The following is a 121,896-nucleotide window of genomic DNA, read 5'->3' on the forward strand; positions in this document are numbered from 1 at the left end:
GAGCATGAGGACAAAGGGTGGGAGTTGAGTTCCTCACTAGTTATCTCAGACATATAGAGTAGATTTCCAGGGCCCCAGAGCCTCAGGCCTACACAGGTGGCCTAGCCATTTGCTTAAGAGATGTTTTAAAAATTTGTTTGTTTTGCCTTAAAGACTTTTTTGTTGTAAAAGATTAAATGAATATATGCATTTTATATATATATATATATATATATATATATATATCCTTATCTCTCTTACCAGAGTTCTGTCTATGCATTCACAAATATAAGTAACCATGCATATATCCTTGTATTTATAACAAAAATGATATCATACTACATACATTGTTCTAACATTTCATTTGTTCACTTAACAATACGTCTGGGAGATCCTTCCGTGATGATATATATAGCTCTACTGCATTTTTAAACAGTTACATAATTTTCCATAGTGTGACCACTATATGAATATATCATAATTCACTTAACTCTGTCTATTAAAGATTCGGGACACCTCCAATTATTTATTTATTTATTTATTTATTTATTTATTTATTTGCTATTATAAGCAAAACTGCAATGATCCACAAGTGATTTTCAACTTCTGAACACATATTCAGACTGATGACATGTATCAATCTATTTCATTAATTTTCAGGTTTGTAGCACTCCATGATTTGTAACCTCAAGGAGAAGACTGCAGGTTTAACTCTGCTCTGGAAACGCCCCTGACAAACCATCTCTGACCAGCCCCCTTTCCTTGAATTAGTCATTTTTCCCTCCTGTTACCTTTCACTCTCTACACATTTTAATCACTCACTATCGCTCTGAGATAGAATTATGTATTTTTACCCTTGTGCTTTTTCTACCAGATTGTGAGTTCCTTGAAAGCAGGGACTGCATATTCTTAGTTTCTAGGCCAGTGCCTGGCACATGGTAGCATCCATAGATTACTTGTTAAATTAAGCTGAACCCACATGCTTAACACACCACCAGTCCCCCCAAGAACTTTAAAGGCGTGGTTACAAGCTGTCTTGTACCACATCATACATATAATATGCATACTACATATATACTGTCATAGAGAAAGTAAACTGTCCTGTGAAATACTTGAATTTGCCGATGATTAGGAAAGACATGGATGGAGTCCTTTGTTCTTGATGTAAAGAAGAGTTGTTATTAATTCTCTGTATTGGTTTCTTAAAACTACTATAACAGGGGTGCCTGGGTGGCTCAGTGGGTTAAAGCCTGTGCCTTCGGCTCAGGTCATGATCCCAGGGTCCTGGGATGGAGCCCCACATCGGGCTCTCTGCTCAGCGGGGAGCCTGCTTCCCCCTCTCTCTCTGCCTGCCTCTCTGCCTACTTGTGATCTCTGCCTGTCAAATAAATAAATAAAATTTTTTTAAAAAACTACTATAACGAAGTCGAACACCCTAGGTGGCTTAAACAACAGAAATTTGTTGCTTCAGTTCTGGAAGCTAGAATTTCAAAATTAACGTATCATGGGATTGCTTCCTTCTGAGGGGCACTAAGGAAAGATGTGTTCCAGGCCTCCCTCCTTGGCTTGTAGGTGGCTGTCTTCTCTCTCTGTTTCTTCACAATGTCTTCCCTCTATGTCTATCTGTGACCAAATTTCCTTTTCTTAGAAAAACACTAGTCCTGTTGGATTAGGGCCCATCCTAAAGACCTCATTTTAGCTTGATTACATCTGTAAGAGCCTATCTCTAAATAAGGTCACGTTCTGAGGTACTGAGAGTTAAGACTTCAACGTATGAATTTGGGGTCAGGGAGATACAATTCAATCCCAATGCTCTTCTATTTCAAAAATCATATCAAGGAACTTTGAGTGGTTTTGTTTAATTTTGTTTTCCTTTTTTTTTTTTTTTTTTTTGAGTGTCTGCGAGCATGTGATTTGCAGACGACCAAAGTTGAGGAAATGTTCCTTTCCCAGCCAGGAATTTGAAAGTCCCCTCTCTGCCCCATTCTGGGCCCATAGTATCTGGAGCCCAAGCTCTTTCCTCCCTTGAAATCCAGAGGTGCTCCACTGATTATACTGCCAGCCATTACCCAGCCAGCCATTACCCACAGTCTTGAAAATATTTCTTTGATGATATCAAATCTGCGACTGATAAAAGCTTTTGGTTCCACAAGAGTTTGCTTCTTCAGGTATTTTTTCAGCTCAAGATAAATACAACATACAAGTTATGTTTTATTCACATGCACTTTATTTAAGATGAGGCTCTATGATGTAGCTTAGCTGTAGTTCTCTGGGGGGGTCTTGCCCTCAGTGTGAGTTACGAGCCCTTCTTTGTGGCCCCACTCCTGGGCTTCTCTCTGACTCAGCTCCAATGCAGATGTAATCATCTCTCTTCATTGTCTGTCCTACTGTACTACCTATCTCATTCACTGTGTCCCCTTAACAGCTGACATCGGGCAGCTGGTTTTTCTGAATTAGTCGACAAATCCCAAACTGCTTGTGCAAGAACCCCAACTCCAGGAGAGCTCATGGCTTTGGCAAACTGGACCATCTGGGGAGAAAGGAGCAAGAGAGCAAGTCTGGCATAGAGCAGGAGTCAGGGAAGGGAGGCATGTGGGATTGAGGATTGGAAGGCTGGTGGAAATGGGCATGGAAGTCTTCCAAAAGACTCATGTACCCACACATCCATCCACCCATCTTCCCACCCATCCATCCATCTACCATCCACCCACTGATCTGCCATCTACCCACCCAGCTACTTACACATCCATCCATCCAACCACCTTCCCCTACACCCATCGACCCATGCATCCATCTGTCCATCCACCCATCCATCCAACAACTATTTCTAAGCACCTGCTATTGGCAGACACTCTATGGGGCACTAGGAGTGATACAGTTAGACAGAGTCCCTATCTTCTTGGAGGTGACATTTTAGTGTGGACACAAACAAAACTCAAAGTAATGCATAAATACCATGTCTGGCACCTTATACTATACACTATACACATGAGATAAAACCCAAAGCATGGCAAGGGTTATGTTCTCCTAGATACAGTCTAAAGGGAAGTCTTTGAAGAACTGATACTTCAGCAAAGGCCTACTTGAAGCAAATGAGGAAATCATATGACTCTCTGGGGGAGAGCATGCCCAGTAAGGGGAGATGCAAAAGCCCTGAGGCAAGCATGGGCCAGGACCTTAGAGCAATAGGAGGAGGCTGCTGAGGTGGGAACAAAGGAAGTCAGCCACAGATTATGACAGTTTACAGAGTCGGCTCTCTTCTAAGGCTTTCAAAAAATTTCTTAAGCTGAAATTTATTAAGAGCTTACTACATATCAGACTTTGATTCAAGGACTTTAGATCTATTAACTCATGTATTTCTCACAAAAGAATATCAGGTATTATGATCATCCCCATTTTATAAATGAAGAAACGGAGGCACCCAGATGAAACAGCTTGCCCACACACATAGTTAGTACCTGATGGAGCCCACACTATGTAACCAGGAACCACCCTGCAGTCCTTGGAGAGAGCCTCCACAGGTTCCTGCAGTCATAACCGCACCCCTTCCCAACGTGCTCCCTGCCTCCCACACGCTCCTCCCCTAGCACTTCAAGGCGCAGCTAATATTCATTCATTCAGCAAAGGGAGGTGTGCATTACTCTTGCTGCGTACACATCAGGGTACCAGGTGCGCAGCACAAACAGGAAAATAATCCAGTTGGGAAGGCAGGAAAGCAAAGAGGCAATGCCTGGGTGCTTAGAGCCACGAAGGAGAGGAGCAGAGGATGTTAGGAGGACACAGAAGAGAACACACAGCCAGGCTTCAGTGGGTCAGGAGTTGCAGACTTGCTAGAAAAAGGTGACCTGGAGCCAGGTCATCCCATGCCCCAGGGGATCGGCCATGACAAGTCTTCCCAGCGCCCCTCTGAGGGACAGAACCTGGTCTGTAGCAAGCCCCATTGCTGACAGGCCCTGTCAGTCCGTAGTGTTGCCAACAGACCCACTTTTAACTGTTCACTAATCACTAGCCACTATTCATCCCCTGCCCCAAACACGCCTGCTTGCTTTCCTCCTCCCTCCCTGTGCATCCCCACCCCCAGCTGGGGTCTCAAATGTTGGAGCAGCTAAAAAGGGGCCCCTCTCCCTCAAGGAAAGGAGCCCTGGAGAGCCACACACGTTTTAATGGAGGCATGTTAGACTCCCTGAGTTACTGACGGGGAGAGGATTTCGGATGTGACGGCCTCTTTTGCAAGCCCCCTGAAGTGACGCATGAGGGCAACTCATGATGAGAGTGACGGGGAGGCTGGGGAAGACCATGCCTACTCATCAGGCTGGTCCTGAAAGGGAGACACGCAGGCAGGAAGGAACCAGGAGGCCTTGGAAGCACAAGAAAGGAAAAATGACCTCAAAGTCCAGGAGAACCCCCTTGGCCTGGCCAGGGGGCCTGGCCCGGAGGCTCTCTCTGCCAACAGTAAATCCTGGGGTGCTGCAGCCCACAAACCCTGGCCCTTACTTTCTATCTCAGAGAGGGGGGGAAAAAAAAAGGTAAGGAAGTGGGTAGCTCTTAGAAGACCGTTATAATTTCAAAGCAAAAAGGAGCTGTTTTTGATGTCTGCCCAGAGATACAGCCAGGTCCCAGGGGGGCTGCATTTGTGGTTCCAGTAAAAGGAGCAATGTTGACATGGAATTCTTGGATTGGCCTCATTTCATGAAAAACAAGCTGCCAAACCAAATGGGAAATGGAGTTCAGCAGAGAAGTATGTGCTGACTCCCCTGCCTCCCCCGCCGCCCCCCACAACTTGACTTCCTTCGACAATCAGCACACGACTTACATTCTCTAACCAGAGTTCTAGCACCAGGGAGCTATTGCTGGTAGGCCCCTCGGTTCACAGGACATACGGTTTTCTCCTGATGGGCTCTTTCTCAGCTGGGTCAGCCTGGGCCCATGGCCTGTCACTTCTCCAACATTCTGTTCTTTAAGGGAAAGGAGAAAATGCTGGGCAGAGAGATAACTGCATCCAGATCAGCTGCCCTCAGAAGGTGTCCTAGAATCCAGAGATAGCTAAAAAGTTTCAGACTTGTAGTTCCAGACTTCACCAAGTCCCAGACTCGGCTACCTGCTACTTTTCAGTCTGCTTCCATGGTTTAAAGTCAGACCCGCCTCCTAGGCAGCCGTCATGGGAGATGAAAGATTTATTCCATTCCTGCTTTACTGACCTACCAGCTCTGTGACCTTGGACAACTGGCTTAAGCTCTTTATGCTTTGGTTCCTTCAGCTGTCAAATGGAGATAAAAGACCTATATTGTAAGGTTCCTGTAAGGATTAAATAAAAGCATGCATATAAAATGCTAAGGCATAGTGTTCATACACATATGCACTTAATAAATTGTAGCGTCTCTTTTTTTTTAAACCATTCATATCAGTCATTCAGTGTACTTAGTTAAGATTCTTTTGAATATAAAAAGTAAAGTGAGGTCGTTGGGACACCTGGGTGGCTCAGTCAGTTAAGCATCTGCCTTCCGTTCAGATCGTGATCCCAGGGTTCTAGGATGAGCTCCCTGAGTCTGGCTCCCTGCTCAGGGCCAAGTCTGCTTCTCCTTCTCCCCACTTGTGCTTCTCTCTCTCATTCTCAAATAAATTAATAAAAAAATTTTAAAAAGTAAAATGAGGATTAAAATCTAGCTCAAGAAAAAGATAGTGGCAGGAGAGGTTGAGTGGTAGATGCGAATTATAAGGACACAAGTTATGCATTATGGAATATGGGGCAGGAGGCAGAGTTGAGCCTGGTGTGCATTGGAACCAGGAATTGCAAACAGGGAACTAAGGCTTCATATTCTCTATCCTAGTGGGTCTCTTAGACTAGGGCTGTCCAGCAGAATTAGCTGTGACAGTGGAAATGGTCTAGATCTGTGCAGGGCCACTGAGGAACTGATGTTATTAAAATAAGTTAGTTTAAATTTAAACAAATTAACCCAATCAATTGAGTGATTATTTGAAGAGAATTAAAAAGCCCCATCCGCCGAGCTCTAGACCTTGCTTCTCTCTCTCGTGCACACGTGTGCGCCCCACCCCACTTCCTCTGTAGCCTCTTCACGTGGTCAGCCACAGTTACTGGCTTCACCTCCCAGCCCAGGGCCCACTTTGGACAGTCATGCCTCTGCTCTGGGGTTCCAATTCCTAGGAGAGTAATTTGGTTGATTTCACTTATCTTGACCTGCCATGCTGCAAGTTAAAGGCCACTCTAGAAAACCCTTTGGGGTCAGGGTTCACTGCTGGTCCACAGGGTCATGGGATGGCAGACTCTCTCCACAAGGGCTGGGACGGGGATTCCCCCAGGAGGGGCTGTGTGGGGCAGGTGGCTCCGGGAGCCGTGCCTTTTGTCTGAGGGTGGCAGGGATCCAGTGGTTGGCGTGGACGCCTCAGCCCGGCCCAGGAAGTGGATAGCCAGGACAGGACATATGACTATGCCTTTCCCGGGCTTCCACGGTGATTCAGGCCCTGTTTGTGAGGAAAGCCCAAAGGTCCTGCATTAATAACCAGTGAGTCTGGGAGGAAGCAGATAAAGAAGGAGCAGCCTCTGCTGGGTGAGCCCTGCTGATCTCCACCCAAGCCTGGGGCTGCTCCCAGTGTGGCGAAGGACCTGGAAACACCAGGTTTGAGAAAGAATGTTTTGTTTTGCTCCAGATTCCTGGAGGAGGCCGAGGCTCAGATTGAGAGTAGCAGGAGAACAATGGCCGATTTGGGGAACTCTGTGTCACTGTGAACTCTTAGCTTTACCCTGTTGATTGAGCTTGACAAGCCTTCTCGGTCAAGCAACTGACTGGCCCGGCACGCAGCTGCCATGTCTGGCCTTTGTCTCTAGGCCTTTTAATTGGTTTGTCTGAGCCCTTGAATGCATGGAATCAATGGGTTGTTTAACTTATTAATCAAACATCAGATATTATTAAAGGGCCATCGACATGCTCCAAACTGTGCTTGTCTTTGTAGAAGAATATGATAATAGGATCCTGAGGGAAAACTGGGGCTGGTGACCCCCACCCCTCCTGAGGGCTGTCCTGAGGCAGAGACTGGGGTAAGATGCCAGACAGCACAGAAGTGAGTGGGAGCAGGAGTGGGCTGCTATTCCTCCAGCCCGTCTGCAGCCAGCCTGGCCCCCTGGCCCAATCCACCCTCCCCACAGCAGCCAGTGTGATAGGGCATGTGGACATGCACCAAGGCCACTCCGTTGCTCAAATCCCCTGATGACTCCCTGTCACACTTACAATGACATCCCAGCTCTGGTCTGCAAGACTCCCAGCTCGGGGCCTCCCCCTCCTCTCTGACCCCATCTTCAGTGGCTCTTCCCTCTGGCTCACCCGGCCTGGCCACACAGGCCTCTTACTGTGCTTCTACATGAAAATCAGTCTCAACTTAGGCTGTCTACACTGATGCATCGCTCTGCTTCTGGACTGTTCTAGATTTTTTTGCACGGCTGGCTCTTATTCACAATGCCTTCTCGGGTCTTTCTTGATCACCCAATATAAAGTATTTCCCCTGTCACTCTCCATCCTACTCACCTGGCTTTATTTTTAATCACAGTATTTATCCTTTGCTACCTGACATTCTCTTGGTTGTTGTTGTTTGTTGACTTTCTGTCTTCCCTAATTAAAATAGCCTCTTCAATATAAGAAGTCATTCAGGTGAGACTTTGCCTTGTTTGCCTTATATGTTTGCAACGTCCAGGACCACTCAAAGCACAGTTTGGTTCTCGCTTGTTGTTTGGTGAATAAATGATTGAGTTAGTGAGAGGATTGACTGGCACAGGTTAGCAGTTTGGCAAAGATCCAGGGTTTTATGTTGTGTTTTATTGTATGGTTTTGATGCTAATTTATTTTAATTTACTTTTTTAGCAAAACTAAGGAATTAACCATCTAACTGCCCTGACTGTAGGTTTTGGATGGTTCTGGATTCTCCATTTCCCCTGTTGTAAATGGTGATTCCCCTTTGACTGACTTAATGTGGCTATTCAGAAGTGTGTCTAGTTCACTTTTTAGAAATGCTTTGAAAAGACTCTTTCTGGATTGAGTACAAAGCCACTGGTAGCCCCAGATACTCTCTTGAACTTTAACATTTGGATGTTTTGCAGGTTCCTCCAACTGAGTGTGTCTGAACTGAGATCAGCGCCTTCCATGCTCCTCCTCAAACCCACTCTTTTGCTTTTGTACTCTGCCTCCAAGAATGGCTCAGTCATCCTTCCAGGGCAATAGCCAGAAATCTGGGCCTAATACTCAACGCCCACTTCTCCCTCTATCTTCCGGTTGAATTAGTTGATTCTACCCTTGATGGTTTGAATCTGTCCAAATCCATCTTCTTGTCTCAATCCCCACTACCCCTACCATGGTCTAGGCCCTTTTGGTGTCAAATTCAATTACTTCCATTACTGAAACAGCCTCCTTTTTGGCCTCCTTGACTGCGTTCTCCTACCTCCAGTTCATTCTCCAGTCTACAAACACTATCCATTAAAAAGTAAGTCCCAGCATCTTTCCTTCAGTGGTTCTCCACTGTCCTGGAATGAAAGTCAAAACCCCTTAATGTGGAGTGCTTGGGTGGCTCAGTGGGTTAAGCATGTGCCTTCACCTCAGGTCAGGATCTCAGGGTCCTGGGATCGAGCCCCGCTGAGCAGGGAGCCTGCTTCTCCGTCTCCCTCTGCTGCTCCCCTTCCTTGTGCTCTCTCTCTCTCTGTGTGTGTGTGTGTGTGTGTGTCAAATAAATAAATAAAAATCTTTAAAACCAACCAACCAACCAACCAAAAAACCTTAAGGTGACCTCTAAGGCCTTGACATTGCTTAACTTACCAGCCTCACTTCTTATAACTTCCTCCCTCTTCCATCCCTACTTTCTTCCTGTTCCCTAAACGCTCTGTGTCTCTCCTCTTCAGTGCTGGGGTCCATGTTGTTCTCTCTGCCCAGAACATTCTTGTCCTTTTCCTTGCCTGAATGCGTAATGGTCCCTTCAATCTTGCCTACATGTCAGGGCTGGAGGTTCCCCAGGTCTGAGATAGTGGTTCCTCCTTAGCACACCATCCATGATTGCTTCTGCTACTGCTGCTAATACTAATGAAATGAAGAAGAATATTATTGAGAATATAAGACAAAGAAGATCAAAGTATATTTCTTTCTCATTTAACAGACTGGAGGTCAGACGGTGAGACAGCTGGTCAAGTGTCCTTCTATCTTGTTGTTTCACCATCCTGAGGCATTGCCTGTTGGCATGGTCCCAGATGACCTCACCGCCACATCTGACATTCCAGCCATCCAGCACTGCGGTGCTTGCTATGGACTGAATATTTGTGTCCCCTCAAATTCGTATGTTGAAATCCTAATCCCCAGGGTGGTGGTATTTAGAGATGGGCTTTGGGGAGGTGATTAGATCATGAGAGTAGAGCCCTCATGGGATTAGTGCCCTCATAAGGAGAAACACAGGAATGCCATGCCTCCCTCCCTCCCTCTCTCTCTCCCCACACCGTGTAAGGATACAACGAGGAGGTGGCCAGCAGTCTGGCAATCCGGAAGACGGCCTTCGCCGAGAGCCCACCTGTGCTGGCACCTGGATCTCATAATTCTAGCCTCCAGAACTGTGAGAAATAAAAAAGTGTTGCTTGATCCACCCAGCCTGTGGTATTCTCTTACAGCAGCCAGAGCTAAGATAGCGCTGGAAGAAGTAGAGAGAGCAGGCCCCTTCTCCGAGATGCTGGGAGGGCGTCGCCTGGGGGTGATTATATCATTAGAACAGAGAGCAGGAGAACAGACAGCAAACTTGCCAGTATGCACAGAGCACTGTGCTGAGTAAACACCAGCTCTCCGTTGACTCTCTCAACCCCCTCATGGGGGTGAATGCTGTTTTTAATCCTCTCTCCCATTTTGAAGCAAAGGATGTTTTATCAACAAGCCAACTTTGCAAATCCGAGAACTAATGTGAAGAGCTTGCCTGGCATGCAGCATGTGATGGCAGTTCCTTCTCAGAAGAGTTCTCCTGTGATGGGCACATGACTTTCGTATTTGTTAACAAACATGGCAAGGCATTCCAGAACTTTCTGTTCTTATGTAGCTATTATTTTAAAGTGAGTTTTATGGTTGTTCAAGTTGCAGGTGCATATCATTGGGGAGTCAGAAGAAGCTCTGATGCAAAAGGTGGGACCTGTTTCCGGGTTCCCCGCTCTTCCCCCAAACGCACGCAGGGCAGTTGCCCGTGGTCCAGAGACAGCCACTCTCAGCACTTTACTCTCTTCACCCCAGGTCCCTCCCTAATGTGCTTGTACTGCCACTCTGTGATTTCTCAGTTTTCGGCCTTATCTCTTACCTTTCTACCTTGAGAAGGTGAGGGCGTAGCTCTGACACCTGGCCACCGCCCATACTCAACCTACACCGTGTACTTTCTCCTGGTTCTCCTATCTTCCCCGCAGAGAGATCACCGACTTTCAGCCAGGTCAGTATTTGCAGACCTGTGTCATCTACAGCACTCCATTTTTCACTTTTCCTGCATCATTTTTTATTTCCCCTGGAATCATTTTCTTATATTTAAAGCTTGCTTAATTTTCTGTGTACTTCTCTCTGATTCAGCCTCAAGGCTGTCCACAGTGGCATAAACCTTTTCCAAATGTCTTCAAATACATTTGTTCTTCTATCAAGTTCATCTTTTCCAAGCAACCTCCCCAGGGGCCTTTTGACTGGCTCCGATCCGGACAGGTGGCCCCCATGCCTGGGGTACAGCTGTCATCCCAAGATCCCTTCAGTATCCGGCAGGCCTTCCCTGTGCCTCTCTCTTAGGTTGGAACTCCTCGTTGGTGGGCCCCCCATGCTTTCCTCTTTTCTGGGTTATTCCTTTAGCTTGGAGTGTGGGAAAGAAGCCATGGGAGGGTTTTGTTTGTTTTGACCATATGTGCAACATGTTTCTCATGCCATCTTTAATGGGAATTCTCAGCCTCATGTCAGAGATGAAGCAACTGAAGTTCAAGAATATTAAGCAACATGGGACTCGCTCAGTTGCTCTCGTAGGGTCTTTCCCTGGGCAGAGCACCTGCCACACTGTTTTTGGATCTGTTTTCCCTTCTGAGCTGCAAGCTCCCTTGGGGCGAAGGGGTCAGCCTTGTTTCCTTTTGCACCTCCGGTGGCAAGGTCATTCTTGGTACTCAGCTATTGGTTCTTAAGTGATTTTGTTGGGTCTGACTTGGGAGGACAATATTTATTACATCCCAGCAATACGCTTTTTGTTTCTAATTTCCCAAACCCAAATTCTCTGTGCCTGCTGTCATTATCCCCCACCCCTGTCCTGTTGCGCGGCTTGTCATCTCAGGAGAAAGATAAACATCTTGCCTGCATCTAAAAGAGCTCAGAAAGCCTTCTCTGGGTAGGTCTTGCTCGTCCCTTGTTCCTGAATTGCAAAAACACGCAAAACACGCTTCCAGAGCTCATTTGTGTGAGATACACAATAGTAGAATCACAAACTATGTTTTCCCTGAAAGAACAACTTACTCAAGTGAAGGCAAATGCTATATTTATGGCATTTCTTTCCTGTTTTTAGGATAGCTCATGGAAACTTGACAGAACAAAGGAATTATTTTTATGAGGATAAATCCGTGTGGGTCGGGTGGTGTTTGCTTGCTGCCCAGTAAGTCTGAACATCGCCACTTGGAAAAAAAACAAGACTCTTTGATTAATAAAAACAACCTGAAACAGTTCCCTTCAGATTCTGTATTATGTTAAAACGCAATGTAACAAACACTGCCCCGTGCCCTCCCCAGAACCCAAACCTACCATAGCTAAAAATAGCCTTCGGGCTTTCCCTGCGGCTCAAAAACAGGAACAGCACAACTTGTTTGCCTCTTTCTGCGTCGTGCACAGGGATCCAGTGCGCGCTAACATCCTGGCCCTCACACAGCGTGAACAAATTCTGATCGGCTGATTACAAACCCTACAGGTCCAACAATAGGAAGTGAATTCTGCACCACCGTGGCTGCCCTGGGTCCTGAAACAATGCGCTGCTCACGCTGGATTCCCAGGTGGAATTAACAGTCATGTCTGCCATTAGAGATCCACCATTAGAGATGGCGCCTCTCAGTGTTCTCAAGGCTCTGTGGCCACGGAAATAGTACTGTGTGTGTATTAACCCTTTTAATCCTCACCATCCTGGAGTGTAAATCCCGTTATTATTCCCCATTTTGTGGATGAAGGAACTTGCCTGCTCACCCAAGACCATGTGGGGTGGTATCCACACCCATCTGGGATTGACTAAGGAGCCGCAGGCCTCGTGACCTCACCTGTGCTCCCCTTGTGCAGTGTCTGCTCAGATGAAGGACCGTCCTCCCTAGCCAGACTCACTGGGACTACTGTGGGCCAGTAAATAGAGAGCCAGGGACCATACCCTCTCAGTCAGGAGTGACTATGAGGTCTGTCTGTCCTTGAGTAGTTTTTCCTCCTACAGCACATCTGACTAGTTCCCACCCAACTCCTTGGGAAAAATCAGAGACTTCAGAGTTGGCCAGGCCTGTTCATGTCTTTGCTCTCCCAGTCACTAACAGTAATGCGGATGCTGCTCATCATGAATGGGTGACAAGTACTCTCCATGTGTCAGGCTCTTCTACCCAGGCTCTTCTAACAGCATTACCTCCTACAATTCTCACCACAGCTTCTGAAGCATGTCCTCATCATCATTTTGCAGTTGAGGACTGTGAGGCTCGAGGAACAAAGTAAGGGGGCCAGGTTGGTGTGGCAGGCAAAAGCATAAGCTATGGAGTTACACATCCCTGATTCAGATCCTACTTCTTACGGTATGACCCTGGGCCAGTAACTTAACCACTCTGAATCTGTTTCTCCATAAGTAAATGAGACACAGAATGATACATACCTTGCAGGCTTGTTGTGAGAATTAGACTAAATAGGTACTAAATAGTGAAGTTACTCAATAATAGTTCTTTGAACCTTTCCTTCTTTCTAGAGGAGCTCAGTCCATTTATAGTTCTAATGATTTGAAAGGCCTTCTTATATCTCACCTGAAAATCTTTCTCTTGATTACTCATGCTTCCTCACAATGTATCTAGCTATGGGGACAGAGTCTAGACTTCGGAATGTGGAATACATAGCTTATAATTTATTCACTCAAGTATGTTTTCAAGTTTCAGTTACTCTTCTAGGCTAGTAAATAGAAAAAGGTATAGATTACAGTTCAGAGAGTGTGTGTGTGGTAAGGATAGAGAGGAGGGAGGTAGACAGACACTGGATAAGCAAACAAATAAATATGAAAATGCCAAGTGCTATGTTTTCTTCACGAGTTTTGAAGAAAATATAACAAGATAATGTGATTGCATATGATGTGTATGTGGGGGTGATGGGGGTGGGGCCAGTTCTTTAGGTTGGACCATGAGGAAAGGCCTCTCTGAGGATACAGCACTTCAGTGGATGCTTGACAAGGATCCATGCATGCAAATGTCCAGAGAAAGAGGGGTCCAGGCAGAGTAGAGTTAGAGCTAAGATCCCAAGGCTAGAACCACCTTTCGGTCCAAAGCACCAAAAAGATCCCTGAGAGGTGCTGAGTGAACAAGGGGTAGACTTGGCAGAGAACAGGTCATGGAGGACTCTGTGAGCTGGGACAAGAAGTGGGGATTTTATTCTAGGTCAGGTGAGAAGGTATTGGAGGATTGGAGTGACATACTACTCTTTACTTTTCAGAAAGATAGTCTTGGCAGAGGTGTGGAGAGTGGATTGTCAGAGAAGGGGCAAGAGAGGAGGCAGAGTCTGAAAGGAGCTTTCTGACATGCATTAGGTGGGCTGAAAAATGCTGGGACTTGGTTAGGGGTGGTAACAGTAGAGGAGGCAAGAAGTGGATGAAGACTGGGAATATGTTGGGACAGAAGAGCACTGTCTGATGGGGATAAAGGAGAGGAGGAAATCAGGAGAGTTCCTAGGTTTTTGACTTGAGCAGTAGAATGGACATCGGTGTTATTGATCTTGCTTGGGAAGCCTGGTGAAGTTCAGGGTGACAGGGAAAGGAAACATTCCATTTGAAAGGTCTATTTGTTAACCACTGGGGGCATCACAGAGGGGGTTGGATATGTAAGTCTCCAAATCTGCTGAGAAGTTAGTATTGGAGATTTAGATTCCAGAAACACAGACTTAAATTGGTATATGATCTGGGGGTTGAGTTAGATCAAGAAGTGGGAGAAAGAATACAGAAAAACGCTCTGATATTGGAAGTCAAGGAGGAGGCAGCCAGCAAGGGAAACAGAGAAGGAGCTGCCAGTGAAGTGGGGTAAAACCAGAGAAGTTTGGTGTCACAGAAACCAAAAGAAAGGGAAGAAGTCTTTCCAAAAAGGAGATCGCTTAAACTGCATGCAATGTTATTGCAAAGTTCTAGTAAGCCCGGCATAAAGAGATCATTGAGTTTGGTTGAGGGTCACCAGTCACTTTGCCAAGGGCTGTCTCAACAGAAAGTGGGGAGAGAGGCTCAGAAGGAGTGCGTGGGGCACACACCCATCCCCTCTGCTCTTGTGCAGCATGAGCAGGGTCTGAGAGGGGAAAAGCCAACCCACTTTCAAGTAGCAACAATGGAAGTAAAACTCTAAGGGCATAATTCAGGCGCTAGTCAAGGCAAGAAGCGAGGGAAACATTCAGGTGGATATGGGCCTGGAGGCTGCTGCAAAGGTGGGCAGGTTAATAGCCATGTGGAGCGCTGTGGGGCTAAGGGTTGGGGTGATGGCGAATGACTTCGGAGGGGGCCTTGACCTTCTGGAGGTGACCGAGGTGAACAGGGAGATGGGAAAATATGAGAATAGTGTTGGTGGTCCCCTAAGAATCTGGCTTGGCAGCAGAAAATTTAGTGAAATCTGTTCATTTCACGTATGTTTAAAGCCCTTTAAGAGCAGGTCCAGACTCCTCAACACTGAACAAAGCTGTCTTGGTTGGGTCCCTCCTTCCTCCCTGGCCCACCTCTGAGCCAGTCACATCAAACCGAACCCAGTCAAATTGGATTTTTCTGGTTTTTTTTTTTTTTTTTTTTTTTTTTTTTTCCTGATATCTCAGGCAGTATAGTGCAGGGATTAAGCACAGACTTTGATTCTAGACAACCTGGGTTCAAATACTCCCTCTACCACTTTCTAGCTCTATGGCCTTGGGCAAGTTATTCAACTGTTCTGGGCCTTAGTTTTCTCCTCTACAAGATGGGGCAAATAATAGAACCTAGCTTAGGCAGCTGTATAGATACAAAGGCGCTTAGACCTTTGTCACGTGAGTTAATTGTAGTTAAGTATTCCCTCTGTCCAAGATTCCCTAGCCTGGAAGACTCATTACATCCTTCCGCCCCCGTCCCTGCTCTCCCCTCTACCCACTTACCTTCTGGGGACACTGGGACATCATTTCCTGCAGAAAGCTTTCCCAGGCCCCCTGGATGGAGGATCCCAGGCTCTACTTCCTGTAGCTGCCTGCCCCACCACCTTACCACCGTGCTCTTGTCTGACCAGCCTTGCAATCTTGTATATGAACCCCTTCTCGGGGCCCAACACACAGTAGGTGAGCCTACTGTTTGTTGGATAACAGACTGCATGGATGACTCCTCCAGAGGGAGGGGTAGTGGGTGCCAGGCTGAAGAGGGCCAGGGCTTGCCACTGTGTGTGTCTCACAGATGATGGGTATCTCAGCTCAGACCTGCCAGGGGTTGTATGGGGAGAGGCAGCCCCTGTGTATGCTTAGCTAAGGAGACCTCTAGGACTTTTGTTGTCTCTTTTTCCAACTGCATTTAAGTTAGAAAAAGAAGAGGTTGCCTCCCCAAATTTGAAAATCTTGGTGCTCTCTGAACTCCAGCTCAGGATTTTATAAGCTCTACGGCTCCAGACTCGAAGTACAGTGACCCTGAGGGATAATGTTCATTCCTTCAGACTCAGATATTGACATAAAGTTTCTACAAAGGGGGTAGCCCAATCAAAATGTATTTTATTCATCGGTAAGTATGCAGACTATTGTGTATGCATGGGAGAAACCTGTTTCTTCAGCCCACAGACAATGCTTGGAACGCGGGTGGTACCCGAGCCCGCCAAGGGCGGTGGCCCCAGGGCTGGGTCTCTGCAGTGGGGCCTCCCTGAGTTTTGTTTAGTGGCTACTCTGCTGGACAGCACAGGGCTTGGGAGGAAAAGGACCATAGTCCTATTTTAGACAGGGTGGCCAGAGACTGCCTCTACTCTACGAGGGTGACATTCTAATACAGATCTGCATGGAGTGAAGGAATAAGCAAGTTGGTTATCCAGAGAAGAGAAGATAGCAAGAACAAAGGCTATGAACTGGCATGACAGCCAAACCTCAAGGAAGCATGTAACTTCGCTGGCATGTCCTTTTTGCCCTTTGTCTTCCCTTCTTCCTCCTTGGAATGCACATGTGATGCCTGGAGGGGCAGCAGCCATTTTCCTACCCTGAGGACAAGCATAGGTTCTGGAGTTAGATTCCCAGATCAAATCCCAAGTCTGCTATTGCTATCTGTGTCACTGGTTCCTCAAGTATCTGTGGCAAAGGGACAGGGATCCAAATCACCCCATCCCCTGCAATCCATTGCAGAAAATACTTTTATAAGATAAAGTAGAGTGAATTCATTAAAAATGAGATGAAGTAAAAAGAAATAAATATATAAAATACAAGAATCCTCAACAAATATAAATCTGTTCTATCAAGTTGCTACAAAACACAGATACTCTGTTTCTGTACTCCTCTTGTTAGTAGACCACTGACTAGCAGTTCCAAGGACAACACTTTGAGCAAGAGTGAATTCTAGTACCATAGGTGAGTTTTTCAACCCACCTAAAGCCTGTCTTCTCAACTGAAAATGGACTTATTCTATTAATAACACCTCTTTCATAGGCTGGTTTTGTTTTATTTTGTTTGTTTATTTTTTTGGTGTGGATTAAATAAAATAAGCCCTGTCAAAGCTAGCCCAGTATGTCAGTTAAAGTTAGCTAGTGCTCATTATTATATTTCCTCTCCCCAGTGGGCTGTCACCTCCCTAAGGACAGAGGCAACCATGCCTGACTGTATACATACATCCAGTGGCCTGTGATGCCTGCAGAGGAGATATTCTACAAAGTACTGTTGAATTCTCGAAAAGTGCTTCAAAATCCTCCAGCGAAAGACGTTTGGAAATAACAATTGTCGTAATTTTCCAGCAGTCCCCCAGCCAGCCCGCCAGCCCGTCAGTCAATCATCTATTCAGTCCCATGGCAGCATGACAAAAGGGACAGCAGCTCTGGACAGACCTACGTTCAAGTCCAGTTTCTTCCATTCACTAGTCTGGGCACGTCACTTTACCTCTGTGAACTTCAGTTTTCACACCTAAACCTTGGCTCTCATCACCCTCACCCTGTTAGATTGTGGTGGAGATTAAACAGGCAAAACACCTGGGTTCCAAACATGGCGGCTATTGTTCCTGCTCCGCAGACAGAGCAGGGAGTTCGTGCGGATGGCTGTGCTGGGCGCTGGCCGGGATGGAGGCCTGGCATTTCTGGCTTGGTGAGCATTCCTGAACCTTTTATTGGCAGTGCTGAAAGATGTCGGCAGCTGGTAGCAAACTGGCACCAGTGTCTGGCAGAGACATAAAAATGGGACCTCACCCCGTCAGGCTCTGTTCTTACCCTGCCCTGCCTGCAGGCTAGTTCCAAACACTCCCTGGGCCTGTGGGCTGTCGGTGGTAAGAGGTATCTGCTTTGAAGTTCGAAATTGCACCCAAAGTCCTCCCAGCTTGAAAAAAAAAAAAAAAGCAACAACAACAACAAACTACCACCAACAATAAACCTCTCTGTGTGGCCTGCCACACGGGATAAAAGTCTTGCAGCACTCATCACTTCTTTAGGGCTGAAGGTAGAGAAACCTCTTAAAGTGAAAAGTCTGAGGGAGATCCTGAGGTAGTTGGGTTAACCCCTTACCGCCCTAGAGTTCACGTGCCAGACTTGCTCTCATTGGACCCCCACGGCACTCCTCCCAGGAGATTTGTTTGTCTCTTTTTTTATTAATTAATTTTAAAAATTGTGGTAAAATACATAACATAAAATTTACCCGCTCGACCATGTTTAGGTTTACAGTTCAGTCGTGTTAAGTATACCCATTTGGTTGTGAACGTCCAGAACGCTCTTCATGTTACAAAATTGAACCTCTGCACCTGCTAAACAATAGCTCATTCCCTCCTCCCCCCACCCCCAGCCTCTGGCAACCACCCTTCTACTTTCTGTTGCTACGAACTTGACTGTTGTAGGTACCTCTTATGAGGGGGATCACATCATATTTGTCCTTTTGTGACCGCCTTATTTCATTTAGCATAATGTCCTCAAGTCTCATCCATATTGTCGCAGTGTCTTTCCTTTTTAAGGCTTTCTGATAGTCGTATGTATGTTCCTGACGTTGTTGATCCGTTCATCCTTTGACAGACACTTGCGTTGCGTCCACCTTTGGCATTATTTACAATGCCAAATAATGCTGCTATCAACAGAGAGATGTACAGATACCTTTTTGAGACTTTCCTTTCAACTCCTTTACCCAGAAGTAGAATTGCTGGATCATATGGTATTTCTTTTTTTGGTTAAGATTTATTTATTTATTTATTTATTTGGAGAGAGAGAGAGAGCACCAGCAGTGGGAACAGGAGAGGGAGAGGGAGAAGCAGGCTACTAAGCAAGAAGCCCAATGCGGGGCTCGATACCAGGACCCTGAGATTATGACCTGAACCTAAGACAGACTCGCAACCGACTGAGCCACCCAGGCGCCCCTGGTATTTCTATTTTTAAATTTTTGGCAGAACCGCCAAACTCTTTTCCATCGTTGGCTGCACCATTCTGCACTCCCCTTGACCGTGCACGAGGGTTCCAATTTCTCCATAGCCTTACCAGCCCTTGTTATTTTCTTTTTATTTTCTTTTGTAAAAATAGTAGCCATCCTAATGGGTGTGAAGTGGCATGGTGGTTTTGATTTACTGGTTTGTTTTTTTTAAATCACCATTTTGCAGAAGAGAAAGCTGAGGCTTAAAATACGAAGTAATTTGCCCAAGGTTATCCAGTGTCCCTGTAGAGAGACCACACAGAATGCACTACATTCTGTTCTTGGGGTGGTTGTGTTGTGCAGCAGCTGAAGCTCGTAGATCTAGAATGTGTCCTGCTGCATCCAAGCACTCCCTCTCCAGCCAGCCCAACCTCCACCTATCCCTAGCCTACCCATGTCTGTCCACACGGTGAAGCGGGTGACCTGAGGATTTTGGAGCCTGACTGTACGCTCGGAGGCACAGCTCTGCACTCATTAGCTGTAGAATCACAGCAAGTCATGGACTCAAGCCACAAACCCAGGCCAGGATCAACCCAGACACAGCATCAGGGTCCTGGCACCTCAACCCTGCAGCCCACTGCTCAGTGCGGGGCACAGCCATTCACTCAATATTTACTCAAACCTATGTTCAGGGGCAGCGCAATAAGTGAGCACCCCAAGGAGAAGGGCCAGTGGGAACCAGTCTTTCCACACTGTCTCTTCCCCCATTTCTACTCCCACCAGTCTGCCATTTACATAACAGGTAAAACAGCAAGTCTGGTGACTATACCACAGAGTTGAAGGGGAAAGGTTAAAAGACTTGGTTTAGCCTTCAAAATTCTTGCCTAATTTGGGTATTCTGAAGGAATAAACCCCTTTGATTCTTAGAGTATAATCAACAGTCTTTTTCTTTGAGGCAAACATACCTGTGAACAGGTTTTAGGCATTTCTTTCTTTCTTTTTTTTTTTTTTTAATTTAAAAAGACTTCTCAAGTGCTGCCTTTAGAAATAGAAGGAAGACGTGGAGGGAAGATTTGGGAGCCAATGGGGTTCTCATGGGATACACACATCAGCTCCCTGAGGACAGAAACTTGTCTGTGGCTCATGGTTGCATGCCCAGCTTGCAGGGCCCATTCTCCCTGGCTCATAATAGGTAACTCCGTATTTGTGAGATGAAAGAGTTCAATCCAGCCAATATTTCAAATAGCTATTATATGCCAGGCACTACTACTAATTAGTTTGCTGTTAATTAAAACACGCAATTTTGGGGTCCCGCGTGAACAATCAAAGTCTCACAAGGAGGACGGAGGAAGGCAAAAGAAGACCCAGAGTCTCCAGGGTATTGAGTGTTTTGCTTAAATTCTCCTACCCAGTACATGGCAGCTGGGATTTGAACCTTCATCTGTCTCATGCACTGGCAGAACTCACTTGACCTTGGCACTCTGCTTGCCCCTCCGTGCATCATGAACCCCTATTTGTGCAGATCACTCTGCCTGGAGAAAAAAAGGGCTGAGAGTTGCACCTTTTCCTTCTCTCAATCAGTTTAAAGAAGTCCACATTCTTCTCCACCCAGGAAGAATCACAAAATTCTAGGGCAGGAAGAAAACGTGGAAGCTTCTTCTCCCCACACTGAAGGCTTGGGTGGAATTTGCAGAAGCCCCTCCCAGGAGCTATAAGTAGCTCTTTGGTGAGTACAAAGGGCGGAGTCCGCCCTGGCTGGCCGCCTGCGGTCATTGCTGGCCTTGCTAATTAGATCTCCTTTCATCTACTGAGCTCCAAGGGCTTTTACCCACATTAACTTGTTAATCTTAGCCCCATCCTTCTGATGCAGATGACAAGCATAATTAGGTCTAGTCAGGAGACAAAAACAGAGCCAAGACAGCGGCAGAGGCAGAAGAAAACACGGGGTAGTTTTCTCCTTCTCCCTGGTTCACGGTCTCTCCTGCTAACAGAAGTGTTTTCAGTTTGCCTTGAACTGGCTTCTGCCTGTTTTCCTGTATCCCAATTCTGAAAATAAAGTGTAGTCAGTTTGAATCTTAATGCATGAGCCTGGATGGGCAAAATAGATCACATTTCTTTTTAGCTTTAAGTTCAGCTCAGTCTAACTTGGGTCCATGTCTCTGGGCTTATGGGAGAGTCTATCTCAGCTTTTACTGTCGTCCAGAAGCAGTATCAGTTCTGGGGTCCATAGTAGAGAGAAACTTCCCAGCAGCCCCTGTCTGCAGCCTGGTTCCCTGCTGGCAGGTGCCGAGATGTCTGTCATCTACACCTTGGGGTGCCAGTGCTCTGGTGCCTGGTAGTTGGGGTCAGTAGCATCGGCCAACGCTGCCTGGCTGGGCAATGGCCACTCCCTGCGCTGTTGCAAGATGAGGCCTAGGTCCCGCTTGGTGGCACCGTCCTTTTTCTATCATCTCTTCAACCTCAGAGACTCTGCCTCTGCCTGCTGAGGCCCTCCCATCTCTTCCTTCTCAGATGTTCTACACTGCTTAAACCCCCAATGAATTCTGGCTCTCAACAAAAAAGCCAGGAGGAGAATGGTCTCCCAGCAGGTTTGGCCCAGCGGATGGATGGCCCCTAAGGCTGGGGTTGGGTGTTATCATGGGTACAGGAAGGCAAAGACCTAGATTTCTCACTCCCTTTTATTGTACAGCAGAGAAAACAAAGCACAATTAATATGCATTAAGTTTTCCCACCATCAAGGCCACATCCAGGACACTTAAGTTTGCTAGGGCTTCTATCACAAAATGCCAGAGACTAGGGAGTCCTAAACAATCAAAATTCATTTTCTCCCAGTTTTGCAGGCTAGAAGTCCAAGCTCAAGGTTTTCCTCAGGTTTGGCTTCTTCTGAAGCCTGTTCTTGGTTTGCACATGCCCACCTTCTCACCATGTCTCACATGGTCTGTCCTGCATATGTGCACCCTGTCTCTATGTCTCTATGTCCAAACTTCCTCCTCTTGTAAGGACACCCATGATATTGGATTAGGGTCTACACTGATGGCCTTATTTTAGTTTAATCATCCCTTGAAACAGCTTCTCTCCAAATATAGTCACATTTTGAGGTGCTGGAGGTTGGGACCTCAACATACAAACTTTGGGGTGACACAATTTGGCTAATAACACAAGGTGTAACTGTGTTTTTAAAAATTCCCACTTGATGGTTTTGCTCTCTGTAAATAGCAATCATTTTCCATCTGGCTTTGGAATCTACAGACCTGGGTTCAATCCCTGCCTCAACATTTCCTAGCTGTATGGCTTTAAGCAAGTTGTTTAAGTATCTGGGCTTCAGTGTCCCCATCTGTAGAATGGAAATAGAGTAGTATAAAGCTCAGAAAACATTTCGGGGATTAAAGGAGATAGGAGAATACTCAGCATAGGGATCAAAACCTAGAAAGTCCTCCATAAGGAATAGTCCCACCTTCCTGGATTTAGTCTTCCTCTGCCTCCAAGTCTCAATGCTGATGCCACTTTCTCCAGGAAGTCCTCCCTGATGTTCCAAGCTTGGGTTTAATAACCTCTTTCATATCTCCCCAGTCATAACACATGACCCACTGGGCTGTAAATGACATTGGAAGTATCTGTATTCCTCCGCGCAGGGAATCATGAAGGAGGTCCCTGGTCCCATCTGTCCTCCTCACAGCTGACTGTTAGAGGCTGGTGTGTGGATTATTGCCAGCTGTTGGGAGCAGAGAAAACATTATAGAAAAGAAGGAAGGGAGGGTTTGGTGGATGTGAGGGAGTGAGAATCCCTTAGAGCAGGCCGGTTGTTCCTACCCGCACTGGTGACGTCTGGCTGGCTAATTCTTTGCTGTATGGGGGCTGCCATGTGCAGTCTAAGAGGCTTGAAGCATCTGGGGCCTCTGCTCCCAAGATGCCGGCAGCACCACCACTCTCAGTTGTGATAAGCAAGCGTGTCTCCAGCCATTGCCTACCCTGTGGCTCTCCCACACTGACTTCTCAGCAACGTGGATTGCTGGGCCTCCATTGGGGTCTGAATGTGTCCCCCAAAGTGTCTGTATTGAAACCTAACCCCCGATGTGCTGGTGTTAAGAGTTAGGGCCCTGGGGAAGTAATTACATCATGAGACCAGACTCCTCATCAGTGGGATTCATGCCCTAATCAAAGAGACCCCTCCCCACTACCCCCCTACCCCGAGCTCCCTAGCCTTTTCTGGCATGTGAGGATCCAACAGAAAAGTCTACAACCCAGAAGAGACCCCTCACCTGACAGATTACAGTTGGCACCATAATCTCCAACTCCCAGCCTCCAGAACTGTGAGAAATACATTTCTGTTGTTTACGAGCTCCCCAGGCTGTGGTATTTTGCTCCAGCAGCCCAGCTGGACCAAGTCAATCCTGTCCCCAGAATTTCTGATTCAGTATGACTGGGGGAGGGGTGGGGGCACGGCTGAGAACGTGCATTTCTAACAGAGTCCTTCTGGGGCTGCTGGTCCAGGGCCACTGGAAATCCACTGCCGTCGAGATGTCAAAGCACTGGTCTTGGGAACATAAGAGAAATATGCTGAAAGCCTCTGGCCTGTGACTAGAGCTGGCAAGGTAAAGAGAAATCCCCTGACTTGGGCTCTTGAGGAACACATTTAGTCAAGCCTTTCCTCAGGCCGCAGGCAGCAGGGAGACAGCAGGGCCTGATGGAAGGAAGGAGAGAAAGCGAGGGCCTCACATCAGGAGTGCACATGTGTCAGAAGATGCTGCTGGGCTAAGGCAAGGTGGTAGGAGGGGCCCCTGCCCCCACCCCACACCGACCCCCACCACTCGTGCCCACAAAGAGGCCAGCCATCCCTGGCGCGAATTCAGTACAGACTTACTGAGAGCCAGCTAGGGGCCGGCCACTCCTCTGGGTGTGGGCATCCATGAAGGACATGAGAGACAAAGTCCTTGCCCTCATGGAGCTTACATGCTGTGATGACACAGAGAAGAATGCTGCTGAACAAGTGATGCACCCTGTTAGAAGACACTGGTAGTTAGGGAAGGCCTTGTGGAGACAGTGCTCTTTGGTCGGGAGCCTGTAAGACGTGTGGGAGTACGGTGTGTGGATATCTGGGGACGAGCACTCCATTTCCTTCCTGGGCCCGGTGGGTCCACAGAACCAGGACCTTGCACACGTTGCTCCTGGGGCCAGGGAGTCTCTGTCCTCACTGCCATGCCTAGTGATATGCTTTGGGGCCAAGTTCAAAGATGGCCTCATGGGCCAAGTTCCTCATTTCTCCCAGGCCTCCTTAACTCCTTTCTGGAAACAGGTGGCTGTGAAGGGCCTGTGAAGAGATGAATGACCGCAAGCAGACCAGTGATTTCCCTCCATGATCCCACAGTACTTCGAACCAAGCCCCTTTCAGTATTATTCTGTCCACGTCTGTCTCCCTGTGGAGCCCCTTTCTTCAGGTGTATGAACATGTCAGCCTCACAGTAGTTGTTTCCCAAGTGCTTAGCTCTTGAATGGATCAACACTGAACTTAACAGGGGGTGGTCTGTGCATGAATGCGTTTCAGGGAGCGCTCTTCTGTTGCGTGACGTGCACAGACAGGGCTCCTTCTGTGGCAGTGACATTGTCAGCATGAGTGCCTCTCCCTCTCTCTGCGGGGAAGGCTCAGGAGAGCCGGGTCAAGCCAACCACAGCCTCCGTCACGGACAGCAGCAGCCACCTGCAACCAGCCGCGCCTGAGAACAACCCAGTGTGTGGGGGGTGGCCTTACCCCCATTTTACTTATGAGGAGAATGATGCTGGGAGAGGCTTAGGCAAGTCACCCAAGGTCACTGGGTAGTAAGGGGCAAAGATTCCAGTTTGCTGCACCAATTGAGTAAAAACTGGTTCCAGGGAGTAAGGAGGTCAGCCATGTAAAATATTAACTGTGATAATACCAGGCAGAGGGCTAAGTGTTCATTAGAACCACCAGCCACGCTTGGAAGCACAAGGGAAGAAACCTGGCTTTCCACGTGGGCCCCGAGGACAGGCAGCACCCAGACGCTACAGAAGCTCTAACCCTCCACTCAGACTCCTGGGTGGGAAAGGTGCGGGGCTCTCAGCCCTTCTGTGGGGGCACAGAGGTATTTGTGGAAACTCAGGAGAGAGGTTTTTCATGAAACTGGTTTAGGATCGAGGTCCTTGGCCTGGTGCCATGTATTCATTTATTTATTCACTGAAACAAGTTGGGATAATATTTTTTAAATATTAACTCCCCCCCCCCCTTTCCTAGCATTTCCCGTTTGAGGCAACTGACTGTTCTGGACAGGGGTTGGGAGAGGTATTGTGAGGAAGGCACAAAGAGCCCACAGGTCTCTTCCTGTCTTTGCTTTCCAAAGCCTGAGCCCTTAAGGGAATGGAGAGGATTGGGGAGGTATCCCCAAAATGTCTGAGGAAAAGACAGTAAAGAGAGAGAAAAGATCCCTCCAATCTAGCTGGGTTTAAGGACACAGAATGGGGAGTAAATAAGAGTAGGGGTAGGATGGTCTCTGAATGGCGGGCTGGCATAGGGAGAGGCAGCAAACCCTCAGAAAGCTTTGGAGAGCTGAGGGGCAGAGGTAGTCTACCTCTTTCATGACAGAACCATGGAGGAAACAGGGAGACTCCATGAGGGATGAAGCTTCAGACAGACTCAGAAAGAATTCCGTATTCCAGGCTGATGTGGAAGCGACAGAAGGAACCCGTGCTCTGGTGAGGCATGGGAGAGGGTGGAGAACCCCACCAGACTTCAGGGAGCATCCGTGTGGGAACAAGGCCCGAGGGGACTGCTACCTTAGGACCCACCGGGGATGGTAGACCCGTGAAATAAGAACCAGTTCCCATGCCTTCAGCGGCAAGGCCTGGCAGGATGGGATTCACTGAAATTCAGATGCAGTCCTAGGAAAACGGAGAGCAAAACTCCAAATTGGCTGAGTTTAAGATGAGGGATAGAGTCATCATCTGCAGAAAATATTAACTGAGCCCTTAAGATTCTAGGGACTAGGTGAGGCATCCAGGGTGGGGGTGGGGAGCTTGGAAGAAAGAAATGAGTAAAATAAAGACCGGTCCGTGGCCCCTTTGTCTACATTCCTGAACCAGGGATGGGGCCAGGGCCTGACCTGGACTGGCACATACAGTCCTCTAGTGCACACAGTAGTCACTGCTGATGCTTACGAAGCCCTTTGTGCTAATCCTTGCACCAGCCGTGCTCTTTGTCCCATTTTAAATAGGTTACCAGGGCCAAGAGATATTAAGCAGTTCTTGTAAGACTACACAGCTAGTAATTTTCCTAAAACCACACAGCCAATGAAGTGTTCACGTTGGGCTTCAAACCAAGATGGCTGGGAGGGGTTGAATTGTGTCCCCCCTAAAAAGATGTTGAAGTCCTAACTTCCAGGGCTTGTGAATGTGACCTTATTTGGAGAGAGGGCCTTTAGAGAGGTCATTAACATGAGGTCATTAGGATGAGCCAGATCGGAGGTGACTGTCCTTATAAAAGGGGGATGTTTAGATTTAGACACGGGGAGATTGCCGTCTAACGATGGAGGCAGAGAATGGGATGATGAACCTAAAAACAAGGGACACCAAAGCTGGACACCAGAGCTGGCCGGCAAACCACCAGGAGAGAGAATGGAGGCATGAGATTCTTCTATGTAGGCTGGAGAAGGAGACAACCCTGCCAGCACTTTGATCTTGGACTTCCGGCCTCCAGAACTGGAAGACAATACATTTCTGATGTTTAAGCCCCTCAGTTTGGGGTAGCTGGTTTCAGCAGAGCTAGGACACAAGTGCAGCGGCTGACTCGAGAGCCTGAGACTGAAATCACCAGATTATGTGGCCATTTCATTAAAGTCTCAGCCACTGTTACCGCTGGGTTCCACAGAACAGACTCTCTCTTTTCTCTTTGTTCTGTGAACCCTTCCTCATCTCCTTCCCTCTCCTTGACAGTGTTTTCTACATAGTTTTTTAAAAGATTTATTTTTTTACTGGAGACAGAGAGAGAGAGCGAGCGAGCGCATGTGCACAGGAGCGTGGAGTGGGGCAGAGGGAGAGAATCTCAAGCAGACTCCCTGCTGAGCAACAGCCTGAGGCCAATGTGGAGCTCCAACCCATGACCCATGAAACACGAGATCACAGCCTGAGTCCAAACCTAAGCCCAACCTAAGAGTCAGATACTCCATTGACTGAGCCACCCAGGCACCTCTATTTTCTACATATTTTTTTTTTGAAGATTTCATTTATTTGACAGAGAGCGAGATCACAAGTAGGCAGAGAGGCAGGCAGAGAGAGAGAGGGGGAAGCAGGCTCCCTGCTGAGCAGAGAGCCCGATGCAGGTTTCGATCCCAGGACCCTGGGATCATGACCCGAACCAAAGGTAGAGGCTTTAACCCTCTGAGCCACTCAGTTGCCCCCCCCCCCATTTTCTACATATTTTTAATTGAAGTCATCCTTACTTTCCTTATGAAAGGCCTGACTTGAGTACGTTATGATTCTATCTTCCTGTGACACCAGGAGTTCCAGAAACATGCCTTGTCCTTGCAGACCTCTGGAGTATGGCTCCTGTTCTTCCCTGCCTGATATCCCCACCCTGCTCCATCCCGGTGCTGGTGACCACCTGGAAATTTTAATCACCCTTCAAAGATGAGTTCCTCCAGTCCACTCTTGTGAAACTATCCCTCAGCCTGACTTACTATCTGCCTCCCTCTAACACCAACAGCATGAGAACATTTCCACAAGGAATTGTCTTTGGTGCCCAGCATGGCTGTCTTCTTAAGTACTTAGAATGCTTCTTGAAGGCACAGAACAGCAGGTAGTTTTAAACCTCCCTACGTTTTAAGACACCTGGATTTCTAGACACAACTGGAGTTCCTCACCCAATCTTTCTTTTCTGGTTTCTCAAGTTCACCTTCCTTTGAACAAGAAACATCTTCCAATGACTCTATACTTGGCATATATCTATCCTATTAACAGATTTTCAATCCAGGCAAGAAAAGCTTATCCCACTTCCTTCCTATCCCCTTCCTGTATTTTAACAAGGTTTTGTCATCTCCTTGAGCTGGCCTCAGCAGAGACGATTTGGCTGGGTGAGCATATTATTTTGGCATTTGAGGATGGTGTTGGTTGGAGCCTTCTGTCTGTATACTGTAAAGAACACAAACAGAACAAAGACGTTCAGTTTGAGGCCATGGATCCTGTCCAGTTCCAGACTAAGGCAGGGGCCCCTCTCATCCAGGATCCAGTGCTGGCTGGTGTCCAAGAGCAGAGAAGTGGGGAGCAAGGGCCACAGAGGCTGCTGCTGCCCAGTGGGCCACCTGCCCTTCACAGCCACAGGAGTTTGAAGGAGCTGCTTGCCTAGCCCTTTGCAGAGGTTGTACTGAGAACTCTTCTCCTTTTGGGAAAAAACAAATCAACCTCCTGTAAGGAAACCTCAATCTGGACAGATTTTCCTTGAGAAGAATCCATCCTGCCTTATACCTCTCCATGGTGGCTTTCTGCCTCAGGCTTTGAAAGTTAAGACCACTTACTGGGTTGCTTCTCTGAGGAGGCTCACAGCTCTGAATTTTATAAGAGTAGACCCCAGAAGCCTACGCTTGCCTGACCAAGGGGAAAGGTGGTAACTTAAATACTCCTTTCTTTTTATTTATTTATTTATTATTTTTTAAATTTATTTTCATCATAACAGTATTCATTGTTTTTGTACCACACCCAGTGCTCTATGCAATCCATGCCCTCTCCAGTACCTACCACCTGGTTCCCCCAACCTCCCACCCCCTGCCCCTTCAAAACCCTCAGATTGTTTTTCAGAGTCCATAGTCTCTCATGGTTCACCTCCCCTTCCAATTTCCCTCAACTCCCTTCTCCTCTCCATCTCCCCTTGTCCACCATGCTATTTGTTATGCTCCGCAAATAAGTGAAACCCTATGATGACTGACTCTCTCTGCTTGACTTATTTCACTCAGCATAATCTCTTCCCGTCCCGTCCATGTTGGGTATTGGGGCGCCTGGGTGGCTCAGTGGATTAAGCCACTGCCTTCAGCTCAGGTCATGATCTCAGTGTCCTGGGATCGAGCCCCGCATCGGGCCCTCTGCTCAGCAGGGAGCCTGCTTCCCCCTCTGTCTCTGCCTGCCTCTCTGCCTACCTGTGATCTCTCTCTGTCAAATAAAATAAAAAAATAAAAATAAAAAAAATAAAAGTTGGGTATTCATCCTTTCTTTTTTTTTTTTTTTTAAAGATTTTATTTATTTATCCAACAGAGAGAGGGATCACAAGTAGGCAGAGAGGCAGGCAGAGAGAGAGAGGAGGAAGCAGGCTCCCCGCTGAGCAGAGAGCCCGATGCGGGACTCGATCCCAGGACCCTGAGATCACGACCCGAGCCGAAGGCAGCGGCTTAACCCACTGAGCCACCCAGGCGCCCCGGTATTCATCCTTTCTAATGGAGGCATAATACTCCATAGTGTATATGGACCACATCTTCCTTATCCATTCGTCCGTTGAAGGGCATCTTGGTTCTTTCCACAGTTTGGTGACTGTGGCCATTGCTACTACAAACATTGGGGTACAGATGGCCCTTCTTTTCACTCCATCTGTATCTTTGGGGTAAATACCCAGTAGTGCAATTGCAGGGTCATAGGGAAGCTCTATTTTTAATTTCTTGAGGAATCTCCACACTGTTCTCCAAAGTGGCTGCACCAACTTGCATTCCCACCAACAGTGGAAGAGGGTTCCCCTTTCTCTACATCCCCTCCAACACATATTGTTTCCTGTCTTGCTAATTTTGGCCATTCTAACTGGTGTAAGGTCGTATCTCAATGTGGTTTTAATTTGAATCTCCGTGATGGCTAGTGATGATGAACATTTTTTCATGTGTCTGATAGCCATTTGTATGTCTTCATTGGAGAAGTGTCTGTTCATATTTTCTGCCCATTTTTTGATATGATTATCTGTTTTGTGTGTATTGATACTCCTTTCTTACTTAAATTTATTTTAATTGAATTATAATTGACATTCAATATTATATGGTTTTCAGGTATGCCACATAGTGATTTGATATTTTTATCTATTACGAAATGATCACCATAGCAGGTCTAGCTACCATCTGTCACCACAGTTACTATTATAATATTATTAACTATGTTCCCTATGCTATAATAACTGTTCCTTTCTTATCTACCAACACAGCCCAACAGGTCTATAGGCAAAATTTAATCTAACAGTATTTAAGGAACTCCTATAGCATGTTTCAAACATGGGACTAACTTTGGGATAGGAAGACTTTTTTCTTCCTTGTCTTTTTTTAAATAAGATTTTATTTATTTATTTGAGAGAGAGAGAAAAAGAAAGAGTGAGCAAATAGGGGGAGGGCAGAGGGAGTGAATCCTGAAGAAGACTTCCAGCTGAGCAGGGAGCCTGATCTGGGACTTGACGCCAGGATCCTGAGATCATGACCTGAGCCAAAATCAAGAGTTGGCCGCTTAACCGACTAAGCCACCCAAGCGCCCCCATCTTCTTTGGTTTTTTAACTCCTGTACCAGACAGGTCATACCCTATATTAGAACAGTCTACATTACAACAAGCTCCTAGAATGCAGTGACTTTTGTGAAATAGAGCTTCATGTCCTAGTCCAGAGGAGGTGATCTAAAGGGTGGTCGGCCACTTTCACTGTGTTTCTTCCTTTTTAGGGACCTACTCAAACCTCTGTATTCTAGTCAGGCAGAAATGAGAAAACAAAGTGCTTACCCCATGTTCCACTCACATCCCACAAGCCAAACATTGGTAACATGGCCACCTCGAGTTACAAGGGGTCTTGAGAAATGTAGTCTCCAGTGAAGCACCTAGCTACAAGTTAGAAATTCCTTTATTGAAGAATGGATACAGATGAACATGTAGTAGTCTCTGTCAACCTTTCCTTCATTTATTCATCCAATCAACAATTATATATTGAGTGCCAGCTGTATATTTGACATTGTCTTCACACAGTTGTTTATAATTCACTCGTGTGTCTGAACATATGCTCCGCTGAAAAGTCTCATTGTGGTGTGTTCCCTAATAAGGAGTTCAAACGCTATGGCTCTTCAGGGAAGAAAAGACTCGTTCTGACTAGAGAGATGTATCTATTTGGTATATTTATTGAGCACCATGATAGGCAGCCTGCACAATGGCTCCGGCGGTTTCCAACTTCTGGTATTCATGTCCTTGTGCAATCCCCTCCCCTTGAGTGTGGACTGGACCTCGTGGCTTGCTTCTAACAGATAATAATATAGCAAAAGTGATGGAATGTCCCTTCTGAGTTTAGGTGATGAAAAGACTCTGACTCCTCTGTCTTGCTTAAACGCTTCCACTGTGTCTCTGTCGGTCACTGTCTCTGCCTCCTTCCCTCTGAGCCCTTACTGAGGGAATCCAGCTTCCACATTTTGAGTAACTCTGTGGAGAATCTCATGTGGCAAGGAAATAATATCCTCAGTCAACAGCCAACAAGGCCCTAAAGCCTATTGTCAGCCATGTGATTGAGCTTGGAAGTCAGTTTTCTGAGGCCTGCCAACAGCCTCATGAGTGAACTTGGAAGCAGATTCTCCTGCAGTTGACCCTTGAGATGATGGAGCCTGACAGACACCTTGACCGCTAACCTATGAGAGACCCTGAACCCACAGCCATCCCAGTAAGCAGTGCCTACACCTGAATTCCTGATCTCAGAACCTGTGGAATAGTAAATATTGTTTTAAGCTGCTAAATTCTGAGGTAATTTGTCATGCAGCCATAGATAACTGATACAAGTACCTGCGATTTTCAGATATTGTGCTAGGTCCTAAGACTGTGAAGAAGGAGTAATGCCTGTCACCATGTGTGAGGAGAGGAGGAGACAGGTGTGTGCACAAATACAGTACTAACAACACAAGGTGGTGAGTACATTATGGAGATGTGCTGAGAGGGAGATAGGAGAGCAGAGGCAGGGCTCCTTACCCAGGAGAGGGAGGTAGAGGGGGAAAGTCACTCTGGAAAAGGCTGTACTTGCAGGGAACACTGGGGAAAGGGCCAGTCCTCGGAGAGGTGACATGAGCAATGCCCAGAGGTGAAATGGTGTGGTGTCTGCCCAGAGCCAAACACCGTAGGTTGTGTGCCAAGCAGAGTTGAGAAGAAAGGTTGAGACCAAACAAGTGACTAGAGACTAGTCTAGTCTTGCGCCAGTCATTTATTTTGAAGTAATCAAGATTATGAAATCCTGCTTTGCGTGAAAGGGGGCAAAAACAAAAGAGTTAATAAAGGAACTAGCATGTTCTTCTCGACAGAACACCACCTGAATTTTAAGAAGCCAAATTCAATTATCTAGAGAACACAGACAAGTGTAATTTGCCTCATTGTTTTTGCTCATAAAATTGAGCAGAGAACTGTTGACGTGTTTCCATGGAATAATCGTGGTTCTTACTGAAAAACTGGCTCAGGTGATGTTTGATGCTTTTTACAAGTGGGAAATTGACCCTTCCAGCTGGAGGATTTTATGAATCTGTAGTTTGAACATCAGAAGGATTTGGGAAGCATTGTATGTTTTTTGTGTGGTTAAGTATTTTCTTCCTTTTTACTCTCTCCCTTCCTTCTTCTCTCATTCCTTCTTTTCTTTCTTCCTTACTTTTGGCCTCACTCCCTCCCCATTTCTTTCTTTCAGTTCCTCAAATTGTTGAAGGTTTCATAATATTTCTGAGCTCTAAACATCAGCTTTGTAAGGGTTGAAAAGGAGACAAAAGCCCTCCTCTTCCCCCTGCCTGGAAGATTAGCTCTAAAGGTTCTTAAACTATTCTTGGAAGGTTCTCTGAATCACAACTGCTCATGAGTGGGTCTAGTGATTCAGTAAATAAGAAGCTTATTTGAACCAAGATGGCTGCAAAACTAGACTCATGGATAATAGCTGGCCTAGAATAGGAAAAAATTAAAACAATACTTAAATTCACTTTAAAAATTAAAAAATTTTTAAAAGATTTTATTTATTTATTTGACAGAGATCACAGGTTTTGTTTTTGTTTTTTTTTTAAGATTTTTATTTATTTATTTACTTGACAGAGAGAGAGAGAGATCACAAGTAGGCTGAGAGGCAGGCAGAGAGAGAGAGGGAAGCAGGCTCCCCGTTGAGCAGAGAGCCCAATGCGGAGCTCGATCCCAGGACCCTGATATCATGACCTGAGCCAAAGGCAGTGGTTTAATCCACTGAGCCACCCAGGCGCCCCACAGGTTTATTTATTTATTTGACAGATCACAAGTCAGCAGAGAGGCAGGTAGAGAGAGAGGTGGAAGCAGGCTCCCCACTGAGCAGAGAGCCCAATGTGGGGCTCCATCCCAGACCCTGAGTTGAAGGCAGAGGTTTTAACCCACTGAGCCACCCAGGTGCCCCCCTCCCGTCAAATTAAAATGTTTTATAATACCTTTTAAAAATGGTTCTCTGTATCTGGAATCCACAATTACTTACATGAAATAATGGTTAGGTGGCCCCTTGCATCTGTTTGGCACAATTCCTTGAATCAAGCTCACAGGGACAGGGCTTTTAAGTAGATGCCTAGAAAGGAACCCTTGCCTGCTCTGTTGGGTTTTGTTAAAAATGGCAAAATCCCCTTCCAGATTTAATCAGGAACCACTCCCATTCTTGAAGTTATTTCTTCCTCTGATTCCCATATGTGAGTGTCTTGTGCCTCTGTTAACTACCTACAGGAATGATAATAAAGTATTTTTGACCAAAAAAGTAAAGTATTATCAAACCAAAAAAAAAGTATTATTAACCTTGCAAAAGGCTTGCAAAATCCAATCCGAATAGACACCGTGCTAGGTCTTCATCCTGGAAATCTCTCTTTCATGGGAGCCATCACCACCTTTGCAGAGAGGCCTGCGGATTCCAGAAGGGGACCCCGTGTCAAGAGACTCTTTAGGGGTTCTGGGGTTCCTTGAGGCTCAGATTTGTACAGGCTGAATAATTGTTTTAATGTCTGTCTTTTCCACCAGACTGTGAGAAGTTAGAGGGTATGGGCTCTCTCTCATCTTCGTCTCTGTACTGCCAAAGACAATGTCGATTCATCGTGGGTGTTCACTCGATGTTTGTTGGGCACAGTTGAAAAATACCTGTCTGGGGGCGCCTGAGTGGCTCAGTGAGTTAAAGCCTCTGCCTTCGGCTCAGGTCATGATCTCAGGGTCCTGGGATCCAGCCCCGCACTGGGCTCTCTGCTCAGCAGGGATCCTGCTTCCTTCTCTCTCTCTCTGCCTACCTCTCTGCCTACTTGTGATCTGTCAAACAAATAAATAAAATCTTTAAAAAATATATTTTTTTAAAAGAACATACCTGTATGTCCATGCATTCAGTAATGACTGAGGTTCTGCCTTAATTTAAGACACTGCACTTGACATGGGAAAATGTACAGAGAAATAAGAGCTTTCTTTTACCTTTGATGTGTTTTCAGTCTAGTTACCAGACTCTGCTAGAAATGGTCTTCTTCCTCTTGGCATTGCAGTGCTCAGGACAATGCCTGGCATAGAACAGGCTTTCGGTAAATACTTGTCGATTAACTATAACTTCACGTGTCTAATCCAGACTAGTTGTTTCAGACCGGTCACTCCTCGTCCACCCCTCCACATCTGCCAGTCCAGCAAACTCAGTCCCGTGGAATTACTCCCAGTGACCCAGCAAACCATAGGGTTAGCCAGGAACAAAAGCCACTAGAAAAATAATGCATCACTTTTCATCTGGATGTTTCAAAAGGCACTGAGTTATTAAAGTAAGGTCACAGCTGTCCCAATCAGATCATCTTTTCAAAGGAATTACAGGGTTGTGAGCCAACAGTGACCACATACACCTTTGCAGTCCTCAGAACCAGTGTTCTCGACACTGAAAGCAAAATCAAGTAAACAAGGTTGTGTTGTGGACTTCCTTGACCCAGACTTTCAGGAAGGAGCTGACACACTGCCCAGACTCGCGCTCACCCACATAGCTCTGAAGCCAAACAAGCTGGAGAAGCTCGTGTTTTCCCAGCTGTATGATGCACTCGCTTCACCAAATGATTGGCCAGAAAACAAGGGAAGGGAAAAAAAAAAAAAAAAGCACGCCTAGTTCAGATCAGGCAAAGAAAGAAGAATTGCTTCAGCTGGTCTTTGTTTTTTGTTTTTGTTTTTGTTTTTTAATTTTTATGTAGTTTCAAGAAATATAAAAATGGAAGAGGTTAGATCGGTGGTTTATAGGTACTAAAAAGGAAGGGATACTATTGCTTTTCTTTTAAAGATCTGATCATGTCATTCTTCTCCTTCAAAACTTCAGTGACTTTATAATCTTTGAACCTTTTGGTAACCCTTCAGAGCTTTCACAACTCACTTAAAACAAGTTTTCCAGCTACATGTGCCCCACTTGCTCCCACTCAAAGCTGTTCCTGAGCTTTGCCAGGCTCTCATTGTCTTAAATACCTTCTGTGATCTCTCATCCATATGCTTCTGTTCATGCTATTCCTTCTGCTTGTCACACCCTTCCCTGTCTTGATCTCCAGGGAAATTCTAAGTCATCTTTCAAGACCAGTTAACAAGGCATTTTCACCACCACCCACCACTCATTCTAATAACGGAATTAGCAACTCTTTCATCTGTCTCCACCTAGGACTACTTTGTGTGTACCCCTTATTGAACTTATTCCTTGTATCGTTCATTGATGCATGCAATGTTCAGTGACTTTCTACTTTGCACTGGGTACTCTGCTAGGCAGTGGGGATCCAGTTATAAAAGCCCCTACCTAGTGGGGGACTCAGACAGGTAAATCACGGTTTCAAGTCAGAATTATAAGCTCTTTGTAAAGGTAAACTCAGGGTGCTTTGGGAGATCAGAGAAGGGTCACATACCCTGGTCTGATTGGTGGGAGAGGATCTGGAAGGCTTCCTGGAGGAGGGGGCACCTGAAGAGCTTTGCCTAAAGGACAGGGATTTTTTATATCCATCCCCTTATTTTGGCAGAACACTCCTTGAGGAAAGAGGTTGACCACACACCACATTAAATCAGGTAATTTATTCCACACATGTTTATTGAGCTTTCTGCTAAGAGACAAATGCTGTTACCCCCAGGAGTAGCTTGGGGACTAGGAAGAAGCAGTTAGAAGGGAGTGAAGTAGACAAGGGAAATAGAGGAAATCAAGACCTATTCTCAGATTTCTAGTTTAAGCAAATGGGTGGAGAGTTGATCAGAGCTACCATGTACAGGTGCACAGGTTGTAGACTCACAACAAGTGAGGCAATATAGGAGGAGGAACAAATTTGGGGGGAAGGGTCTCATTCTTCATGTCACAGTAACTAACACTTAATATATGATGTTGGCATGGTCTGGAATTGAGAGGATTGTTTTGTTTTCTTAAAGGTCTTCTTTCTTGTGTGGATTATAAAATCAACCTTCCTGTTATATTCATTTGACTCCTTATTTTCAACTATCAAGAGCCCCTGCTGTGAATCAGTCATCTATCTCCCACTTATCTTTTGTCTTTAAATCATTTTGAAACTCTACCAGAGGATATGTTTGGATTTCTGGCTTAAATGAGGCTTGAAAATTGGGTGTGAAACTGAATCATTTATTTCATTATTAGTATTACTTATTAACCAATAAATGCAGTTAATTAACAACATGTATCATTACTATTAACCAAAAGTTGGCTTTAGTTATTAGAATTGGTTCAAGCTACAATCTGATCATCATAATAGTGGCAATGCAATGTTAACCCAAAGTTTTGTTTTCTTTTTCCATCTTCCCTTTTACATAGTGGAAGAAACCTAAGCAGGAGTTTTGATCACTCGTGATCCTTTACCAAAAAATAAATAATCCCTTCAAAAACTGCTTTGGTGGATTCTTAGTATACCCTAAGCAATTCCTGTGGGAGAAGTTTGACTCTTAAGATCTCCACTGGGTTACTATTTGCCTTCCTGCTACATTTAGAAAGAAACCAATCTTGTAATGAATGTACTACTTTAAAGTGTATCCAGACCTTTCAGGACAGTCAGTGCTACATTATTCTTGATTGCAGTTCTTTGCCTTTTCCATCTCTTTCTAGATATACTTGGCTCCAACATATGTATCCCATAAAAGTAGACAATGCATCCTACAAAAGACAACTACAACTGAACCTTTAACGATCATCCCCTTGCACTGCCCATTTTTCCTACATGGCCCTCACTGACAATATATTAACTGACTGTTTTTAGTTCTATCCTCCTTCTTCTCCATGTATTTATTTATTTATTTGTATTTTGTTCTTCAAATGCATTTCTCTTTTAAGCTACTTGGTTGTGGACTGTATTATCTTCTTGTTCACGGTTTAGATGAACTTTATAGCAGTCTAATAACTTTGGATTCCAAACACCTGTCACTGGTGATTAAATGGGAGAGAAAGAAGAGGTTAAGTTTACCCAGGCATTATCAACATGTAAAATTGTGTCAAGTACATGTATGATGTGCACGGCAGTAATGAAATCAGCCCTTGTAAGAAGAACATATGGTGGTAGAAGCACTATTCCCACAATATCATTCTTCATGACTTGCAATTTTTACGGATCCTCTAAAGCAATGATCCTTACATTTCTGCCATACTCTTCCAAAAATTCTCATAGTTATATGCCCCAATCCGTTTTTAAAGTAAACATCTAATACATTTAAATAGTTTCCAAGGATGTGACTTCTGACATAATATAGATATTGCCATTCAAAAATAAAGCTCTTCTGGGTCACCTGGGTGGCTCAGTCATTAGGCGTCTGCCTTCGGCTTAGGTCGTGATACCAGGGTCTTGGGATCGAGCCCTGCCTTGGGATCCCTGATTGGGGGGAAGCCTCCTTCTCCTTCTCCCACTCCCCCTGCCTGTGTTCCCTCTCTTGCTGTCTCTGTCTCGATCAAATAAATAAATAAATAAATGAAATCTTTTTAAAAAAAATAAAAATAAATCTCTTCTATTACTGTCTTCAATGTTTCCCAAGGAATTTGAAAGATCACAACAATTTGACACCAAACACTACGATTAGATAATCTCTCACTACCTAGTTAAAAGTACTTGAACAAACTTTTATTTAATAAACATTTTCACCATGATTCCTCCGGCCTACTTTACTAACAGAGTTTTAAAATAATGATTTGATACTTGAAAGTCTCTTTTTGGTCACCCTACCACGTACTTCCCTACCTACATACACACGCATGCACACACACATAAGTTGTAGTCTCAAAGTGTTCTAAATTTTTTTCTTCTGCATTTAGTTATCATTAGCACAGAATGAGTGAAATCAACTGACAGCTATTACAGATTTGATGCATAATGATGAGACGTAAAAGGTAAATTTTTACAGGGATTGCTTTCAATAATTTGAGTAGCTCTTTTCTCAATTGTTTCTTATATCCATGGGTGAGGAATATGTTGCTCGAATGGGAGAGGATGCAGCATCCATTCCATTCCTACCTAGGAATTTTACAGATACAGGCACCGAGAAGCTGTGTTCACGAGAATAGGTAGGTAAGGATGGATTGAATGGCAGGGATTTGAGACAAAGATCTCATAGTCATTTACCATTAAAATAGGCTTCAATGATCTGTCAGCTGATGATTCATTTAGGACATCCCTTAATTCTGTAGAAAGCAGAGAATTGGGTACCACATGGCTTGCAAAAGGATTCATAACTCAGCCAATAGGATCCAGCCGAACAACAGTATTTGGAACTGTCCCTCTGTGGCACAGAGGCTGGACACTTGAATGTGACACATCAGGATATTTTGGGGGCACGCAGGAGATATGTCTTTCTTTTGTAAGGTGGGAGGATGGATATGGTGTCAAGACCGAGAGAACCATAGTGAGGAGCCCTTGGACATCTTAATTTTGGGGAAGAGGACTTATGGTAACTGAGCGTCTGAAATTGATTCTTTAACGTTATGTTTTTTACACGGATCCTTTGGAAAGCCTTCAAATGATATACCAGTTTGAAACCACTGTTATAAAGATATCTGCCAGGTACTACCCCTTGTTCACTTGGCTATAGAGCCTTTTCTTTTCTCAGAACACTTAATAATGAAGAACCAATGCTTCTTGGAATACTCCCTGGGAAGTGATCCCTTAGAGGTTCGTTTAATCTTAATTGGCTCCCCAATTAGTTAATAAACTCCGAAGCTGTGAGCTGGAGGTTGTTACAGATGTAGGTGAACAGATATGATGGTGATGGTAGTGATAGTTATTGTTATTTAATTGCGTTTGCTTCCCATAGCAGAAATCCCAACAGACACTGGTATGTATCAGTAAGGAGGTATTTGTCTCACACAAAAATTTCTGGGCAGGTAGTCATGGAGTAAAATAGTGGCCCCAAAATGTCATCAAGTACCTAGTGCTTTCTGTCTTGCCATCCCATCATTCTTCACTTGGGATCCATGTGCCTCTTACCTCATGATTGCAGGATAGCTGCTCTACTAGACTCTGCCCTCACAGTTGAGTTCCAGGCAAGGTGTGAGGGAGGGAGAGACAGGTAAGGACCTGCTGCTCAGAAGCTCTACCTTTTCATTCATAAAAGTCAAGGACTTCGACCAATATCTCATTGACCATAACTGGGTTTTTTGGTCACCCCTAACTACAGGGGACCTGGGATTTTGAGTATGATTTCCTTTCCTATCCTTTCTAGAAGAGGAAGGCAAAGAAGAAAATATTTGAGAATAGATTTTGAGTGAACCTATGTACAGGGTCTCACATCCTCCTTGTTGAGCCAGGCATCTTATATATATGATGTCTGTTCTAAGAATCCTATGGGAGATTTAGTATCCCCATTTTTTAGGTAAAGCAATGGAGGCTTACTGAGGCTAAAGTAACCTCCCGAGATGCCATAACTAATCTGTGACAAAACTGGGGCTGGAATCGGTTCTAATGGCCTGTGCTTTTCACCTCTGCCCACTGTGTAGACTGCGGCTGTTCTGCCCTCCTTCCTGAAATATCCTGTCTACCTCACCATGCTAGGTCTACACAGTCCTGCCTAGGCCCCTGGCCCAAGGCAGGGGAGTGGGGCCTAGCTGCGAGTCACTCTGCTTGGTTCACACTCCTTCCCCTGCCCCAGTGCTCCTGATCTCACTAAGAAAGGTCAAAAGAGAGAAGGGTAAGGGAAGGAAGTAGCAGTTCTAAGCTGGGAGGCAGTGCAGTGGGTTCCTCTTCTGACCATGACACTGGCTTTTTGGGTTACATTGCCTCAATCACTTCACCTTACTCTTCAGTGTGTGTACGTATGATGGAAGATGGGTGGAAAGGCAGCAGAGCTGGGATCTTGTGGGAAATGCGTGTGGTCATTCCTGTGGCAAATATCCAGTGCTCTGGCGGCCAGTCTTTCGACAGGCCCCATATGCAGGACTTGGTTTAGAAACTGCCTGTTTCTCAGCCTTGGTGCTGGACAAATGCCTAGCCCTTTCCTCCACCCCTGCCCCACCACAGACTCAGACATACTTTCTTCTCAGGGACTCTGGACTGCCAGGACCTACTCAGTCAGGGCTGGTGAAGCATGGGAGCTCTAGAAACTTCACCCCATGGGACGGACTGGTAAAACATTTCCAGAATTCCATTGCTTCTCACCAGTGCTACCATCCAGTCCAAGTTAGCATCATCTCCCTCTTGGATGGCTATCACAACCTTCGGCCCGATTTCCCTGAAGTCCACTGCCCCATGTCTGTTCTCTACAAGCAGCCAGAATGGTCACATCAAAGATTCATGCTCTTCTGCTCTCATCCTACAGAGTCTTCCCTTTCCCCTTAGAGTCAAAGACAGAGCTTTGACAAGTGACCTCGAAGGCTCTACACTATCTGCACATGGCTCCTCTTCTCATTCTGCCCCTCCTTAACTCTCTAACCTCACTTCCTACTACTCTCTCCTCCTCACAGTGTCACCTCAGGGCCTTGACACATGGTTCCCTCTGCTGGGATCACTCTTCTCCCAGATAGTCAAACAACAACATCATCTCTTTAAGGGCTTTGTTCAAATGCTAGCTCTCAGTGAGGCCTTCCACGATAGACTCTCCCCTTTTAAAAATGCTACCCTATGGGGTGCCTGGGTGTCTCAGTGGGTTAAAGCCTCTGCCTTTGGCTCAGATCATGATCTCAGGGTCCTGGGATCGAGCTCTCTGCTCAGCAGGGAGTCTGTGTCCAGCCCCCCACTCTCTGCCCATTCTCTGCCTACTTGTGATCTCTCTCTCTTTCAAATAAATAAATAAAATCTTCCCCCAAAAATTAAAAAATAAAAATGCTAAAAAAAAATAAAAATGCTACACTTTCTCCCTTTACCCCACATCCCCAATCCTCCTTACCCTACTTTTTCTTTCTTTTTTTTTAAGATATAAGTGTTTCTTTAAATTCCAATTGGGTAACACACCATGTAACATTAGTCTTGGGTGTATAATATAGGGATTCAACACTTTCATTCGTTATCCAGTGCTCATCACAACAGGTGCCCTCCTTGATTCCCGTCACCCACCTCACCCATTCCCCTGCCTCCCTCTCCTCTGGGGACCATCAGTTTGTTCTCTATAGTTACGAGTCTGGTTCTTGGTTTTCCTCTCTCTTTTTTTCCCACTATGATCATTTGTTTTGTTTCTTAAATTCCACTTGAGTTAAATCATATGGTATTTGTTTTTCTTGGACTGACTTGTTTTGCTTAGCATAATACTCCATAGCTCTGTCCATGTCATTGGAAATGACAAGATGCCATTCTTTTGATGGCTAGTAATAGTCCATTATATATGATGGAATATATATATATTTATATTTATATTTATATCTATATTTATGGAGATACACACACACACACACACACACACACACCCCACATCTTCTTTATCCATTTCTCAGTTGATGGACATTTGGGCTCTTTCCATAATTCGGCTATTGTTGATAATGCTGCTATAAATATTGGGGTGCATGCATCCCTTCAAATTAGTTTTTTTGTATCCTTTGGGCAAATACCTAGTAGTGCAATTGCAGGATCATAGGGTAGTTCTATTTTTAACTTTTTGAGCAACCTCCCAAAGCAAGCTATAAATTTAATGCAACCCCTATCAAAATATCAAGAGCATTTTCACCAAGCTAGAACAATCTTAGAGTTTGTATGGAACCACAAAAGACCCCGAATAGCCAAAGTAATCTTGAAAAACAAAAGCAAAGCTGGAGGCATCAAATTCTGGACTTTAAGTTATATTACAAAACAGTAGCAATCAAGACCATATGGTACTGGCACAAAAACAGAACCCTAGATCGAAAGAACAGAAAAGAAAACCCAGAAACGAACCCTCCTCATTCCAATTTACTTACTGTCTTCTTATGTAGTGTAAAATTTATTTATTTATTATATCTATAAACGGTTTCCTCCCATATGGCAGAGAGTATCAGGCTTCCCAAATATTCGCTCTCCCAGACTCCCCAGGCTCTTTGTCATTAGGTGAGGCCTAAGAGAAAGCATTTCCAAGCTATAGTGCTGACAAGCCCGTCACAAGGTGTCTGGTCTTTCTCCTCTTCTTCTCCTGTAGCCACCTGAGGTGGTGAAGCCTTCTGGGCCCCCGAGTCACTGCACAGAGAACAGTTACTCTAGAAAATCACAAAGGACTTGTGTGAAAGAGATATGAATGAGACACAAGTTGGGCCATCTCACAGCTGCTCGGCCTCATCTCCAAGTCTAGAAGCAACTCTTGGAGAGCATCCTACCAGCCCAGCTGCTGCATAAACAAAGCTGGCAGAGTTAATGACCACAGGGCCTTTGTGTGGGGGAAAGCTCGTAGCTTGTACCCTCACAATATACCGATCGTAGAACAAACAGCATAAGGAGTAGAATCAGATCCCCTGGGTTCCAGTCCCGCTTCACTTGTCCGCTGTGCGGCCCTCAGTCAGTCACCTGGTTTCTGCATTCACAGCGTGGGAAGACCCTACCTAATTGTCAGAGTACCCGTAATAGTAAATGATGGCGGTGGTGATGATGATGATGGCAGCTAACATTTACTGAGGACTTACTGTGAGGAAATGAAAGTGAGAGGAAGGCACCTTGTGAGCAGATCTTTGTTCTGCTGCTAACTTAGTAGTGTTCCCCGAGTAAACTATTTCCCTTGTCTTGACCTCGGTCTCACCCTGGAAACCATGGAGTTGAACTCTTTCAGGGCTTTGGGGCTGGGCTGTCGTTAATATCCTCTGCAGCTAAAAAATTATGAGCACGTGGAGCTATTGCTCACCCCACAGTGGGCTGAGCACCTGTGTCTTTGACTGTGACATGCTTGCCGGGGCAGTCCGTGCGTCGAAGGTGACCTCTGCGGCCCTTATAGCAGCCTACTTCCCCTGGGTCCCAGGAGAATGGGCTGATTGTGTTGTGAGCCAGAAAGTTAGAGATGCAGCATCTCTTGCTTTTTTTTTTTAGTCCAACACACAATAACAATGAGGATAATTCTGTCCAAAAAAGCAATCAAGTTTTTTGGCGTGAACTGTGCTCTTCAACCCTGCGGAATTTACTGTCACATCACTGCCAGATTCTTATCAGAGCCAGGTCACATCCAGGCCAAGCCTGAGGCCAATTGTCTCCCTCACCATGCCTAGTCTTGCTCCTCAAACACCATGACCTCCATGCATCTTCTGGAAGGCCTGAGGGGGGACTGATCCTGTGCTTCTTCAGTACCCTGCCAATGAAAGGTGCCTTACTATCATGGAAAGCTCTCCTTTGCTTTCTCAGCTTGTTTTCTCCCAACCTTCAGTATCATATTAGAACTCCCCAGTCCTCATGGTGGGCAGGTGGCTCGGTGGGTTAAGCCTCTGCCTTCAGCACAGCCATGGTGTCAGGGTCCTGGGATCAAGCCCCGCATTGGGCTCTCAGCCCAGCAGGGAGCCTGTTTCCCCCTTTCCCTCTGCCTGCCTCTCTGACTACTTGTGATCTCTCTGTCAGATAAATACTTAAAATCTTTAAAAAAAAAAAAAAAAAAAAAAACTCTCCAGTCTGAAGCAGCAACATGCGGTTGCAAATATCTGCTGGATATTTTCTCCTTGTGGCTATTGCTGAAAGTTGTACCCTTCCCCCCACTTTGGATTAATAATTTCTTTTCACAGCTGCTCCTATTAATGGGGTTTTCAGTAACCCACTGCTTACTATATAACTGGAGATAATCAGAATAAAAAGTCCCAAAGTAGATATAAATTGAAAAGACATCTTTGGCCATAGTGAGAGTTGTCAAAATGCCTCCATGTCGAGGAAGCTACAGAGCCAGGCAGAATGATTGTCCTTTTTTTGTCCCCCACATTGAGGATTCCTGGAAGGGAGTTCCCAGGTAGGTTTTCTTCAGTGGGAGAGCAGAAGGTGGAGAGTCTAGGAGGACATCTGGCCTCATCCATTCCTTGACACCTCATACTTTTGTCAGTGGTTGACTATTAATTAATTGGCTGCTGGTGTGTGTGGTGGGCAGGGGGTGCTTGGGTTGGAGAAAGGTGGTGTCTTCCCACTCTGACTTCCCCTGTGCTTCCCATATAGGGACGAGCATGCATAAGCTATATTTAAAAACATTTTATTTTCTTATTCTACAAGTAATGCTGAGTGTATACTATGTTTATGCCAGGCTCCATGCAGGATGCTGGAGATATGACGCAAAGTGAACATAATCCTTACTCTATAGGGTAGCAGGTTCTAGTATATCGGATATGCCAACTGGACGTGGAAAACCTCAAATGAGTTCTGTAGGATCTGGCCTGCTTGGATTCCTTATTCATAGCATTATTGCTGTTACAATTAAATAATTATTTGAGGAATGATTTTTAATATTAGTCTCTTCTTTTCGAGTAAATGTCCAGTAAAGACCAGGTCCCTGTTACCACTGTAGCCCCTAGCATAATTCCTAGGCCATCAGTAAATGCCCCAGAAATACATGTGGAAGAAGGAAAGAAGAGATGGAGGGAAAGATGGAAGGAGCAAAGGAGAAGGTAGGAGGAATTAAAAAGAGAAAGAAAGAGAGAATGGGAGAGAGGAGACAGAGAAGAGGAAAGGAGAAAGGTGGGTAAGTCTCTTGAAAGACATGCAAAGCAGCACTGTGCAGAAAGGCAGAGGGAAGACAGGGCATGTCAAGGGAAGCTGGTATTGGGAAAGAAAGGAAGTGGCTAGAAGTGAGGAGAGGTCAAGGCGGCTAGAGCTAAGCTGTACAGGAAGAGGGATGTTTCATTCGGGAAAATTCTGTGGCAGAGTGTCTGGAACTGCTCTGCTGGAGACTGGGGACAGGCCACAAATATGCTCCTCTGACCTGGGCTGAGAGGCATCCTGACTGAGAGGCATCCTGACTCCAGGCTCAGACCTGGGATTGCGGCTGCGTCAAGTGGGACTGAGGATCTGGACTCTGGACCCAAGCAGACCTGATTTGCTTCCAGCCTGTGCTGCCAAGGGTCTAGAGTTAGGTCTCTCTGAAGAACTGTTTGAATGAGGGGGTTGTATTAAGGAGGAACTGGATGACGCCTTCTGTTTGGAGGCAGCCCTGGACCCCTTCACAACGATGCATTTAATCTTGGCTAATTGGTCCTCACAAACCATTGTTCTAGTTTCTCATCCTTATAGGTGAAGAGCTCTATAATTGTATCTTTCTTACTGGTTTTAACTTCTATACTTTCTATTTCAAGTTGAGTGTTGTTCTTACTGATATTCCCAATCAAACATTGTGATAGATGGTCTGAAAATCACAAGTGCACATACAGGGAGAACTCTGGAAAAAACAGACAGCATTTACAGGGTAGATAGTATGTGCCAGCTCTTATGCTAACTGCTTTCACTGCAACGTGTCAACACTCCTACAAAACAGGTACTATTATTGTCTCCAGCTGACAGGGAAAGAAACAAGCTCAGCTAGTTTAAGTCACCTCTCTGTGGTCTCTCAGCCACTGATGGTAGAAACAGGATCCACACACAGAGCTGACTTTAGGTCAGGCCCAGACACCCCAGCCTGAGGCAGGCATTCTCCAACAGCACTGAGCTACAATAGTAGGTGAAACAAGGACAGATGATTTTTACCTGAAGAGTGGAATCCATTTTTAAGGTGTCCTTTTTTAGTTTTGACAAGTGAACCTCGTTTTTCCTTTGCTGTGGCTGATAGAACATTTCATTCAATTAAGTTAAAAAGCAAAATTTTAAAGAAAATGTGAAGTAAGTAAGTGGGTATATGAATATATGGGTATATGGATAAGGGCATAGATAAGGAAAGAAGAGTGAGGATGGACACAGGTAATAATCTGTGGAATCCTGAGGCCACTGTCAAGGCTTGGTTTTGATGGTTGCCATTGGACCCTGTGACTCTGTTAGTGGCCTGACCCTCATGGGGCACACAGCTGGGGCTTATTGTGTCCCACTGGGAGTTTCTAATCATTATCTGTCTTATCTTGGGAGGGCCGGCTGGTCTCTCAGCACTAGCCACAACCCCTCTCAAGAGAATAAACTTAGGAATTAGGTAAAAGGTGGTTTGGCAAAGGTCGAGAGAGGAAATGTCTTCAGCTGCAGTTGGCTCAGGATATTTAGGGGCTGGCTGGGAAGGGTTACCAGAGAGGAGGATCCCCACGGCCCTCAGCACAGGACCTGGAACAATCCAGACAGGGATTGGATCAGTGCACACACTTTGAGAAAGTTCTCAGGAAAGAAAGGGTGGTGGGTTTACCAGAAGCCTGCAGTCTCAGAGATTTTTTTTCCCCCCTCCTGCCATGTCACAGTGAAGGTGACCTACTTCAGACTTTGTGGACCTAAGACTCTGTTCTTTATGCTCTTTACCTGGGCAGGAGGACTCCTGTTCCTAAGCCCTCATTAAATATGTTTTGGATTCATTTTCCTTATCACTTCACTTGGAAATCCTTTTATAAGGAAGAGGACAGTCTACATAGAGGGCCACAATTAAGGTTGATTGGGTACCCAGTTCTGTCTCTCCAATACCAAAAACTAGATTAGCAGCAATCTACTCCTCAGTGATCGCTGGAAGTTTCTTTTGCACAATCTAGTTCACTCAGAGCCATTCCCTGGGTCAGTGGAAAATCAGAGCCAAGACTCACAAGGCTTTAACCAGTTTTGGAAGGGGAATTACAAACCTAGCTCCTGATGTGTCCCTGCCCCCAGCTCCCCATGCCCACTCCCCAAATAGATGACACAAAAACACTGCTTTTGGGCAAAGGAAACAAAAGTGAAAATGAACTTTTGGGACTTCATCAAAAGCAAAAGCTTCTGCACAGCAAAGGAAACAAGTCAACAAAACAAAGAGGCAGCCCACAGAATGGGAGAAGATATTTGCAAATGACAGTACAGATAAAAGGTTGATATCCAAGATCTACAAAGAACTTCTCAAGCTCAACACACACAAAACAGATAATCGTATCAAAAAATGGGCAGAAGATATGAACAGACACTTTTCCAATGAAGACATACAAATGGCTATCAGACACATGAAAAAATGTTCATCATCACTAGCCATCACGGAGATTCAAATTAAAACCACATTGAGATACCTACCATCTTATACCAGTTAGAATGGCCAAAATTAGCAAGACAGGAAACAACATGTGTTGGAGGGGATGTGGAGAAAGGGGAACCCTCTTCCACTGTTGGTGGGAATGCAAGTTGGTGCAGCCACTTTGGAGAACAGTGTGGAGATTCCTCAAGAAATTAAAAATAGAGCTTCCCTATGACCCTGCAATTGCACTACTGGGTATTTACCCCAAAGATACAGATGGAGTGAAAAGAAGGGCCATCTGTACCCCAATGTTTATAGCAGCAATGGCCATGGTCGCCAAACTGTGGAAAGAACCAAGATGCCCTTCAACGGACGAATGGATAAGGAAGATGTGGTCCATATACATTATTATTATGCCTCTATCAGAAAGGATGAATACCCAACTTTTGTAGCAACATGAACGGGACTGGAAGAGATTATGCTGAGTGAAATAAGTCAAGCAGAGAGAGTCAGTCATCATAGGGTTTCACTTATTTGCAGAGCATAACAAATAGCATGGAGGACTAGGGGAGATGGAGAGGAGAAGGGAGTTGAGGGAAATTGGAAGGGGAGGTGAACCATGAGAGACTATGGACTCTGAAAAACAATCTGAGGGTTTTGAAGGGGCGGGGGGGTGGGAGGTTGGGGGAACCAGGTGGTGGGTATTGGAGAGGGCATGGATTACATAGAGCACTGGGTGTGGTGCAAAAACAATGAATACTGAGGGCGCCTGGGTGGCTCAGTGGGTTCAAGCCTCTGCCTTCGGCTCAGGTCATGATCTCAGGGTCCTGGGATCAAGCCCCGCATCGGGGTCTCTGCTTGGGAGGGAGCCTGCTTCCTCCTTCTCTCTCTGCCTGCCTCTCTGCCTACTTGTGATCTCTGTCTGTCAAATAAATAAATAAATCTTTAAAAAAATGAATACTGTTATGTTGAAAATAAATTAAAATTTTTTAAAAAAAGGAAAAAAAAGAAGAAAAAAACCCAAAAACACTGCTTTTGTACAGTACCCTCAAAAGCACGGATCTTCTTGTGTTAGCTGTTGTTAAGCGGTGATACTTAAGAGGCCAATAATGCTAAGTCCCTTGGCTTGATAATTTGAAAGTTCTATGTCCCTTGTGTTTGTTTTCAAGGCAAGAGAAACTTAAAGGTTTGAACAAACATTTTTGAGCAGGTAATTCCTGTCATTGCCATATGAATAATATTATGCCTAAGAACACAAGCTCTACAGTCACGTTACTTTGAGTCGTATTTCCTGCTCTATCAACTTGGACAAGTTACTTAACCTCTGAGCCTCTGTTTCCTCATTTGTGCATGAGAATGCTGAGTCCCATATGCTGCTGCATGAAGCAGAGATTCCTTCAGCCACACTCCATAACGAGCTTCACATAAGGCCTGAGGAGAGAGGCAGGTATCTGGTGCAAAACCTAGAGTAGGAACCACTCTGCAGCTGGGCTTTCAGAGACTGGCCGCCTTGGATCCCAGGGTATGAGTCTGTGGAGCCTTGCTCTGGGGCCCATCATTCACCTGGCTCAGCTGTTCTGCAAGAGCTGGCTGCTTCTTGAATCTACTTCCCTTCCCTGTGAACCAGTTTCTCCATCTTCCTCCTGGGTATCTTTTCTCTACCTCACAGCTTCTGCTTACTTGTACCTTTACATACTCAGGTCCTAAACTCCCTCAGGCCTGTCATGGCTTCTCTGGCTTTTTATCTTCCAAATTCATTTTTCTACAATTAAATGATTTCCTTTATATACCCCCAACTTGAACTTTCTAAAAGCAAGAAGTTATTTGGACAAGGCCTTTTGCATTGTGATACCCTGAAAACTACTGGCTCCCCAATGGGTTGGTTGATATTGGGTCCAAGTACCACCTCCGACCCAATCAAGGTGTGTGTGTGTGTGTGTGTGTGTGTGTGTGTGTGTGTTTGAAGATTATTACATTGAACAAATTGTAGCCACGGGGGTCAGCCCTCCTTCAGCTGAGGTGGTGGGCAAGAAGTTTCCCTTAGAAGGTATAGCTGATACAGTGATAGATAGATGTGGTAAAAATAAATAAATAAATAACCTAAGGTCATAAAGACTGAGATCAGAATTGAAGAGGATCTGGAGCTAGGACACATAGCTAGGACACAGAGCTAGGACACATAGTACATGCCTAAAGAAATGATAGCTATTATTCTTTATTATGTGACTATTGTTGTTACCATTATTATAATCTATCACCAGGGCAGGCTTGGTTCCAGATGTCCAAGGTAATTTGTAGGCTTCTAATGGACAGGCATTGGGAAGTTCTTTTTCTCAAGCATTTTTAGTTTAACATCATTAAAGGGAGGGAGCAAGAAAGGAAGTAGGACCTCTATGTGTACAACAACAAGGAATAACAAACCTCCCCCCAGCAAACATGACCAGTTGCTCTTCAACTTATTTTTTAAAACCACAAATGTGATCCTGTAAGCTTCCTTAAATTCTTCTAATGGCTTCCCATTTTTCTTAAATGAAGACAAAAACTCTTCATAAGGCCTTGATCGGTCTGCACTCCCTCTCCCTCTACCACAGATATGCACGCGCCCTTCTGGGCTTTGGCCAACGCTATGAACACACGGCTGTGGGTGCCGCAGGCACGCTGGCCTCCTTCCAGGGCCTGGGACACCTTGTTCACGTTGCACAAAAGGGCTTTGCAACATGCTGTTTGGTCTACAATACTCTTCTTCCTTCCCAAGACTTTTCCTAGTGAATGTCTATTCCCCCTTTGACTCTCTGCTCAGATATCCAGAAAGGTCTCTCTAGGTCAGGATCTTCTGTGATATGCATTCACAGAATCAAATATTTTTGCTTTGGTTCATTGTCTCACTGATGGGTCATGTGGTTTTCTCTGCTTCTCTCTCTAGACTCTAAACTCATAAAGGCAGATAATGTCTGTTTTTGCTCACCTCTGTGTCCCCGGAAGCCTGTGGAGCCTAGAGCATGAAGGTACTCAATAAATACCTGTTGAATAAATTAGTCAATAGTAAGTTTTGTTTTTTTTTTTTATCAAAGGCAATTCAATGATCGCCCATTTCAGAAGCTATGACAAAACTGGAAGGTAGAAATAATGCAATATTAAGCTTTTTTTTTTTTTCTTAGTTAAAAGCACACATACAGAGCTCACCAAATTTGGCTCTGTTCTATGCCCAAAGGAAATGGCAACATATTTTTAAAAACTGTTATTATACAGGCCACATTCATTGGCCAGAATGCAATAAATTTAGAAATTAACAAACAGGGAGCCAAAATAAGTCTATACTCCTGAAATATAAAAACACTTCTAAAGATCTCTTGGTTTAAAGAGGAAATAAACTACTTGGAACTGGACCACAATGAAAACAGCACACATCAAAGCCAACGGGATACAGCCAAAGCAATTTTCAGAAGAAAACTCTAGCCTTAATGTTTATTTATTAGAACATAAAAAAGATTGAAAAGAAAAACAAAATGAAGCCAAATAAGTAGAAAGAAATTAATCAGTTGATAGAAATTAGTGAAATAGAGAAAAAAAACCATCAATAAAACCACAGGTTTGTTTAAGGCAAAAAATTATTTTGCTAGAACAATTAATTAAAAAAGAGAAAATAGTAGGCACTAGTAGGTGTGTAAAGAAAAGATGTACACATATAAAGGGTTATTTTTAAAGAGAACTTTAGGGACAACTTCATGTCAATGAATTTGAGACCCAGATGAGACAGATGATTTTTTAGGAAAATACAAACAGCCAACATGTGTTCAGGAAGTAGAAACCTTAAATGAATAACCATTAAGGTAATTAAACTGTTAGTTAAAACTATACCTCCTTCCTGTCCCTACAAAAGGCATCTGTCTCAAAAGGCTAATGCTAAAGTTCTTCTAAACTATGGAAGAACAAATCATTTGTTTATGACCTTGGGGGTATAGAAGGTCTTCTTAAATCATAAAAATAAGAAGCTATAAAGAAAAGATGAATGAATTTGACACAGCAAAACTAACATATGCAAACATATATAACAACAGATGAGTACCCTGGTGCTATGGGCTGAACCACGTCCCCTCCCCTCATTCATATGTTGAAGCCCTAACACACAATATTATGGTATTTGGAGATAGGGCTTTTAGGAGGTAATTATGGTTAAATGGTTAAATCCATAATCTGATAGGATTGGTAGTCTTATAAAGAGGGAGGTCTTTCATGTTCCACATGCAAACACCAAAGAGAGGCCCTGTGGGGACCTAGCAAGAAGACTTTGTAACTTAAGGGAGGGCTCTCACCAGATGCTCACCTTACAGGCACCTTGATCTTGGTGAAAAACCAAATTTCTGTTGTTTAAGCCACAGAGTCGGGGTATTTTGTTCTGGCAGCCCAAACTAATGGAGACACTTGGATATGTAAAACCAGAAGAAAAAAGCAAAAACAATAAAAAAAAAGAAGTCCAGTTATGAACAGAAAATTCATGGAGTAGATATGGTTAATAAACATAAGAAAACATGCTTAGCAATATTAGCCAACTTTATAAAGTTTATAAATATAAGTTTATAAATTCTTCAGAATTAGCATGGGTATAGGGAAATAAAATATAAAATGGTAATAGTGACTTTGGAGGTAAACGGGACTGTCCTAAAATCCAATAATTCCACTCTTCTGTATCTGTTCCTGGAAATTACCAGCCACGCACAATATGTTTATCGAAGCAGTATTTAAGAGAGCAAGACTTCTAAAGGCTAAGGTGATGGCACTGGCAGTGTGGTCAACCAGAGGGTGGCTGAACCCAGAATGGGTTGAGAATTGGGCAGTGGAGAATGCCAGAGAGGTTGCTGGGTTGGAGCGAGGTTGTTCCAGAGAGAGGGTGGTCAAGCATGAATGCCGGAGTCACCAAGTCGCCACAGCAGCCACAGGGATGCAGCTAAAATGGAATCGGGCGGGTGGCAATACGAGTGCTACAGAAACCCAGAGAGGTAAATGGACAGTTATCAGACTCCGCTTCAGCTGCCTGTTGCCTGCAGGGCAAGCAGCAAGCAAGTGGACAAGGGGCATCATCATGGAGACCAGAGGAGGGGGAGAACATGGCTGCAAGGACTCTGGCTCTTGCATTTGTCCAGGAAGCACCAACAGCCATGTCAACCCCGTTATAACCAGAGACCTTCTTAAAAGAAAGGTCTTTTAAGAGCATTTTAACCAAAAGACATAGTCTAGAAGGAACTGTTTGGACGATCAGATTAGACTACTCTTAAATCCGATGGACTCAAGCAGATCTGTCCTCCTACTCACCAATGGATACGATTTCGTGAGAAAAACCAGATCAATGTGGAAATGACATTTTTCTTTGAATATCTGAGTTATGAGGTGAGTGCATTTTGTGCTACCCTCTGTTTTTTATTTTTCTTTCATGAAAGTACATAATGCAATCTCAAAGATCAAAGAAGGCATTAAAATGTTTCAATAAGCAAAATGCTGATTTCATGAAAACAAATTACAAAAAGCTCTTGCATTTTGACCGTGAACTCCAAAGACTGTGTGATGACCTCTCATTCCAAGAGCAGCACCTCAGGAGGGAAGTGAGGACCTGGGGTGTGGGGACAGCAAAGCCCTGAGGATTCCCAAGAGGCCAGTCTTGGCGAGTGTCAGTGAGAGCAGGGATTGTTGTGTTGATTCCAGTACTGTATGTGGTGGTGATTAGTGTGCTATTGATCTTACTTAAAAAAAGAGAAGAGAAGTGAATTTCAGAAGGAGCCAGGAACAACTTCCACCCTCCTTGGAGTAAAATCAAATAATAATGATTGGAATCATGATTCCTGCATATCTTACCTGCATTATCATGTTGATTCTTTACTATAATCTTATAAATAACTACTATTATTATTTCCCATCCTACAGATGGGGAAGCAGAGGCTAGGAGATGGGTTGTCTGCAAATATGGCCACCAATCCCCCCCATCCCAGGATGCACATGACCTTCATCCCTCCAAGCATCACTCTCCATAGTATTTCCCCTCCCCTCGATTCTCCATTGAGCCGTGGCTGCTTTCAACAGTAGAATGAATTGGAAGGGAAACTGGGCCCATTCTGGTCTACGTCATGAGACGACTGGCAATTTTCATTTTTGTTCTCTTGAAAGTCACTTGCCATGTAGAGAAGTCTCTCTAACCTGTTGAGAGAGAGAGAGACCTCACAGAAAAGGAGGCCCAGCTTTTAAGAGAGACTCAAAAAATAGAGAAAAGGTCAGCCAGTCCCCAGTGATTTTTAGCCCTCCCTGCCGAGGGGCCAGACATGTGAGTGAGGACTTCTTGGTTGTTTGAACCCTGGCCAAGCTCACTGATGATTGCAGCCATGTGAATGACCCCAGTGGACACCATGTGGGGTCCAAGAATTGACTCAGCAGACTCACAGAATTGTAATGAATAATGAAATGGTTATTGTTTCAAGACACTAAGTTTCAGAGTGTGTTCTTATAGAGCAAGAAATATCTAAAACAAGGTCATATGCCGTGCAAGTGGCAGAGCCAGGACTCAGGGCCAGGTCTTTCTGACTCCATTGCCCAAGCTCTTAACAGCTCAGTTGACACTGAAGAGGAAGCTTCATGACCAAAGTTTATACATCATTAAAGATAAGGAGATTATTGGCAGATATCAACTTTATCACCATGTATGAGAGCAGAGGGAAGAATGAAGAGGAGAAAAAGGACACACCAACAGTGTAAATGAGCTTCTAGAAGTTAGGGGAAAAAAGAACTTAAATTCATCAAGTATTTATTGAGCATCTGCAATGCTTGAGGCAATTTTCTAGTTGTTTTGAGGGATCAGGAGGGCATGTGCCTGATCTCAAGGAGGTATCAACTTAATTAGGGAGAAGAAAAATGATTAAGAATAACACTATTGAATATAAAATGGTGCCGCCACTAATGAAAACAGGTGGGTGATTCCTTGGAAAATTAAAAATAGAATTAGCGTATGATCCAATGATCACTACTTCAAGCAGAAAATTGCTCAAACACCATGTTCATGGTGGCAATATTCACAGTAACCAAATGTGAAGGCAACCCTAGCATCCATCAAAAGATGAACAGATAAACCAAATGTGCTAGGGACATACAATGTAATATTATTTAGCCTTAAAAAAGAAGGAAATTCGGACACATGCCACAGCATGGGATGGACCTTGAGCAATTAAGTGTAGTGCTTTAAGCCAGTTGCAAAAGGAGAAGTACTGGAAGATTCTGCTTGCATGAGATGCATAGAATAGTCATGGTCATGGAGACAGAGAGCAGAATGGTGGTTGTCAGGGGCTCGGGAGTGGAAGGAATGCAGAGTTATTTTGCAACGAAGACAAAGTTACAGTTTTGGAAGCTGAAAAAAGCTCCAAAGATGGATGATGGTGATTGTTGTGAAACAGTGTGAATGTACTTCATGCCACAAAACTGGGTGCTTAAAAAAGGTTAAAATGGTAAATGTTATGTATATTTTACCACACTGAAAAAAGAAATGTTTATTATAAGAGAATTTAACACTATACAAGGCAGGGAGGCGTGAGAGGATTAAATGCTGGCTGGATGGGAGGGAACAGGTAGTGAGGGCTCACTGTGGGCCAGGAACTCCGTCCCTCCCTTCCATGTGTAATCCAGACTGCCCAAAAGCCCAGGGAGGTGAAAGTATTACACCTCATGTGATCAGAAAGTAAATTTGTAGACTTAATTGCCCATACAGTGTGTCATAAATACAATTTACCACAATCTTATAAATCGGTTCAAAAGTTTTAACAGAGTTAGTGTGACTGAACCAGAATGAGTATTTGAGGAAAGGTGGAGATGTTGAAGAGGATGGAGATGGGGTTTTGTGGTTTGTTTGTTTGTTTTTAATATTTAAAAATTAATTCCCCAGAGGAAAGCGCACCAATTTTTAAAAGTTTTATTTTTTTTATTCTAAAAAGAGTAAACAGTTATGCAGAACATTTAAAAAGTTAATGAAAGAAGGGAGCGCCTGGGTGGCTCCGTGGGTTAAGCATCTGGCTCCTGATTTCAGCTCATGATTTCAGATCATGATCTCAGGATCGTGAGATGGAGGCCCATATGGAGGCTCTGCATTCAGTGTGAAGTCTGCTTGAGATTCTTTCTCTCCCTCTTCTTCAGCCCTCTCCCTGCTCAACTGTGTGTGTGTGTGTGTGTGTGTGTGTGTGCATGCAAATGCTCTCTCTCTCTCTAAAATAAATAATTTAAAAAAAAAGTGAAAGAAGAAAATAAAAGGCTATGCATGATCTCACTGCCAGAGATACATTGTTATTTTCAGTATCCATTCTCCCAGTCTCTTTCCTCTGCTATATAGTTATTCCCTCAAACTGAAAATGTAAACCATATGTAGTTTTATATCCTGAGTTCTAAATCTTAATTTAATATATAAAGGAAACATTTTCCCACATCACTAAGTATTCTTTAAAACTTGCTTTGTAATGATTTGTAGTGATTTTCCATCCCAGAGACAAGCACACATTTTATCAAACCTCTCTTATTCGACACTTAGTGGGTTCGCATTTTTTCCTCTTTTAAGTAACACTGTAATGAGCACCCTTATATTATTAATCTTTGACCATATACCTGATTATTTCCCTAGAATAGGTTCCTATAATTACACCAAATGTTTTAAAGCCAGTCAGAGACACACACACAAAAAAAGTGTGTGTGTCTGTGTGTGTGTGTGTGTATATATCAGTCCCAAGAGAACTCTAGCTTTAAGCCAGCATGGCAAGTATACTATTTTATATAAAGCTGCATCTTTGGATTATGGTCTTAAAAATCATCTGTGCCTCTTTGGCCTCTGAGAGTTCGGATAAATGTATATATAATGTATTTATAGTCAGCTAAATAAGTAATGGATATAGAGTTCAGACCAGCAGATCAGTCTGTATTGTTTCATCTTGGCAGCTCATGTTGCTTAGCTCTGAACAGGTACTCCATGAACATGTGTTGAATGGATGTCTGTTGAATGAAATCTTTCATAAATAAAGACACGCTCAGCGTGAACATGGGGACCTAAAATTGAAAATGTGAAATGATAGTGCTTTCCCTTCGGGGTGTGATTCACAGGCCCAGATGGCTTCGTGCAGGGTTTAGAGAGAAGCGCCAGGGTGTCAGGATGGCAGTCTGGGGTGGGGGGGAAGGGCGGTCTCAGCAGAGCTTGAGCAAATCCTCCGCGCAGAGTCTAACAAAGCAGCTGCTCCCGGCTCCCGGAGCCAAGGAGCCCCGGGAGTGGGAGAGCCCGGTTTCTCTGGCGAGCAGCAGCAGCAGCAGCGTGGGTGGCCCCAGTTTCTCGGCCTTCCTCCGGCTGTGCGCACACAGCCTACGTTACTCCTGTCTGTTTTGTGTCACTAGAGCCCTGGGCATGGCAAGAAATCTGCCCCGAAGTGTAAAACCGCCCTTTGACTGAAAGAATTTTCAGAATGGCAGTGTACATGGAGGCGACTAGAGATTCCAGAAGAGATACCCAGAAACGGCAAAATATGAAACAAAGGAGTGGGGTTTGGCGTCCTAAATTATGGGCTGCTGTCCATCAAAGAGGGCTCTGTGTTCTGCAAGCAGCTGCCTCACAGAACCTCCACAAGCAAGCTTCTCGGAGTTTCCAGAGCTCACTTCCGTGAGGAAGTTTTCTGTCCTGTAGTTGGGCAGGAGAATGTGACCAGGAGGCCCAGTGTGGTGCAGACAAGGCTCTGGTGGATGGTGGAAGGGAAACCAAGTGGGGGTCAAGGGAAACTGAGACTCGGTTTTGAGCTTTTCGAAGTGACCTGGGTCGTGACCCTGAACTCATTCATTCATTCAATGAACATTCCAGTGTGCTACCTACTAGAGCATCGCCAATGAAAGGGAATGTATCACAAGCCACGTGTGAAATTTAAATTTCTAGCAATGACTTTTAAAGAAGTATAAAGAAACAGGTGACATTAATGTTCATGTGTTTTATTGAACCCAGTATGTTAATTTTTTAAATATTTTATTTATTTATTTTTCAGACAGAAAGAGCACAAACAGGGGAGCAGCAGGCAGAGGGAGAAGCAGGCTCCCCACTGAGCAAGGAGCCAGACATGGGGCTCAATCCTAGGACTCTGGGATCATGACCTGAGCCAAAGGCAGCTGCTTAACTGACTGAGAGCCACCCAGGCCCTCCTACTGAACCCAATATATTCAAAATATTACCACTGTATCATGCAACAATATAAAAATTATGCATGAGATTTTTTTTTTACTTTTTTTTTTGCATATCATTCAGAATCCCATATATGTTTTACATTTGAAGGCACATCTCAATTCAGATGCTAAGTTTTCACTGGAAATAGTCATTCTGTACCTAGATCTCATCAAGTTGGCAGTTGAAGAAGTAGAGTCACACTTCTAAGTTGTTCCAAGCATACTTAAAAGTTTTTCAATAACTGAATTAGATTTTAAACTCAAATTAATTAAAATCTAATGCAATTCGAAGTTCAGTTGCTCAGTCTCCTTTGCCACACCTCAAATGCTTAGTCACTGTATGTGCGGCTAGTGGCTACTGTATTAGACGGCATACTTCTAGAATTCACGATGTAAACTTGCTTAAGACATTGAACTCTGTCCTCTAGATTTCAATCCAGTAGGGACTTGGGCAAAAAAGCTAATAATTACAATATAAGAAGCCCTGCTGTCTAAAGCAGCTGGGTCTAGGGATTGTTTGGTTCACTTTGAGCCAGTCTAGTTAAGGAGGAGAGTTGTAAAAAGGGTACCTCACTCGAACATGCTTTAAAGTTAAAACATATAAAAGTACATTCATTCACCAATTTAATGGGGATATGACCAGGAGGATTTCTCTGAATAAGGATTTACTGGCTGGAGTTTTCAGTTATCTCTCTGGCATAAGTCAGATCCATTTTGCAAAAACAGTAATTTTCAAGAAATGGGGAAAGAATTCAGAGTTGTAAATGAAGGCCAAGGTTGGGGGCTGTAGGTTGTAGCAAAGGAAGAAGCTGGCTACAGCCCCTGGAGAAGTCACGGGAGCAGGCCCTGTTAGCACTGGCGAATGTGGCAGACGCTGTTCCCTGTCTACTCCTCTATCACCACCACCACTCCCTTCTCTGCCAAAAAGAAGCCTGGTTTTATTCAGAAAGTGAGGAGAGATCCCTGATCTCATGGAAGCTGGCCGTCTACCCCAGACTGAGGGCATGAATCATGAATGGCTTAAATCTTTGCCAGTAATTCACCAGAGGTAAGCATATGATTCAGTTCTGACCAATGAGATTTCAGGGAAAAGGGCTTGAGAGTCCGCCAGACTTTTCTTCTTAGAGGGGAAGACAAAGCCTCGAAAAAAGAGAATGTCCTTGGCCTTCGCCCTTTTCTTCACACTTGAAATGCAATTCTGTGGGAATTGCAGCCACCATCTTGTGACCACGGGGAAATTAGCCTTAGGACGTGCAAAAAATTCCACTGCAGTTGGCAGAGTGAAGGAAATAGCTCAGGCCCCACACGATGTATGTGGGAAGTTATAGTAACCACGGACTTCTTGTTTTGTGAGATAATTAAACTTCTTTATTAATGAAAGCACTGTTAACTAAGCTTTTTATTATGGAAGGTGACTGCATCCTAAGCCTATATGTTCAATCTCCAGTCTACAGAACACACCTTCCAGACACGTACCACAATAAAGATACCACACAGCCTCTGAAACACACCACGACCGGCCAGTCACCCCAACACCCAGAAACCAGATGTTTGTCATTGAGTCTTCTTTTTCTTCTCTCGTTTTGGGAAAACAGCAAAGATGTCCTTTGTTGGTTTGATCTTGAGGCAGCTCTTTCACAGTTTGTCATATGGAATGGGAACCCACTGAACCATTGCTAAGCATGGTTCCTCCTTTCCTTTACCTCTTCATGAAGGTTCCTGGCGGCTTCCATTCTCCATGAACCCTCTGTGATTGCCTCCAGTCTCAGGGGTGTTTCCTCATGAGGACACACAGTACTTATCCAGTTGGCACTTAATCATATTCTCTTGCAGCACCTTCTGTTTCTTTATCCTAACTTCTTTTTTAAAATGTTTTATTTTTTATTTTATTTTTTTAAGATTTTATTCATTTATTTCACAGACAGAGATCACAAGCAGGCAGAGGCAGGCAGAGAGAGAGGAAGGGAAGCAGGCTCCCTGCCAAGCAGAGGGAGGATGTGGGGCTCGATCCCAGGACCCTGAGATCATGACCTGAGCTGAAGGCAGAGGCTTTAACCCACTGAGCCACCCAGGTGCCCCTATTTTTAATTTTTTTTAAGATTATATTTATTTATTTATTTGACAGAGAGATACACAGGGTGAGAGGGAACACAAGCAGGGGGTGTGGGAAAGGGAGAAGCAGACTCCTTACTGAGCAAGGAGCCCGAGGCAGGGCTCAATCCCAGGGTCCTGGGATCATGACCCTAGCCAAAGGCAGATGCTTAATCGACTGAGCCACCCAGGCATCCTTTATATCTTCCATGGCATCTAGCACCAGGCAGGCACTTGGATGGGATTCAGAATATCTGTAAAATAGTCCAGTGAAGGAATGAGAGAATACGACCAGATCACCTCACTCTTTCGATCATGGAATGGTCTTTACCTTAGATAGTGTTAGGCAGCTGTGACTTGATGGTCTGGACTATTACAACTGCATTTTATAAGATCTGAGTCTGACACGGGTTCTTGTGTTCAACACCAATCTTTGACTCAGTATTTTCCCCTATTTCTTAAGACCCTTACCAGTTTTTGGGTTCATGATCCTCTTTACCACTTGACTGATGTTTTATTTTTCCCCTCTATTTCTTTTATTCAGATTGCAAAGACCTTATCTGAACCACTTTCCATTCCTTTCCTGAAACCTCTCTTCCCACATTTCTGCCACGTAGAGACAAGAATCCTTCCAATACTCCTTGTGACCTACGTTCTACCACCCCTTTCATCTCCCAAACATGACAGTCTCCAAAGGCCTGAACAGAGGGGAAAAGCCTGGGCATGGCCTCTAGAGTTGGTTCGGGAGGGGACCAAAGCGAGTGTGGGGTGTTCTGTTTGGGGCAGCCAAGCACTGAAACAGCTAAGTCCCCGGGGAGTGCTGGAAGTACAGACACAGGAAGCCAAGGGCCAGCATCAGTTTCTGGAGGCAAACACAGGGCTCAAAGCCTCTGCGGAAGCTGGAATGAAATGGAATCAGGCTGGAATAGGTGCAAGGAGCGTCCTGGGTGTTTCCAAGAAGAGCTAGAGTGCCCTCCCTTCCCGTTATCCATTAGAAGCCACATGGCAGGGGCGCCTGGGTGGCTCAGTGGGTTAAGCCGCTGCCTTCGGCTCAGGTCATGATCTCAGGGTCCTGGGATCGAGTCCCGCATCGGGCTCTCTGCTCAGCAGGGAGCCTGCTTCCTCCTCTCTCTCTCTCTCTCTGCCTGCCTCTCTGCCTACTTGTGATCTCTCTCTGTCAAATAAATAAATAAAATCTTAAAAAAAAAAAAAAAAAAGAAGCCACATGGCACACGGAAAAGAAAGGGGACACTTCCTTTTATCCCTTTTTCATTTCCCAGCCCCTCATCTTTATAGTTATTTCGTCTGGCTCTTGTATGTTGTCAACAAAGTGAATGTCCTCCATATTTATCCTCTAAGGACTAGGTGGCCCAGCATCAGCTGGCTCCTTGCCAGGCTGCTGCACATTTGCAACTGAAGGACCCTGTCACTTGGGACACTTCCAAGGACTCCAGTAGGTTGGTGGTTTCCCTAGGCTGCCTGCTCTCTGGAGTGCTTCTGACGTGCCTTGTCTCAGCAGGAAGTAGACAAGGAGGGGGAGAAAAAAAATGAAAGGCAGTAAAATGTGGACAGCAAAATGCTAGTGTAAGAGGCTACTTAGAAAAACAAACAGATCTATATCTAGTCCTAGAACAGCAGCAATGTCCAGAGGGCAGCCAAAAGCCCAGTGGAGCAAGTAAAAGATAACAGACAGCAAGCAGCAGGCAGCAACTGACAGATTTCTCAGAGCAGGCAGGAGGTCGACTGAGCAATTACACAGGGATGAAGCGGGGACCCACAGAGCGATGAGAGGAGATGGGAAAAGGGCCAACAAAGACTTAGGGGGAGATGGGGCAGCAGGGGGAAACGTGAACTATTTGTCATAGATTCCTATGAAGCTTCCTATTTGTCATAGATTCCAGATAAAGTTCCAGATCCAAAAGACCAATTGGGTCATCTAGGAGGAAGGGAGGATGAGGGGAATGGATCTTTTGGTACAATTGCTTAGAAAACTTCTAAGCAATTGTTCCTTTTTACAAAGATGAGCTCAATACGAGATCACCGGCGACCTTGTCACTGCCACCCGCAGTGGCCACAGTCAAGTAGGAAGGGTGAGGATTTCTAGAATTTCTAGGCCTGCCTCGACTTACTGGGGGACTCCCTGAGGTCTGACCGAGCCTGCCGTTCCCGGTGGTCCTGGACTGCGCTGAGTATTGCAGTGGTAGAAAGAGGAGGCAGGGACAAGGGAGCATTCAAGTTCCTGAGGGTCCCCTGGGAAGACCTTGATCTATAAGGCAGAGTTTCCCTTGCTGGGGAGTCAGTCTAAGCCTAGAGCTTGCCCTCCAGGGGACATTGTGATTGCTTTGGTGGGATAAGATAAGGGTGCTCACACGGGAGACTGTGACTCTTCTTATTGGTACCAGGAAACCTCTGCAAAGCCATGGGATTGTTTAGGTATGCAAGGCTCAGCACTTCTTTGGCATTCAGCCTCCCTCCCCTCCCTTGACCTTCTGCCACATCCTCTGGCCCATTTCCAGTCCTGGATCATTTCCATGATCCACTTTCCCCACCTCGCTCTGGAGCCCCCTGAGCCCAGCACATGACCTGGTCTGCCAGGCGCCCATCTGCCTGGGTTGCTTACAGACCCTACAGACCCTAAAGGATTTCTCATCCATTTCTGAACACACTGCTACCTACTTTCCGTACTCCCTGCTCAAATGAGCTTGATTTTAATAAAAAAGAGTTCCTTCTACTTCTACCCCTCCTTCTTCAACACACACACACACACACACACACACACCCGCTGGGACCTTTACCTGTCTCTGTCCTTTGATCCTCTACCCTCCCACTGGCTGCCAGGAATCTTCTCTTTCCTCAAGCTCCAGCCTCACCTCCACTCCTGCCCCTGCTTTGGTCAGCAACTGACATCACCTCTACTTAAGGAATTAGGTCATCTGATATCCTCTGCTTTTCAGAGGCTTGTGACTTTCTTCCTTCTCTTTCCTTGGTTCCTAGCCACAGGAGACTCCTGGCTCTCACACTGTCACTCATTGCCCCAAACTCCTATATCCTCATCAGTCTCTCTGCTCTTCTTATCTGCATGAAAGGTACTCAACCCTACCTGTGCTTCAGATCACTGGAGGTGCCTTAAAAGAGAGGACGGATAGACTCAAAACAATTGAAAACAGGGTCTTAAAGAAATAAGACCCTGATGGTCGCAGCCACATTATTTACAATAGTGAAAAGGTGAAAGCTTCCCAGGCATCCACCCATGGATGAATGGATAAAGGAAACCATACAATGGACTTTCATCCAGACTGAAACAGGAAGGATGTTCTGGGCTATGCACAGCTCAGGTGGACATTGAGGTCATTTTGCTCTATGGTACGAGTCAGTCACAAAAGGAGAAATACTATGATGCTGCTTATCTGTGGTCTGAGAGCAGTCAAATTCTTAGAGACAGACAGTGAAAGGGTGGGGGCCAGGGGCTGGGAGGAGACATAGGGTTTGAGTTTCGGTTTTGCAGGAGGAAAAAAATTCCGGTTGCACAACGATGTGAATGTACTCAATGCTAGAGAACTGTACGCTTAAAAATGGGGAAAATGGTTAAAATGGTAACGTTTATATTTTGTATGTTTAAAAAAGAAGGATGCACTTTCTTCACCTAGCTCCCGCATCGGAATCCCCAGAGTGGAGAATACTTTTCAGTCCTCTGCCAGACAGCAGCTCTGTCCCAGGTAGACCTGCAGCACAGACCACTGTCCCCTCCTGTCCCCTCCTCCCCTCCTTGAGAAGCTCAGGGCCTTGTGAAGGGCAGGCAGGCTCTCTGTAGAGCTGCAGGAAGGATGAGTGCGGAGGCTGTGGGAAACGCTAGCACAGCTCTCAGCCTGGACTCAAGAAGGGAGAAGAGAGGTGGGCAGCCCTGAGTTATGTGTACCTGCCAACGCCTCCAGCCTCCGCTCTTTTACTCACTCCTTGCTCCGGGGCTGTCCGCTCACTCTACTGAGACATTTGATGTGTTTAATTGCCCCTATGGTTCCCCCCACCCCTCAGGTATATACTCATCTTGGTGAAGGTTTATAGCCAAGGTTTATCCTAATTGCCAAGCACTGGGGCATAGTCCATACCGCAGAGGTACTGGTGTGGGTTTAGCCAGCCTTGTTCCATCTCCCTCCTCCTGGATACTCTTCCTGCCCACCCTCCCTCCCTGTGAGGTGGTGGCCCTGAGCCCAGGTTCTGGCACAGGGGTGTGCAGAGAAGTGACGCAGGCCAATCCTAAGGCAGACCCTCGAAACTCCCCAGCCCCCATGCTCCAACTCTCAGCCCCTCTTTCTTGGTCGCAAGTACAACCACCACAGAGAAGGGTATCCTGACCAGCGCAGGTCTCTGTGAGTGAAAAACAAACCTTTATTGGGTTAAACCAACTGAGAAGTTGGGTGTTTTTGTTTTTTTGTTTTTCTGTTATAGCTGCTGACTTTAAATGCCCAAGTAATTCTCCATTCACGCAGTCAACACTTTTCTAGCACTGACTGTTGTTCCTGGAAACGTTGCTGTATCCTCACCAACACCCTCCCCCCATTTTCTTTTCAGAATCCAGCATCCTCCTGAGATTTGCTCTCTCTGCGCTGTGATCACAAGGCTTTCTGTTGCATTTCCTCTTACGTCCATGGTGTTTTCATTCTCCTCCTCCCTCATTTAAAAAAAAAAAAAAAAAGTGTACTTCCAAGCATTTTTGCCCCTGGTGTCTCTCCTTGTCTATCTCTTGAGGGTCAGGCAAGGTGAGGGAGCAGGTGTGGGTTTGGAGAACTTCCTACCACGTTGCAGATATGACATCAGGGAAAGGAGGAGGATCTGGTAGGAAGTGCCCCAGGCTGCCAGGCAGCTTCAGAAAAGGGGCTGGTCAGGCTGATGAGCTCCAGAGCAAAGAGTACCTGTTGAACGACTCTTCTGCTGGGGAAAGAACGACCTGACTCGAGTACCTTTATCAGACTCTGCCGCTGGCCGCTGGCTGGGGAGCAGCTTGGGGACCAAACCCTGCATGGATCCTGGAAAGGAAGCAGCTGGAGGCTGTCAGCTCCCGTAAGCCTCACATCTGGTTCTCTGGAAGGAGACCAAGGGTGCATTCCCGCCCCACCATAGCCATTCTCATCTTATCTTTTGTTCACACTATTTTTCCTCTTAGAAGCTCCAGCGTGTCCACAACTGCTTGACATCCTGGGAGGGTCAAGTGCAAGACAGACCATCTGGGAGCGCATACTTGGCATACATGGCTCAGTCAATCTTGGCCCACTTTGTGAAGCTGTTCTCCCCCCACAGGCCGGCATCCGGTCACAGTCGTGCTCCCGTGACCATCTCTGCACTTACCAGATTCTGGGGGTGTTTTGAGTCTTTTTTTCCCAATGGTTTGTGAGCATTACTACACATATTTGTCTCTGCCTCCCTGGGGCATGATACTGTATGAGATATACGGTAGGTGCTCAGTGGTGGATTGGGCGAATTACACAGAATTAGTAGTTATTGGGCTGACAATAGAAGGTGTGGAAAACTGAATAAGCTGGGAGCTAAGGAACTGTTCCAGCCCCAGCTCCAACTTGGGCAAGTTCCTTAACATCTTTGACCTTTATCCTCTTGTCAATAAACAAGAAGTGACTTAAAATATCTACTTGAAAGCAGGCATTTCACCTGGGACAACTCAAGGGCAGTTACGTGTCCACCCCAAGGGCAAGGTTATTGTGAACATCAGCAAAGGCCTCGGATTTGAAAGCACTAGGCAAACTCTAAAGCTCTGTAAGAGTAGAAGACATGCATGTCTTCACCGCCTTTGCGCACACAGACTCCAAATCTTTATTTCAGTCTTGGCCTATGTCCCGAGTTCCAGGCTGGCGCACCCACCCAATCAAAGACTCCCTGTGTTCACAGCAAAACTTGTAAGCAAATGTCTTATTCCAGTACTTAGTTCTCTCCGTAGCAGGCCCTACCTGTCTTTCCTGGCACCGTCTTACAGGACTTCCCTCTAAGGCAGACCCTTCCCGGGGTCAGAAAGGCCAAATTCCGTGAGCAAACCTGAGCCTACACAGACTGAACTTTCGCTGACAATCACCCTCCATTGGGAAGCCTCCATCCCTCTCTGCCTACAGAGATCTTGGCACACTTACAAACCAATCTCTGACCCACTGCCAGGAAGTCTTTTGTGCCCACCACCACCACCAAAGCGGTCCCTCTTTGAGTCTTCCTTCTACTACTCCTACCAGTAGTACTGCTAGTACTACTAATACCACTACTAACCTTCACATCTAGTTAAAAGGTGGCGTGAGTTGGTGTCTCTTGGTTCTACCACACACTAGTTGTGTGACCTTTGGAGAAAATTCATCAATCTCTCTGTATTTGAGTTTCCTCATCTATAAAATGGGCAGTGCTTCACCCACCTCACAGGGCTCTAATGAAGAGCAAATGCAATAATGTAGGCAATCAACTTAGTGTTGTGGTCACGATTCCCATAATGACCCTAAGGAGGAGGTATTGCCATGGTCTCCGTTTTATAGAGCAGAAAACAGCAGTCTGCCCTAGGATGGGGATTTAACTAACGGGGTATTTTCCCATGGCATGGTCAACTCCTCTGAATTTTGACTACACTCAGTTACCCCGCTAGTAGGTTTACCTGTATTAACTTAGTTATTTCTCCCAACAAGCCAAGTCCCCCATGTTTTTTATAAACCAGGGAAACAAGGGAACAAGGGAAAAAAGATCCAGAAAGTAAAGCACTTTGCCCTAACGTCATAAATGTAGTTAGAGTCTATAGGTTCCAAATTCAAATCCAAATTCTGTATGTTGGTATTCTAACACCCCATCTCCTCAGTCTGTAAATGTCTGACCAACCAGATCGTGGGCAAGCTGAGAGCAGTGTCCATCAACACTCCTATCTCCCAACTCTGCACAAGTATTCAACTGGCACATTTTGATCGATTGATTAGTTCCTTCCACACTGAATGAATACTACAAGCTCAGACAGAAAGAAAGGAAAAGCTCAAATCGTAAGCAGGAAATACTATTATAGTAAATTCTAAATTATAGTATACCTATTCCCACATATACAGTATAAGCTATATGACAGCACAGCACAGAGCGAGAGCATAGCAGAAGGAACAGTGGACTGATCCATTCAGTACCCATCAAAAACACCATGTACACAGGCCCGAAACAAAACAACCCCAGAAAACATTCCGTAGAGCGGTGGCCTAGCTGGAAACATTAGATTAGCAAGCAAAATGTTCAGAAGAGGCCTCCTTTGCCCTCCATGGATTGCAAAATGCTATAAACAGATCTCTAGCAATGTTTTTAACTGCAGATCCAGGACAAGGAGACTGCCAGGGAGACAGCTGCCTCCTCTTCTGACTCTTACTCATTACTGAGCACTTCTCCCCTCCAGACCACAGCAGCAGCAGGAGTCAATAACCCTCCACCAGAGGAGGCCAGGAGGGTAGCCAAAATGTGAACCCCGACATGGGGGGGGTGCTATGTACCAGCAGGCACTCAACATGAGCTCCCTGGTGGGATCCTCACTGCTCCCTCCAGATGACCATTTGAACCCCTGCCCTCCCCACTTGTCCTGATGGCCTTAACCTCATTGAGAAAATTGGAGCTTTCTTTTTTTTTTTTTTTTAAGATTTTATTTATTAATTTGACAGAAATCACAAGTAGACGGAGAGGCAGCCAGAGAGAGAGAGAGATAGGGAAGCAGGCTCCCTACTGAGCAGAGAACCCGATGCGGGACTCGATCCCAGGACCCTGAGATCATGACCCGAGCCGAAGGCAGCGGCTTAACCCACTGAGCCACCCAGGAGCCCCAAGAAAATTGGAGCTTTCTGAAGGAAATTGCTTCATCTTCTCAGTACCACAATCTGAAACCTAACTGATTCTGTCTCCATCTTCCCCTTATTCCCTTCTTAACGTGGAGGAAGAGCACTTCCCATGACCAAAGGCAATCCCTCCTTTTGACTCCCAAAGCCATCCATCCTCTCTAGCTCTCCCAAGGACTTTGCTCCTTTGCTTCCTCCTTCTTCTGTCACTATTTCTCTCCCTCTTCAGTGAATCATACTTATTGACATAACAATATGCTCTAGGTCCCCTACATTTACCAACAAACAAAAGTCTTGGCATCACATCCTTCTGTTGCTGCTGCCTTCATTCCCTAAGGTTATTTGCATGTGTCCACATCTTTTCTCCCCTATTCATTCATTCCCCCCCTATTTTTTTTAACTTAATATACACAAAAATAATAAAAATATCATCAGTATTTGAGGTTCTTATGTACACCTCTCATAGTCAGTCCCCCTCATCTCCTCCAAAATTAGCCCTATCTGAATTTTGTTTTTATTATTCCCTTGGTTTTTCTTAATCAGATATACTGCTAAATAATTTATATACAGTAAAATGCACATAACCTAAGAGTACAATTGAAGGAATTGTGCTAAATACATTAACATCATATAAACACCACCATAACTATAATCTAGCACATTTCTTTCACCCCCAAAATTCTCTTGCCCCTTTGTAGTCCATCTCCACCCACCCTGATTTCTGTGACTGTAGTCTAAACTTTTCTAGAATTTTATATACACGGAATCACATAATACAGAGTTTTTGTTTGATTTCTTGCAGTTAGCATAATACTTTTGAGATTTATCCCTGTTGTTATATATATATACACCAATAGTTAATTCCTTAGGGTGAATGGTAATCCATTATATGGATATACCACAATGTCTTTATCTATTCACCAGTTGAGGAACATTCATGTTGCTTTCAGGTTTTGGCTATTATGACTAAGACTGCTTTGAACATTTAATTACAGGTCTTTCTGTAAATATATGTTGTTATTTCTCTTGGATAAATACCAGGAATGGGATTGCTAGGTGCTATGAAAAGTGTATATTTAACTTTAGAAAAAACTGCCAAGCTTTTTCCAAAGTGGTTGCACATTTTTTCATTCCCACCTGTAATGTATGAGAATTCCAGTTGATTCTTATTTTCATTAACACTTGGTATGGTTGGTCTTTTTAACTCTAGACATTCTAGTATGCAGTGGTTTTAATTAGCATTTCTCCATTGACTAGTGATGTTGAGTATCTTTTTATGTGTTTGTCATCCATATATTTTCTTTGGTGAAATATCTTTTCCTATTTGCTTGCTCAATTTTTAAATTAGGTGTTTGTCCTCTTACCAAGTTTTAAGCATTCTTTGTATATTCTGGATGCAAGTCTTTTACCAGATGCACGTTTTGCAAAATTTCCCCCCAGTTGGTGGCTTGTATCTCCATTTTCTCAACAATGTCTTTCAAAGAATAAATGGTTCGATTTTGATGAGCTCCAGTTTATTAATTTTTTTCTTTTATTGTTCATACTTTCTGTGTCCCATCCAAAAAAAAAAAAAACATTGTTATTACAAAGTCATAAAGATCTTCACCTAAGACCTTTCCCACTATAATTTTAATAGCTTTAGCTCTTATGTTTAGGTCTATGATACATTTCAAGTCACTTTTTGTGTATGGTATCATGTATGGGCCAATTATTTTAGTGCTACTTATTAAAAAGACTATCCTTTCCCCATTGAAATATCTTAGCATGTTTGTCAAAAGTCAGTTGACCATATATGAGTAGGTCTATTTTGGGAGTGGATCTACTCTTTTCTGCTGACCTAGGTGTCTCTCCTTATGCTAAAATCATACTAGTTGTATAGTATGTCTTGGGAGTCATGTAGAGTAAGTTTCTTTTACTTTTTCAAAATTATTTGACTGTTTTAGGTCCATTCCATTTCCATATGAGTCTTAGAATCAACTTGTCGATTTCTATTTTTAAAAAGCCTGCTTGGAGGCTCTACTTTCTGTAATGGTGGCATGAAAAAGAGGTAGAGAAATTCCCCTCTACAGCAAACTAATATAAAATGGAACAAAATTATTAACAATGATTTCAAAGCACTAGAAAGTGACCAATGTTGGGAAACAAGAAGTTTTATTCATGAGAACCATACCAAACAAAAAGAATGAATTTATGGCCTTCCTGCTGGAGGCATTCCCATTTACCTACCCCATGTCAAGTAACAGAAACATAGTCTTATCAGCTGGATAAAATGGTTGTCTTGGTTTGGGGGAATGGTAGAATAGTAAGTAAGAATGGGGACATTTTAGAAGTATGAGAGTTCTAGAAGGACTGACATAATAAAATTTCCACAGAGCTCTGGAGTGCTATATCGCATGTGCACTCTAAAGAACATAGTGAAATTGGAAAGTCTGGGGAGATTTGTGACTTTGCTCTTCCTTTAAATGTTTTCTTCAATCTACACACAACTCAGCAGAGAGTGAAAGCCTTGTTGGCTTGAGGTATATGAGCATAAACCTGTACCCAGATCATTGACTTCCCAATAAACTATGTTTGTATAGGGTAGCCCTTAGGGAGCCAAGCATTCCTCCTCTAGGAGAAAGTAAAACAAAACTGAGCAGAGATGCCGATGACTGTACACTCTGGTGGAGGCAGTTTTTACAATTTTGAGTGCAGATGAATTAGTTACCTACTGAAAAACCCAACAATCATACGAAGAATAAAACAGATCCCAAAATCACTAAACAGATTATTAACAACATTTGCTTTTTAACCAAAAATATTTGATACACAAAGAAACTGAAAAGGGTGACCCATACACATAAATAAAAATCAGTTAATGAAAACTGAGTCCAAATGATCCCAGGTGTTAGATTTAGCACAAAAAATTTTCAAAGCAGCTATTATAAATATGTCCAAAGAATTTTTTAAATTTATATATTTAAATAAATAAGGGAAAATATGCTAATAATGAGTGAACAAATAAGAAACCTCACCAGAGAAACAGATCCTATTTAAAAAAAAGATCCAAATGGAACTTCTAGAGCTGGGAAGTACCAAACTGAAATGAAAAATGTTATTAGAGGAGCTCAACAGAAGATTTGAACTGGCAGAGGAAAGTCAGTGAGCTTAAAGATAGATCAATAGAAACTATACATCTGAAGAACAGAGAGAAAGAAGATTAAAGAAAAAGGAACAGAATCTCATGAAAGGTTCATCTTACATGTAGTCGTAATTCCACAAAGGAAGGAAAAAGAAAGTGGCAGGAAGCGTATCAAAATGAATAAAGAATGAAAACTACAATTAATGGTTGACTCCTTGTCAGAGACAACATAAGCCAGAAAACACTGGAATGATGATTCAGATGTTAAAAGAAAAATCTGTCAACCAAGAATTCTGTATCCAGACTATTTTTCAGAATTGAGGACACAATAGACAATTCCAAATAAACAAACCAATGAAACTTGTTGCTTGCATATCTGCACCATCAAAAATGCTAGAGGAAGTTCACCAGGCTAAAGGAATATGACACCAGATGGTAACTCAGATTCACAGGAAGAAGTGGAAAACACTGGAATTGGGAAATATGAGCATAAGCATGAAAGAAAACACACTCACTTTTAAAATATGTATTTTTAAAATTCTCTTTAATTTCTTTAAAAGGTATATGAATCTTTAAATCAAACATTATATACTTTACTATGGGGTTTCCAACATATATGAATGTCATATGACAACAGTACAAAAGGAATGGAAATGCCACTAGGCTGGTGATAAATTCCTGTATTTTAGCAGAAGTTTATCAGTATGTACTTGAGGTAGATTGGTGTAAGTTAAAGATACATATTATATCTTTTAGAGGAACCACTAAAAATTAGGCAAAGAAATATAGCAATCAAGCTAACAGATGAATTTAAATGGAATACAAAAAATAAGTTTTTAAGCATGAAAAAAGTAGTAAAGAAAGAACAGGAGATTGGCAATGATAAAAAAAAAAAAAAAAGATGAGGTAAATAGAAAAAAACCAGCAAAATGGCCTACCTCATCCAACCACACTGATGATTACACATTAATACATGGGACTAAACACTCCAGAATTCAGAGAGTATCAAACCATATTATAAAGAGCAAGATTCAACAGACATTTTCTGCCCGAAATGCATTTTAAATGCAATGACACTAATACTATCCTGTGTCTTCTTCATTTTGGCTATTACATTTTTCATCTCTAGAAGTTCCACTTGGGTCTTTTTCATGTCTTCACGTTCTCTGTTCACTATAGCTGTATTTTCTCCCACCTTTTGAACACTCACAGCACATTTATATTAGCTCTCTTCGTGCCCTTAGCTACTAGTTCAGTTGTTGGTATCATTTCTGTATCTTTTTTTATGGATTGGTTTTGTCTAGGTTCTGGGTCATTATGTTCATTGTGTTCCTCCTATCTTTGCATGCCTCCTGGTTATTTATTATTATCAAATGTGGAACATCATAAATTTATGTTGCTGGTTGCTAGATTTGCTTACATTCCTTTAAATCGTGATGGTGGCGGTGGTGGTGATTTTCTGACACACAATTAATTTATTTAGATCATACTTGGATCCTTTCAAGCTTGCTTTAAGCTTTGTTATTTGGGGGTCCATACCAGCCCTTAGTCACATCTGAAGCTCACTGCTAAGGTGTTTGACTTCTAAGGTCTCTACCTGGTGCCCGATACATTATGAGAACTTTTTACTCTAACCTGCAGGAACAAGAACTTTTCCCAGTCCTGGGTGAGACCCATGTCTTTCTAATAGGCGTTTCCCTGACTTTGGGTAAGCCCATCTCACTCAAGCATAGGTAAGTACTCAGCCAAAGACATGAAGGTGACCCCTCTACAGATCTCCGCAGCTCGCCTTCTGTATGCTTTCCTCCTCTGCAGTACACTACCACGCAAACTGGCTGCCTTGCTCTTCCTTAACTCCTGTCTGTTTCCTCCACTCAGCAAGATGTCTAGACTCTGTTTGGGTTCCCTCTTCCTGCACTACCACCTGGAAACTCCTTCCGGAGGGATCAGCTGGTCCAATGACAGAGCCTTGTTTGTTTTCCTTGCTCTGGCATTCGAATCCTGCTCTACTGCTGTTCAATTTCTAAAAACCATTGTTTCTGATAATCTAGTTTCCTAGTTCAGGCAGAAGGCTAAGTTTACTCTCTGTTCCAGTATTTCGGCCAGAAGTAGAAGGTTCATTTTCCTTGCTTTTTGAAAATACTTTTACAGTGTAATATGTATCCAGAAAAAAATATTTTTAAATTGTGGGTATTCCAAGATGATTTTAAATGCATAGTAAATAATACCACACGCTGTTCTTTAAAAAAATGATTTGTTGGGGCACCTGGGTGGCTCAGTGGGTTAAAGCCTCTGCCTTCGGCTCAGGTAGTGATCCCAGGGTCCTGGGATTGAGCCCTGAGTCGGGGCCTCTGCTTGGCGGGGAGTCTGCTTCCCCCCACGCCCCTCTCTGCCTGTCTTTTTCTGCCTACTTGTGATCTCTGTCTGTCAAATAAATAAATAAAATTTTTTTTAAATTTAAAGTAATGTTTAGAAGATTCATCTCGGTTGGTCCATGTACCTGTAATTCATTCATTTTTGGTGCTTATAACATTGCATTATATGACTTTCCCAAGACTTACTTCTCTTCTGTCTGTGTTGGGATTTTTTAATTTTGTGCTATCACGAGCAAAGGTCAGTGCCACTGGGAATATTCTTAGATGTGTCTTCTAGTAGACCCATGTAAGAACTTCTCTAGGATATAAACCCAAAGTGGAATTACTGGATTTGGGGGTAGTTAATATCCACTTTTTAGGATAATGCCCTCCTTTTCATTGTCCAATCTACTAGGCTATGTTTAGTTTCTCGACCCCTCTTCAAGAACTCAGAGCCTTTGCCCTTACCTGAAATACTTTTCCCACTTGCCACTTAAAAATTCTCCCTTTGAAGTCTTTAGATGTCAGCCTAAACACCACCTCTGCAGAGAACCTTCGCTGACCGCCCACCCAAAAACAGGTTTCTCTCCTCATTCTCTATCCTAGCATCTGGTTCACTTATTGCCTCTCTCCCTCCCAGGGCTGGAAGTTTCATGAGGGCACAAGCAGGGTCTATCTTGTTGAACATTAGTCATATAGAGTGCCTAGCTCAAGGCCTGGGATGTAGTAGACATTTTTTAAAAACGTTTTCTGGATGAATAAATACATAAGCAAACCAATATAAGGCATTATCCTCTTTTTATTACCTTATTATTGTTTTATCATTATTCTATTATCTAATTATTGTTTTACAAATAAGGATATTGATGTTCAGAAGAGTTATATAACACAGCAACATGATACAGATAGTGGTTGGAGAAGCCAGGATTTGACTGTGGGACATGGTTTTCAAGGCTTTGGATAACGCATTTACAATAACAGAATCCTCCGATAGCTGTGAAGGCAATCCCTTAGTTTCTGAAACTCCTCCAGTATCTAGTGTTCTGGACTTTGGGGAACTTCTTGAGCAGGAACCAACTAGAACTCACCCTCAGGATATTGGGCAACTCTTATTCTGCACACTAAGCATAGATACTCTATAAATCGCTGCCACATCATAGAAGAGTTTCAACGGAGGGTGGGGAACAGGATTACGGGTATATATTTCAGTTAATTAAGCTGGGACTCATCCACTGACTTAAGATTAACCTTATCTGTGTTTTAAACATAAACTAGCATAAGTTATCGTAAGTTCCTTGAGTACAGGAACCATATCCTTGTATCAGTGCGTCCTGGATGTCTAGCAGAGTATCCAACTAATAGTGGGTGCTCAAACACATATTAAATAAGTAAAAAGTGGCAGAAGTTGGATCGTGAGAGGAAAGACCATGTCACCTTACAGGTAAATAATGCCACCGACATTATGTGCACAATTTTTCATATTACATATGTAAATACATAGACACACACATGAATGAAGTAAAACAATAGCATTTCTGAAGACTATTACAAAAAATGAGCATTGTTAGCTATAATAAAATTAAGTTACACGAAAAGCTAGCATATCTTGGCCAAGAAGACTCTTGCAGGTGTGTCATTATCAGTAGAATTCTCCCTTATGGCAGGTTTCACTACAACCACGTATCATATGCCCACATGCGTGCACACGCGCTCGTGCGCACACACAAATATGCCAGAAAGAAAAGACGAATAAATGCAATTCTGGTAGACACAAAGAAAGCAAAATTAAATCTAAGGTATCAATGTGATGCCAGTTGTTTTTGTAGGAGGCTGTACGGTATCGTGTCAAAAATTCGGGGCAGGAGCCTCAGTCTGGGTTCAAACCCAGTTCTGTCGTTTAGTACTGTGAGAACTCAGCAAGGCCCAACTCTGAGCTTTAGTTTTCTCATCTGAAAAGTGAGGACAATAACATCTACTTTATAGGGCTATTGTTAAGGTTAAGTGACATTATAGGAGTATTGGAAACTAACTCTGACACATGTTAAATGCTTAATAAATGAGAGTTATTACTGCCATCATCGTCATTATATTGATAACTGGAGTAACACATTTTAATGGTCAGCTCATGGAATGGGAAATCTCTTGTTTTTATGACAGTACAGCAGTATTTTTTCTATAACCTGGCTACAGCCTCCTTTTTCTATTCAAACAACAGATTTTTGTGGAGAACCTGGGTCACTGGACTGTTCTGTGATGATAACAGTTCATGCCAGATGTAGGAGAAAGATAAACAACAACATAAATGCCCATTCTAAAGTAAGAATACTCTGTCCTCATCATGGTGGAGCGTAAAGGGTCTTGAACAACAATCCAAACAAGAAAGACCTTGAATGAAGCTTGAGAGTGGGAGCAGAGCACAGGGGGAGAAAGCAGAGTACGCATATGCTTGAATTACAGCTCCATCCCATTACTTACGATTTTTGAAGCTAGATCGTTTCTTTATATACAAAGTGGGGATATACCTGCCTCTCAAATTTTTTTTGTGAGAATTAAATAATATCATCCCTGCTAAATTGCCTAGTGCAATACCTGGCATAATGTAGACCCCCCTCCCCCCAAAAATGATCTTCTTCCCAAATCTTTTGAGAGTTCTAGAGTCTCAGTGGAAGGAAGCTTAAAAAAAAAATCCTTTCTGAAAGTAAGAGGCCACTGGGTGGGAGTGGGAGTGGAAGAGTCTTGTCCCAGGCCCTGGAGCTCTTCCTGTTTTTCACAAAAGCATGAATTAAAGAAACAACAAATGGAGTAATAGCAAAGCAAGAGAAGTTGCTCTTTATTTCTTTTTGACTTCCATTCCTTGCCTTCCTAATGCACCTTCTTCACTGTAGCTGAGATGCTTCTAAAAAATGTCCAGGTAACTTGACCATATAAATTAAGAATTGAGCTTTGAAGGTAAAATAAAGCTAAGATAGGCTAAGATAAAGATAGAGGCAAAAAACTTCAGTGGTTACACATTTTTGTAAGGACGAGTAAAATCTGGGAAGGTTCATTTCTTCTTTCTCACAATTATATAATTTCTCACAATTATTGAGTATCGATTATGAATTAGCAATTGTGCTAGATACTAGAGATACAGACATAGTACTGTTCAACTTCTTTGCAAAAAAATCCTTTTCTCTTACCCTCAACCCCTGAAATGTGACTGCAAACAAGTATATTTACACAAAGACAAAACTCTTCCATACTGATCTATGACCATTGTCAGCCTTTATAATGATAGGAAGTCAAAGGGGGGAAATGCCAGAAAGTTACAGACAAAACAAATAGACACATAAGAAAGAGGGAGGCTCAGTCCCTGAAGCCTCTGTGTTCCGCTTGCTCTAAGAGTGATCTTGGAGTCCTGGGCTCTGCGATGGAGCCCTGCATCTGGCTCCCTGCTCAGTGGGAGTCTGCTTCTCCCTTTCCCTCTGCCTCTCCCCCACTCCCCCCTGCTCATGTTCTCCCACTCACTTTTTCTCAGACGAATAATACAATCTTTAAAAAAAAAAAAGAAAGAAAGAAAGAAAGTGAAATCACAGGAATAATAATATAGCATAGGGAATATATTCAATGGTATTGTAATGGTGTTCTGCGGTGACAGATGGTAGCTACTCTTGTGGTGAGCATAGCATAAGGTATGGTCTTGTCACATAGTGGAAACTAATGTAACACTGGATGTCCAATATACTTCAAGAAGAAAGAGAATTTAATTTTTTTTCCAAAAAAGTGAAATTTTAATCTTGATATCTTCATTGATTTTTTTTCTTCATTGATTCTTTTAATCATTTCTAGGCAGTATTTGAGACATCTGCTTTTAGTCTTTTTATTTATAACAATTAGGGCAGACATGTCAATTCTTACAGTTTTCTTTTTGGTAACTAATATGAATTCAAGTGTTGTTTGACTTGACTGTGTTGAGATGCATACAATTCTTTATTTTTTGTGCACTAATTCCACTCTGGATTTTCTTATATTCAAATTTTTTTTACCCCATCTTTTGTTGTTATTTTAAATTAATGTTTCCTTGCTATACCACTTAAACTGTTCTTAAATCCCTCAAGAGTCAAGGAAAATAAGTAGATAATCTATGCCTTTGGCTACTATACTAGATTTGCGGAGGATATTTTCCCTTGTGTAGTCTATCAGAAGCACAGCTTTTCACAAGACTTTTTAAACCACAGTTTAAAAAGATAATGATTGCAATTTTATAGGATTTTAGCCTATTCTTAAGAATAATAAGTATGGATATTTATTTTTTTAATAGCCCAAATTTCAGAACCCTTTCCATCTAATTATAAATGAAATGCCTATCAGAAATATTTATAAAAACACATATCAGTATATTTATGTTTAAGAACATTATAATCTATTTCTTCCAATTGTTCCTTACTGTTTGATTTATAACCAACAGAATGCTCAAAGGTTCAAAAAGCCCCTGGAAGTCGTTCTTTTGGGATATGGCCAACTCAGAAGATGAAATATTATAGCTGCATAAATTATTAATACCACTTTAATCCTCTGTTTGAAACTGCAGTGTGAACCAGACTGTTTTACTGTGTAAACCACACCCTGGGAGCATGTTAAGCACCTTTTAGATGCTGCTTTAGTTCTCTCAGCACTTAGCACAGCGCCTCTGAGCACGCTAGGCTCAGTTATGCATGTTTCATTTGCTGGGTTCAGATCATTTGGGTGCATTTGATACACTAAATCTTTAATAGGTGAAGAGAGGCCCATAGTCAGTTCAACTCAACAAGCATTTATAGGACACCTAGTATGTAATCTGATCATGTCACTGCCATACTTAAAATCTTTTGATTATTCCCTGTAGTTTTCAGGATAAAATCCAACCTCCTTAATACAGAGTGTGAGGCCCTACGTAATCTATCACTAATGGCAGATATGTGACAGGCAGGCTCCCATGATGTAGGAGAGGTCCTACTTCTCTGACAAATGGAATTAATGTATCTCATCACATTTCCCACAGAATAGACATGGTCTTGGAATCCTTCCTTCTCAACACAATGTTCCAGGCAGCTACCACCAAAAGACCAGAGTTCTAACCTATTTGCTAGTCTTGCCAGGCTATCTCTAGTCTTCTGAACATCACCAAACACCATGTGCTTCACGGACAGAAAATGACGTTTAGTTCCCTAAACATGCAAGCTTTTCCCTCTTAGCTGCCTTTGCATATGCTGGTCCCTCTCCCTGAAATAATCTTCCTCCTTTTCCATGTTTAGCTAACTCTTACTCATTCTGCACAATTCAGATCAAGCTTCACCTCCTTAGTCACATTCAGATGCCTTTCTTCTGTGCTCTCAGGGTAATCTGCACTTAGCATTTTAAATACTTTTAGTATTTTATCATGCTGGACCATAAGCATTCATTGCTTGCCTCTCTCCCTATCTAAAATGAAATTCTTTGAGAGGAGAAGTCATGTTTAATTTCACTTCAAATCTCAGGTGACCCCCACAGAACCTGGTGCACAGTAGGTTTTCAATAAATGTTCAAGAACAAGTGTTCTGGTCATTGAAACACATTCCAGGAAATCAAAAGAGAATAACGTATAAGAACAGGAAATACTTATTGAGCACTTACAACGTGCCAGGCCCAGCTCTGAGCATTTGACATAGATCATGTTGTTAAACCTCACAGTGACAGCCCTTCAGAGTAGATTCTGTGATTATCTTCCTTTGGTTAAGTGAGAAAACTAAGACCCAGGCCAGGTGACTTGGCCAGGGTGACATCGAGACACGTGGTCTGGCTCTGGCGCTCCACTACCTGGGCCCTGCATGGACTCTGTCCTCAAGAAGTTCAAAGGTTGGTAGAGGGTGATAGACAGATATGTGGTTAAGCACTATGTACAGGATGGCTTAAGCACAACATAAAGAGTAGCACAGAGGAGGGACAGATTAACGTGGTAGAGGGTAAAGAGACAAGGGTTCAGGAAACGCTTCACTAAAGGAATAGTACTCAAATTAGGGTTTGTGGGTTTTTTTTTAAAGATTTTATTTATTTATTTGTCAGACAGAAAGTGAGAGCACAACTAGGGGGAGTAACATGCAGAGGGAGAAGCAGGCTCCCCACGGAGGAAGGAGCCCCATGGGGGTCTCAGTCCCAGGAGCCCAGGATCATGACCTGAGCCGAAGGCAGACGCTAAACCTACTGAGCCACCCAGGCACCCTTCAGATTAGGTTGGAAAGACTACAAAGAGCACATGAGATGGAGACCCGAGGAAAGGTATGCCATGTAGATAGAAGAGTTCATGCAATGCACAGCAAACGGAAACAGGGTAATGTTTGGGCACAGGACGACAAACCACATAGCTTGCAGAGCCCAGAAAAAAATGGAAATGCGGGGCCCCTTGTTCATCAATTATTAAGAATTTCAAACCACTATAGCGGACCATTAAATCAAATAGCTCTCCTAGGCTCAGGGTCTTATGTGAGGACACAGGTTGCACCTCCCTGAAGCCAGACCCACTGGGCACCATAAATGCTCCAGCATGACTGGAACAAGAAGTACCTGGGGGCATAAGTACTTTATGAGACAGGAAATGACATCGGGGAGGCCAGTGGAGGTCAGAGCATTTGCTATGCTGTGCAGCCTGGACTTTGCCCCATAGTTAAAGGAAGCCATATAGAGGTTCTCAGCAGTGATGTAACCTGATTGGATTAGTTTGCAAAAAGATACTTCCGGCACTCCCATGGGGACTCCCATAGGGAGGAAAGGGGTGGGAGGAAAGGGGTGGGAGGGGGGCACAGCAGCTGTAGCAATTATATGGGGCCAGAGAGGCTCAAGACTTGAACTTATGTTTTTCAGTGGGGATGTCTGAGAAATGAGTAGGAGCACATCTTGTAGGAGTTAACACTCTAGGTGCACAAGGAGTCTGTGAGGAAAAAGGATTGGACGGACCCAAGGCTCAACAAAGGGTGTGGGGTTCAGAAGAACACAGCATTTTGCTTAGTCCTGCCAGACCAATTTGAAGTAGGGCTTGATATAATTACCTAGCATCATTTGAATCAGGGGCACCTCCAGTTCTGGAGAAGGAAAATGCACAAACTGTAAGAAAAGTTTTTGTGTGGATTTCCATTTTTCCAACTCCCACAAGCAAAAAGGCACATGAAGAGTCTATTTATTTGTTTCTTGATCTCCTTCCAAAGAACCATGGTTTTTTGGGTCACTCAAATTTTCCCATGAAATAGAAAAAGAAATAATCCTTAAACCCTTCCGATGTGATTTCTCAATTGCCAAACTGTTCTCAAGAAGCTTCCTGAGTTCTCTTTGGCTTTCTGGCACTATTTGAATGTGATCTCCAATATAATAAGGATAAAATTAAATAACACATTAGTGCTTTGGAAATGGAAGTTCAATGTAAATACGGCAGTATTAGTTTCATTTACACAAAGACAGTAAACATCCAGATCCTGGGAAGCTGACGATGATTCACACAACTAAATTACTTCTCCTTAACCCTCTGATGGTGTGTTCTATTTAGTTTTCAAGTTTCAGCTCATTTGTAGAAATTCTAATCATATTAACCTCCTTTTGTCACCTCTTGGCTGATAAAACTTAAGGAACCAAAATATCAACATACAGAAACTTAAAACATCAAGGCCTGGACCTGCCCACAAAGCCATCGTTATCTTCATTTAAAAACTATCTTTTAAAAATGGGAACATTGCAGATTGTACTTGGGCTCACAATCTGGTTTCAGGGCTCACTGTCACTTTTAAGCCATTTCTTTAATGTTCTAAGTGCTCCTAAATAGGACAGCAGTCATCTAACAACATGCTAAGAATGGGGCAGCTTGGTGTAGCTGGAAGGTCATGGGCTTTCATGGGAATGAGGGTTGGTACAGGTGTGATTTGGGGCAGGTTATTTAACCCTCAGTTCCCCTGGGCGTGAAGTGGGTTTATATCTGCATTGCAAAGTTAGTATAGGGCTGAGGGAGCCCTCGGATGTGCAGATTAATGTCCCAAAGCAGACTTGCCATACAGTGAAGTTTCCTGAGTAGGCTGTGTGTGTCTTTGATAGCCCTATACTCTCTACACAATTCTCCTTGCTTGGTTCTGAGAATACCTGAGTACGTTTCTTCCCTTTGGGTGTAACCAAGTGGTAAGATTCCAGCTTCAAAACACCAGAGTCACTGAGTCTGAAGTCTGCTCTGCTGGGGTCAGACCCTGAGATACAACCAGCACTGGGAAACTCAGAACCTTCATTTCCCAGGTAACTGAGGAACTCTTCTTTTTGTCGCAGGAACTGCTTTTTAGCCTTCATATTTAGTGTTTACTAGTAATTTCCACAGAAGTCTTTCCCCGCCTCCCTGACCTCTCCAAGTGATCAGATCCCCTGCTATAAACTGTCATAGCAACCTATAATTGCTTCTTTGTCGAACTCATCACAATTATAACTGATCAATTAATTCTGCAATTACTTGTTTCACGTGTGTCTTCTTCAACAGAATGTGAACTCCACTGGAGCTCTGTCTTGTTCATCACCACGGACCCAGCTCCTGGGCAAACTTCTTGACTGTGGTAGGTGCTTAACAACCATGTATGACTAAGTAAGTGAGTGGAGTTGGGCCCTTGTTAACTGATTTGGATAAACACATGTATTATTCACAGACATAAATGATATGAATTAGTTTGCTTGATTCATATGTGTACTCTTCAAACAAAGGACTCGTTTTTATACACAAGGACATTTGTGATTGGTGATCATTATAGGACACTTACGGAATTGCTTTTGTTGTCATGGGGATGACTTGTGCACATCGAGCCACACTCTTTTCCTTAATCCTTATTGCGTCCAGTGAGATATGCTTATCACTTAGTGAGACAGATGATGGCAGTCCTCCTGCAGTGTGCAAGTGAGGAAGAGAATAGAGATGGGAGACACTTCTTCCAAATCCAGCTGTGGTGGTACCTTTCATCTTGCCTACAGACACTGAATATGTCCGACAGCAATTTCCTTAGGATGCTCAGCAATGAAGCCAATGAGTGGGTGGTGGGGGAAAGCAATCAATGGTGAAGAATTATCATGTAGAAGGCATTGAACTCACTGACATTAAGATTATCCCCCAACTATGGTCGAAGAAACGGAGGTTCCGAGATCTTAAATAAACTTCCCCAGGTCACACAGCTAGGACCCAAAGGAAAAATTACTGATAGAGAGTGCAAAGAAAATACTGGAAAAGGGCCAGGAAGAAAGTAATAGGGGAAGCAGAGAACAATAGGAGCAGCCCAGTCTACAGAAGCTAAAAACAACCTCATTTCTCTAAGAAATTCCAATTGCAATGACTGACTCTGTGACCCATCCTATCTCTCTGATATCCATCCCATTACTTGTAAAGAGCAAACACTCAAGATATGTGGGGTCTAGGAGGCAGGGGAAAGGCAGCCCTACCTTCGAGTCACAAGTATCAGTAATTACCTTAGTAGAGATGAATTATCAGACACCTGAAAAAGATACTAGGACTGTTGGAAGAAAGGGAGGAACACAGGCAAGATCAAAGAAGAGCTCCCAAGAGAAAAGGGGGTGGGCATAAAAATCCTCCCACCATCACCATTGCCCTACACCAGCCACTCCAGATCACCAGCTTGTGCTCAGGTGTGTAATGGACACATCATAGACCCATGATTTGGACCCCACTCAACAGAGGTCTGACTCTTGCCAGGGCCAGTCTAGAAGCGTGACTTCTTTTGCATATTGATCTGAGAAAAAAAAAAAAAATTAAATGGGTCTCCCATCAACCCAGCTGCTCATGCTAGTACCTGGAGTCACTGCTGACACCTCTACTCATTTTTTCATCACAGCCAAGGCTCGGTTCCACTTCTTTTCTCTCCCTCTGCTGCCATCCTCTCTGGGCCCCTCCCTGCCATTCTGTCTCCGGGGCTTTACACTAGTACCGCAACCTCTTGACTGGTCCTCCTGTGTCTGCCCTTGCCTTTGTCCAAGCTGTTCCCTCTCTATCCAAGAGCCAGAATGATACTTTAAAAACACAAAATTGACCGTGTCCTTCCCCTGCTTAAAATCCTTCAAGGGCTCCCTTGGTTCTTCTTGGGATAAAATATCAACTCCCTGTGACAACCAACAAGGTCCCATCTGTGCCATCTTCTTGACTAACTCTGGAGCCCCATCTGCTGCTTATTCACTCTCACTTCTCTCATGTTTCGGGCTCACCAAGCTCACTTCTCTTTAATCCCTCGCTTGTGCCATTCTGTCTGCCTCTAAAACACTGCTAATATCAGTCTTCCTGACAATACGCATTGTGAGGTCCATGAAGTTAGACACCATGTCTATCCTTTTTAGGGACCAGTGTCTATCATTCTGTCTCCAGGACTTGAGCATAATCCATGGCACATAGTAAGAGGTCAGCAAATATTTGTTGGAAGAGTGTGGACCGTGTAACTGAATAACTGAATATCCACTTATTCAGTCCACAATATTTCTTGAGTCAGTACCTTTGTGAGGTAATGTGCAGGTTACTCAGGATACAGTGAACAAAAGGAACACAGTCCCTGACCTCTTAGAGTTTACAGTCTAAGAGACTTTCCCCTTTTTTCTACTGAAATAAAATAATGGCTCTAAGATCTTATAAAATGTTGGCTATTATCTTGTTCTTCTCTGAGTTTTCTTGATTTAGCTCTTAAATTCTCTTTTCCATGCTTTCTCTAATATTTTTTTCATCTCCTCACTGACAAGGTCAGGTATTTAAATGCAAGGAAATGTTTCAACTTCTTTACTTAATTTTAGGTCCTATCTTAGTCTACACAGAAATTTCTTTAAAAAAAAAAACTGTGCTTTTTAAAAATTTTTTATTAAAAAGTGGCATGCTCATCTATGATAGAAATCAGAACAGGAGTGCCTGCGTGGCTCAGGTGGTTAAGTGTCCAGCTCATGATTTTGGCTCAGGTCACGATCTTGGGGTTGTCAGATCGAACCCTGCATCAGGCTCAGCGCTAAGGATGAAGCCTGCTTAAAGATTCTCTCCCCCAGTCTCTTCCTGTCCCTTCCCCCTTCTAAGAAAAATAGAAATCAGAACAGTGGTTGCTTATGGGATGTGGGGATTGACTGGTAGGGGGTAAAAGGCAACTTTCTAGGAAAATGGAAATGTTATAAATCTTGATTGGGGCTATATCATTTCGGGGTTATATCTTCATTGGACTTTATATTTTTTTTCTTTTTTTAAAAGATTTTATTTATTTATTTGAGAGAGAGACAGTGAGAGAGAGCATGAGAGGCGAGAAGGTCAGAGGGAGAAGCAGACTCCCCATGGAGCTGGGAGCCTGACTCGATCCCGGGACTCCGGGACAATGACCTGAGCCGAAGGCAGTTGCTTAACCAACTGAGCCACCCAGGCACCCCATTGGACTTTATATCTTGATTGGGTTACATGAGTGTATGGATTTGTCAAAATCATTAAATTTTATACTCCTACTCTGTGTCTTTCACAGAAAGCTAGCTTTACCTCTACTAAAAATATTTTTACGTAAGTAACACATGCTTGTTTTAGGAAACACTATCAAACAAAAGTAAGTAAAAATAAGACAATCAACATGACCTGCAATCCCATCACTCAAAGAGGAACATGTTTACATGGTGATGTATGTCCCTCCACATCGTTTCATTTTTCACATGCAAAGATACAACATGGATTCATACGGAATGTAGTGACTCCTAATTTTTTTTTTAGAAACAGTAACCTGAGAACATACACAAAAGTTTCTTTATAATTACTTCTTAATGGATTAATTTCCTAAACTAAGTAAACATCAGGATCCTAAATTTGTTTCTAAAACTTTTAGAGCCCATTTTTCATGCGTCACCCTCAACAATGCTTATTGAATGTGAAATGCCATTTCTCAAGAGGGCTCTTGACCAGGAATGATCTTCAGGCTATGGTGCTAAGATGGCTAAATCCTAACTACTGGACCATCACACCAACAGTACATCTTTAAGTTGGTACCAGAGTTATAGTGATTTACTAAAATTCACTAAGAACATTCTAGTGACAAAGTACATTAAACATCACCTCAGAATTCATTCTTCTGTCCTCCTCAGATTATTAAGCTGTTATGAGATCCAATTTATGGCATGTTCCTCTTATATTTATTGTTTAATTTGGGTAGATTCTAATTCAGTACAGGGACCCATGTAATTGCATGGCTAGGCTGTTGTGATCTACAGCTCCATAAAATTTTACCACTGCATGAGATCATACACGCAAATCTCACATTTATCTCAGAAATTCAAACCACATCAAACTTGAGACATAATATTTGAAGTCAACAAAGCCACAGCCCACCTCTAACACTTCCTAAAAATCTATTGCTAAATCTAGTTCACCAAGTAGACATGTGGGAAAATACTCCAGTGGGTCCTTTGTCAGTTTCCCGATGGTGATACATAGACTCCCACAGAAGGAGAATTACTTGAAACTACCCAGAAAATTAGAAAAGTAAGGACTAGAAGCAAAGATCTGTGAGAAAGAGAAACGTCTTTAGCTTTACACTTCTGGCAAGCGATAAAAGGCAGCTTTAGTGACAGCAGCCAGATGGAGATCAAATGACAACTGTGAGTTCATAATGGTCTCCAGCGTTCTGGCAAGCACGGGGGCAGTAGGGGAAGTGGGAGGGGACAGCTTTACTGGTACTACAAGCCAATCTGGTGCACATCAGCGTTATCTGACGTCAGCTAAAACCAGTTCTGAGGCACTGCATTGGGACCAGCTGTTAGATACTGAAAGCACCCGGGCCTGCCTCTCTGTACTCCCCGCCTCCCACCCATAACATTTACAGGACGCTACCAGTTAATTTATGTTCCCTACAGCAGGGAGGACCCAGATGTTGAGGCTGCAGTTGCCCATTTGAAAGGAGGTCACAAATACAGGAAGCTTTCAGAGGATAAAAGAAATGTGAGGGTATTCTACAACTTGAGAAACTCATTGTTCTGTACTAAACACATGAGCCCAAGTTCACGGGCACGCGCGCACACACAGGAAGGGTTGGAATAACATCAAGCCCGGTTCCTTAGCGTGCAGAACTACCTCATTGCCGCTAGCAGAACTGCAGAGAGGTCTAAAGGGCACAAACGCGGAAAACTTGGTTCGTCGGCAGTTAGAGCGGGAACATGTATATTGGATTCATCTGGAGCCGTATTAAAATGCAGTGGAATTTTTTACAGCGTTAGGTGAGACAGGGAAGCCCAGTGCTTTTACCCTCTCCCGTAATGCCTCAAATGTGAGAGAAAAGGGAGATATGATATTTGACTCAGATAAAGGACTTTGGAAGGAAGAAAATTAGAATGGGAATTGGAAAACGGGCACTGTGTAATTAATATATATGGCATTCTAGGCTCTGTGCTTTGTAAATGCTGTACGGAGAGTATCTCGTCAGCTAAACTTATGAGATGGGTACTATTATTACTTAGGAAAGAGATCAGAACGGGTGGGTGACTTGCCCAAGCCTGGCTCCGGAGCCGGGATTCTGGATACAACGCTCTGATACTGCATGAACCACAGCGGTTCTAGACGAAGAACTTAGCTCTGTGGCTAAGAAGGTAAGGTCTGGAGTCCCACATATGTGCGCCTGCATTCTGGTCCTGCCAGTTAGCTGTGGGGCCTTTGAGCTAGTAACTAGCTTCCCCATCTCCAAAAGGCCCTATAGCTTCTTCAGCAATAAAATGAAGATAACTGTAGCCTCCTCAAAGAGGGTCATGACAGTCAAGTGATGTCATATAAATAAACATCTTATCCTAGTGCCAAATGCATGATAAGCATTTAACAAATTTGCTGTTTTTATGAATAAATCACAAGTCGAGTTAGAAATGTTCTGAAACATCCCTGTGTAATTTGCTGTTACACACAGATTTCAGAAGAAAAATCTTCCAAAGAGATACACATGGGTTGAAATTTTGATTTCTCAGACCCCTGGAAACTGAGCTAATAAGGGTTTTTAGGTTAAACATGAGGTTATTTTTATAAACGAAAACTTAGAAAAGAGTGAAGGGGACATGTCATGGATGATAAGAAGTAACTCGAGGAAAAGTAAATTGCAGAGTATTTCCAAGGTCCCGTGCTTATGGGCTCTCCTGGGCCAGAACCAAAGAAATCAGGATTTACGTTGTGATTGGATGGAAGGCGGGTGTAGCTTTGGGATCACAGATGGACTTGTTTTGATAGTTTATGTAAAAGATATAAATCCAAACTTATAAAATAGAGGGTCTAGTTGCCAGGGATAATGAGAGACACGCCAAATTAACCAAACTTAATTCAAATGGTCATTAAGCAATGACCCCACCTGGTTTTCACTCGTTTTACCATCTGTTGTAGCTGTTTCTTTTCAGAAGGGAGAGTTCCCACTAGCTCCCAGGTGCGACCTGTTTATTAAGACACAGTGCCAAACCATACTCCGTAGCATTTGGTAACCAGGCAATATATTAAGGTGAAGAAGGCAAGTTGTAACATAATCTCAACAAACTTATTGCAATGGGTTGAAATTTTTGAAAATTGATATCAAAAACAGAAGAATACAAATGTGTTTTTGATTCTTGACACAGATTACTTGGTGATTAAATTGGTCAGGCCCAGAAAAACATTTCTGTGGTAAAGTAAGATAGAAGTTTTTCAGTGGCTGTGGAAATTATAAAATAATTATAGAATAACAAAATTATTAAGCAAAAAGAAAATGCTACAGCTGGAAGTGCCTTACAGGACAAACTTTTTAGTTTCCAACTGTGACTAACGTGTGTCTCAGAGACTATGGATTGAGCTGGGAGAGGGGATGAGAGGAGGCTGAAACCTGCAGAACTCTACCTCCCCTACCCCAGCCCTCTCTGGCCACTGCAGCAAGAACACTTCTGCTTTTTTCTATCTATATGTAAGGATTGTGCCTACTATTTGTTTTGGAGGGAGAATTCTAAAAAACATTTTTTTAACTAGTTGACAGATGGGGAAACTGAGGTACGGAGAGGGTGAGCAGCCTGCCTCATGTGCGTCATTCAGGCCACATTCTTAAAAGGACATCAAATTAGATTTGTGTTGGCTGTGCCTGCCAAGTAGCCACATAAATCCTAAATTTACAGCGTTATTTCAAAATTTCCCTAACATACAGATATAAAAGGTAGACAACCATATGAATCTATAAACAGGCCTTCTGGTATCTGATGGTGATGTTTTCCTAGAATAGGGAGGGATGGCTTGCCAAGGGTGGTGTTTTAGCTGAGAAAGCAAGCTTTCTGACACATTTCTGCTTAGTGGTCAGCGATGATAATACGCCCTCCCCCTCCTAGATCTGAAGGGCATGAGCTAGAACATATGGCAAAAATCCTTATAGGTCAACAGCAGAATGTTAAACACAATCCATCACTTTGCCACAAACTGATATGGTCCACAGAGCACAGGAGTAAAGTGTTCATAATGGGCAGCCAGATAACAGTCTGCTCACCACATTCTTTGGTTGCTAAAAAGGAGGCCACTTTGGACCTTTACAGTATAAAGTCAAACAGTAGCCAGAGTACTGTCAGACATCCTCCAAGACCAGCCATCCAGAAATGGGTGCTTCAAAAGACCAGGTCCTCGACCCTCTTTGAAAGATCAGTCTTAGAGGGTTTAATTGTAAATTATCTTGTTTAATACCTTCCAGATCTTGAGACTGACATTTCATTGCCAAAGTAAAAGAGAACCAAAGCAAAATGTAAAAATGTATATTATGTACAGAACAGATCTTACAGGCAATTTCAATTTATACTGGCAAAAATTTTCAGTGAATAGAGATTAAATGCTTATAAGCAAGCACTGATGTGTAAAAAAAAAAAAAAAAAGGTAAAATTTTTAAATAGTAGAGAATGCTCTTTAAAATAAAAAAAAGAATGCTCTTATTTTCCTTTACCCTTTATTTCTTTTGTTTGCAGTGTCCTAAATGATATTCAGTTTCTTTAAGTTCATCTCCACTGTGTTTCTTGTATGTTGCTTCTATAACAAGACACCCAATCTTTGCCCTTTTAAATCTCCCACTTCAAAACTCACCTTCATAAAACCGTTCAAGGTCATTTTCCTCGTCATTATAATCTCCTTATGCTACATTAAAAGAACAAGACTTGAAGCTTGGTAATTAAGGACCTTTTAATCTATTGGGTTTTATATGTGTATACAGTACAGACTGGAAGAGGTCACAAATCCTCAGTTTACAAAATGAACCAGTTTATAGGTCCTAAAGAAAATATTTTAAAAATTTTCAGGCTGGGGGTAGAGAAAGTTTCTGGAAGAATATAGAACGCAGATAAAGATGCATAACCCTCTGTAGTTCAAAAATAGTGTTCGATCAAGACATCTTCCTTTCCAATATACAAGGAGACCAAAAGTTGATTTATAGCTTTAAGTTCTGTTCGCTAATTACATCTTTAAACCTGCACAACTTATTCATTCAACAATGTCTAATTTGATATTTATTGAGGGTCCACACTGTACCAGGCACTATTTTAACCACTTAGGGACCAACCAGTGAATAAAACAAATCCTACTGCATTGATTTTATACTGGGGGATTAGAGTAGGCTGAGGGGGTAGCTACATGATAGACAACACATAGAAGTAAGGCAAGGGAAACAAAAGCAAAAATGAACTATTGGGAGTTCATCAAGATAAAAACCTTCTGCATAGCAAAGGAAACAACAATCAGCCAAACTAAAAGGCAACCTATGGAACGGGAGAAGATATTTGCAAATGACATATCAGGTAAAGAGCTAGTATCCAAAATCTATAAAGAACTCAAACTCAACACCCAAAAAACAAAAAATACAGTCAGAGATCTCGGGCAGAAGACATGAATAGACCTTTCTCCAAAGAAGACATCCAAATGGCCAACAGGCACATGAAAAAAATGTTCCACATCACTCAGCATCAGGGAAATACAAATCAAAACCACAGTGAGATGCCAGTCAGAATGGCTAAAATTAACAACTCAGGGAAACAACAGATGTTGGCAAGGATGAGGAGAAAGGGGAACCCTCTTATATTGTTGGTGGGAATGCAAACTGTTACAGCCATTCTGGAGAACAGTTCTGAGGTTCCTCAAAAAGCTAAAAATAGAGCTACCCTATCATCCAGCAATTTCACTATTAGGTATTTAGCCAAAAGATAAAAAATAGTGATTCAAAGGGGTACATGCACCCCAATATTTATGGCGGCAATGTCCACAGTAGCCAAACTGTGGAAAGAGACCAGATGTCCATCTACTGATGAATGGATAAAGAAGATGTGGGATACAAACACACACACACACACACACACACACAAATATATATATTTTATATATTAGAATATTACTCAGCCACCAAAAAGAATGAAATCTTGCCATTTGCAATGATGTGAATGGAACTAAGGATATTATGCTAATTGAAATAAGTCAGCCAGAGAAAGACAAATACCGTATGATTTCACTCATAAGAAACAAAACAAAACAAAACAAACAAACAAAAAAAGAAACAAAACAGATGAACATAGGGGAAGGGAAGGAAAAATAAAATAAGACAAAAATGGAAAGGGATGGGCACCTGGGTGGCTGAGTGGGTTAAGCTGCTGCCTTCGGCTCAGGTCATGATCCCAGGTCGTGAGCTTTCTGCTCAGCAGGGGGCCTGCTTCCCTTCCTCTCTCTCTGCCTGCCTCTCTGCCTACTTGTGATCTCTCTCTGTCAAATAAATAAATAAAATCTTTAAAAAAAAAATGGAAAGGGAGGCAAACCACAAAAGACTCTTAACTATATGGAACAAACAGGATTGCTAGAGGGGAGCTGGGTTGGGGGATGGGGTATTAAGGAGGTCACTTGATGTAATGAGCACTGGGTCTTGTATGCAACTGATGAATCTTAAATTCTACCCCTGAAGCTAATAATACATTATATGTTAACTAACTTAAATTTAAATAAAATCTATCTATCAATCGATCTATCTATTAGAAAGTGATCAGGGATATAATTCGTTAAATAAAGAGGGAATAGAGTTTAGGAGATCAGTAATGCTGGCTATTGAAACTTGAGGTCAGGGCAGGCCTCATTAAGGGGAGTGAACAATGTGGTTATCGGGAGAAAGAATATTTCAGGCAAGCAGGCAGTACAAAGGCCCTGGGGCAAAAGGAAAGTCAGTGTGGCCAGAGGGGGATGAGCATGAGAGAGAATAGTAAAAGATGAGATGGAAGTAGGGATATGATATAATTTTTTTCATGACAGCTTTCTTGAGATATAATTCACATTCCATATAATCCACCTACATATGCTATTTAGTGGTTTTTAATATATTGTTCCAATTTTAGAATATGTGCTGCCAAAGCAAGCACAGTGGCTTTTAATATCTTAATAGAGTTGTGCAATTGTCACTACCATCAATATTAGAACATTTTTATCATGATGAATAGATTTTGTAGATTCTTGTAAGCCATAGTAAGCACCTTGGCTTTTACTCTCAGTGAAAAGAAGGTCCATTATAAGTTTGGGCCAGCGAATTGACTGCGATTTGACTTGCTATTTATAGAATCACTTTGGCTGCTGGACATGAGCAAAGGAAGGGCAAAAGCAAAGAGAGAGATCAGTTGTTGCAGTTATCCAGGTGGGAGATGATGGTGGTAGCGGTGGCAGCCCTGAGAAATGGTTGAATTATTTTTCATTTTGAGGTAAGCTGATAGGATCTGCTGACAGACTGGATGTGGGTTGTGAAGGAAAGAAGTCGAGGATGACACCATGGTTTGTAAGCTGAACAATGGGAAGGATGGAATTTGCCATTGACCTATAGGAGGATAATCAGAAGGTCAACTTTTGTCATTTTAAGTTTGAGATGAGTATTGTATATGGAGACAGAGATGATGAGTAAGCCTGAGGTTCAAGAATGATGACAGGCCATATTGGAAGTTTATGTGGGAGTCATCAGCATATAAATGTTTAAAGCCAGGGATGAGGTCGTTGTAAAATGAGTATAGACAGAGAAGAGAAGAGGTCCAAGGATGGAGCTATTAAGAGATAGGAAGAAGAAAACTTTGTGATGAAGTGATGGGTGAAAAGAATTATCTCTTCTCTTTCAGAGATAGAAAATTCAGAATCCTTTTCAAGGTACCCGAACAAACTACCATTGGCCAGTTACCACCTCAGACCACCTATGTTCCTCAACCAGTGATTGGTCTACCATTCAGAGACATTCACAAAGAGACCATTCCTACTCTAATAGAAACCTTCTGACATTACTTCACTCAGTGAGGAGGTGAGGAATGGAGCGAGGGGGTTCTTGAAGAATGTTCTAATGAGTCTCTTCCCTTGATACCTCAACTGGCTTGCTCCTTCATAGCTGGTGAGATGGGAACAGGTGATGTCAACACAAGGTGTTTGGAGTAAGGCTCAAAGCAACAGCAGGACTCCACTCATGAATATTATGAATTATGAATATTAATACCTTTGCATAAGGTAAGGATTTATTGAACACACAAGATGGCACTAAGGGGATTGAATTAGGTTTTGATGGTATATAACAAATTACCCAAAACTTCATGGTTTAAAACAACACTCATTTATTATTTCACAGTTTCTACAGGTTACAAGTTCAGGCAGAGCTCAGTTTGGCTCTCTTCTCAGAATTTTACAAGGCTAAAATCAGTGTTACTCAGGCCTACATTCTCCTCTGAATGATCAACTAGGGATGGATCCATTTCTAAACTCCCTCAGGTTGTTGGCAAAGTTAATTAGCTTGCCATTGTAGAATTCATGAAAATTGCTCCTTCAAACCAGTGATGGAAAATCTCTGATGCTTCTAGTCTCTCTTCAGAGAAGGCCTAAGCCCTCTCCTAAGGGTTTACATGATTAGGTCAGGTCCAACTAGTATAATCTCCCTTTCAATTAACTCAAAGTCAGCTGATTAGGGACCTAATTACATCTGCAATCCTTTCACCTTTGCCATAGAATGTAATACCATTGTGGATGTGTTAGTGCAACACCATTGCCATATTCAAGTGGTTAGAAACAAGGCATAGGTTCTATCCACATTCAAGGGAAGAGGATTATACAGAGCTTTATACCAGGGGTTAGAGATCATGGAGGTCATCTTAGAATTTGCCTACCACAGTGATGGTCCAAGATGCTAAACATTTATGTTAAATTCAAATGGAAATATTGACCCTAAAAACATCACACTTTTAGGTAACAGTAAATTTTGGCTGAATAAATCTTCTCTGGGAGAAAAAAATGAAGAAAATTCACAGCTGGACTTCAGAAACTAGCTTCACCAGACTTACACAAAAAATATATCAGAAACTGTATGATTTTTAATAAAATATAATAGCTATATAGTTATATTTATAAAACTATGTCACAACCTAATTGATCTTTAATATAAACAGTGATCCATCTAATACTGAAACAATAAGCATCATATTTCTTTTGGATGTTAAAGGACTAAGTTTTGAAAAAAAAGTTATTCTATACAACCAGTAGTAGGAAGACATGTATGATAAAAGGAAGAAAATTTCAAAAAGACTCTTAAAATACAAAGTAGGTAGCAGTACTAAGATAACTTAACTATTCTTGAGTACATTTTCATCTGGTTTCTGAATATAACCATTTGGCATCCTTACAAATATTACTACAGATCATTCCAGTCCTGTGCAGTTGAAGTACTGGGGGTAGTTTTTAAAATGATCTCACAGATCAAGAGTTATTTTTACAAATATGTATACATGCATATTCTATCCTGATCTAGGGAAATTCCTAGATAGCAACATCCCCTAGGACTAATAAGTGTTTATGAAATAAATCATCTGTGTTCAATCATCATCAACATATAACTGTAATCTGACTGTAGTGAAATGGCAGCCTCCACTTTCAGCCAAGAGGACCACTTTGGAAGATAATCACTGATGAAACATTCTAGGTAGACTCAGCAGTGAGGGGAAATGATATAACACATCTGAGTCAGAAAGTATGACAAGTGAATATTTTTGAATACTGGAAAGCTAGGCTTATCTCACAGAGAACAACCCCACAACACTTGAACAAATTACCTTCCCATGAGGCCAAATACCGCATGAAATTCAGTTTTAGAGTGAGGGTCTATGCCTATATTAAGAAATAACCACTTTATACCACATTTTCACTGTATATAGTTGACTTGAGAGGGGCATTATTAGGGCCATGGTTCATTTGAATTGGCGTAAATAATACACGGGTTCTACTGTCCTACAGCTTCCGTTCAGATGACTAAAGTCATGGGACTTTCAGCATAGCTAGCTGATGACAGTGCACACTATTTTGTCCCAAAATCCAATCCAAGCATGGGCATACCAATTAGATGGCAAGCACTTTAAAGGCAAAGGATCAGGAATTATATAGTTCTTGGTATATAGTATGACATCAAAGAAACATTTTTGAATTAAAGTTACAGGTGTAATATCTTAGAGACGATTCATGCACTGCACAGGACTGCAGAATCCTGAGATCTCGTTCAGCTCTCAGATTCTATTCAACTTAATAAACACTGACTGTTCTGTTAAATGCAGAAATTGTACAAGATGCTGAGAACACCACATTCATGAAGTCACAGTCCCTGCTATCAAGAACTCACACAATTCCCTAATTCTTTGTGAGCCTGCTGTGATCACATTTTCTTCCAAAGAACCTGTAAGAAATACCTAGTGGATAGAAACTTGGAGTTTCACAGAACACAGTTCAACAATTTTCAAATGATGACTCAGGCCATACTGTATAATTCATGTTTTGTTTGCACAACTGAAACTATTTCAGCACCCTCCAAAAATTCAACTTTAAGGAATTCTTTAACAAAGGCATCACATGTTAGGATTTAGGGCACAGATATGAAATACACATGCATCCTTGGGTAAATTATACATTGGCCACGACCATTCCTTTACTCAAACGTTGCCCCTTGCTGACAATGCAGTTAAGGATTAAGTGCAAAATGTCAGCTCAAATAAATGAGCCAGAAAACCAACATATCACTTTTCTTTTCCACTAAATTAGGATCAAGAGAGCTGGAGAATATTTTGCCTAGAATGATACAAACATTCAGGTGCAAAAACTCCTATGCACCTTGCAAAAAATTACTTCTTTGACCTCTGGCTGTACAGAGACCTTAGTAATGCAAGCAAGGTTTTGAATGAGAGTGTATGGAGGCATTTTCACCACATTTGGTGACTTCAAAAGGTTTAAGACATGTTTTTGCATTTATTGCATATACTCATAAAACAAAGGTGAGAACTTTCAACGTATTAAGTCAAAGTCTATATACTGAAGTTTGCCTCTCAGAAATGTGTAACTTCTGCTTGCTTTCCACCCCCATGTTGCCATTATCTCAAAGGTGAAATTTTAGCATATGACTAAAAGGTCCTATAGCTGCAGCTTCATGATTCAGCATCTAACATCAATAATTCACAGTGAGATCATAGGCTCTCTGTGGAAGGTAGTGACATACTTGCCTTATGAAAGGAAGCTTAGGGCGTATTGAGAGTATTTTAAGTTTAGACGTGTGTGGATGTCAGACATTTGTCTCTTAGCTGGTGTGGTGCAGAAGGATCCTCCTTTGGGAAAAGCTCTCTGAGAAAGGTGAATCTGCAAGGCTAGGATACACACATGTGGTAACCAGCTCCTCAGCTCCTCGCGAACATGGTTTTCCAGAGTTACCCTCGGCAGGTGGGAAGGCTTTCTGCTTTGTGTGGAAAAGATTCCAACTTGGTTCCGTGCCATCACCAAACACAAATGTGTTGATTTTTCTTTTTTGAGCTTCCAACCCTTGCAACCTTCCAAAAATAAATCAAACCAGCCATCAGGGCACCGAAATAATACTACCACTAATAAGCAGCTTTGCCTAGACTTACACAAACAACACTTCTGAGGTAAACTTTGCCCCAGAGGTCTGAAACACTCTTTTTATGTAACCTGCTTACTAATAATTACTAGACTTGGGTGCATTCGCCCTGGAAATACATTTTAATAGCAACCCCTAAAAACAAAGGACATGAAACTACCATAAAAAATGTGCACCAACTAGAAAAACACTTGGCAGCCTGCTCCGGCCTCAAGTGGAAGACACCCCCTCTCCCCCGCCGCGGCGAAGACCCCCCACCTACCTACCCGCCACTCCAACAGGGTAAGAGTCTGCTCGCGACCCCGCCCTCCGCGATCCCTGCACCGCCCCCGCCCCCTAAACTCGCCTTCCGCCTGGCTCCACCCCCTTCCGCTCCTCTCCCCACGGTTCCAGGGGCTAGGGTCAAATTGTCGGCGCAGGCTTATTTGCATAACCCAATGGCTGTGTATATGCAAATGAGGCGGGTGGTGGTTGGCTGGAGGTTAGCCGGATAACTCCGGCGAGCGGGGCCTTTGTCCTTCAGTGGCTGTGAGGCAGCTGCCGGTAGGGAAGCGAGGGGTGGCGGCGGGCGAGCGTGTGGGGCGGGAGGACCGGCTGGACGACGCTGAGGCGGCGGGCGCTGGAGGAGCCTGTGAGGGAGTGCAGAGAGCAGGCGCCCGAGCGCCCACAGTGGCAGGAGCAGCCGGCACGCCGCTCTCTCTCTGTGGGGGACCCGCAGTTGCAATATGACTTTGGAGGAATTCTCGGCTGGAGAGCAGAAGACTGAAAGGTAAGGCGGCCGGAGCCTCTCCCGGAACTCCTTCTCGCCCACTGCGCGCACCGCAGCGCGTCCCGGCTGTGCAAGGTTTGCCGGCGAGCGAGCGGCTGAAAGTTTGCAGAGGCACCTCCCGCCCGTCTCTCTTGGGAACCTTCCCAGAGGCGCCGGTGGACGGAAGGAGCGTGCCCCCTAACCCGGCCGAGCCCCTCTGGGCCTCGGCAAAGGGCAGAAGGCACCGTCCCTGCCCCCTGCGGCTCCTGCGGCTGGCAGCCTGTGGCTGCGCCCAGCGCCAGGGACTGACTGGCAGCGCCCGCGGGGGAGGGTGGCGGGTGGCCCCGTCGGGGCTTTTCGCAGGCCTCCTGGCCTCTGGGCTTGCGAGGGGTCACGGGGGTGCGGGTGACCGGGCCGGGGGAGGCTTGGCGTTTGCAGAAACCCAGCGGCGCGGCGGCGCACGGACTCGGGAGGAAGGGTCGCGGTGCCGGGTGAGGGGGCGGCGATGGCCCCAAAGGGACCTGGGCTGACGGGACCCCCTTTGCTCTCGTTCGCGGATAGGATGGATAAGGTGGGCGATGCCCTCGAGGAAGTGCTCAGCAAAGCCCTGAGTCAGCGCACCATCACGGTCGGGGTGTACGAGGCGGCCAAGCTGCTCAACGTGTAAGTGGGGCCCTCTCGCGTCCCCCGTGGCACCCCTTCCCGCCCCAGCCCGGAGGCGACGTCGCGGAGAACCCCTCGCCCTGCCGCGCAGTTTCCTGAGGCTTCCCAGCTGCCTCTCGGCCCCCTGCCCCGGAGGTGGGGTGCGGGGAGCGAGCAGGCCGGGGCGCGACCTCGGGGCGCTGGCGAGTGTTGCGGGCGTCTACGCAGACGGGTGGTGCCTCTGCGCTCACCCGCCCCTCCCGCTGCCTTCAGCGACCCCGATAACGTGGTGCTGTGTCTGCTGGCTGCGGACGAGGACGACGACAGGGATGTGGCTCTGCAGATCCACTTCACCCTGATCCAGGCGTTCTGCTGCGAGAACGACATCAACATCCTGCGCGTCAGCAACCCGGGCCGACTGGCCGAGCTCCTGCTTCTGGAGACGGACGCCAGCCCAGCCTCGAGCGAGGGCGCTGAGCAGCCCCCGGACCTGCACTGCGTCCTGGTGACGGTAAGCGAAAGGGGTCTGCAGGCCCGTCCCAGTTAAGAGTCCTGGAGGGAAGTGAGCCGAGGGTTGAGAGTCGCCTGACTGCAGATCTGCAGTGAGGGGGAGGGCTGGAGCGTGGCTGCCTTTGCTCCATTAGAGCGTGGCTGGACTTTCAGCCGAGATGTGCTGGTTTCATCACCAGGATTTTCTCTGGTACAGAACATGTCTAAGCACGTTGGAGGCTGCCAGCAGCGGAAGAGATCCTTGTGAGTCAGCACTGTCAGCCCAGCTACTCCCTCCCTACCTACATCTGCACTACCTCCCGTGACTAATTCCTTTAGTAGGGCAGATTAGATAAAGCCAAATAAATTCCTGGCTCACCCTCATTAAGGAGTCAGTCAGCTTCATTCTCCACCACTCAAAGTTAAAAATAGAAATGGTGTAGGAGACAGACATTATTAGTTCCCTAGAAATACATTAAGAGGGTGGAGTGAGAATTTTTTCTTTGCAATTGTGCCTTTTTTAATGGACACTTTTTTTCTGATAAAAGCCTTTGATAGGTAAATTACTTGTGTTTCCAAAGGTAAATGTGATAGCCTTGTCTTTTACAGTTCACTACCTTTTGGCTGGTCTAGTTAAGTGGCAGCCCAATCATTTTGCTACTCCGGAAAATTACTACTCTGTCTTTAGGGAGGATATCAAGTGGCAGCTCTTGTTAACTGTTACGTAGCTCTCATCTCACTGTACACAGAGCATGGAAATATGTCTCAGAGCTGTTTCACTCAGGTGTCTTACACAGGACAAACCTGTGAATGATACTGTCATGCAAAACTAAGTAAGTCTCATGCAACCATATGTATATGGTTCGGAGGGTTGCATGTGTTCATCCTTTCAGAGTATGGGTTAGTGGAGAATTACCCTTAATGATTCTGCAGGAAACCAGCTACCTAGAAGAAAGTTTATTTTTTACGGTTGTAACTAGTCTCTATGTCACACAGCCAAAGTAAAGAATGTTCAAGAGGAAGTTGTTTTCTTCTTGACATGAGTGTCATTATTAGCAGATGCTGATTTTTTTAAATAGTAAATTTATTTTCCTCATTTCGTTTCCAGAATCCACATTCATCACAGTGGAAGGATCCTGCCCTAAGTCAACTTATTTGTTTTTGCCGGGAAAGTCGCTACATGGATCAGTGGGTTCCAGTGATTAATCTCCCTGAACGGTGATGGCATCTGAATGAAAATAACTGAACCAAATTGCACTGAAGTTTTGAAATACCTTTGTAGTTACTCAAGCAGTTACTCCCTACACTGATGCAAGGATTACAGAAACTGATGTCAAGGGGCTGAGTGAGTTCAACTACATGTTCCGGGGGCCAGAGCAAGATGACTCTGCAGATGGAAAGAGGTGAAAATGAAGAAGGAAGGTGTGTTGCAACAAATACAAGTCAAAAGGAACAAAAAATTACAAAGAACCATGCAGGAAGGAAAACAAACTATGTATTAATTTAGGATGGTTGAGTTACATTTACATAAACCAAATGTGCTTTGTTAAAGTTCAAATGTGCTGCAGTAGTTTGGGTATTTTTGGTTTATATGCCCTCAAGTAAAAGAAAAGCAGAAAGGGTTAATCATATTTTAAAACCATATTTTATTGTATTTTGATGAGATGTTAAATTCTCAAAGTTTTATTATAAATTGTACTAAGTTATTTTATGACATGAAAAGTTATTTATGCTATAAATTTTTTGAAACACAATACCTACAATAAACTGGTATGGAATAATTGCATCATTTCTTAATGTGTGCTTTTGTTTCTTTTAACTTGAAATGTATCTTAAATTTTTTTATATGGAAAAATTAAAAACCCTTCTGAAATCATGTATCTACAGTATATGTGTCTATCTCTCTATATAGGTAGAGACCTGCATGTGTCATGTATCTGTTTTTTCCACTTTTATGCATTTGGGCCGGACATGGCATAATTTTATTTCTTAGTGTTTATTTAAACAGACATCTTACTGTGCCTTACTCTACACTATGTCCAAAGTCCAAAAGCCAAAGCTCATTTAAGAAACGTTGGGGTTGCAGTTCAGGAAAGAAGTGTTTGAGATTTCACTTGCAACATTGGAATAATTACCATGCAGTGACATTAATGTCATAGTAAGAATATATGCAGAATGCTAAGGAAGCAAAGGTGACCAAAGTTACCTGCAAGAGCAGGTCATTTTACATGGTCTTCGAACTCAGGTTTCACTTCCCCAGCTAGAGGAAAAGGATGTTGCTGGCAGTGACCCTGGTTTGTGCAAAGGCAGGTTCCCTGAAAGACCCACCCTGGTTCAGGGAACAAAGGGTGATTCTGTGTGCCTCTGGGGTGGAAGAGAAGGGAGAGATAAGGTGAAAAAAGGGGGTGGGGATTAGGCCTAGACTCTGAAGGGCATTAGGGCTTCCTTCTGTAAACTCTGGGGATTCGGCAGAGGCCTTCACAAGGGGAGTGACGTGATCAGTGTTCTGGGAAGATAACTTCAGGACCCATGAAAGAGAGATTACTGGGATAAGAGGCTGGAGGTGACGCCAATCAGGAAGTGACTGGACCAGGCCAAGGCTGTGCAGTTTGCAGACCATGTTTAAGGAACAAACAGGGAAGTGGCCTGGCAAAGAACTCCCGTGCCCCTCTTCTCTCTAGAGCTGTATGTCTTCCAGCTGCACGTTTCCGCTGTGGTTTCAAGGGGTCTGGTTGGATTCGATGAGAGAGATGGAAGAAAAGAGCAAAAATGAAAGGCTTTAGCAGAACAATCCCCTCTTAGTTGGAACAGTCACTTGATAATTAACTGTAACAATCTCCTCTAGGTATATAGCCAAAGAAAGCAAAAAATGCCTACTGAGGAGAAGCCTAACATAGATTTTTTTTCCTTTCTTTTTTTTGGCCTAATTGGCAAATGGCACCCCTCCCCCACGGCTCCCCCCACCATGTGTCTCCCATCCTTGTCATGAGTACAGGTCATTAGGAAAAGATAGAAGTCAGGAGAGAAAACCAAACCAACTGATAATAATACAAAGCTCCAAGTTTCTGCATCTTCCGAATAACACAGGCCCAAGAAGCACTTCACCTCACAGTTAAATTTCTGTTTTTCCACATCTGCCAGAAATGTGGGTTGTTAGGCCTTAAGCTCATTGTATTTTATTCAAGCTGGTGCCTGATCCAAAACATAACCGGTACTTAACCTTTGCTTTACCAAAAGATGGAGAGCAGTGGGTTTTGAATAGAATGTTCTTACCTTCTTTAGTAAGGATTTTCAATCCTCTTCTACAGTTGCTTGACTGAAAACCCTTGCAAAACTGAGTGAATTAAGCCAAGAACACAGAGAAGAAAGCAGCCATATTGCTAGGTGTGAAGATCATCATTAGTTCTTCTGCATCTCCTTCCCCTCAGCTATAAAATGGAGGTAAATGACCCAGAATTGTCACTCTACAAAATGTCTTTGGTGATTCTACAATTGTCTTCTGCAAAACTATAAAACTAAAGCTAAGGGCTAATGTCTGGTTCATAATGGTAGCCCAGGATTTAGCACACTTCTCAGCAAGCGGTAGGTATTGAATTAATACTTGTTGGTTCAATGAATGAGAAGTAATGAATGCAAATGAGCTGGCACGTGATGGGTGCTCAGTTACAGTCTATCCCTAAAATGCAGGCGAAGGCAATCGGGTTTCTCTGATGCTTTAAAACGCAATATAAATCTATTAATTTTGAGAAAGGAATTTCAAACCTTTCTTCTATATTCATAGTGCTTAGAGATGGGAAGCGGTAGTATCCATTCTTCAGATTGTTTTGTTTCAGGAAGAGCCCAATAATTAATGCAAAACTGTTATCTGGGGTTTTAAGTTGTAACTTTTGCTTTTTTTTCCTGACTGAACATAACACAAAGTTAACATGGCATTGAAAAACCCAGCCGTGAAGCAGTTAATTGTAAACAAGTGTGCAATTACCTGGGCAACTTCTACCTCTAATTGATGTTAATATTCTTCAGTCATTGCCTTAAATACTACTAAGCCTACTTCTTGCAAGTAGGTGGAAATGTTACAACAAGAACAAAAATCCCTTCATCTACCTAAGGTGTGTTGTATTTGGAAAATACCTACTTTTTCACCGACAACTTCACCCCAGTGTTGTAAATACCCTTGCCTCCTCCTTTTACAATTAACCAAGGCCTTAGTAAGTTAAACTTCTATAATAAAGGACTCATGAAGATAACTAATCTCCTGTGATACATATATTACTTCCCAATTAAATAAAAAAAGCGTTCTTTCTAGGAAAGAGCATTTGTATACTATCAACTGGAAACATTTCCAAAGCATCTTTTGTGATGCTTTATTGTAACCCTTGTGAAATCCTGGTTTCCTCAATTTTCAACTATGTAAGTTAAATTTTATTCTTTTCCATGTGGTAAAAGGCTGCAAGCAGTGAGATATGTTTCTTTCAAATGAACCAAACTCTCAGTGGCATGATTTAACATGGGGCCATCATCCCTCAAATGGAATTGAAGCTTTTTTCTTTCTTTTTAACAATCCTTAGGAAAACACAAGAAACTCTGTGAAAAGATCATATTCATGAAAACCACCAAGAAATATTTAGTGAGTGCTTATTATGAGCAAGGAGCTATGCTGGTTATATTGAAGTGTGCAAAAATCAATCAATCAATCAATCAGGCAAGTTCTCTGGCCTCAGGGAGCCCCAAGCAATGAGACATGGACATCGGTAGATATAATCCAAAGCAAAAAATGCCCAGTAACAGATGAAAGGCCCAGTGAACTACTAATGGGAGTTCAAATCTTAGAAATCTCTGGAGGGCATAGGGGATGATTATAAACTTAAGGACAAATGCTCCCATTGGCTACATCTTATGTAATCTCTATAGCTCCTAGCAGAATTATATTCAATTGTCAATCAATTAAGTAATTTCTGTGGTTTGCAAAATACAATGCTCACTTCTGATCAAAGAGCTTCCTACCTTTGGTATATATATATATATATATATATAAGTGTGTGTGTGTGTGTTATGGTATATATATATATATATATATATATATATATCCCTCCAAAGCTAGCCTCAAACATGCCTTGAATTCGCACTTTCAGAACCGCAGTCCCCCCCTTCTGGAACAAATGTTCTTCTCTGTCCCCTGGCAGAGCTTTTTATCCTTCAAGTTTCACTGATCTGGCAAAGCTTCCTGTCCCCAGGAACTCTTACGCCTCGAATATAACACATCACCACTTACCACTCCATATCGCATATGTCAGGCGTTTCCACTAAAGGCAGAGACCTTGCTTTTCCACTTTTGTAGCCCCAGGACCTAACACAGTGCCAGGGACACCCTTTCAATAAATAGTGTTAAAGGAATAAACGTGCTGATCTTGATTTCTTATTTGATTATAAACTTAAGGACAAATGCTCCCATTGGCTACATCTTATGTAATCTCTATAGCTCCTAGCAGAATTATATTCAATTGTCAATCAATTAAGTAATTTCTGTGGTTTGCAAAATACAATGCTCACTTCTGATCAAAGAGCTTCCTACCTTTCCTTCCTATTACATGCTGAGCACTGTTCTAAGTTCTTGATGGTAACACATTAGGATTCACAATAACTCTGTGGAAGTAGGTACTATTGCTGCCATTTGGAAGCCAAAGAGTTGGACACACAGAGAGAGAACTTTGCCTCCAGTCATACTGTTAGTAAGTAGCAACTCCAGGATGCAAATTGAGGCAATCTGGCTCCAGGAACCATATTTTCCAATGATAGGTGATGAAGTGAGAAGGGTGGTAGGAACGAGACCAGGAAGGGTCCTACAAGTCACCCTTTTTAAAATTAGGTGATAGAAAATCATTTAGGGGCTCCTGCCCAGCTCAGTTGGTAGAGCATGTGACTCTTGATCTTGGGGTCATGAGTTTGAGCCCCATATTGGGTGAAGAGATTACTTACTAAAATGATTTTTAAACTCATTTAAAAATAACCATTAACACTGAGGGAAGAGACAGAGCGCTATCACTAGTGTGAGAGGCAGGGAAAAGATGCTATGGCTCACAAAGTCCTAATGCAAAAACTCAGCTAAGAGAAACTTGGCTTGCTGAGAGGAGGTTCCTCTCTTAGACAAAGATTTCCTGTTTGCTACAGACCTCACCCCTCCCACTTGTCAACTCAAGCCTGCTGGACTCATTTAGGCTTCCCTTGGTAATCCTTTTAAGTATGTGGGGGCCACCCTTCACTCCCAACAATTCACATCTCTCAGTCTGGGGCTCAGAATTTTCCTGTGTAAAGGGAGGTGTTTGCACTATCAGAATTTCTCAATTGTTCTCATACTAATAAAGACCTACAGTGGTCTGTTTAAAAATTCAGCTTCAAGACCCTTCCTGAGGGCTTCAGAGTAAGTGGGAGCTGAGATACAGCTCAGAATTTATTTTTTAACAAGCACCTCAGGTAATTCTTATCCGGGAAGTTTGAGAAGCACTCTTGGCCTTCTTCCAGGTGAATTTTAGCAGACTGATTCTACCAATTTGGCGGGGAGAGGAGAAGGAGAAGCTCACCTTTGAACAGTTTCCAGCCTCCCTGATGCGGCTGGCCAGGAGCTAAAAAACGCACATTTCTCTGCAAAGGCTGAATTATTTTCAGGGGAAGAGCTATAACCAGAAATACTTGCTACCTGTGGACAGAGTAAGAATTTACCAGTTTACTACGGTGTTTATTGCACAAGTTACAATGACTCCAAGAGGCAGAAAGAGTCTACACACAGAACGGCTCTCAGCACACTGCCTTGAAATGGCTGACCAACAGACCTGTTTGTTAGGTGCTGGGCACAGTGCTGAGCCCTTTGCATGAGACAAGGAAGAACTCAGACCGCATGATCAAAACAACCCGAGTACGGCTCAGTGTCAGGCACAAGATAGGAGTTTGGGAAGTGAATTGAATTCATATTTTTCTTCTATCAATTAGCACTTTCTGGCTTAGAGCATGCTTTCACGTTTATTAATTTGATTCCTTGCTAAAGCAATGGAGGCTTAGAGAGGTCCAGAGACACCTCCAGAGTCACAGGGCAAGGAAGAAAAAGAATAGAGAGTTTTACTGTGAATTCAGTCCTCTGTATCCGGGAGCTGTCTCTCAAAGAGGCCAACGAGACAGCAGAGGTTAGACTGGGGGAGGGTGAAACTAATTGGATCTCATCTCTTACTTATCCAATAAGTGGGACAGAGCCTCAGGAAAACAAAAGGAGACAGAAACCAGGAGGGAATTCTAAGAATTGTTCTCTTTCATCTTGGAACTTCATCTTGGGAAAAGGGATCTGTATGTTCCTAAGGCGCTTTTAGGCTAACACATTTTTTTTTACAATTAAGTGTCTGAGAAAGAACTTACTATGCACAGAAATAGCAAACTTTCTTAGTTTCGCCACTTAACACCGGATTATGTTGCCCTATTACAATTGTATTACAATCATCAAAATAATCATTTCACAAGAAATGGCTCACCTGGAGAAGAGCCTTCTGATTTCAGGTCGCCTCTTGGTCTGTTACAGACTCAGCTGGCAAAAATAAAGACCAAAGAGTGTAGTAGTTAAGACCATGGGCTTTTATAGCCAGAAAGATCTGGGCTTGGATCTTTGATCCTCATTAGAACTTTGGAAAGTTAGTGTAACTTCTCTAAGTCTCAGCTATTTCTCCCACAAAATGAAAACAAACAAGGCATATTTCCTTGGTTTGTCCTGAGGATTAAAGGAATTGTGTGTAGAAAACACTTAGGTCGGTTCCTGGAAGTATTGGCTATATGTAACCTAAAGATAATTATATCTCCCATGAGTCATTTTCTATGCATTCATGCTATGTATGCAGTCTATGTAATTATTCTGTATTTGAAACTAGAGGGTGATCCAAAGAAAAAGGAAAAGACCCCAGTAAGCCAGATAGGCCCACGGAAGGGAATATGGACAGACACCATCCAATTAGATTATGTTCATTTCGAGTAAGCTAGTCTCTCCACCATTTCTATTAACTTAGTTTGGTTCTTTATTGCTCATTTGAAGTATCAGAACATTTTCTGTTCAAAATCAAAGGTTGAGCGCCCACCGTATGCCGAGCACTGTGCTAGAACTTGCTATGTAAACGTGATTATGATGCAGTTTCTACCTGCAGTCGAGTATAGGAAGCTGACACGTTTTCAAGTCAGTGTGGTATCTGAGCAAGTCTGGGCATGTGCTGTGTGTGTGTGTGTAAGGTAGTGGTGGTGGTGAGGAAGCCTTCCAGGGAAGAGAGACTTGACCTGAATTTTGGAGCGTGATTAGGAACTAGTCAGAGGAGAAAGGTGTGGCACACGAGGGACTCCTGTCTGTGGTATTTACTAGAGGATTAAGTGTTAAGGAAGGGAGTGGAGAAAGGCCCGGAGAAGGTAGACAGAGATCAGGTCATAGTCTTAGCTGCCTTTCTAAAGAGCATGGACTTTGTCCTGCAAGCATGGAGAGGACTCGGGCGGGGTTTATGTAGAAAAGTAAAGTGGTTAAATTGGAGTGTTCTATGACCCCGTCTTCTGAGATGGGTTCAGCTGGTCAGGCCACAGCATGCCGGAAGGGATTGGAAGGCTGTATCACATAAGGAGACAGCTATTGTTGTCATCTGTCCAACCCCCTCTCCCTCTTCCTTCTGTGAATCTTCCTTCTTATTAGCATTCTTCACCTCAGCCTCAAGGGTAGATTTATAATACAGGCCTAGCCAATCCTCTTGGCTATGGTGACTGGTTTTGGGATACATATGTGACTTCAGCTGAGTCAATCAGAAAATGTCCTGAGACATTTCCCCTAGAGTAAAGACTCTCTTTTTGGTGTTGGCAAGCTGATGGATGTGTCTATGATTGCTAGCAGCAGGCTTGCCTCATGGAGAATAAGTCTACTCAAGAGGAAAGGTCAGAGATGAAACCTGAAAGCAGAGCTCCTGGATCCAGACATACCTGAAGAGAGGCCCATGGATTTTCAGTAACATGACTTCACAAGTTTCATTTGTGACTAAGAGTATTATGAGCCACAGAGCCCGAAAGATTTCTAGGATATGAGATTTGGGGGGTCTACACTAGGATAGTCCTAAGTAAACTGAGATAGTTGCTCACCTTAATGCCAGAGAAAGCCACATAGGCTAGAGTCTAGACAGGATGCTTTTACAGTAGTTTAGCCAAGGGATGATATGGGCCCAAATTCATAGTTGATGAGGAAAATCAGGGATGGATTTGAGAAGTATTTTGGAAATGAAACGCCTAAGAATGAATGATCAAATGTAAGGAATGAGGGGGGACTCTCGAATGTCTCTTAGGTTTCCAGCTATGGCAATTTAGTGATGATAGTGCTAGCAATTAAATTTGAGGCAGGGAAAAGGGTTTCAACACATTATGTTCCAAGTCCTTGTGTGCTATTGAAATGTCCTATAGGATAGGTAAGTCTGATGCTTGGACAAAAGATCAGCCAGATGTATAGATTTGGGAATCTTTAGCCTATGATAGCAGTCATAATGGATGGACTCCCCAAGAAGAATGGGTAAAGTGGAAAGAGCTGCAGTGGGCTAAAGATTAAAACTTGGGATCAAGGGTGGGATTTTAGGGGGTAGACATATGAAAAGGATCCCGAGCAGGGAAAAAGTTGATATCACAGAAGCAAGTGATGCAGAATTGTGAGTTTATGAAAAAGAATGATTCAGGCAGGGGTCCTTGAAGCAGAAACTGAAATGCTTCATTGAGTTTGGAAATTGGGAGTTTATGGCCATTTTAGTGGGTGAAATCTCTTCCATTACAGCGGTGGGAATAAATGCCCTCTAGTTTTTTATTTTAGCCATTCTGCTGGGTATGACATGATATCTTGTTTTAATTTTGATTTGTGTTTCCCCAGTGGTAATAAATGCAAGATTGCAGCCAATGAGAAGATGGGAGGTGAGGCAGAGAAGACAAGGAAAGGTGGTCACTCTTCGGAAATTTTTAATGAGGGAGAGAAGGGTCTTAGGGAAGAGTTGGAGGATTTGGACTTGAACCAGAGGTTGCTTCTCAACCTGTCCTTCCCTCCCCACCCCCAACCTGTCCATTTGATGGAAGATATCTGGACAGGTGTAACAGAGACATTTGAGTGTGGGAAGGTAGTAAATTTAAGAATTCAGGCCAAATGGCTTCAGCATTTTGTGTGCTTGATGGTGAAGGCAGAATTGTTTGCCTGGTGGGAAAGAGATAAATGGGGGAGGTGTTGAGAAGGGTGATACTAGTTCAGAATGAAGGAGGAATTGGACAGATCAAACGATGAAATTGTGAGACACTTCTGGGGACTCAGCAGAGATTAGAAACACCACTGCCAGTTCTCTCCACTAGTTTATTTTCCTTGCTCATTCTAATTATCTTTATGAAAGCAAAGGTTATGGCAGGACCCTGCTTAAAAACCTCTACCAACTCCTTCCCCTTGCCTGTGTAATCAGTACAAACTCTTTGACTTGAGCCAAACTTCCTTCCCTGCCTCATCAACATTCTCCTCTCCATATTCCTGCCACAAAGATCTGTGTTGTTCTGATACTCTAGACTCCTTAAGAACCTAGTGCATTTGTGTGCCCTTTTTTCTCTGCTGAGAACATCCTGTCCCTGTTCATTACTAACAAACTCCTACTCAGCCTTCAATACCCAATTGATATGTTGTCTCCTCTGTGAGAACTTTTTTGACTTACAGCCAACCTCTTGATCTTTTTTAAAAATTGAATTTAATTTTAATTCCAGTGTAGTTAATATGCAGTGTTATATTAGTTTCAATTATGCAATATACTGATTCAACAATTCCATACATCACCTGGTGCTTATCACAAGTTGACTCTTTAATCCCTGTCACCTATTTCACCTAACCCCCAACCAACCCACCTCAGGTAACCATCAGTTTGTTCTCTGTAGTTAAGAGTCTCTTTCTTCATTTGGCTCTTTCTTGTTTTTCCATTTGTTCATTTGTTTTGACTTAGTTTCTACCTTTGAAATCATATGGTATTTGTCATTTGGCTTATTTTGATTAGCATAATACCCTCTAGATCTATCCATGTTGTCAAATGGAAAGATTTCTTCTCCTTCCCCTCCCCATCCCCTTTATCCCCCTCCTCCCCCTCCTTCTCCCCCTTCTTCTTTTTTGAGAGGAGGTGGGCAGAGGGAGAGAGAGAGAATCTAAAGCAGGGGCCGATATCCTAACTCAGAGATTACAATCTGAACTGAAATGTTCAGTTCAGGGGGTGTTGATCTATTTAAGTTCTTCATATGTTTTGGATACTAACCTTTTATCTGATTAGTCATTTCAAGTATCTTCTCCCATTCAATAGGTTGCCCTTTAATTTTGTTGATTGTTTCCCTTGCTGTGTGGAAGCCTTTTATTGTGATGTAGTCCCAATGTTTTATTTTTGCTCTTATTTCCCTTGCCTCAGAAGACATATCTAGAAAAATCTTGCTATGGCCAATGTCAGAGAAATTACTGCCTGTGCTCTCTTGTAGGATTTTTATGGTTTCAGGTCTCACATTTAGGTCTTTAATCCATTTTGAAATTTTTTGTGTGTATGGTTTAAGAAAGCGATCATGTACATTTTGCATGTAGCTGACCAGTTTCCCCAACAGCATTTGTTGATGAGACTGTCTTTTTCCGTTGCATATTCTTTCTTGCTTCACCAAAGATTAATTGACCATGTAACTGTGGGGGGTTTTTTTGGTTTTTTTATTCTGTTCTATTGATATATGTGTCTATTTTTGTGCCAGCACCATACTGATTTGATTACTACAGTTTTTAATACAATGTAAAGCCCAGAATTATGAAGTCTCTAGCTTTGCTTTCCTTTTTCAAAATTGCTTTGGCTATTCAGGGTCTTTTATAGTTCCGTATACATTTTAGGATTGTTTTAGCTCTATGAAAAATGCTCTTGGTATTTTGATAGGGGTTACATTAAATATGTGTATTGCTTTGGATAGTATAGACATTTTATTTAGTATTCTTCCAATCCATGAGCATTGAATATCTTTCTATGTGTGTGATCTTCAATTTCTTTCATCAGTGTTTTATACTTTTCAGAGTACAAGTTTTTCACCTCTTTGGTTAAGTTTATCCCTAGGTATTTTATTGTTTTTGTTGCAATTATAATGGGATTGTTTTATTAATTTCTTTCTTCTGCTTCATTATTACTGCATAGAAATGCCACAGATTTCTGCACATTGATTTTGTATGTAGCAATTTTACTGAATTCCTTTATCAGTTCTAGTAGTTTTTTGATAGCACCTTTAAGGTTTTCTCTCTTTTTATTTTTAATTTTTTAAAAAAGATTTTTTTTATTTATTTATTTGAAAGAGAGCACAAGCAGGGGAGAGAGAGAAGCAGGCTCCCTGCTAGGAGGCTTGATCCCAGAACCCTGGGGTGATGACCCAAGGTGAAGGCGGACACTCAACTTACTAAGCCACCAAGTGCCCCTACGGTTTTTTATATATAGCATCATGTCATCTGGAAATAAGAAAAGTTTTACTTCTTCCTTACTGATCTGGATGCCTTTTATTTCTTTTTGTCTGATTGTGGTGTCTAGGAATTTCGGTACTATGCTGAACAAAAGTAGTGAAATTGGACATTCTTGTGTTATATGGCCTTTATTATATTGAGGTATGTTCCCTCTAAACCCACTTTGTAGAGGGCTTTGATCATGAATGGATGTTTACTTTGTCCAATGCTTGTTTTGTATCTATTAAAATTATCATATGGTTTTAATCTTTTCTCTTATTGATGAAATATATGGCATTGATTATTTTGCAAATATTGAACCACCCTTGAAGCCTAGAAATAAATCCCAGTCGATCATGGTGAATGATATTTTTTAATGTAATGTTGGGTTTGATTTGCTAGTATTTTTGTTAAGGATCTTTGCATCTATGATCATCAGAGATATTGGTCTGTAGTTCTCTTTATCTGTGGTGTCTTTGTCTGGTTTTGGTGTAACTGGCCTCATAGAATGCATTTGGATGTTTTCCTTCTATTTTTCGGAATAGTTTGGGAAGAATAGGTATTAACTCATCCTTAAATATTTGGTAGAATTCACCTGTGAACCATCTGGTCCTGAACTTTTGTTTCTGGGTAGTTTTTTGATTACTGATTACTGACAACTGGTGTGTTCTAACTTTCTGTTTCTTTCTGCTTCTGTTTTGGGAGGTTATGTTTCTAAGAATTTATCCATTTCTTTTAGGTTGTCTAATATGTGGGCATATAGTTTTTCATAATATTCTCTTAACAATTGTTTGTATTTCTGTGCTGTTGGTTGTTATTTTTCCTCTTTCACTTGCAATTTTCTTCCTGACTTTTAAAAGAAGGAGGAATTTTATTGCCTGCCAGAACAAAACTTAGTAGCTTCTTAAGAATTAACATATAATGTATTATTTGCCCCAGGAGTACAGGTCTGTGAATCATTGGCTTACATACTTTACAGCACTCAGCATAGCACACACCCTCCCCAATGTTCATAACCCAGCCACCCTATCCCTGACCCCCTACCCCCCAGCAACCCTAAGTTAGTTTTGTGAGAATAAGAGTCTTTTATGGTTTGTCTCTCTCCTGATCCCATCTTGTTTCATTTCTTGTTTCATTTTTTCCCTCCCTACCCTCTACAACCCCCTGCCCTGCCTCCTCATGTCAGAGAGATCATATGATAATTATTTTTCTCTGATTGACTTATTTCATTTAGCATAATACCCTCTAGTTCCATCCACATCATTGCAAATGGCAAGATTTCATTTCTTTTGATGGCTGCATAGTATTCCAATATATGTGTGTGTGTGTGTGTGTGTGTGTGTGTGTGTGTGTGTGTGTATCACATCTTCTTTATCCATTCATCTGTTGATGGACATCTTGGTTCTTTCCATAGTTTGGCTATTGTGAACATTAAAAAAGTGCTCAACATCACTCCGCAACAGGGAAATACAAGTCAAAACCACAGTGAGGTACCACCTCACACCAGTCAGAACAGCTAAAATTAATAAGTCAGAAAACTACAGATGTTGGCAAGGATGTGGAGAATGGAGAACCCTCTTACACTGTTGGTGGGAATGCAAACTGGTGTAGCCACTCTGGAGAACAGTATGGAGGTTCCTCAAAAAGTTGAAAATAGAGCTACTCTACAACCCAGCAATTGCACTACTGGATATTCACCTTGTTCCCTTTGCTGTGCAAAAGCTTTTGATCTTGATGAAGTTCCAATAGTTCATTTTTTGCCCTTGTATCCCTTGCCTTTGGTGATATTTTAGGAAGAAGTTGCTGTGGCTGAGGTGAAAGAGGTTGCTGCTTGTATTCTCCTCAAGGATTTTGATGGATTCCTGTCTCACATTGAGGTCTTTCATCCATGTGGAGTCTATTTTTGTGTGTGGTGTAAGGAAATGATCCAGTTTCATTCTTTTTCATGTGGCTGTCCAATTTTCCCAACACCATTGGTTGAAGAGATTGTCTTTTTTCCATTGGACATTCTTTCCTGCTTTGTCGAAGATTAGTTGACCATAGAGTTGAAGGTGTATTTCTGGGCTCTCTATTCTGTTCCATTGGTCTATGTGTCTGTTTTTGTGCCAGTACCATACTGTCTTGATGATGACAGCTTTGTAATAAAGCTTGAAGTCTGTGATTGTGATGCCACCAACTTTGTCTTTCTTCTTCAACATTCCTCTGGTGATTTGGGGTCTTTTCTGGTTCCATGTAAATTTTAGGATTATTTGTTCCATTTCATTGAAAATAATTGATGGTATTTTGATAAGGATTGCATTAAATGTATAGATTGCTTTTGGTAGCATAGACATTTTCACAATATTTGTTCTTCCAATCCATGAGCATGGAACATTTTTCCATTTCTTTGTGTCTTCCTCAACTTCTTTCATGAGTACTTTATAGTTTTCTGAGTACAGATTCTTTGCCTCTTTGGCTAGGTTTTTTCCTAGGTATCTTGTGGTTTTGGGTGCAATTGTAAATGGGATCGATTCCTTAACTTTTCTTTCTTCTGTCTTGCTGTTAGTGTATAGAAATGCCACTGATTTCTGTGCATTGATTTTATTTCCTGACACTTTCCTGAATTCCTGTATGAGTTCTAACAGTTTTGGAATGGAGTGTTTTGGGTTTTCCACATAAAGTATCATATCAGCAATGAGTGAGAGTTTGACTTCTTTGCCGATTTGGATGCCTTTTTTTCCTTCTGTTGTCTGACTCCTGAGGCTAGGACTTCTAGTACTATGTTGAATAACAGTGGAGATAGTGGACACCCTTGCTATGTTCCTGACCTTAGGGAGAAAGCTCTCGGTTTTTCCCCATTGAGAATGATATTCACTGTGGGATTTTCATAGGTGGCTTTGATGATATTAAGGTTATCCTCTATTCCTACACTGTGAAGAGTTTTGATCAAGAAAGGATGTTGAACTTTGTCAAATGCTTTTCAGCATCTACTGAGAGTATCATATGGTTCTTGTTCTTTATTTTCTTTCTTTTTTTTCTAAAGATTTTATTTATTTATTTGATAGACAGAGATCACAAGTAGGCAGAGAGGCAGGCAGAGAGAGAGAGAAGGGGAAGCAGGCTCCCTGCTCAGCAGGAGCCTGGGTTCTTTCTTTTCTTAATATATTGTATCACATTGATTGATTTGTGGATGTTGAACCAACCATGCAGCCCAGGAATAAATCCCACTTGGTCATAGTGAATAATTCTTTTAATGTACTCTTGGATCCTATTGCTAGTATTTTGGTGAGAATTTTTGCATCTGTGTTCATCAAGGATATTAGTCTGTAACTCTCCTTTTTGATGGGGTCTGTGTCTGGTTTTGGGATCAAGGTAATGCTGGCCTCATGAAATGAGTTTGGAATGAGTTTTCCTTCCATTTCTATTTTTTGGAACACTTTCAGGATAATAGGTATTAATTCTTCGTTAAATGTTTGTTTGGTAGAATTCCCCTGGGAAGCCATCTGGCCCTGGGCTCTTGTTTGTTGGGAGATTTTTGATGACTGCTTCAATCTCCTTACTGGTTATGGGTGTGTTCAGGTTTTCTATTTTTTCCTGGTTCTGTTTTGGTATTTTATATGTCTCTAGGAATGCATCTGTTTCTTCCAGATTGTCAGATTTGCTGGCATATAGATGCTCTTATAATTGTTTGTATTTCTTATAATTGTTTGTATGTTCTTATAATTGTTTGTATTTCTTTGATGTTGGTTGTGATATCTCCTCTTTCATTCATGACTTTATTTGGGTCCTTTCTCTTTTCTTTTTGATAGGTCTGGCTGGGGATTTATCAATTTTATTAATTCTTTGAAAGAACTTGCTTTTAGTTTTGTTGATTTGTTGTACTGTTCTTTGATTTCTATTTCATTGATTTCTGCTCTGATCTTTATTATTTCTCTTCTTCTGCTGGATTTATTCTTTCTTTGCTGTTCTTTCTCTAGCTCCTTTAGGTGTAGGGTTAGGTTGCATACTTGAGACCTTTCTTGTTTCTGAGGAAGGCTGGTATTGCTATATACTTTCCTCTCAAGACTACCTTTGCTGTATCCCAAAGATTTTGAACAGTTGTATTTTCATTTTCATTTGTTTCCATAAATTTTTTCAATTCTTCTTTAATTTTGTGGTCAACCCATTCTTTTTTTTTTTTTTTTTAGATTTTATCTATTTATTTGACAGACAGTGATCACAAGTAGGCAGAAAGGCAGGCAGAGAGAGGGGGAAGCAGGCTCCCCACTGAGCAGGGAGCCCGACATGGTACTTGATCTCAGGACCCTGAGATCATGATCTGAGCCGAAGGTAGAGGCTTTAACCCACTGAGCCACCCAGGTGCTCCCATTCATTCTTTAGTAGGATGCTCTTTAGTTTCCATGTATTTGAGTTCTTTCCAACTTTCCTCTTGTGATTGAGTTCTAGTTTCAAAGCACTGTGGTCTGAAAATATGCTGGGAATGATTCATCTTCTGGTACCAGTTGAGACCTGAGTTGTGACCCAGGATGTGATCTATTCTGGAGAATGTTCCAGGTGTGCTAGGGAAGAATGTGTATTCTGTTATTTTGGGACAGGATGTTATAAATATATCTGTGATGTCTGTCTGGTCCAGTGTGTCATTTAAAGCCTTTATTTCCTTGTTGATCTTTTCCTTAGATGATCTGTCTATTTCAGTAAGGGGAGTGTTAAAGTCCCCTACTATTATTGTATTGTTGCTGATGTGTTTCTTTGATTTTGTTATTAATTGGTTTAACTGGCTGCTCCCATGTTAGGGGCATAGATATTTAAATTGTTAGATTTTCTTGTTGGACAGACCCCTTAAGTATGATATAGTGTCCTTCCTCATCCCTTATTATAGTCTTTGGTTTAAAATCTAATTTATCTGATATAAGGATTGCCAGCCCAGCTTTCTTTTGATGTCCATTAGCATGGTAAATTGTTTTCTATTCCCTCACTTTAAATATGGAAGTGTCTTTGGGTCTCAAATTAGTTTCTTGTAGATAGCATTTTGATGTTTTTTTTTTTTTAATCCATTCTGATACCCTGTGTCTTCTGATTGGGGCATTTAGCCCATTTACATTCAGGGTAGCTATTGAAAGATATGAATTAATGCCATTGTCTTGCCTGTAAGGTGATAGTTACTGTATACTGTCTCTGTTCCTTTCTGGTCTGTTACTTTACGGCTCTCTCTTTGCTTGGTTGCTTATTTTTCTCATTTAGTGCTCTGAATATATCATGCCAATCTTTTCTGGCCTGCCCGGGCTCTGTGGTTAGGTCTGCTGACAATCTAGTATTTCTGTCATTGTATGTTACAGACCTTTAGTCCCAAGCTGCTTCAGGATTTTCTTTTTGTCACTGAGACTTGTAAGTTTTACTATTAGATGATGGGGTGTGGACCTACTTTTATTGTTTTTGAGGGGGATTCTCTGTGCCTCCTGGATTTTGATGCTTGCTCCCTTCACCAAATTAGGAAAATTCTCTATTATAACTTGCTCCAATATACCTTCTGGCCCGCTCTCTCTTTCTTCTTCTTCTGGGATCCCAAGTATTCTAATATTCTTTCATCATATGGTGTCACTTATCTCAAATTCTCTCCTCGTGGTCCAGTAGTTGTTTGTCTCTCTTTTTCTCAGCTTCTTTATTCTTCATCATTTAGTCTTCTATATCACTAATTCTCTCTTCATTTATCCTAGCAGTAAGAGACTCCATTTTTATTGCACCTCATTAATAGCTTTTTAAATTTCAACTTGGTTAGATTGTAGTTCCTTTATTTCTCCAGAAAGGGATTTTATTTCTCCATAAAGAGGTTCTCTAATATATTCCATGGTTTTTTCGAGCCCAGCTAGCCCCATGATGATTGTCAGTCTGAACTCTAGTTCTCACATATTACTATGTCCATATTGATTAGATCCCTAGCTGCTGGTACTGCCTCTTGTTCTTTTTTATTGTGGTGAGTTTTTCTGCCTTGTCATTTTATCAAGATAAGAATAGATAAATAAGAGAACAAAATACTAAATGGGTAGCAATGACCTCAGAAAATTTACACTAACCAAATCAGAAGAGTCTCAAAACTGGAGAGTTGGGAGAGGAGAAATGGGGGGAAAAAGAAAAAAATTATATACATATATTAGACTGGTGAATAGAACAGAGCCACACACTTAATTTTGGGTGTCTTTTGGTCTGTTAGAAGAAACTAACTCCCTAAATTTTAAAGAAAGAAAAACTTATATACACAAAAAGATGGGTAAACACAATGAAAGGATGGAATATGACTATAAAGATGAAAATTTTAAAAGATTCTAAAGAAGGAATTGATAAGAAGATTGAAAAAAGGAAAGAATGTGATCAGGCCGGAGACTAGAGCAAAGCCATGTGCTAGATTTAGAGTATATTTTGATCTATTAGAAGAAATTGTATCCCAGAATTTTGAAGGAAAAAAAACCCCTATATGTATATAAAAAGTAAGGTTAAATAAAATGAAGGGATAAAATATGACTATAACAATGAACATGTAAAAAGAAAAGGTATTGATAAAATAGTTTAAAATGTTAAAATAGGAAAGAGGAAAAATTTAAAAAATAGAATAATAAAAAAATAAAATTTTAAAAATTTAACTTTGAAAGACTAAGGGATTATGGGGGGAAAGCCATGAATTCTATGTGTTGCTTTCTCCTAGCTCTGGAGTTCCGCAGTTATCTTTGTTCAGTGACCTTGGTCTTGGCTGGATGTTCTTGCTGATCTTCTTGGGGAAGGGCCTGTTGCAGTGATTCTCAATTGTCTTTGCCTGAGTCAGAATTGCACCACACTTGCCAGGGGTCAGTCTAAGTAATCTCAGGTTCGCTCTCAGTAGCTTTTGTTCCTTTAATGTTTTCTGTACAGCTTTGGAGGATGGGAATGAAGATGGAAGCCTCTCAATCTCCAGTCCTGTAGGAGCCAAGAGCTCAGGGTCCCACTTCTCCATGCACCATTAGAGAAAAGCAGTCAATCACTCCCATCTCCCTGGTCTTGACTGAGCATTTCTATCTCTGGCACATGGCCCCATTTGGAGTCTCTAAACCCAGCGGATTCCTGCAGCACACTCCCATGCCACTCCTCCCAGAGGAGGAAGGAGGGGGTCTCCCTGGATCATGGTCTCTGCTCAAAGACCAGGGGTCCAACTGTGCCTTGGATCATGGTTTAAGGTAACCCCGAGCTGAGAGCCCAGTCCTTGGCTCCATCTCTATAGCTGGCTTCCCTGCTCCAATACCTGGGAGCTCTGCCACACTCAGACACCCCTGGTCTTTTTGTGACCTGGTGGTTTCTGAGGCCACACTCTCCCGTTGAGGGCTCCACCCCCTGTTTAGCCTCTGGAGCGATGTCCCTCAGTGGAGCAGACTTCTTAAAGTTCTGATTCTGTGCTCTGCTGCTCTACTGATTGCCAGGAGCCAGCCCCTCCCCCTGCGGTCTATCTTCCCATTACTTCGGGTTCACTTCACATGTCCTACATTCTGGAAGGTGGTTGATTTCCTGTTCCTAGAATTGCTGCTTTTCTTTTTGAGCTCCTGTTGAGTTTATAGGTGTTAGAATGGTTTGATAACTATCTAGCTGAACTCCTGGATCCTGATGATATTTTGGTTTCCTGCTCCTCTGCCATCTTCTCACTTGTGTTGTTGTTGTTATTGTTTTGCCCTTTCACTTTTTTATGAGTCTGTCTAGAGGTTTATTCATTTTGTTAATCTTTTCAAAGAAATAGCTCCTGGTTTCATTGATCCTTTTTTGTTGTTGTTGTTGTTACTTTGTTTTGTTTTAGTTTCTATATCATTTATTTCTGCTCTAAATTTTATTTCCTTCCTTCCTTTTGGGTTTTGTTTTTCTTTTTCTAGTTCCTTTAGGTGTAAGGTTAAGGTGTTTTGAGATTTTCCTTCCTTCTTGAGGTAGGTCTGTGTTGCTATAAACTTCCCTCTTGGAACCACTTTTGCTCCATCACAAGGGTTTTAGACCATTGTTCTCATTTTCATTTGTTTCCATGTATTTTTTGATTTCTTCTTTTATCTCTTCATTGACTTATTTATGTTTAGTAGGATGTTATTTAACTTCCATGTATTCGTGGTCTCCAGATTTTTTCTTGTGGTTGATTTCTAGTTTCATAGCAGTGTGGTCAGAAAAGATGCATGGTATGGCTTTGATCTTTTTGAATTTGCTGAGGCTTGTTTTGTGTAATGTAATCTATTCTGGAGAATGTTCCATATACACTTGAAAAGAATATGTATTCTACTGTTCTATGGTGAGTGTTCTGAATATATCTGTTAAATCCATCCACCCTGTGTGTCACTCAAAGCCACTGTTGCCTTGTTGATTTTCTGTTTTGATGATCTGTCCATTGATCTCAGTGTGGTTTACTGTTGTAAAGTCCTTTACTGTTGTTGTATTATTGAGTACTTCCTTTATGTTTGTTATGAGCTGCTTTATTTGGGTGCTCCCATGTCGGGTGCATAAATGTTTACAATTGTTGTTATCATTTTTTTTAAGGTTTATTTATTTATTTTAGAGAAAGAGAGCATGAGCAGATGTGGGGACAGAAGAAGAGGGAGAGAATCCTAAGCAGACTCCTTGCTGAGCACAGAGCCTGACACAGGGCTCAATCTCACAACCCCAAGATCATGATGTGAGCCAAAATCAAGAGTTAAATGCTCAACTATCTGAGCCACCCAAGTGCCCCAATTATTATATCTTCTTGTTGGCTTGTCCCCTTTATGATATTTATAGTGTCCTTCTTTGTCCCTTTTTACAGACTTTGTTTTAGTCTATTTTGTCCAATGTAAGTATTGCTATTCCAGCTTTCTTTTGACATCGTTTGCATGATAAATATTTCTCCATTCCATCACTTCTAATCTGCAGGTGTCTTTGGTGTGAAATGAGTCTCTATTAGGCAGCATGGAGATGGATACTGTTCTTCTACCCCTTCCATAATCCTGTGATTTTGATTGGAGCATTTAGTCTATTTACATTCAGAGTAATTGCTGATAGATATGTATTTATTACCATTTTGTTACTTGTTTTATGGTTTTGTAGCTTTTCTCTGATCCTTTATTCTCTTTCTCCATGGTTTGCTAGTTTTCTTTAGTGATATATTTGGATTCCTTATTCTTTGTTTCTTTGCATATGCTACTCCTCTTTGATTGGTGGTTACCAATGGGTTTATATATAACATCTTCTCCTGTAGAAGTTTATACTAAGCTGATGGTTGCTTAATTTTGAATTCATTCTGTACTCCTCTTCCCTCCATGTTTCAGATATTTGGTATCATATTTCACATCCTTCTCTTTTGTGCTTCTCTTGATAGATTTTTACAGATATACTAACTTATTTTTGCCTTTGTGCTTCCTATCTTTCTTGCTCTTGTGGTTTTTGTTTTCCACTCGGAGTCTCCCTTAACATTTATTGTAGGGCTGGTTTAGTGGTCATAAATTCTTAACTGTTTGTTTGGGAAACTCTTAATCTTTCCTTTTATTCTAAATGATAGCCTTGTTGGATAGACTATTTAAAAAAATATTTATTTATATGAGAAGGAGAGAGAGTGTGTGCACAAGCAGGAGCAGGAGAAACTCCCTGCTGAATAGGGAGTCCCAAGTGGGACTTGATCCTAGGACCCAGAGATCATGACCTGAGCTGAAGGCAGACACCTAACTTGTTGAGCCACTCAAGTGCCCCTGGATAGACAATTCTTGCCTGGAGATGTTTCCTTTTCTGCACTTTGAATATATTGAGCCCCTGTATCCTGGCCTGAAAAGTTTCTGCTGAAAAATTAGCTGATAGTGTTATGGGGTTTCCTTTGTATGTAACTGTCTTCTTTTCTATTCCAAACCTTAAAATTCTTTATTATTTTTTTTTCTTGGTCATTTTAATTACTATGTGTCTTGGTGTGGACCCCCTTGGGTTGAATTTGTTGTGGGGATCTCTGGGCCTCCTGAATCTGGATCTCTCTTTTCCTTTCCAGATTCAGGATATTTTCAGCTATTTCTTCAAATACATTTTCTGCCCCCCCCCACCCTTTCTCTCTCTTCTCCTTCTTGGATTCTTATAATGTAAATGTTAATTACACTTGATGGTGTTGCTGAGTGCTCTAAGTCTATTCTCATTAGGCAGCATTTATTTGTCTCTCACCTGTTCAGCTTGATTGCTTCCCATTACTTTATCTTCTGGGTCACTGATACATTCCTCTACTTCCTCTAGCCCACTATTTATCTTTGTTAAGGGCCTCACTAATGTCCTCTACCCTTTTCTGAAGTCCAGTAATATCTTTATGATTACTACGTTAAATTCTCTATCAGGCATATTACATATTTGTTTCCACTTATCTCACCACTGTGATTTTTGTCTTGTTCTTTCAGAACCAACTTCTTATAATAGTATTTACCATGTTGCATAGTCATTTATCTGTTTACCTCCTACTGCCCAACCCTATAACCCCTGCCCCAACCATCCTGGCAGATATTTGTCTTTTCTGTGTTTACCCTAGGACATACTTAGAACAGGGCTAGTAGGGACTACTACATTCCTAGTAGGACCTCAACAAATGAATGAATTCTTCTTTGGCCTGCTTCTAAAAACCAAATGCCATGTTATTCACATTTAATATTGGAATGAGCTACTTTTCTTCTTGTAGTTAGTTATGTTTTTGAACTCTTTATAAAGGCATTGTTAGAACTTTGCTCTCTCAATTCTATTAATTTCTTATATACAAAATACTTTTCTGCAGTTCATTTTTCCTTAAAAATTACTTCCAGTCCTGCTGATGAGTCAGTAGCTGAAGTATCAGGAAGTGATTCTTTAAATATCTTTTAAATACCTATAATTACATACACCAAACCCACATATCCTTCTCTGACCCCAAACTCGACTTTGGTTCTCCTGATTTTTAATTCAAGGAGGAAAATGTGAAATGACTTGGGGTGGGAATGGCAAAATGCAACTGAAAGTTAATTGCTCTCCTCGCTCAAATTTGCGTAAAACTTAAAGCTAGAAGAAATAATAATAATTACTTAACCTAAATCCCTTTTTTAAAGTAAATGATTTTTTCCTCCAGGAAACAAGACCAGAAGTCATAAAGGTCCTAAGTTTGCACAGCAAATTAGTGGCTTGTTGATTCCAGGACATGTGTTTTTCTCTTCCATTATACTAACTGCTCATGAAAAATTTGGTGTTAAAGGCCTATCAACTATGCATATGGATCTTTTCAAGCTTCTATTTCCTCATATGTAAAGTAGGGATAATAATAGGAGCTATGTCATGGATTTGTTTTGAGATTTTTTAATTGAACTGTAATTGACACATGATGTTACATTAGTTTCAGGTGTACAACATAGTACTTCCACAACTCTGTATGTTATGCTATGTCCACAAATAGCTACCATCTGTGGCTATACAATGATATTGTGATACCATTGATTTTATTCTTTGTGCTGTACCTTGTATCTCAGTTATTTATTCATTCCAAAACTGGAAGTCTATACTACCCACTCACCTTGAGCCATTTGGCCCATCCCCCAACCACCAGTTTCTTCTCTGATTTATGGATGTTTGGTTTTTGTTTGTTTTTTAGCTTCCACATATGAGTGAAATCATATGGTATTTGTCCTTCTCTGACTGGCTTATTTCCCTTGGTGTAATACATTTCTGGATCCATCCATGTTGGTTCAAATGGCAAGATTTAATTTTTTTTTTAATATCTGAATATAAAATATGTGTGTGTGTGTATCTATATCTATATAGTGTGCGTATATATATATATATATATATATATGTATGTATATTTATCTTCCTTAATTTGGCTATATTGTTGGGGCGCCTGGGTGGCTCAGTGGGTTAAGCCGCTGCCTTCGGCTCAGGTCATGATCTCAG

The 121,896-nt window shown here is 42.8% G+C and overlaps 1 protein-coding gene across 2 annotated transcripts; it reads left to right on the top strand.

The window, feature by feature from the left end:
* The first annotated feature begins 20,162 nt into the window (after nt 1–20,162).
* Nucleotides 20,163–99,300, top strand: GADD45A (growth arrest and DNA damage inducible alpha). 2 transcript variants are annotated; one of them, XM_082686447.1, is made up of 8 exons: nt 20,163–20,445; nt 72,034–72,125; nt 81,244–81,316; nt 91,851–92,026; nt 95,834–96,404; nt 96,945–97,046; nt 97,299–97,536; nt 98,623–99,300. In XM_082686447.1, the coding sequence occupies exons 5-8, from the start codon at nt 96,361–96,363 to the stop codon at nt 98,734–98,736; spliced, it is 498 nt and encodes a 165-aa protein (XP_082542573.1). In that variant the 5' UTR covers nt 20,163–20,445; nt 72,034–72,125; nt 81,244–81,316; nt 91,851–92,026; nt 95,834–96,360; the 3' UTR covers nt 98,737–99,300. The 2 variants fall into 2 exon arrangements, with proteins under 2 accessions (XP_082542573.1, XP_082542572.1); XM_082686446.1 differs by lacking the exons at nt 20,163–20,445; nt 72,034–72,125; nt 81,244–81,316; nt 91,851–92,026 and having other exon boundaries at nt 95,824–96,404.
* The last annotated feature ends 22,596 nt before the right edge of the window (nt 99,301–121,896 follow it).

This window comes from Mustela nivalis (assembly GCF_964662115.1).
Source record: "Mustela nivalis genome assembly, chromosome: 10".
NCBI lineage: Eukaryota > Metazoa > Chordata > Mammalia > Carnivora > Mustelidae > Mustela > Mustela nivalis.

Excerpts from the sequence above, each read along its gene's own strand:
- GADD45A (XM_082686447.1), top strand. The coding sequence starts at position 96,361 with ATGACTTTGGAGGAATTCTCGGCTGGAGAGCAGAAGACTGAAAG. Across the intron at positions 97,047-97,298 it reads GCGGCCAAGCTGCTCAACGT|CGACCCCGATAACGTGGTGC; the intron begins GTAAGTGGGGCC and ends CGCTGCCTTCAG. Across the intron at positions 97,537-98,622 it reads TGCACTGCGTCCTGGTGACG|AATCCACATTCATCACAGTG; the intron begins GTAAGCGAAAGG and ends TTTCGTTTCCAG.